Source organism: Pocillopora damicornis, chromosome 7 (assembly GCF_964200805.1).
Source record: "Pocillopora damicornis chromosome 7, jaPocDami1.2, whole genome shotgun sequence".
NCBI classification, from domain to species: Eukaryota; Metazoa; Cnidaria; class Anthozoa; order Scleractinia; family Pocilloporidae; genus Pocillopora; species Pocillopora damicornis.
Window position 1 is genome coordinate 14317052 of NC_142676.1, and position 142405 is coordinate 14459456.

General features: G+C 37.7%; 11 protein-coding genes and 1 long non-coding RNA gene across 16 annotated transcripts in view; 6 read left to right on the forward strand and 6 right to left on the reverse strand.

Annotated features, from left to right (window-relative positions):
- Nucleotides 1–5551: 5551 nt before the first annotated feature.
- LOC113670396 (uncharacterized) lies at nt 5552–9092 on the reverse strand. The gene is made up of 4 exons (XM_089213445.1): nt 7962–9092; nt 7273–7370; nt 6336–6596; nt 5552–5977 (listed from the first exon to the last, which is right to left on the reverse strand). The coding sequence occupies exon 1, from the start codon at nt 8994–8996 to the stop codon at nt 8097–8099; it is 900 nt and encodes a 299-aa protein (XP_089069571.1). The 5' UTR covers nt 8997–9092; the 3' UTR covers nt 5552–5977; nt 6336–6596; nt 7273–7370; nt 7962–8096.
- Nucleotides 9093–11018: 1926 nt separating this feature from the next.
- Nucleotides 11019–16636, forward strand: LOC113670298 (ubiquitin thioesterase OTUB1). Of its 3 annotated transcripts, XM_089213447.1 has the most exons (9): nt 11035–11079; nt 11257–11367; nt 12396–12451; nt 12970–13068; nt 13845–13963; nt 14724–14808; nt 15163–15219; nt 15688–15825; nt 16311–16636. In XM_089213447.1, exons 3-9 carry the CDS (start codon nt 12422–12424, stop codon nt 16515–16517), a joined length of 735 nt encoding a protein of 244 aa, XP_089069573.1. In that variant the 5' UTR covers nt 11035–11079; nt 11257–11367; nt 12396–12421; the 3' UTR covers nt 16518–16636. The 3 variants fall into 3 exon arrangements, with proteins under 3 accessions (XP_027042224.2, XP_089069573.1, XP_089069572.1); XM_027186423.2 differs by lacking the exon at nt 11257–11367 and having other exon boundaries at nt 11019–11079; XM_089213446.1 differs by having other exon boundaries at nt 11044–11079; nt 11257–12451.
- On the reverse strand, nt 16520–28349 carry LOC113670309 (uncharacterized). Of its 2 annotated transcripts, XM_027186435.2 has the most exons (9): nt 28254–28349; nt 24695–24758; nt 23927–24056; nt 23798–23845; nt 23490–23528; nt 20617–20731; nt 20259–20313; nt 19128–19221; nt 16520–18569 (listed from the first exon to the last, which is right to left on the reverse strand). In XM_027186435.2, the coding sequence occupies exons 1-9, from the start codon at nt 28307–28309 to the stop codon at nt 18457–18459; spliced, it is 714 nt and encodes a 237-aa protein (XP_027042236.2). In that variant the 5' UTR covers nt 28310–28349; the 3' UTR covers nt 16520–18456. The 2 variants fall into 2 exon arrangements, with proteins under 2 accessions (XP_027042236.2, XP_089069574.1); XM_089213448.1 differs by lacking the exon at nt 23798–23845.
- A 103-nt stretch (nt 28350–28452) lies between these two features.
- On the forward strand, nt 28453–52767 carry LOC113670331 (bromodomain adjacent to zinc finger domain protein 1A). Its single transcript, XM_027186455.2, has 19 exons — nt 28453–29045; nt 29155–29430; nt 32352–33179; nt 34196–34298; nt 34411–34617; nt 36039–36245; nt 37000–37095; nt 38690–38828; nt 39234–39557; nt 40794–41019; nt 41140–41322; nt 41783–42233; nt 42502–43390; nt 43988–44184; nt 44789–45313; nt 46774–46978; nt 49002–49220; nt 49924–50399; nt 51868–52767. Exons 1-19 carry the CDS (start codon nt 28933–28935, stop codon nt 52126–52128), a joined length of 5925 nt encoding a protein of 1974 aa, XP_027042256.2. The 5' UTR covers nt 28453–28932; the 3' UTR covers nt 52129–52767.
- Nucleotides 52768–53715: 948 nt separating this feature from the next.
- LOC113670375 (uncharacterized) lies at nt 53716–62080 on the forward strand. Its single transcript, XM_027186520.2, has 8 exons — nt 53716–53878; nt 55139–55299; nt 58516–58603; nt 58733–58824; nt 59144–59207; nt 60096–60199; nt 60853–60947; nt 61585–62080. Exons 1-8 carry the CDS (start codon nt 53819–53821, stop codon nt 61659–61661), a joined length of 741 nt encoding a protein of 246 aa, XP_027042321.1. The 5' UTR covers nt 53716–53818; the 3' UTR covers nt 61662–62080.
- Nucleotides 62081–64037: 1957 nt separating this feature from the next.
- Nucleotides 64038–64977, reverse strand: LOC149042716 (uncharacterized). Its single transcript, XM_089213449.1, has 3 exons — nt 64723–64977; nt 64368–64482; nt 64038–64196 (listed from the first exon to the last, which is right to left on the reverse strand). Exons 1-3 carry the CDS (start codon nt 64951–64953, stop codon nt 64153–64155), a joined length of 390 nt encoding a protein of 129 aa, XP_089069575.1. The 5' UTR covers nt 64954–64977; the 3' UTR covers nt 64038–64152.
- A 2313-nt stretch (nt 64978–67290) lies between these two features.
- LOC113670344 (dynein axonemal light chain 1) lies at nt 67291–78205 on the forward strand. Its single transcript, XM_027186480.2, has 10 exons — nt 67291–67395; nt 67472–67510; nt 68148–68257; nt 70723–70778; nt 71853–71908; nt 73074–73163; nt 75010–75063; nt 76179–76215; nt 76330–76416; nt 77762–78205. The coding sequence occupies exons 1-10, from the start codon at nt 67393–67395 to the stop codon at nt 77809–77811; spliced, it is 582 nt and encodes a 193-aa protein (XP_027042281.2). The 5' UTR covers nt 67291–67392; the 3' UTR covers nt 77812–78205.
- Nucleotides 78206–83158: 4953 nt separating this feature from the next.
- LOC113670354 (macrophage mannose receptor 1) lies at nt 83159–103618 on the reverse strand. Of its 2 annotated transcripts, none has more exons than XM_027186492.2 (7): nt 103482–103618; nt 87040–87295; nt 86257–86408; nt 85992–86033; nt 85394–85795; nt 84659–85225; nt 83159–84198 (listed from the first exon to the last, which is right to left on the reverse strand). In XM_027186492.2, exons 1-7 carry the CDS (start codon nt 103576–103578, stop codon nt 84191–84193), a joined length of 1524 nt encoding a protein of 507 aa, XP_027042293.2. In that variant the 5' UTR covers nt 103579–103618; the 3' UTR covers nt 83159–84190. The 2 variants fall into 2 exon arrangements, with proteins under 2 accessions (XP_027042293.2, XP_027042302.2); XM_027186501.2 differs by lacking the exon at nt 103482–103618 and adding an exon at nt 89185–89419.
- On the forward strand, nt 96504–97916 carry LOC149042717 (uncharacterized). The gene is made up of 2 exons (XR_016188757.1): nt 96504–96767; nt 97608–97916. It is a non-coding gene; the product is annotated as an uncharacterized LOC149042717 (long non-coding RNA).
- Nucleotides 103619–112647: 9029 nt separating the features above from the next.
- LOC113670265 (uncharacterized) lies at nt 112648–117155 on the reverse strand. Its single transcript, XM_027186375.2, has 2 exons — nt 116961–117155; nt 112648–115857 (listed from the first exon to the last, which is right to left on the reverse strand). Exon 2 carries the CDS (start codon nt 115820–115822, stop codon nt 114368–114370), a length of 1455 nt encoding a protein of 484 aa, XP_027042176.2. The 5' UTR covers nt 115823–115857; nt 116961–117155; the 3' UTR covers nt 112648–114367.
- A 7879-nt stretch (nt 117156–125034) lies between these two features.
- LOC149042718 (uncharacterized) lies at nt 125035–127550 on the forward strand. Its single transcript, XM_089213471.1, has 5 exons — nt 125035–125174; nt 125437–125573; nt 125766–125894; nt 126380–126515; nt 127414–127550. Exons 2-4 carry the CDS (start codon nt 125483–125485, stop codon nt 126487–126489), a joined length of 330 nt encoding a protein of 109 aa, XP_089069597.1. The 5' UTR covers nt 125035–125174; nt 125437–125482; the 3' UTR covers nt 126490–126515; nt 127414–127550.
- Nucleotides 127551–139576: 12026 nt separating this feature from the next.
- LOC113670386 (uncharacterized) overlaps nt 139577–142405 on the reverse strand; it is a 7814-nt gene continuing 4985 nt past the window's right edge. The window contains exon 5 of the mRNA XM_027186531.2: nt 139577–139911. Within this exon, the coding sequence (XP_027042332.2) occupies nt 139658–139911 (254 nt within the window). The 3' untranslated portion in view covers nt 139577–139657. The remainder of the gene's footprint in view (nt 139912–142405) is intronic.

A 142405-nucleotide genomic window follows, 5' to 3' on the forward strand; every position in this document is an offset into this window, starting at 1 on the left:
TAATAAATACGTGATCCAAAACCCTGTGTTTTTTTGTGTATAATGTTGTTATGTTAAATATTGTTTACGCAATTGTCTTGTCACAAGCGGCCCAAGCTCACGTCTCGAGAAAAAGCCAACGATTAATTCATGAACGCGTCACGCGTTGTGTGACTCGGTGTTAAGTTACGAGAGGAACTGCACGTTACAAGGAACAGTACAGGGAACGAAGTACGGTCGATTTACAACGATACATACTTCGAAATATGAACATTTTTCTCGTAAAATCAATAAAACTTACTCATACCCTGTGTATCCGTTGTATTTTCTGGCGATTTCTGCCGTTTTAAGCTTGCTTTACCATCACTGTTGTTCACATCATCTACTTTTATTACGTTGATAAAATCTGTACAGGCATCACACCAACCAACTCGCGCGCAAAGTAAGAAGACTGTATTAAAGGCTTGAAATAATATTGCTATCGATTTTCATCAAGAAATGGGTCAGGAATATTCCACAATAGTGCAAATAATCGTGAAGGCGGATTGCAGAAAAGCGATTGCGTGACGCTCGGTAAGCTGTAAGATGGCATGTTATTATATACCAGACGTAAAAACTCTTCAGATTCTTAGTCTGCATTTTGTACCCACTCTGCAGTCTGCAGTCTATATTTTGTATCCGGTCTGCAGTCTGCATTTTGTACTAACAGGTATCCGTGGCATCAATACAGTTTATTTTTGGTTACATTTATTGCAAAACACACATAATCTACCACAAAATACCTGTGAGTGAGGTAATTCGACATTTTCGTTCTTTCCCACATAAATATTCTTCTCTCCTTTTGTAAGAATGTAGACATCACTCACAATGTTTCAAGTAATCCACCCACCCTACAAAAAAGGAACTCTTGCACGCATAGCATGCCTATGTTTTGAAATAGGTGTATGCCCTTGGCCAGACTTGAGCGCACTATTTCAGTATACTAATCCGACACCCGTAGTATCACTACGCTTGATTCCAAGGATCCAGTACCATCCAGGTATCCCAGTTACCCTGCTCACAGGGTCTAGTTAACGTATAGAATGATGCCCCTCTAGTACCCACTAAAGGCGCCAAAGTATTTTTGCAAACGAAGGATTCTGATTGGTTTGTTGATCTCCTAAGCATAGAGGAAGTTTGGGGACAAAATTCTGCTTAGTAAGGGAGGTAGGGGCGGTTAAGGGTTAGCATATTATATTTATACTAATAATATATTTGTTTCGTTCATCGCGGAGCTTGCATTTTTGGTTGCACTATGTCTTAAGTTGTGAGTAATTTCGAGTGTCGTTTCAGGGCGGTTAAATACGGTATTCTAAGAAATAACAGGTGCAGTAAGCTACATGCAGTCACCGACTGCCTATTTTTTAAGTGGTGAGCCTGTCTAACACAAAGAAACTTAGCAGTGGCTTTGTTCCTAAAATCTCGTGAGAAAAATTAAAGTGGAAATTAAATCAACCTACCTCTTAGAAAATTTTAACTGATAGCAGGACAAACTTAAGGTTGGGTCAACACTGCCATATCGACCTACCTCCAAATCCTTGAGGGCAGGTCATGAGGCAGTCACAGCATGGGGTTGAGCAGCCGTAACTGCTAATAACTGTTTATTTGTGGCGCCACGAGTGTAAAGTGTCGGGTTGGCTGAGATATACTCGTTGAAATATACGCTAATGGCCTTGTGCGGCTGTGGATCTCATTCTTAAGGGGCGGCATTTCCACCAATATGGCCATTAAAGTCAACGATATTTGACAATTGGTTCAAGTTCGAGACATACGAAAGCAAGCAGCGTTGTAAAGGACTCTTCATCGTTAAGTTCTAAAAATGTCACGAACATCTTGAAAACACCTGCTTATTCCTCTCAGTGCCTGGAGCACAAGGATTTCTCGATAATTAACAATTAAAAACCTAACGACTATTAATGTGATTTGACATCCATGTTATTAATAGATAATTACATGGTTCTCTCTTACGCGCTTCGACCAAGATCTACGTCTTACCTACGATCTAAGTAAGGCTCGGAAAATTATTAGAGTAACGTGACATAACTCGCGTGAAAAATTTCCTTGATCTCGCTAGTCACTATTTGACGTTCGAGCTAAAACTAGTCATACTATTATGTATTCACGGTGTTTGTGGAAAAAAATTGCTGAGACACTGCGAGCGCCCTGACTGGTCAAACTCAATAGATCACATTTTCTATCGGTTTATCAGCGTAACACGCAGGAATTTGGTGGGGGCTCTAAAGAAGGTAAATCGATAGAAAGTGACGTCCATTTCTTACATAACTTTTATGATAAAGCTCCAAACAAAATGACTTTTTTTTTTTTTAATTTCTTGCTTTTGTTTCAGGGAAACGCCGCAAACTGCCATATGCTGTTTTGAATGATTAGGGAGATTAAAGTGTCTAGCGACTGGTTTGGATGCGTCCTTGTCATTTCTTTCCACGTCGCGAAGGTGTTCTCGGAATCAGTCACTTAGTCGTCTTCCTGTTTCGCCAATGTATAACTTATTTCAATAAGTGCAAGTTATGCAGTAAATAACATTGGCGGAGGTACACTTAAAGTGATCAGTGATCTTAATGGATCTCTTGGGTCCCGATGTTTTCTCTACGTTATGAATGAAAGGACAAGTTTTACATCGTGAGCGAGCGCATTTGAAAGTTTGACCAATCTGGAACTGCAATAACAGTTTGCGGTTTTTCCTTACATCTAGGCAGTTCGGAAAGCTGCAAAACACTAGAACAAAAATTTATCTTCCAAATCGGCACCCTTAATCCCCACGGAACCAAAAATTGAGTGAGCAAAGAGAGGTTCGTACAATAACGACCGAATTTGCTGGCTTGCACAAACAAAAATACACGGCTTATGGCCATTTCTGTGGACACACGTTGCGTTGGATACTTGCTTCTGAGACGTCAACCTGTCAAACAAGGTTTCAAACGTTTCAAATTTGTGCGCAAATCGTACACATTTAAAAGAGGGTCTTGACAGTACTGCAACTACAATAAGACGTGACCACTATCAATGAAAAATGTTCGAATAATGTGACAAACACTTTTCCTTTCGCCGAATGACAAGCTGTCATAGACATGGCTGAGCTCGAAGCATGTAACAAAAGTGCTATAACAGAACTTCAAAACTACACATAATATTTATCATCAGACTCAAACAACGTGGCGACAACGCTTTGCAGGAATCCCAGTAAACCAAGAACGATGGTATAGGCCATTTTCTTTTCTCCTTTGATACAATTTCTACGCACGCGAAGCCGACCTGTCTAACAGGTTTTTTAAGTAAAAGATAACCAACTGTATATCGAAGGATATTAGTACTCGACTCGCCAGTTATATAATAGATAGATAATAGATAATAAATAATTAAGCAAAACTGACTTACTTATTTTTTTATTATGTATTTACTTTAAAAACTAACCCCTTTAAAAATTTTTTTGGGTAAACACAATCAAATGCCTCTGCATTTTCACTTTTACATTTGCATGAGCCATGAGTGTTAACACAATTGTGTATGGAACGCATTTATGCAGTTCAACAACTCAAAGTCAAAGTACCTTGACGTTAAGAGGTGAGTTTGCATGGGAAACACGTTCAGTAGTTAAGTGAAAACTAGTTTACATGGTCATTTGCCTGAATCACTCATTCCACCAACTTGACGTGGGTGAAATTTGGTTTATTACCTTCACATAGCTTTCTTTAGTTTAAAACCTCTTCTCACACTTCCTTGAGTATTTGTTCAAAACTGACTGTAACGATTGACTCTTTCAGCCGGATCACAGAAAATAAAAGTAGGCTACAGAAGGTGCTTTTGAATTATATGTGTAAATTTGTTGTTTAACATTTTGCTTTTAGTTGATATGTGCCTCAAATGGCGTTAGTGTAAGTGATGTTCACTGAGCCAACTAAAAGCTCTCGCTTAAAGAGTACAATACGAACGTTAAATCACCAACTTCCGAAAAATTAATTGACAAAATATATGACGTTTGCGTATACATTTCTTTCCATCACTTCCTAACTCGAAACTGATGTGGTCTTCAGATATGGTGGCGACTACAAGTTCGTCTTTTTTGATTTGATTTAGCTTCTATGGCATACTAGTAGAGTAAAATATCTGCGACGCTCGTTAACTGAGCAGGCCCATGCATTGTATTAAAATCAAGCGCCAAAGGACCCAACAGAAATAAAGAGACCTTCTATGGTAAATTATGAACGACTGTAAGGAAAATAAAGATTTTGTCCTTCTGAGGTTTCAATTGAGATCAAACAAATCCTATTCTACAACGTGATCAAATCGCTGGGGAGGACTTTTTGAGAAGGGGAGGTTAGCTATGAATTGTCACTAATCTGACTTAGAATGTAGAATTTGATCAATTACCTTCACATTGGAATATGTATCAAGGCTCAAAACAAGCACCAAACAAAAGTCCGTTTGTTATCGGAAGTGCTGAGGGACTTTTGCCTAGGCGAGGCCGAAAAGTATGTAAGTGAGCGAGAAAATAATTGGAATGACAATTTCGCAGAATTGGGGGAGTGGGTAGTGTAAATATGCGTTGATAAGATCGATCTTCATTGATGTAATCTGGGGATGAGCGAATCGAACTAGAGGTTTGCAAGTTCCAAAGTAATGTAGTGACTCATTTAAACCAGCTCTCTTTACATGCAAGTCAAGTCGCTTGGTAAAAAGTCAACGCGCGAAAATATTTCTTTAATTTACTATCAGTGTCAAATGCAGTCGAAAGTGACGATTTTCCGCACAGAGCCTCGAAGCGATTGAGGACCTTGTTTCTGGTGTACAACTGTTTTTGAACAAGGCGCTCATTTGCTAGAACCAACAAGGCACTCTCGACGTACCATAATCTAAGATTTCTTCAGGAAGAAAGACTTTCCAAATTGCTGGTGCAAGTGACTGGAAATCACTTCCTACAGAACTTGGGAAGACAACTAGAATAGGCTCTTTTAAATCTAACCTTTTTAAACAACTGAGAAACAGCGACATTACCAATCATAAATGTATGGCGTGACTAGTTGGATTTTTGTAAAATGTTTTTAATAGTTTGTGGTGGTTCTTAATATTTCAAACTAGTTTTTAGTAGTTCTTAAATTGACGGCTTTTAGTGGTCTTATCTCAGCAGCTTTTAGCGTCTTTGAAATATGTAATGTAGAATGATACTATTATAAATTTTATTAACCGGACATCTCATGAAGACCAACGTTGTATAATGCTGATAGATATCTCTAGTCTAAATAAAGCTTTTATTATTATTATTATTATTATTGTTATAACATGTCCATCTATGATGAGCATTCCTTCTACACAAAAGTGCCAGATTCTAGCAATTATCTTGAAGATATACTGATCAACGCAATTATTTCCAGTTCTAGTTCTAGTTCAGCTCACAAACGACTCATCAAACTACTCAGGTCGGCGCTAACGAGAGTTTATCATTTAGCCTTTTAGAGGTAATGAATACTCCGAACCTCGGAAGTCTTGTAGTTTGATTTTTTATTTCAAAGTCAACGCCTTTATTTTTTAATTTAAGTTTATTTTTTATTTTCTAAGAATATTGTGGTTATTATCATCGTGCGAAACGAGTACATTTTCATCTGAAGGATATTTCGGTTGCTATGATATCTTAGATACTTAGTCTCTTCATTTTTAGACACATCGTGTCTAAACTCATTGTCTCTGATCAAAAGGATCTTCGTCGTTCTCTTAAGGGCATAGTTTGTCAAAAGATTCTTGATTCCTTTGGAAGCCGTCTTTGGTAGCCGTCTTGGGACATCTGAACTTCCTTGTTATTAATAACTCTTCCCCGCAACGCCGTTATAACTGATCATGTTTATAAACTACTTTAATAAAGCGAATTTTCAAATTCAGGTGTAGGCGTCGGTCCAGGCATTTTTATTCACTGACGATCTACGATGAACTTGGTCAGCGGCGTAAAGGTCTAAATGCAGAAGAACAGTGAAATTTTTTGTGTTAAAAAACTGATTAACTGAAGACAATGAAGCAAGAAAAGGAAATCATTGATCTGCCGAAGTTGTTCGTTACATTTTCTTCTGGTAATTTCAACCAGGCGCAATAATGTTAATAGTTTTCATCGAAAGGTTGGTTTTATACGAAATGTTTATCACTAACCCTTTCTCTTCAAAGAGTGAAAATTGAGGAAATTATCATTACAATGGCATAACTTTGCAAGGAGAAAGGCGAGGAAGAGAAATGAAGAAAACATATTGTTTGAACTGACCCTGAAATCATGACAAATGTACAACAGACACTTTAAGGAATTGAAATTCAGATCTTACGCGTGAAAGGATGAAGTAATGGGCATGAATCGGTGAGGCTGCCAAATTTTCGAAGAAACAACCGGAAAGAAAAGCACTGGAGGTATCGGCTACAAGGCTCACAGAAAGCTATGCTGTCCTTTTCCTCTATGCGTAGTTCATCTGTTCCATCGTGTTCCTTTGATTGCACGTCATGTCCTGTTCTCGCGGCAAAAATCTGTTGCAACAGACGCCAATTTCTCTTGAAAAGACTTGCCTGGCCTTGTCATAATCTCGTTCAAACTGAAAAATAAAACAAGATAAACGTGAAGGTTTTTTTTACAACTGAGCAATTTAAAACAATTTGACTAGAACTGATTCCACCAAAGAATAATTTTCCGGCTAATGTAAGAGAACGCTTGGCCCAGTAATTTCAAGCTAGTTCATCCACAAGAGTTTGTTGCCCTAGTCCGGGAAGATGTTTCCCTGTGCGCTCACTGCTCTAAAGCAAGTAATCGCGACGTACTCACTCGGCACCGTGAATATTATGTTTTCCATTTGATTTGTGGCCCCAGAGGTCACTGGTGAACACCAGATTTACCTACACCTCTTGGAATTGAAAACTGAAAAGTTTCCTCACTTACTGGCTTAGTGGCTGTCTCGTTTTTTTCCAGACTGTAAGAGTATTAAATTTGTACGATAATTAAATACTATTAGATGTTTTGGGGTGTAGTATCGCTACGAGTCACGTAGTTGTTTGATGAACCCGCGGGGTGAGTCAAAATACAAACGACAAATAAAAACACTAACTCTACCAAACCGAGCATGAGGCCCGTGCTGGCGACGATTGGCTCGAGGTCGTAGTACGAGGCCCTATTAGGGTTGTCGGGATAGAGGATATTTCGGCGAAATATTATTGGGATACCGGACACTACTTCTACAAACCAAGAGAATATGGTTGATTTTCTCTTTCACACACCGGATCCTCCTTAGCAAAGCATGCACAAGTTGTTTCACCTCTGCTTCCCTTCAGGGAAACATAATCGCAACTGTGACCAGAAGAGCAAGGGTTTGTAGCTGTAAAGGAAAGGGATCAGTAGTAATATTAGTAAATATGGGCTGGTTCATGGTGGCGTTCCGATGTGGCGGAAAAATTTATTGTGTTTTGTTCATAAGTAAAGCCTCTGGTGCATATTGGTAGAATATCAGAGAGGTCGTGTAATAAATAGACGAAGAAGGCGAAGTAGTCAAACTTTTCGCCCGCTGAAATTTAAATGGATGGATGGATGACACTAATTCTAAACTGTGATTAATACGAGGGAAGACTCGTTGGGACTAAGTCTCGTAACAACGTAGGTCATGGGGGAGGTGAACTATGGACTTTCCTTCAAACGGCAACGGGCAGAAGTCAACTTGTCACTATCATCTTTCAGTCGTTTTTGGGCCGTTTGTAATTGCAATTTTGAGACTTTCTTTTGAGTAAAATTACAGTTCACTTTTACCCTTTATTGGTTCCGTTGGCATTATTTCCTATGACACTTACAACTGAAATAAGTACAAAAAGGGTCGTTATCAATTTGCATTTCATAGCTTAGAGCCACGTCTGCCTTAATTCCAATTCCCCAATCTGGCAATGAAGTTACAGAAATTAAATAACAGGAGTCTTACCATGACACCTGCGCCTGTCATCTTTCAGCGAGCATCCATCACTTCTGTCCGCGTTCTTCATGACCGTAGTACGTTTTACCACACATTTTCAGTTCAATGAGGCATCAGTATAGGAGGACTTGTTTTACTGAACACTTACTGCCAGCAAATTCTTGGGATGGGCGGGGGAGGGGAAGGCGAGGACAGGGTGTCATCTATATCATTGTATTCTTCGTAACTCTCGTCACTTTCGTCACTGTCCTCGGTCTCATTCTCCTCTTCTTCAATAACAGTTTCTTCCTGAATTTCACGAGCAGCTCGCCTTGGCTCTGCAGCAGCACGCATGCGTTTAAATCCCAGTTTACGAGATCGTGCTGCTCTGTCCAATGCGCGGTCCACATTACTTAGTAACCTATTCATTTCCATGTTGTTAGCCGCCATGTCTAGACGAATTTTAAGAAACTCAAGTAGCTGAAAATGGCTGTTTTGAGCATAGCCTTCCTGGTCCCCTGATGGACAGGGCGCAGGAGGGGAGGTTCTTGCTTCTTCATCATTACTTAGTTCTTCAAGTTCTTCATTGCCCGTCGATTGTTCAACGACAGGCGAATGTGATAACAAGACGTTTGATTCGCTACTGGTGATGGGTTTCCTGACTTCTATCTCAATACTATCGTTGGAAGGATTCTCGTCAGTTGTGAATGTCTTCACGACAATTATCTTGGTATTGGACTCGGTCGTTTCAATCTCGGGACTCGATTGCTTCGCTAGAACTGGAATAGCGTGGCCAGTGACTGTTAAGTTCATGTTTCCTTGATTTCCCTCGGTTGTGGACTCACTTTGTTCCCCAGTATCGCCATCACTGATGGATTGTAGTGAGGTAATTGAAAGGCTATTCTTTCGCCTTAAGGATGGAGAATTCTCCGAAGAATTCTTGTTGCCGCAACTCTTTTTCTTTCCTGTTCGCTTTCCTTTTCTTTTTCCTTTAGCATTCTTTTCTCTCCCAGACGAGGAAGAACTACCTTCATTTTGAGTGCACTCCGAGAAACAGTTTCCCATCTTGACCCGCGGCACCTAACAACTCTTGAAGTAAAGAAGTCTAGTCAGTATGCAGACTTTCTTACATCACAAATAAAGTCAATTTGACGTCGATATTACAATGCACCAATGCGCGTGCCTAGTAGAAAGAAATTTTTAAGCATCTCAGCGGATGAGTCTTAAATCCTCGAATCTGATTGGTTAATCATGCGGTAGTAGCCAATGAGCTTTTTACTGTGCTGAAAACGGTCGGAAATTTTTTTCGCGTCACTAGCAGAAAAAAATTTTAAAAAATTTTCACCGGAGAGGAGGTCCAAATGGGAAATATTTGTGCCCTTATGAATAAAGTCTGGTCCATGCGTGTGATGCAAATGCAAACGCTAGCGCCGATAAAATGCAAACGCAAGGAGATACTCGTGTGGACCACCTTAACGCCGATGCAAATGCAAACGGAATCGTCAACGCAAGGAATGTAAAGTTGCCATTTTCTTGAGCTAACGTTCGCTACCTACACGTGTGATCTGAGGCAACTCAAACGCAAATGCTAAGAGAGGTTCCATCGGTCCCACCACAGCACAGTTCAAAATAAGACGGCGTCAACGTCGTCCGCCATGTCAGAAGAAAGACTTGCAGAAAGTGAGAGGAAATCTCCCGTTCCGTACGACAAAAGCGGTTATGACGCTGCTCCAAAATCTCAGAAACCGATGTTTAAAATGTAAAAAAAATCAAGGAAAAATAAACTGTCTGGTGCGGGGACAAAGGATGTGGAGGAAGCCATAGCAACTACATCATTATGCGCGACTGATCTTGGTTATATTTGATGCCCTTTTCCATCCCTTTTACTGCATCGATCACAATAATAATTATGCGTTATTGACCAATCGTGAACTCAAGATGGCCAGATATTGCCCAAGCTCTGTTTTTTGCATTCTTATGGACTGAGACAAAGTCGGGGCTCACAAAAAAAGAAAAAGAAGAAGGAGACTACTATCCAGCAATCTTGACCGAACAAGCTTGGTCAATAAGGGATTTATTATGTAACAAAATTTTTTCGCATTTTTCAGAATCAAGAGTGCCTTGTTTATTTCAAGAGCCAGATAAGAAAGCCAACTGTGTTTGCAGCAAATAAACTCACGACAGACGCTTGTGTTTTCTTTGTTTTGACTGTGTTCTTCCGCTCTTTGCATCTTAATCGCCGACATTTTTCAAATATTGCAAAGTTTGTAAGTCCGCTCCATGCAATTTTTTCCTTGTACAGGATCAAAGCAGGCGATCCCGAGCGGGTGAGATGGGTACATTTTGCCCGCGCGGATAGCCAATCAGAACACAGGGTTTGCGTCATATGGCCCACGGAGGCTACCAGCAATATGGAGAGAAAACAAATTATGCAAAAACACTCAAAATTTGCTTTTGCAATGGAACTCTCCATCGCTTGGATGTTGCATCCTTACTACAAGCACTTGAAGTCAATTTCTTTTAAAATTCTTTATTTTCTCAAATGATTGTTCATGTATTATGAGAAAGTTAAAACACCAGAATTAATGGAAAAAAAAAGTTGACTAGTGTCGAAAATAATAAAGGCATCCACATTGTCAATCGCGCTATTTAGATTGCTTGGTATAAATAATTTGAATTGCCAATAGACGAGATATTTTTACATTTCTGTAGTATTCTGTAACCCCTCCCCATCCCTATGAGAGCGAAAAGGTGCTTCCTAAGACAAAAGCAATTTAAATGAACATTCTTGCTTAGCTCATACCTGAATTAAATGCTCTTTCTCCGAGCTGGAACTCGCGAACTAAATTGTGGAAATCCCCCTAGCATTGCCTTTACTCGTTTTTGTTCTTGGAGACGTTTTTTACGTCTTCTCAGACTGTCAGAACTTGACAGGTGATTTTAAATTTGCCTTTTTCACAACAGGCAGAATTTTTGAGACACATGTTTTTCATCTGCACACATTCTCTCATAAAATGCGACTCAAACGGCTCACGTGAAATGGAAATTTAAGTACGGCTTTGTTGGCACCCAAGCACTTCCCTGAAGTCCGGGACGAGTCTGCGTGGTTACCAAGCAAGTCAGCGAAACATGGCGGATCAGTCCGATGGTAAGGAAGTGACTTTTGGTGTTTTTTTTTCCGTTTTGAGTGCATTTACAAACGGTATATGGATTGTGCATAGTGTACTGAATAACATAACTTTACGTATCAATCATTATCATGAATTATTTCACTGTCTTTAGGTGTTTTATTGAATCTTAATTGAAAAGATATTTATTATCACAGGTGAAACTGGTCGATATCATCTGTCACTTGGTTATGTCCTGAGCCAGTCTCACAGTCGGTGTTTTGTTTTTCATGTATATGACAATTTAATTATCACATGCATGAATTAATGTAAGTTTCAAACATACACCCCGCTAAATCAGGATTTTTAAATTTAGAGCTACTATCGATTCTCAGTGTCTCAATCAAATCGTTTATCCCTTGGCTGAAAGTGTGATCTTGTCTCGAATTATAAGAGAGAATGTTGTTGAAATTTGGTTTCTTATTTTGGAATTTCTGGAAATGATAAAATTTTTTATCAAGAATTATTCGATGGAGACTTCCATATCAGGAAACTGGCATTAAGATAAGAAATTTATGCACTCAAACGATATATGATAGTAATATAAGGTTAGAAGTCAATTTCTACTTTGGCCAACAAATTACAGCACTCGATTCAAGATCATCAACGAATTACTCACTCTCTCACATACTCTTTTTGCCTGTTGTGGTCCCTTGTATTGTATGAAGCATGCAAACAACAAAGGAAGTATCTTAGCTTTGAAGTTGAATTAAGTATCTATGGTAGTTTTAAAGAGAATCTATGGCTCCATAAATGCAATGGAGCATGTGAACAACCAAGGATTTAAAGAATTGAAAAGAGAATGTACACGAAGAAAAGAGAAATGGAATAATAACCACATAATTGATAAAACAATTGTCAAAGGAGAGATTTGTGTTGTCAATAGATTTGATATTGTTCCTGTTGTGACCACGGAAACTCCTCTATGATCACTTTGTTTTGAGAATATTAGGATTTGAAAGTCAAAAAAAAAATATTGAGTAAATTGCAACAGTCTAAGTAACCCAACTGTAATTCAGAGAAGTTGTTTTGACTGAGACTGTTAATTCTCTGCCTCAGATTTTCAAACAGATATCTTACCATTTTGTTACTCAAGGTTTAAGTATTTATCACCTCTTCCCATTACATTATCACTTTTAATTGACAATACTTTTGGTATTTTAATTTAAGGTCACATTATAATTTTTTTCTAGCAAATATTCTGCAATACAACCCTCTAGTGTCAATGTACAACCTCAATTTCTGTTCAATGCTATAAGAATTACACTGCCTATCATTATATTGTTTGCTCTTTTAGTTGCAGCTAATTATGATGAAGCCATTATGGCCCAAGTTGACAACATTCAAAAAGAGGTATTACTGGTTTTAACTTCAATAAAGGTCAAAACTTGTTCAGACAAGATCAGGCCTTGAACTCTAATAATTTCAAGACATCCTACCTTAATTTCTTGGACATGCTTTCCTATTCTCCCCTCACACCAGCCCATGCTTTTCATCTGTGAGTTAAGTTTAGGGTGTGAGGCCAGAATGTATTGATGGGAGAGAGGGTGGAGATGGCATTACCATGATAAAAATAATTTAGCTTTAAAGTCAAAGAGATGTTTCATTATTGATAATGAATGTCTCAACTGTCCACAAGTCAATATGTACATATTGCTCAATGAATTTTTTCATAGAAGGCTATATTTCTATATATAACTGTACCATGGCATCTGGACAATGAACTACTATTTCATTTGACTCAAATACCCTGGTCAGGGTTTAAGCCTCCTCTAAGGGGTTTGAGGGATTCCCTGGTATTCAGAACTATACTTGCTCAAAAATGAATGACATCCATTTTTTCAAACAATCTATCTTATTTCCTTGTCTAGATAGCACAAATTCAACCACTTGTTGGTGATAAACTGGATATCAACTTTTTACAAAAGGAATATGCTATAGATGACTTTGTATACCAAACAAAAATAAAGGTAATCAAGAGTATACTAGCAAGCTATCAAGTACTTAAAAGACTTGAAAGTTATGTTATTTGAGCCTGGGGTGAATCTCTAGGTTCTTCAATTGTGCCCTCTGCATGTAGATGAATTGCTAGTCTTTTAAACCTGGATTTCTTATGTATAATTTTATAGGCCTTGAATTTGAGTGTGGGATGTGGAAAATCAAAAAAAAAATTAGTGAAATTATATGATAATTTTTTCAAAAATATCATATCACTAAAAAAATTTAAAAAACACCATTATTACATGGCTCCTGAAACCAACTTCACAATGGATGGTCACAGAAAAATTAAAAATCATCCAGGAAACAGTCAAAGAAAGTGATAAAGTTTAATATTTTGAAAGAGTACAAAGTCATTGTTATGCTATGAGTCCTTCAGGCAGCCCTTTGGTCAGCCCTTTAGTCAGCCCTTCAGTCAACCCCTCAGTCAGCCCATAAGTCAGCCCTTCAGTCAGCCCCTTAGTCAGCTCCTCAGTCAGCCCTTCGGTCAGCCCCTTAGTCAGTCCTTCAGCCAGCCATTCAGTCAGCCCCTCGGTCAGCCTCCTCTCCTCAAATGGTGGAGGGAGTAGCTGCCACACATGCTACAATGCAATCTAAATTGAGATGAATCAGACCAAATCTTTGCTCGTTATAATAATGAACAGGGCAGACAGTGTGATTATGTTTTTAGTTGTTAGTCCTTGAAAAAGGTATGGATCAGTGAGGAATATTTTCCTTGATGAGATGACAGGTAAACTTCCTTCTTTAGGATCTAAGCTTGAATTACTCACATGTGCGGAAGACTAGAGGTGATGGTAACTGCTTCTATAGAGCCTTTGGATTTGCCTACTTTGAGGAACTGATTGGCAATCAATTAGAATTTGACAGGTAATCAAAGAGAAATAAATTCAAAGGACATCATAATTTCAAGATGATCAACTCTGCTTGGAGGAAAAGGATCTTTTCATATCCTGCTGTTGAGTGTATTATTCACCACCATTGTAGTCATATTTCCCCTATATTTAACAGTTCATTTATGATTTTAGTTTATACTTTTTAAAATAGCCATTAATTGAAACCAATTTAATTTTAAGCTATTAGATGTGTACCCTGGTAAGTGGTCACTATTCTACAGCTGCTATTTTAGTTAACTAAAATAACAAACTCTGGGAGAAGTAACTTTTTGATAGGAGCAATTTAGAAAGGCTCTAAATTCCATTCTGGCTTAGGGGCCCATTTCTGCCAAAGTTTGTGCTTTTTTACAAAGCATGATGCTACAAAGAGTTTCGTTGCTACTCCTTCTAGCTGAACACTTGTCTGCACTGTGCTCTTCCTCTTCTGACTTATCGTCAAGTTTCCCTTACAATTTGTCAACAGCCTTTTACACATCTGGGCGGTACCACACTATTGTGAGGGAAATATCTTAATTGACTTTGAGCTTAACTCATTCCCATGCAAGGACTTGACCTCAGACCTTTCCCTATCCTCCTGTGGCTAAATGTGTCAATGAAAATCCAGATAACTTAGTTGTAATTTGATATCATTTGTGAGTTTTTTTCCTTCATCCAACCATCATGTATTGAAGTTCCAAGGCTGTTGTGGGCAATATTCATTAATGTTATGTTCTTTACTGTTCCATTGAAAACAGATTTAAAACATTAGCTTCACAAAGTAAAGATGAACTTGTTTCAATGGGATTCCCATCATTTACAATAGAGGACTTTCATCAAATTGTAAGTTTCGACACTTTTCATGTGTTATGATTTAATATGTGTGCTCATGAGTCACGACTCTGAAATGCAAGTGGATGAGACTGTATCCTCAGGTAAGAATGGAGCAGGAATGGCACTTTAGTTAGGGCACTAACCTTCCTCCTCTTTGACACTGGTTTGATTTGGGTAGTAAGTTGGTATTACATGTAGATATACTTTGTTATCATTTCTTGTCTGCACTGTTTTCTCTGGAAACATGGCTCTAGCCCTTAGATGTAGTACTCCCTAGAACCTATTATTTTCATAGTTTCTTGTTTTTTTCCTGCAATTTTACTATCTGAAAATTTTAAACTGGGTTCTTTGGCTCCAATTTAGTTCATGGAAACAATTGAAGCTGTTGGAAAAAGTCAGTCTGTGGAAGAATTATTACAGGTAAAAATTCTCATTGTGTATCTTAAATGTTCTAACAAATGATTACATGTATCAAGCCTGTTCAAAGTTTTTAAGTGATATGCTAAAGTTATACTTAAAAAGAGAAGAAAAACACATGTTGCTTCCTCTAAGGGTGAGAGATTGTGTAAGATTGGCAGGAATGCACTCCCAAAAAAATTGTACAATGCAAAATCTCTGAGGAAGGGAGTGTTAATTTCTACTGAATGTGTTAGTTTCTGTCTATACAACCAGTTATTTTCCATGGTAGATCATTAATGTTGATATGTACGTTTTTTGTGGATGAATACCTTTCTAGAGTTATAATGCCTGATGATCACAGAATTTTTGACATATAACTTTATGCACTGTAACTTTAATACTATTGTTCTACTCCTAATACTTTGTAAATGTGCCAATGTATGTATTTCTTTTAAATCAATGGTGTTTTGTGTATTAATGCCTTTTCAGACATTTCAAGATGAAGGACTTTCAAACTATATTGTTGTGTATTTACGACTCCTAACATCTGCACAACTTCAAAAGAAATCTGTTTTTTTTGAGAACTTTATTGAGGGAGGAAGGACAGTACAAGAATTCCGCAGCCAGGTAATAAACATATATTTATTATTGATGTTTTATCTTGACACCCCTTCTCCTCTCAATCCTTTGACCTCCAACATCTCAATGAAATTCTCCTTATACATCCCCTATAAAGTTTCTTGTGAGAATTAGGTGTTGGATCAAATGATAATATTATTATTCTTATCATATGGCTGCTTGACATTGTAATGATATTGTAAGGAGAAATTATATCTCGGTCACTCATGGTGAAATGATTAGATACACAAAGAATGATACAGATTGTGGATATAGCTCAAAACCAGCTCATTCTGTTTTGTCTCATGATATTTACCAATTACTGGAAGAGCTTAAGCATGATATCATGAATTATCAAACCTGAGGTCTGGGGCAGATAACACATGTGAAAAGACATGCAGTATATAAAATCCATCCAGGGGACCACAATTCTACCTAATGACCACGAACCATCTAGAGACTTACAAATAATCCTTGTTTTTACTAATCTTCAGGAAGTCGAGCCTATGGCCAAAGAAAGTGATCAGATTCATATCATAGCTTTGACTGATGCACTTGGTGTTTGTGTGCGTGTTGTCTATATGGACAGAGGTGGGAACTCGTCTGTCAATCATCATGACTTTCCAGAAGATGGGTCCCAGCCTTTGGTTAATTTACTATACAGGCCTGGTCACTATGATATTTTGTATCAAAAACTATAACATTTCTTTAAAAGAAACTATTTTTTATTTACCCTCAAATTCAGTTGCTTGTAGAATATTTATTAAGAATATCTTAATGCAGTTTGTACAGATTTATGAATAAAATTGTTATGTTTGAACTCGAGTTGTATATCTTAATCTAAGTGCACAGGGTGCAACTTCTACCAAATCATTTGAAAAGTTTAAACAGTATGTTATGAAATCCTAGTTGTTCATGTTTTTCCCCATGTAAGTGTAAACTGTTGCAAGGTTTTTACAGGACTTGAAAAACCAAGGTCATGCACTACTACAATATCATTATTCATGCCTGGAGAATTGGGAAATTTTAAATACTCTATTCCTTTAAATAAGCGCCAGGGCAATTATTTAGAATTTGGTTTGAAAGAAGGGTGCTTATCTGAGGTGGCTCTTCTTATTTTCCATCGCTGATTCCACTGTAGATAAAACTGGAAAGTTATAAATGAAGCCTGTGGCAATAGAAACAGGTTTCCTTATATCTCCACTATTTATTAAGACAGGAAGGGACTGGAGAGGAGCACTTGTTTGACATTATTGCCAAGGGGGTAGGTGCTTATTCTGGAAAATACAGTAGTATTCCCCAAAGGTTGAAAGCTGCTATAAAATTATGCCAGCTTCTTTCCTTATTGTGCAACGGTTTGTTTAAACTGGTTGTTACACAACTGCGATACCCAACCCAAACCAATGTTTAACAATTGGTTCATACATCAGTGAGTGTTCATCAAGATATGAAGCATGCAGGAAGTTTAGAGAGCATGAAAGATGCGTAAGAGTTGCTCAAGGCGTAGCTGAGAGCAACTCTAGCTTCTTGAGCTAGCTCACAACTTTCCATGTTTAGCTTAAATTGCTGCCGGAGTCTTGACCAGTTTTTTAATAGTAAAATTCCAAAGTAAAAAATCACAATGAAAATGTTTTTTCTCAAGGGATTTGTTTGCTGATGTCATGAGTGTGCACAATAGGAATTTGAAGCACGCGCACATAATTGAATTTAATTGGACAAATTTACCAGCTATGTTATAAAGATATTTGTATCATGCAAAGTGTACTTTCACAATGAAGATCAGGAAGTTCAGTTTGAATTACCAGAAGACAAAGACACATGCCAAAGAAAACCTTAGAGGATTCCAGCAAAGTTAACTATGGTAGCATACTTTCACAAACAGCATACATCATCACAGTACAATACACTTACACCTGTAACTAGGTGGAACCTCTCTTCACATTCCTCTTTTTAGAGAACACCTTGTCTCAGTTTGTTAAGTTTGTGGAGGTGCAAACTTAAGTAGCAACTGAAAAATATTGCAGTTATCTTTGTATCTGTCAACCCATCACTGAAGGGATGTCAATTTGGAACAGTTTTTGTAGTAACAAAGGGTGTTCCCCCTCCTAGAGTTTCCACTGAATGCATTTCAAGTTCTCAAAAACATTATTTCAAGTTTCTTTTTTCCACTTCAAAATAAAGATAACTACATCTTTTATCAATTAAATATAACCCATTAACTGCCACCATCTCAAAGAAAATTCTCCTTTCTGTCTGCCATATATTTCTTACAAAGTTTGTACTGAGAATTATGTGTTGGATCAGTGATAATTCCCTAGTCACTTGCCTGCTTGATATTGTATCAATACTGTGAGGATAAATAATGTCTTGGTCCCTCATGGTGGTGAAAGACTCAGCAAACTCAGTGAACAAGTTGATACTTTCTTGTTTTGCAGGTGACAGTCAATTGGGTGAATATAAAGTGTTGGAATCTATTACTTCAGTTTTTCTCCATCACCACTAATTGCGTAGGTTAAACCAGTTTTGGTGCATGCGGAATTGAGTGTGTATAAATGTAAGTTCCAAATTATGTGAGGGGCATGATGTAATACCTATTTGAGTGACTGGCAATAAAGGTCTATGGAAAAAAAAAGTTTTTTCTTATTTTTTAAAGTTTTCTGCATAAAGATAAATCTCTGCTGATTCCCTTCTGCTTGCTTGAGGTTTACATTTCCGAACTTGATGGAAATTTTTTTCCAGTGTATTGATAAAATCTGAAAAATTAAACCCCAACTTAGACATAAACATATCTTAATTAATATATTTGTTTTTTACAATACCCTGTGTTCCGATGGTTTTCACAGATAGTTACTTAAGGTAGTAATGATGATTTTTATTTTCTGCTAATTCAGATGTCTCAAGACACTGAGCAGTTTTTATTTTTTGGTTAAAGTGATAAAGCTAAACTGAATGACAGAATACCTGAGATGGTTAAGTAAACTGTGATACCATTAGCTTGCTCTTGAAGATAATGATAAGATAATGATACCACTGGTACTTGGAATTCACCTACTTCACTTACTAAATGTCTACATGTGTGTGTGTGTGTGTGTGTGTCATAACTGTCACAAAAGAAAGATTGCCTGAATACCATTAGCAACAAAAATTTCAGATAAACAAGTTTGAGGTAAGAGATCCTCTATTTTTTCACTGAGCTCTCTGTTACGTGAAGTTGTTATAAGCACTATAAAATCAGTAAGTTAGCAACCCTCAGTTGTCATATTGGTCATTTGTGCAATCAACTACAGTTACCAAAAAAACTTCTCAATTACCTTTTGTACCATATCCATCCCATAGTTTACAAAGAAAAATCCCACCAGGCCTCAAAACTGATTTGCTAAAATCCAAGGCTGACTCACACAGACCCTGAAGACAACAAAATTTGGTGAAACATTTGTAATCATCAATATTGGCTTTCACAATGATATAGCTTGCTGATAATTCAAACTATTTTAGGTTTCCTTAAATTCTAAAGTAGACTTATTTTGCTGGTAAGTAACCCATGGTGGGTTTCATGCAAAGCTGCCATTACATGTATATCCTTACTAAAATTCTCACAGAACAGTTTTTAACTGTCTTATGATATTTTTGAATCACTAGAGCCAAAATTTTAACATGCGCTGAGGGTGAAAAAGTATCCGAATACTTTTTTGTGGAAAAGGAAGTTAAGGCTTGTTGATATAGCCACATCTCCCATTTTGGGAAAATGTTTTTGCTCTCATTAATGGAGAATATTTCATTCAAGTGGGAAATTGTAGACTGAATTTTTCTGGCAAATAACTGAAAATTGTTTCAGTGATAACAGAGAGAAACACAGGGTTTAGCCAAAAAAGTTACAAAATTCATGCTAATTTAAATTGAAAATAATCTTAAGTTGCTTAAATATCTTGTAATGACTCCTCTCAAACTTCAATTATTCCCAGGTCTTTGTGGAAAGCCTTACTTTGGGGAATAAACAAAAGTTTCCCCACCATATAAGCAACCAACAAGGTTCTACAGCTTACCCCAGTCTTCATAGTGTGAAGCTCCTAAGAATACTGCTAACTCCCCCCCCCTGGATGGGATGCTAGTCCAGCACAGGTTACCACTACACATTTGATCAGGCTTCCTGACTCTTTGCCTGTATCCTTTTATACTACTGGGTGGCGAGAGGTACTGTGAGTATGGAGTGTGTTGCCTAGGAACACAGTACAATGACATTGCCAGATCTTAAACCTGAAGTCCAGCAGCCTAAGTGTTAGGACATCTTGTGCACAACATTTACAATTGTACATTTCATCAACTGGTGTTCAGCAGACACCCTTCGACAGGCAGACACTAGGGAGTGTCTGACTGATGTGACTGCCTGTTAGTGATTATGCTCAAAAAATGATTTGACATTTTCTAAATAATCAAATAATTACCAGGATAGCTTCATGATTCACTGTGTGGTTTCCACTTGCATTTGGAGCCATATCACTGAAAAATAAATTCAGACAAAGTGGCCCTCTTTATCCTTACTTTGAATGCCTTGCCAAGGTGTACAACAATTCTACTTCATTTCCTTTCAAGAAGGTGGTTATATAGAGATAGATTTAGAGGTAGATTTTTTTTTTCACATTGAGAACTAATTTTCAAAATTTGACAAATTTTCCCTCTTGATAAAACCTGAAATTAAGGGGACATATCACAAATAGAGAGAAGATGTTAACTGTAGCATAAATACTCTACTCTTGAGAATTTTTTGTTCTTTTTTTATATTCCATAATGGTTTTGATGTACCTCATAATAACATCAGCACCAGATGAAGGCAATACTGTAAGAATTCTCTTTTGTGTACTTGTGCTCGTAAAATCACATCTTGAAAATATAGTTGCTCCATCTATGTCTTCAATGTCTTTAGTATATCAAATAAGCAATAAAAATGGAAGAGGAAGTCACATTATATGACCAAACAGACCAATATATTAATGGTTTATTAACAATACACAGAGGCATAGAAAACTGATTTACATTATTGGTTGTCTAAGACATACAGCAAGTGAACATTTTTAATATGTTTAAAACAGCAAAATCCCAATATAGCAATTGTTGGATGAGGTTGGGCATAATATCAAGAATTATCTTATGCTAGACTTCCTATGAAAACTCTGATTGGTCCAGAGCACTCACTCACAATACAGTATAGTGTGTGAAATTAATTGACATGATAACCCAATTTAAGCAGCAAATAATGGGTTATCAGGTCAAGTTCAAAGTCCACATAGTTTCCAAGGCCCTTCTTTGATGGGCTTCCTGGAAAAACAGGATCAAGGATCACTGGATCAAGGATCAAGGGTCAGTTAAAATGATTCAAATAAATGAAATAACTTAATGGGCATGATTGATTGATCCCTCATGTGACTTAATCAAGATCTCTTGTATGCTCAAGCGAAAATGAGAGAGAACAAACGAAATCAGCACAAATAAAATATAATATATTAAAATACTGAAAACGCCATACCACTTTCTGAAAGTGCTAGTTTTTGCCTACCGACTATTAGGACAGCTATTGAAGACTGACAGCTACAGAGCCGGTTCACCTCTGCATATGCTATTTTCACATGAAATTTCCAAATCATTTTGAATGTCATTATGTCATTGCATATCTGACTTCCAGTGTAATTTCAAAACACAAAGCCGTTTCTGGCAACTGCCGGAGTACATAGCAAATTTTTGGCTGCTTTAACTTCATCTCTTCAATTTTTTTACTGACCACACATCCTTTAAGGAAAAGCAGATGGAATGCATCTGAAGAAACACTAGCTTAGAAGAAGATGCTTTAGTTGTTTATATGATGGGATTTGACAAGAGACGTTACTTGACCATTGATTTGGAAAGTGATAAAGTTTCATTGGTCCACTGAGTTGTTGTTGTGAGTCCTCTGGAGTATAAACGGAAGCAACAAGTCAAAAATCTCAAGACCACACACTGGAGAATTGAATCAGTTCTCAGTCTTGCACAAGAAAGAAAAAAGAAAGTTAAAGAAAGTAACTGAAGACTAATGAGGAAGAATTGTTTTTTCTTATTTTGCCACTGATAAGCACGGCAGGCAGAAAGTTTACTCCCACACTTTTGATCACTTCCGATAAAATTAAGGACTTTGACAATTGCTGATTATCTGTTTCTCCTCAGTTTCAACAGGGGAACTGCACTAACAGTTGAGCATGGTTTGCAAAAGCAGCAATGCTTACGAAAACTGGGATGATTTCGGTGACGACATTCCCCTTGTAGTATACATATAAATCACGTTTTCTGCTAGCCACAATGATTTTTGGTGATTGATAGAGCATAACACAAGATAACACCGCTGTTGACAGACAGGCTTCGTTTTTTTGCCCTTCCCCCATCCGCCGACTTTAATGCTACCCTCAAGAACGCTTGATCACAAGTGAGATACGAAGATATAGCAAACTGTCTATTCTTGATTCTAGTGCAGTTTTTGGGGACTTTCATTTTAAAAGACAATCCAAACTTTTGTAATTTTATTCTTTCACTAGAGAAATGAAAAGAGAATTTTTTTTTTTGTCATGCATGCAAACCTTTTTCTGCACCAAAACATTTGTAAACACAGCCATGGGAAAACAAAATCGTCATTATTTTCCAATTCTTTGCATTTCCACCCAAGCATTAGTCGATCTAACAAATAATTCCCAGGTTTTCTCTTAGACATTGAGCTGGATATTCCATCTGCTTGTGAAAAAGTAGTTAAATGAAAAAGTCACATTTATGAGTTAACTAACACCAAACAGACAACTAGCTGCGAGTCATTCGCACATCAGAGTGAAAATCTGTGATGTCATTTGTTTGCAGTGCTGAGGTTCGAAACAACTCCTGTGGCTGTTATCTTTCTAATTTGAGTATTGTGTTTACTGAAAATACTGTCAATATGGATTTGTTGTCATCTCCTCCTTAATTAATCCTTGATCCGGTAATCCAGTAATCCGGTGATCTGGTGATCCGGTGATCTTGATCCAGTTTTTCTAGGAAACCCTCTTTCATGTAGTGTTTGTGAACTCTTGCAAACTCAGACAGAACTATCTTCTTTTGCAGATTGTTTGAAAAATGTATGATAAGACAATTATTGAATCTGTTTTTTGTATGACATCATGAATCATGAAACCTAGTGTCTATGTTATCTGCCTCAGCCTTCAGCCTTGGCATGTAACTCAGACCTCTGCATTCGTTTGACAATTAATAATATCATGCTCAACCTCATCCAATAACTGCTTAGTAGCATTTTTCATTATCAGTTTCACAAAATGATAGATTCCATGTTGCCGTGCGTCTATTCATTAATAGATTACACATGACATTAAAATGTGGTAAGAACAAAATATGGCAGACAAGGCACAGTTGAGAGTGTAACTGATATTCTTACCACATTTTGATGCCTCTGTGATCTATTCCTGAACAGACCCACTGCAACATGGAATCTGTTTGTTTTACACAGTAAAGAAGCAAAAATTGTGAATGGTGACATCGTCAATCTGTCTGTGCTCCAATAGGTCATAAGTAACAACCAATTACAATGTGTGCATGATGCAGCTTATTATATATATTGAACTCTGCAGTATCTTCTTCAGGAACTTGATATTTGGTTTATGGTTCTATACCTTGTAAATCCACAGATATTACAGCTCCATGTTGGTAACCTGTCAAAAAGTCAATAAGCATTATAATAATAAACAATAATAAGGGGTATTCCTGAGAGTGTCATTGTAAAATATCAGCCCCATTTTAGAGCTTCCCACCAAATTACCACACTATTTAAATCCTTTTATTCAAATGACACCCTATCATTTTGTATGCTATTTTGTATGAGACCTCTAAATTCTGTTATGCATTGCTATAGCACTTGCTCTAATTAAGAGATTTTATTATTTCCATACATTAAGCAACTAAGAAGACTTGGAGTACCAACCAGATTTCTGTGATAACACTCTGTCAACAGCCACTTGAGTCCAAGAACCTAACCACAAAGTTAAGATCAATCACTCATCAAAAAATTATCATAACATGCTCCAGAATAACAAAACTGTTAATTCTATACCTGGGCTTGCACCACAGTCAATCACAACTTTTCCTGGTTGAAGGAAGTGGAACTTGTCATTGAGCTCAATCAATTTGTAAGCACTTCGACAGCGATAGTTGTCCTTATGGGCCCTTTTTACATACAAATCCTATGTAAAGAAAGGATAAATTAAAATGTGCTTGCTTATTTGCACAACATTGTACTTAATCCAATATTTGATGAAGTAGTCTGATTGTCCTCAAAAGCTCTTTTGTCTCTAAAAATGACTTAACCTAATTCATAAAATGACCCAAATTTAAAATCTGATACATTAACTAGGAACAGTCTTTTGAAACACATGTAAAGAACCACCTGCATCATATAATGACTTATTCACAACATCAACATAACCAAAAATCAAAACTGACCCATCACCTCTACAATATCTTAGATGAGTATTGAACACAAATGAAAACATCATGGCAAGTATCTAACCAAATATCACATGAATTTTTAACTTTACTCAGATGACCTCTTTGACTCAAGCTGCTGTACTGTTCCTCAGTCACCAATAATAGTCCTTTTTTCAGGAGGACCCTCGGCCAGACAATCAGATAGGGAATGGGCTACATGAGTAACTCCATTTTAAAGTACTTATTCAGATAGGGCTATGGTTTTATAGGAGAGTAAAAATAAAAAATCACCACTTCAGCCCAACCACATGAACCACCACACTTCTGTTACATTATTGCAATGCATGAAGACAAAATATAAAACACTTATGATGGAAATAAATTGCTTGCTTACGGTTTGCTGTCTCTTAAGCCATCTTGATTGATTGCTTCCCTTGACTGCAGACCTCACCAATGTTCTGCAAAGTTCAAAAATCATATATTGCAGAGCTGTTCAAAGGGATCCACACATTCAAGGAATACACAGAGTTGGAAAATAGGACAGCACTACCTAAAGACTAATATCAGGATGGATAAGCAAAAGTCTGTACTAGAATGGATGTGGAGTTTTGTAACATAGCTAGCAAATTCAGATACCCAAATTCAATAATGTGAACATGCTTCCTAATCCTATTGTGCACACTAACGATGTCAGCAAACAAATGCCCCAAGACTGAGACTGAATGTAAACTTCCTGACCGGTTAGGGTGTGAGTTTTGAAACTTTCAAGATGATTTTCTGGTTCATAATGATTGAGATAGACTTTTAGAATTAAGCTTTAAATGAAAAGAAATGAAAATTAAATCTACAAAAGGATACTTGATTTGGAAAGTAATGGTCTTTTGAACCTTAAAGGTGACAGAAAGAGCTTTTCAGCGAACAATACTGCAATTCCCAAAGATGATCCAAACTATGGCTGAAAAATTAAAACTGAATTTCCTAAAAAAAGTGGAGCCTTGCCAATTTTTCACCATTTTCTCATCTGCAAATGATTAATTTTGAGTTTAGATATGCCTTCAAGTATTGTGCAACAGAAGATCTTGTTTCAAATCTGACAACTATCCAAATTTTCAACACAACTCTGGGCAATATTCTGGCCATGGAGTCAAGCAAATGAGAATTCAAGTATTGTGAAACTATTGCCCAGGTTACATATGACTGAACCTGACTTTCTGTGCTTCTAGATAGCATATTTGGTATTTATTTAAATAAAGCTTTAGTCTTGAAATATTTCAAAGTCATTTTTGCCTTTAAATACCAGGTTAATTGGTAAACCTGAAAAAAGCGCCAATCAACTTTAAAATCTGATTGTCAAGTATACACTGCAATTTTTGCCTAAAATTCTGATTTCTGAGAACATTTTGACTAAAACTCAAATTAACTTCTTTAGTTTGGGAATAAGTTTTTTTAACTATTTTAATTTCATTAGATCTTCTTTTGGTAAAAAATAATTGCTCTTTAGTTGGTGAAAGCAGTTAAATTTAATTTACAGAGTGAAAAATCGTAATATCTTAAAAATATTGCAAGATATGACTTAAAGAATGCTTTGGGGGAGTTGTAGTGAGGAGCGAAAGGGGTCAAAATTTGAAAAGGGCTCCAGCAGAGTGTTGAAGTTTTTAGCAGGCTTTTGTCGGGCATCTTGATTTGCATTTTTTTTTAAACATTGCATCTTGCACCACACAAAAAAAGAAGAGAATTTCTTGCGCATTTCACACAACACTAAGAAATAAAAGTTTTCAAAGTTAAGTTTTTCTTTTTCCCTAGCTTGCTTTTCCTACTTTTCCTTCAGTTTTTCCCATACCTTTTGGATTTAGTTTGATCCCCAGAAAATTTGTTTTCCTCATTTTGCTATAAGACCTTTCTGGCAAATTTCAAAGGAGTTCTTTGTCAGGAGGGTTCAATGGTGCATTTCATTTGTTGGTGGTATGAGAGCATTTAAACCCCCTTAAACTAGGTGTAAAAATCTGGAAATTTCTTTGAAGGCCAAAAACTCAAGGTTTGTTTTTTTTTTGTGGGTTATCTATATTAAAATTAATTAATAGGGTATTTAGAGTTGTTGGATTTTCATAAATATTGGCCAGAATATTTTTCGGATATAAAAGCACCAAACTATGTGAGGCATTTATAAAATTTAGAATATTTCTCTTGTGATGTCCTGGGGCGTGACAACCACCAAAATATTTTCTATCATTCAAATTCAAAACAGTTTTCTCAGGAACCAATTGGAGTATTAAAAAAGCCTCCAATATTTTGTTAGCCTCTTATTTGCTGAGTGATACAATACAGTTTGTTTGGAGGTCCACAGTAACATGTAGGCTACAAATTCAGTAACACAACACTGTCAGTTTTGTGATTAAAGGCTTGAGCACTCATCAAAACAAAAACTGTGAAAATTTTTTTCCTTACTCTATACTAAATAAGCTTTACAGTAAAAGCAGAGCTCACAGAGTATAGCCCCATAATTATAAAAAAATAGTAGTAACCCATCAAGCCGAAAAAATTTGGATGTACGACCGTATGACCATACAAGGTGCTACTTTTAACATGTGTGGTCAACTGCACTGTGGGCATGCCAACGCCATGGCTTTGTTCAGTAGTCCAGTGGTCAGTGCACTGGGCTCCAAGTCAGACGAACCGGGTTCTAGTCCTGGCAGGGGCAAGGTGTTGTGCCCTTGAGACGTGCAGGAAAAAAAAAAAGCAAGCTCCACTTTTAGGCATGCTAAATCTATATATTAGTTAGTTTTCTATGGTTCCTTTAAAAGACAAAATATGACAAATTTTCCATAAGGCACCCTATTTTGTTGATATTAACCTTAAATTTTAAGAAAACAACATCCAAATTACTGTGTTGATAATGTCATATAACAATCGGTTCATATATCAGATGCACATTCATGAAGATCAAGAAGCTAGAGTTGCTCTCTGCTGCACCTTAAGCAACTTCAACACCTCTCTCCAAACCTCCCACAAACATCCATGACTCGATATACCCACGGTAAGCCAGAACCAATTCTTTATTGAAAAAGAATTCAGCTGTAATGACATTTTCATGTGTGTTAGGGTCCACGAGAAGGCACTGAGCTTACCATGTCAAGTAACACAAGTATAAAGTATTATGTGTCCTGTGTTAAATTAATTATGGTGGGTGTGGGCAAGAAGTCAGATGTTTCATTTAATTATAAAAAACCACTGAGGTATGTTAAAAAATAGAAACAGTAAAACATTTCACCCTGACCCTAATAGTAAAACTACATACATAGTTTCTCGTGATAGCCTATAATGGAATCAAACGATGAAAATAAAAGCAAAGTGATAAACCCACTTGAACACATCCTTCTGATGATCTACCGTTTATCTTTCTTAAAATATGTTTTCTTTCCTTTATTTCTCGAAAGAAATTAGAGAATCAAATTTAAACATATGTTTAATTTTTACGTAATTTCTTGTTTTGACAAGTTGTACATTACATGTACATTACAGGCTGTAGGAATTGACACAGAGACCTGGGAAAATCTCGCAGCTGATCGGTCACAATGGAGAGGAGCCGTTACAAGGCACCTCAAAACAGGAGAAGAGAAGCTGACACAAGCTGCCACAGGGAGGCGGACCCGCAGAAAACTTCGTATCAGCAATGTCCAACAAACAGCATACACGTGCAGCACTTGCGGCAGGGACTGCCATTCACGCATTGGCCTTCACAGTCATAGTCGCAGATGCTCCAGCCAAACACACAATTAGGATGCTATACCCATGGTCGACCCTGACCGATGGAGGCCTACTACTACATTACATGAAATCAAGTTGAACTCAGGTGAAATTACAAAGGTAACCGACAATGTCCGCTAGAAAAGGACCAGAAAGATTATTTACACGTTCAGAGAAATAAAAAACTAAAGGAGATGAAGCAAAAGTACCTTGCAATTCCTCCTATGTTTAGAAAAGGTTGAAGTTGGCTGCCTTGTCGAAGCATTGAAAATAGTATGTTATTTATGAAAGCCGCTGACCGAGATCACGCAATCTCCACCAAATATGGCTTGCTAAAACAGGCAAGAATGTCAATCATTGCCTTTTCATCCAATCAAATGTGATATTTACAATAAAAGCCGGCCCATTAGACCCGCAAAACTCAAATGTGCTTAAGAGAGCCTCAAAAAATTTTCAGTGATTTTCACGGCGAAATCTCGCTACAGTAAAGAAATATATCCATTTCTGAACTTAGAATCTTGCTGAGTACTAAAGGTAGTTTAGTCTGGCGAATTTTTACGAAATTCAACCCGGTATATTTGGAATAAATGGCCTCCGAAATGGGCATCTCAGCTCTCGTGGACTAGATGGTATTGGAGGAAGTCTATTGAAACATCACGGCATTGTAGGGTCCCTACGAGCACACGAGCTGGGTAAGCAGCGTGGAATTCTCTCGTTTGCTCCTAATATTTTGGCTCTTTCTTCAAGCCATTACAGCTTGGCTCGGGGTCTTCTTAAGATAATTCATCCAAGGTCTTGGATCTCTACTCACAAGAAGTCGTGGCCAGTTTACGCGCGCGTTGGGAGAGTTTCGCGATCGACCACCGTACTCTTTAGTTTGGCAGCTCCATGCCTCTGTTAAACAGAAAACCGTTTTCACCAACAAAACTACCTTCAGATCTGAAACCTGACGAGGAAGTCTTTGTTTGTCGCTATACAAATGAAATTTTTCGGGATTATAGGTAAATTGTGATCCTTCTTGTAGTATTTCTATATCCGGTGTACTCGCATTTATTTTGACGTTCACGGTTTCATGTACTGTTGAAAGACACCGCCATTTTTCCGTTTCAGGTCATTTTTCGAGCGGACAATTTTGTGCAGCAGCCTACTTTGGAGCTGTAAATATACTGGCAAGAGTGGATTAACCTACCAAGAGGCGCTTGAGTCGGAAAGGTCGATTAGAAAACAAGCCCATAGCCTCCCAGAGCCCATCCAGCGAGCGGCGCTGACTCTGGTCCACCACACTCAACGTGGTCGTTTAGCTAATTTATGCGATGAAGTGTTTTCCTATCTGAAAGATCGCTACCAGGAAGGCGAAGAAGTTGATATACACTACCTCTCGAGCAAGTAAGTATGTTTATTTCTTTTTGAAGGGTGCTTTTTAGAAAATGGGATCACATTTAGGGGGTGTGGGGCAGAATTTTGCATGGCATTGCTTATGGTGATCGCACCAAACCGTCGTAAGGTACGAAGCGTCACATGCCATCCAGCGGGCGTCTTCGTCATAGACAATACTGATCTAACTATAATATCACCTTTCTTTCAACAGTTCTCTTCTTTTTCCTCATCAGATAATTCTGGGTCTCTTAAACTGTGCAGGGGTGGGGTTTGGGGGGGTTAATTTTTTCCAGTTCTTGTCTCAAGGAAATTTAGAGAAATTTTTACTTAACTTAAGGAAGGCAGCCATTTTGTTTTAGTAGTCAGGCCCTGAAGTACCTTGGTTTTTGTTTATGCTGAATTTTAGCTTATTGAGTTTTTCGACATTTGGAGATGGTGATTAACTTTTTTGAGTGACAGCTGTCATAAAGTATCTTTTATTTTGTAACTTTTACACTTTTTCAACTTTTAATAGAATTTTGCAACATTGTCAACTCAAATATTTTAGATGTTATTTGGCAATTAGTTGAGCTTAGTTATTATGCATGAAGGAGTAAATTTTTTCAATAATATAATTGGGGCTGCCATAGGTGTTCTGATATTTCTTGTAGTATAGATTAATAATAAAAAGTTAAATATTTATTTTATTAATAAATTATTATTATCCATAACTTAAATGGGTTAACATAATTATTTTTATAAATTTAGCTACTAGTAATGTGTTTAATGATAATATTATATTTTAATGATACTTTCAACACTTGAGAAATTTATGTATGTTCTTTAAGTGAGGATTACCAATGAGACTTAAGATGTTAGGAAAAGATTCAAATTTATCATGGCATTTTGATTTTTTTAACCTAGAGGATTGTTCACTGAATATTTCCTTGTCTCTCTAGATACTGAAATCCTTTTTATTTTTTTTGAAATGCAGGTAAAAGAAACAGATTAAAGAAAAGCAATAAAATTATGACCTAATCAAATCTTTTATGTTTTGAAATGACCATTCTCTAATTGTGTTTTTGGCCTTTTGAATTATTTTTTTGTGTCATGAAAACTGAAGAAAATTTTGTGTGTCTCTATTGTTGATTTGTTCGATTTGGGTATTTTTTGTTTGTTTAAGCTGTCCTCTGTTTTTCAATGAGACCTTGTCCTTATGGCTTTCTGGTTATATTTTTCAATCACACTGCTCTGTTTTTTGGAACACTGTTTGAAATTGTTTTCTTTGTGGAAGTTGCTTAAATTGATGTTTGTTGACTTCAAATTAAGCATAATACAAGCAGAAGTCAATGATTACTTGATCTATTTATAAGATTTGGTCTTTCAGTTTTCTGTTGCTCATTTTTATTCACTTAAAGCTGGTTAACTCCCAAGATTCATTAGAAATCCTCCTTACTGTCTGCCATACAGTTCTTGTGATGTTAGTTTTGAGAATTTGGTGTTGAATCAACTAATAATTCTCTACCTGATATTTTTTCTTAATTCTCATGACTTTTCTGCTTGATATGGTATTGATATCATAAGGAGAAATTCTTAGTCACTTATGGGAGTTAAAGGGTTAACGAAATATGTTTTGCTGCTGAGAATGGAAAATTTCTGCAAACAGGTTGCCATAAAAAAATGGCAATATCTAATTATGTTGATTATCTTTAATTTTCAGTTGTTTTGAGATTTTTAATTACAGTATTTCCTGAGATAAATACCTGGGCCCTTTTTTAAAATTTAGGCAGGAGGGAGGGGCACTTATCAGAAGGAGGATCCTTAGAGATTAAAAACCTCATGGACTTGATCAGCCTGGTATCAAAAGTATTTTGTGGCTGATCAGCAATTTCATGAACAGTGCTCTACTTTACTTTGGTTACTGCCCTTAAATGTACACATATTAGTGTATAAGTATGTAACAGTCTGAGAGTTGAGTTCTTAATGATCTCACCCTCTTGAGATCTAATCACACTTCCCTGTCTTGAGTACCAATTATGTGCACTTCCTTGTATGTTATTGCTGAGATTTTAGTGCTGGCTGGAAACACTATCTTCTAGATGTCAAGTCTGTTTGTCCTGTCTGTTAATTAACTTGACTGTTTGTGGGTGCTTTTAGGAGAGGTTACTGTAAGAACCCACAGATAAGCTGCACCTTTTTTCCAAAAATCATTGCTAGAAATTGGGGGTGTGGCTTATCTGCGGGAACATTTCCATTTTCGCATCCGATCTAATGCCTGGTTACCAAGCTTTGAATGTTCCACTCACATTCTTGTTGTAATGCAAAAATCTATGGAAAAACTGTGTTGAATGAAGAAATTCATGTCAATATATACCAGAAAAAGATTGGTCGTATGTCAAAGTTGGTAGAAACAATATTCATTAGTGCTAAAAGTGCTAAAATTGTGGGTGAGACTGAAGTATTTTCCATTGCAATGTTAATAGTGAGTTTATGTTCGATGAACAGTGGATGAAGAAGACTTCTCAAGACTCAACTTTGGATTTCTTTTGATTTCTTTCAAAAAACTTTTTTTCCAAAATTTGAGCTGTAAATTCAGTGTGTGGCTTATCTGCGGGTTTTTACAGTATATGTTGATCACTGTCTTCTAAAGGTGTAGGGGTTAATCTCTGCTTACTTGCTGAAATAGGAACTCAAATTGATTGGTTAACCCTCTAAGCCCTAAGAGTGACTACCATCTAATTCCTCTTTACAATATGACCACTCAATCAAAAAAATAAAGGTCATGAGAATAAAGGAAATAATCACCAATTAAGGAAACTCTTGATTGTTAGAAAAATTCTCCTTGTCAGCACCATGGTAAATGTACAGAGAACAGTATGGAGAATATGAATACTGATGTTAGGGTGTAAAGGGTTAAGATGGACATCTTTGTTTTGTATTTTCTTTATTAGGAAGAGAGGCATTATAACCAGGGTTATTTCCCCTTATGAGCAAACAAGCCAGGCAACTAAATATCAAAGCTCTCCAAGTCATGGATCAAAGCCAGGGAAACTTCTCTCTCCAAAATCAAGAAAGCAAAGCCAATCTGGAGGAGCTTCACAGTCTCCTACATCTAAGTATCGTAACAGCAGTTCTGATCGAACACCTTCTAAAGAAAGGAAAAGTAGTTCTAGTAGCTCAGACAGCCAGCCTTTATCTACCCAATCTAAAAAGTACAATTCAGAGGGCAAGTCTACTAAATCTCCAACTGTGAAATCACCAAGGAGGAGCATTGATGAGGAATCTCCATCAAAACATAAATCACAGAAACTTAGTGAAGAAAGTTCAGGTCAAAAGACTCCTAGCAAATCTAGAAAGCTTTCATCTGAGAGAAAAAGCATGTCATCTGGCAAAGCTATAAGTGATAAGGCTACAAAAAAGGCATCTACACCCTCCTCAAAGAAAGGCAGGGAGGAGAAGCTCACTTCTCCAAGGAGCAAGCAATCTTTTGAGGGAACTGCAACAGAGTCACCAAAACCCAAAACACCAAATACTGGTAAAACAAAAAGTTTTGAGGGTGAAATTGTCATTATTGATGATGACAACAATAAAGGAGATAAAAAGACTTCTCAAGGAACTTCCCCAAAGTTGTCATCTCCCAAAGAGAAGCCAGTGTATAACTGGCCTTCTGCAGCTCTTTACAACTATGAAATCAGAATTCAGTCAGATAAAAGGGACAAGGGATCAAAGAAAAAGGATGGTCATGTTGAGATTATCATTGTTCAATCATCCATGGTCAGGTAATGAACTGATAATGGTTAATTTCATTTGTGTGACATTCAGTAATGTTTGAATTCATATGTTTCCTTTAACAAGTGCCCCAGGTATTTACCAAAAATTTGTTTGGTTTTTTTTCCATGTAAGGAGAGGTGAGGGTATAGGGAAGTTGTAGCTTGCAGGTTTTATGTTTGGTTATATCATTTACAAAGCATTTACAATTCACTCTTAAGCCTTGTTTATGAATGTAAAATGGGATGTGTCAGGAAAATACATTCTATCTTCAACCCTTAGACATCAGAGGTCTGAGAAGAGTTTTCTCAAATCTTGCCCAAACAAACTTCAAACATTTCAAGAGTGGATTCAGAAGACCAAGGGTAGAAGTATGCTTCCACCTTATGGGTTATCGAGAACTATTTTCTGTGGATCCCAGTTTGTTTCATTGTCTACTTTGAATAACTGACTGCTTACTCAATGCTGTTTCTTGGTCAGTCAATAATTGAATTGAATCATGTGACAAAAAAAATTAAGCTCATACCACAGTCAACTTGGCATGAAATCAAAGCAATCTAAACTGCAAATACACACTAGGATTTGTTGCCTGGTCAAGCCTGTGCTCTTGGGTTTAGAGTCCTCTATTCTCAGTGGAAAGTGCCAAAACTACATTTTCCCACAAATGAAGCATCACATATTGTCCTATTAGTGCAGTTATTTATTGAAAATGTACACATGCATATACACCTCAGTGGCACCTGATTAGTACATGCTTTTCTATCACATTTTTGTACAAGATGAAAACATCACCAATTCTTTGTTAGTGATCTTGACTTCTGAGGTTTTCCAAACATCAGTCACCATCAGTGACCACATTCCTTTTCAGCACCAATTTAAGTAAGACATTCAGACTCTTAAAAAGGACTCACATGACTTCACATTAAAACATCTCGTTTTTTTTTAACAAAAATGTTTATCACTGCTCAGTGTGAAATTTTTTCCTATGTTTCCATTTATTATTTTATCATCTGATTTTTTTTCTCAGTCGTAGAAAGGGTGTGTTCACAAGAGACAAAGTGAAAATGTTCCTTAAGATTAGCTGTGAGAGGAGTACTCCCCATTCTGAAGATGGCATCTATATTGTTCAGGTGAGATATCTTACGTGATGGTGCATAAAAATTGCACAAAACAATTTTGGCTATTTCCTCTTATTTGTCACATTTTACACTTTACCTGCATGCCTTCCACTTGTGTTTTTAGAGAACATTTCGGCAGAAGTTTGATTTGGGTGAACCAGACATTCCGCTGAAGCTTGCCTCTCCTCCAAAGGACAAGAAACAAAAGAAAAGAAATATCTCTCGCACTGTGCAAGATGGGGAGGGTGAGCCAGCTAAAAAAAAAAGGAAAAGAAAGAAGGATGAAGAAAGAAAGAATGAAGGAGGAGTTTCTTCCAAAAAGAAAGGAAAGGTAAGATAATCATTTAGGAAATTGAGTGAAATTGAAAGAAACTGAAAGAACTTATCTTCATGACACATGATAGTTTTCCTATGTTTATTTTAAATTTGGGCCATGGTGGGAAGTTATTTTTATTACAAGCTTCCATGAAAATGGAGTCAACAATCTCAATATCATGTGTTGTTGCAGTTTGCAGCATTCAAATTTTAAATTAGTTTTTCAAAACTGTAACCTATCATTCTCAGAACTAATTTTGAAATATTTGACCCACCATTTGCATACTTAACTTTACTGATCTATTGGCACACCTGTCTGAATCAACAAAAAATCTTGCCTAACTTGCGTTACACTTGTCCCTGCAAATGGTATTGGCTCATGTACACAAATTCATGTACCAAACTTTCCATCAATTCATTAAAATAATAAGCCATAAGGCTGACTAAATTTAGCAAGAGGTTAGTCAATTCACTTTGTGAAATTTCAAACTTAGAAATTAATTGGTTTTGACAATGAGATCAAACCAGCTCTTTTCATGGGCTTGAAGTTTTTTAATTATATTGCAAAATCACTTTTGCTGGTATATAAATGGATGTTTCAGATTGATTCAACTTGTCCTTCATGCTATATTCAAAACACTATTCAAACACTAACCTTAATAAATTTGTCAGCACACAGATACATGAATCAATAAGAAATTGCACCTAACTGTAGCTCAAACTAGGTCACTATTAGTTAGTTTGTATTGATGACATCGTCATTAAGATGTTGTCATGATGAACACAATTGGCAGGTGGCGAAACAACAAAAATCAAATTTCATCTCAGAATCATTAAAAAATCAGGTGTTGTTCTCAAAATTGCTGCAAAGCACAAAAGGCACTAAAATTGAATTTAAAAAATTATCATCGGAATGGGGGTGTGTTTGGGGGATAAGTTCTCAGATTATAATCTCTTGTAAACAGCCGTTTCCATCAAGGAAGCTTTCATTGAATGAAACTTCCACCTTTCATAGTTTTGGCCCCTATGCCTATAATATATAGATTTAGCCAAGCCTAAAAGTGGAGCTCGCATTTTTTTTCCCCCATATGTCTCAAGGGTACTGCTCGTGGTACAGTTGACCACACATGTTGAAAGTAGCACCTTGTACGGATGTACAGTCATACATCCAAATTTTTTCAGCTTGATGGGTTACTACTATTTTGTATAATTATGGGGCTACACTCTGCGAGCTCCGCTACCAGTACCAATGGGTGTGGCGCTATCTTAATATTACTGCATAGTGGGACATGGCAAAGGTGGTGCATCTGTTGGAACTTGCAATGTCCAGGACACCAAAATATCTAATTAATTTACCATGTTAGTAATCCACTATTTTAGAACTATTTCAGGAATTTTGTAAGTGGAAATGAATTTTGATATCTCAATAAATTTCAGAAGGAGAAGGATAACAAAGACAAGGGGGACAAGATGAAGCTGCCACCTGAGGAGTGGCGCAAAATCATGGAACAAGAAAAAGAAAAGAGAAAAAAACAGTTGGAAGAAGAAAAAGAAAAAAAGAGACTGGAAAGAGAAAGGGAAAAAGCTGAGAACAAAGCCAAGAGAGAGGAGGAAAGGGCGGTGAAGAAGATTGAAAGAGACAAAGTGAGGGCAACAATGTTTCATGTACATTTTAACTAGATTGCCTCTTTACTTATGTAATTATGTCCTGTTACCTGCAGGTTTGTGTGATTTTTGGTGCTACACTGTACATGTATTCAAGAGATACACAAGTTATTTGTTATTGGATAGAGATGTAGATATCTGCCTTTCAAGTCTGGTAAATTGATTTAGATGACCTTAGTTGGCAACACAAAGAATTGTTTGTTAGCTTTAGTTTCCCAAGGCATCATCATGAAATGTTATTGATCTTACATGCAAATTATTTCAAAAGGAAGATACATTAGATTACATTAGATTGGCAATTTTTATGGAATTTTTTCGTACTATGGACTAGAATTCCTAAACATTTTGAACCAGACCTTGATTTTTCCTTTTCATTTGGATATAACACTCTCCAGGGAATAACTGCTTGTAAATTTAGTGTGCTCTTCAGGGAATAAAGATCATGTCATCCACCTTTTCAGTGTATTATGGCCAGGCTGAAACCTTTTACTCTTAGAGGTGATTCACTGGTACATATAACTTTTCCCTATGATACGAGGTTATTATTTGGGAAGCAGGGAAGAATAGACACATTAATTACCTACAGTAGCAGGTGTTATGTTGATGTTATATGAAATTCTCTTTTAAATGGTAGTATATCACAGGTAAATAAGAGTTGATAATCAGATCTTTTGGGGTACACAAGAATATTTTCCTTTTATCTGTTATGTATTTTTTTTGTTGTGATTTACAGGAGCGTGAAAGACAAAAGGAAGAAAGGAGATTGGAGGCTATACGACTGAAGGAATGGAACAGGCCAAGAGAAGATCTAGAGTTGGATGATTTGAAGGTTTTTGTTTCCTATTTTCTTGGAATTGTAGATTAAATTTTATTCTCATATATACCGTATTTACCCGCGGATAGGCCGCACCTTTTTTCCCGGAAAAATGGGACCGAAATTGGGGTTGCAGCTTATACGCGGGTACAAGCGTTTTGACACCTCATTAATATGCACGAGAACTCACGGTAGTACAGTAAGTTGGCGTTTTAATGTTCGCTTTAAATTGTTCCTAACTTACAACACATACAACTACCCGGTACTCGACCTCAACAATTTTTTTTTCCCATGAAAACCATTGAAAGTTTGGGGTGCGGCCAATACGCGGGTGCAGCCTATCTGCGGGTAAATACGGTATATATATATATATATATATATAATTATATATATATATATATATATATATATATATATATATATATATATATATATGTATGTATGTATTTACATTTATATCAGTATTACGTGCTCAATACATTGAAGTTGACATGAATTGAGTTAGGGGAAAAAAGGAGACTATGCCTCATCCCAACATGTGTTTTTGTGATTAAATCACTCTCCAGGAGATTTTAATGGCAAGAACATTTGTAACCATTGTTGAAATACTATAAAATTTGCATCATAAATGTGGTGGTAAATTTAGATGCTTTGTTCAGCTGCTACAAAGCAACGCTTTGTTTCTGTGATGGTGTGCATATTATAATCTGTTCATTGATCTTTTTATTTATTCTTATCCTTTGAAATTGTATTCATTTGATATTCTTAGTAGAGAACACTTCATCCCGACAAGTCCTTTTTTGTGATTAAATACACTCCAGGGGATTTTAATGGCAAGAACATTTGTAACCATTGTTGAGATACTATAAAATTTGCATTATAAATGTGGTGGTAAATTTAGATGCTTTGTTCAGCTGTTACAAAGCAATGCTTTGTTTCTGTGATGGCATGCATATTATAATCTGTTCATTGATCTTTTTCTTTATTCTTATCCTTTAAAATTGTATTAATTTGATATTCTTAGTAGAAATTTTCTCTTGGTCACTCATGGTAGTTAACCTTTTGACCCCTAAGAGTGACCAGCATCTAATTTCTCCTAACAATATCACCCCTGAATCACACATTTATGTTACAAGAAGAAAGGAAATGATCATCAACAAAAGAAGCTGTCAGCTGTCATGCTAAATAAGAATATGCATGCTGATGTTAGGGTGTCAAGGGTTTAGGCTTGCATTGGTTGTCATGCATTCACCTTGTCAGTGTCATATAATGCTCAAAAGCTTTCTGTCTCTCATAGTGCAGTCTTTCTCGTTCCCATGTAATTTGATTAAAAAGAATTAAAAACAGAAGTGATCTGTTGGATTTTGTTCTATTGAATGGATGGTAAGGTAGATAATTGGCTTTGAAATATAAATTTTAAGTTTCTTACTCCTGCAGATGTTGAAACATTTTCCATGAAAGACAAAAAAAACTTTTGATATTTTTATCTGACTTTTGTGATTTCCTTGGTAACAAGGACATCAGGAACTGTCCTTGAATAAACAAAAAAAAAAAAACTATCTATGAGTTGATTATTCAACAGATTTAATTTATCATATTTGATCTACAGGATCTGCCTAAAACTATTCCAGTCTCCATCAAACTTTCATCCAACTTGTTTGGAGATATGATGATGGTCTTGGAATTTCTCACTGTCTTTGGAAACCTGTTTGACATCAGAGATGAATTTCCTAATGGTCTTACATTTGGTGAGAAGACATATTTTATAATGTTGTCAAGTACTTCCTAGATCAGCCTTACTTGCTTGCAATCTATATGGAGGAATAATTTTAAAAAAATTTATCTCGCTTTTAATTAAAGTAATTGGGGAAATTTTCTGCACAGAGAGTGCTAAAGAAATTGATTAGAGGTAATTTTGTACAAGTTACCCCCCAAATATTATTGTTTATGATTAAGATGAAAAACAATGATTGTCCTATCCTATGTTACATCCCTTTACCAACTAGAAGGAACAAGTAGTTAAAAGTGGCAAGTTGATGTTGATAAATTGCCTTAACATTTTCCAAACTTCTTAATGACATTCTTCACTAGCCTTTGAGCCTCTGAGTTTATTAATTCATGCATTTGCTTTCTTCTTACTTGTATGATCAAAGCTATGTTAGAAGAGGCTCTGACTGAACACGATGCAGAGGGTGTTTACTATGATTTGCTGTTGTTCTTGTTGGGAGCAATACTTCGTACTCACTTAGAGGAAGAGGAGGAAGAAGGCTTGGATGGCACTCATGAGCATGAACCTGTTATGGATCTTGAAGATGATGGAAATGAGAAATCTCAGGCAACAGTGTCAGCTTCAGCCACAATGGCAGCTGCTTGGCCAATGCAGCACCAAGGAAAACCTCTCCATGAATTAATAATGGACCCCTTCACAAGTTCTGAGCTGCTGAGATTGCATTTGTTATCATCTGGTGCCAGAATAGGTATGCAAACTGACTTGATGATTTTGAAAGTTAAATTCTTCAATGGAAATTATGTGATTTTGTAGCATTTGCATCATCATAGGTGAAGCTTGTTTGTATAGGTAACAGTGATTGCATGGGGCCAAGTGAAATTAAGGAATAATAATATGCAAGTTTTCAGAAGTTTCTGTAGAAACATGCAATTAGATTTTAATAAAATGAAGTGTAAAAGTTTTCTTTTAATAACCCTTTAACTCCCGTGAGTGACCAAGACAGAATGTGTCCTTATAATGTCAGTACAATCTCAAGCAGACAAGTGATGAGAAGAAAGGAAAGTGTGAATTGAGGAATGTTAAACCAAATTCTCAGAACTAACATCATAAGAAATATATGGCAGTCAGTAAGGAGAATTACTGGTGGTGAAAGGGTTCAGGGTCAAGAAGGTCAAAAACACATGCTGTTGTCCAATTTCTTAGGAAGCCATTTCAGTGTTCAGTTAGGGTCAGTGAACTGTAAAACACACAATAAAATGTTATTTTAGTACAGTAACACCAAAGTAATTAAACCAGGTCTGTTAAAAAACCATCTGCCATTAATGAACTTGTAATACTTTTAGGCAAAGTTAAGCCTTTTTCAGTGTTTTCAATTTCAAGTTATATTCCATGGGGAAATTACCAAAGTTAAAGAAAATGCCCTCTGTCTTAGTCAGTCAGCCAGAGGAACAATAAAAAGATTGTGACTGATTATTTACATCCATTGGTAATATCTCTCATTACGTTAAATTTCCACAAGTGTGCACCACTGAATAGGCATTGCCTGAAACAGTTGCATGAGTATTCAGAACTTTGTAATATTTCATTCAATTTAGAAAAGATAGTTTGTTTTTATGATAAAAAATTATTTTACTGACCGTAAAATCTGAAGTTTTAAAGCCTTTGGCATATAATGACTCATTTAAGAGGCACAGAGCATTACTTGTTCTGTGCTTATTTGACAAACAAAGTTACACTTCCATATCAGTAGTTCTCATAGCTTGAAAACAGTGATCTCAAAGGGGCAACAGTACAGAACAGTACGATGTAAGTAAAGCTTCTAAATGTATGTGTGATTGCTTAGAACAGCTACGCAATTGTTCTCTTGTTGGAGTTCAAATGTACCAAAACAGTCTGTTACTGATAACAATCTATGATTGGAGTCTTTATTTGCCTACATTGCACATGCATGTTGACATTTAGACTTCCTTCCTTCATCCGTAAGGTTGTGGCGAGTCATCTTATCGCTGGCAGCGTCGCGGTGGATTTACATACAGTGATGACGCTGGAGTAGAATTTCGCCATGCTGAACCTCAGTTATTAAAATCCTTGGTAACAGGGAATATATATGATATGGCTGCTGAAGACAAACTCAAAGTCCTTGTTTCCCTGTGTACTCAGTTGATAACATACGCAACAGCTAGAGACTATATGGAAGAAGGATTTGATCAGTGAGTGGATTAGGGTTCTAAATGATTTAATTTTTTAAAAACAGTTTTTCAGTCCAGTACACAGTTGAATGATGCTATCGTGACCTAACTTTACCTTTACTTGTACTCGTTGTGCTTCAGGTGCCGTAAGGTTCGTCGGGAGTGGCAGGAGGACCAGTGGGCAGATCAGCGGAAGGAGAAAGAGGAAGCTGCTGCAAGGTATCGGCGGAAGCAAGAGGAAAGACAGCGGCAGAAAGAGGAGCTGGAAAAACGGAAGAAAGAAAAGGATCAGGAGAAGATTGATGCTGCAAAAGGAGACTCCAGGTAAAATCAACTTTGAATATGAATTAGAAACCTAAAGATATGATTGTAACCGTGATGGTGAGTGCACTTTACTTCATGATCGGAACTCGTAAGGAAAGTGAGGTTTCATTTTCTCCTTAAAAGCATGATAATGAATTTACTTTTTTCAACCATTTTGAGTATAACTTACCTTGTGTAGAATGCATGTAAATGTATTTACAAAGCTCCACAGAGGAATTCCTAACGCAGATTAAGATAATAATCCTCGGGAGCTCGTAAGTGTAACCTTGATGATATCATTACTGGTCCAAAATAATACGGGAGAAGTTGCTACAAGACTAAGAATGCATTGTAAAAACATTGGCATTGATCGCATTGCAGGTGATGACCTTTAATGAACTGTGTAGTCAATGTGTAAGAAGATGGACAGTACCTTTACCAAATCTTTTGTATGTGAAAAATTTTATGTTTTATTTTTCAGTCCAAAAGTTGAAGATGGAATTAAGAAAGTCTCAAAACAGGAGGAAGGAGGTCAAGAAAAGAAAGGAGGAAAGAAACCTCCCAAAAAGAAGGACGAAAATGAGAACACTTCTCAAGCAAGTGAAATAAAAGAACCAACGACCACAGATAGCACAGTTGACGGAAGTAAAGGTACGGCAGACAAAGAAGGCAACACAAATAAGACTCCTGTTTTAACTAAAGAGGAGGAAGAGGAGTTGGCGCAGCAGAGACGTGAAGAACGCAAGAGGAAGGATAAGGAATTTATGAATCAATTGGCTAAAGCACTATCTAGAAGTGCAATCCAGCCACTTGGACGAGACAGAGTCTACCGGCGATACTGGGCATTCAAATCATTACGAGGACTGTTTGTGGAGGATGATGACCCAGATCAACATTTGCTTTTGGAGCCAGAGTCTGAGTCCGAATCTGAGGTAAGTGCTGATGGATGTCCTCTGGGGAGATAATGTTAGTGACACGTTAGGCTTTGACCCGGAAGGTAGGCTGTTACTGGGTAGTTTTGCTTGGAGCGCCGTCAAATTCTAAAATTTTTTCCTGGCCTTACTTTCTACAGTTTCTGTAATTGTAGTGTTCCCCGTTAGGTCCACAGTAAGGATGAATATGTCATTTATCATCCAAAGGTCAAATAAATTATATTTTACTCATTTTGGGAGGAAAACAAGTAATTTTTGTTCTTTTTAGAATAACGAGGAAGTAAGTGATGAAGAAGGGGAAGAGGAAAAAGAAGAAGAAGAAGAAAAAGAGAATGGAAACTCGTCATTAGACTCGAACAATTTAGTTAAAACGAAGAAGCAACAGAAAAGTTTAGTTAACGGTGATACAACACTGAAGAATGAGTACTTCGAGCGAAAAGCTATGAACATGTTTAAAGTTTATGATTTAGCTAGAGAAGCATCTGAAGATGAAAACTGGAGCGAACTTTACAGGAAACGATCTGTGGCAAAGTGGTCTTACTTCGCTTCTAGAGAAGACATAGACGGTTTGTTAGAGGCTTTGAATCCACGCGGATTCCGCGAGAGACTTTTGAAAGATGCAGTTCAACAAGAATACAAACAGCTTACACTTTCTGTGGACAAGTGTCCGTTGAAAGCCGATCTTCAGGGTCAGAAAAAGGAGTTCAAGCCCAAAGGAAGGCGAGGAGGTCGAAACCAGCCTACTGTGGATAAGTCGCGTTATAAGACAATGGAGGAGTTCATTGAAGCGAATTTACGTGATCAGATACTTGACCTAGAGGACAGAATATGGCAGGGTGGACTTGGTGTTATTAAGAATACAGACCGTGAGGCGTGGAGAGCTAAAGTGGAGAATGGTATTTATGATGATATGTACAAGACTCAGACCAAACATGCCAGCGATGAGTGTAAGGTGAATGGAGTCAGTGATGTCAAAGAAAATGGCGATGCACAGTTTATGGAGCTTGGTGAAAGTGTCAGAGAGATTAGTGAGCTTAATGAGGAGAACAAAGGGGAAACATTGAGCGTGAAGGAAGAAAAGCCAATGGTTTATGATGATGAGGAATTGCCAGTTGTCAATGGAGTTAAGGATGAGATTAAACAAGAACACAGCACAGGTAACTTGATCTTTTTTAGTATTGTTGTGTTTTGATGTTAGACAGGACACTTAACTCCTATGGTCCCCTCTCCCCTTTGCTGGAGGAGAAATTGGTACCGTCTGACTCTAAAGGTAGCCGGACCCACAGTCTAGCGTTGGGAGTAACTTACAATTAACCATTTCCCATTCAGGTAGAGTAGTAATTGTTTCCGTCGCTCGAGACCGGAATGAACTCCCACTCCTATTTGTTTCACAAGTTTTACATTCCAATGAACTTGATATCCTGTTGTTGAAATTCGGGCTTTTTCGTCTTTCGGTCTTATTTTTCTTTACAGTAATCTAGGTAAGGTATCATGCTTTGGCTCTTACGCGATAAAGGTCCACGTGTAACCTAAATTAAAGAATAAGTGAACATGCGTTCTTTGGAATTTTTTACTTCTCATTCACAGCATTCCTTGCAGGCATTCACTTAGTTGAAAAATGGACCTTGTCTTTGTTGAGGTGTCAAGAGGCAAACGTGGAAGTCTTTTAAGTTTTACCTGTTATAGAATATTTCGCTTTCGCCCCCGTTTCAGTTCCCGAAACTTTCACGACTGTTCTTTTCTTTTAATTATAGAATCCGCGGATGGCGTTAAAGTGGAAGTCAAGCCAGATGAACGTTCATTTACAGCTGTTCCATTTCATCTTCAGCTCAGTAGCCGCGCCTCATCCCCAGCGACAGACACTCGGTGCAGTACACCCACTCTTAGCTTAGTTGTTGGACCTGTGGCAGTCAACCCCGCTGTCAAAGAACTTGCGCGGGAACTGCTCAAAGTAAGAGGAATTTTGTAAGAGATAAGGCCGGTCTTAGCAATGATATGTCGGTCAAACTAGGCGAATTTTTAATATTGCCGGAATACGAGGATGAATGGCTTTTCCTGACTGCGTAATGTGATTATTCATAAAATATTTCGCCACCTTCATTGCAAATGAGATTCAAGACTTAGTTAAGGGCGACGTAGTTACTCACATTCTCTCGCACTTTGGGCAGTTTATTAGCCCTTACGTAGTGTGCGAATTGACTTCTTGTGATATTTACTATTTATCTGATTGGTCATTGTGTGTACCATGGGATCGCCTAGCGTAGCCCTTGGCAACGCACGCACAGTTAACGATGTTTTGGTCCGCACTCCTCATCAACCCTGAGTAATAGAAGTTAGTGGCCTCTTGCGGTTTAACTTTTACCGACTCGCGTTTCATATTGCTGTGGTCGACTAGTTAGAACAAGTTGTTTTTGACGAGCGTACAATTTCAATTTCGTCCGTTCAGCAACAGAGGAATAGAGATTGAATATATTTCCTACGTGTCTGTTAGACTCTATTTGGCGCTCTTAATTCGCCCTTTCTGATTAAGCTAATTAATGTCTTAAACTTAACAGGTGGAGCAAGGCATAGAGAAAAAGTATCTGAACCCACCTCTTGGTGAGGACGAGGAGACCAAGCGACAGAGACAGAAAGAGGCGGCTGCCGCGGCTGTCAGCGAGTTCAACGAGATGATGAAGGCTGCAGAGACTAAGGAGAAGCAGAAGAAAGACAAGAAAAAGAAGCAGAATGGTGGAAGTGGAGAAGATGCCAAGAACAACGAGGAGAAGAAAGGTGAGGATGAAGGAGAAGAGGGAAGAGAAGACGACAGGAGCTGTAGTTCGTCGGAGGAAGAGGATGAGGAACCCGTAAAACAGAAGACATGTCTGGAGAGGTGGGAGGAGTCCCTCCTTGTGTGTACAAATTTGTCGCAGGTGTTTGTGCATTTGAACACGTTGGACCAGTCCATTGCCTGGAGCAAGTCTGTGTTAAACGCTCGGTGTCGACTCTGTAGGAGGAAAGGAGATGCAGAACACATGCTGCTGTGTGATGCCTGTGATAGGGGTCATCATATGTACTGCCTCAAACCACCTATCAAGGAGGTATGCAACAGAAAAGTGTGCACCATCATGCTGATGCTGAACGCTCAGCGCGTCGTTTTGTTTTTATTAACATGTTTGTCTATCGGGTTACATTTTTCTATAATAACTTTGGATGCTTTGCATAGTAGAAGCTTTCTCCTTTCTAATGAATGAGTCAAACTTAAAATTCACTCTCTTACTTGGTGTTTTTCAAGTCTAATTTAAGTTTTTTAGGCATAATGTCTCAACGAATCTCATAGTTTTCCTTTTACAGCTCAACTGTTGTTACAGGGTTACGAAATTGAAAGTGACCAATCCACTTGCGGATGACGAGCGATCTGTTCCAGCTACTTGATTGGCTTTGTACCTATACAACATTTGACACGGTTGACAGTTTTTTATCTTTGTACGTTACTGTCAACAAAGTAGGGTGCCTCACGAAAAATTGGTTTTACGCGCGCTACTTTTGTAGAACTATGGAAAACCATATATCACTGTAAAGCTTACAAAGGTGTTTTGGTAGGCGCGCTCAAGCCTTTAAACACAACACTGACGGTGTTTGCTTTACTGAATTACCAGCTTCCGTGTTACCGCGGACCTCGAAACAAACTGGACAGTATCACTTAGCAGATGATAGGCGACCAAAGGACAGGAGGCTTTTTCGATATTCCTATTACAAGAATGTGTTTTGAGGTTGGACAATAGAAATAATTTCGGTTGTTGTCACGCTCCGTGACGTTACGAGAGAAATAATTTGAATTTCGTTAAAGCCTCTAACACTTCTATGTGTTAATACCTGACGAAGATTCTGGCCGATTTTCATGAAAAGCCAACAAATCCACAAACCCTATTAATTCGTTTAAGTCAAGGTTTAAGCGCGTGTCAATGCGGTCACTCCGGGACATCGATCCCCCGACAAGTCTTGCAACAAGGAACTTAAATTCGCGGGGAAGGTCATTTCGCGAAACAGGGAACACGAATCAAACTAAATCCAAAATTCAAGAAGAACTTAATTTCGATTTCTTTGGCTCGGGCTCTCTTGCGACTTTTCTCGTTTTGGTCGTTGATGAAAACTATTATTTCTTAACGTTTTGCGAAATGTGCATTGCAAGACGCGATGTAAACAAAATATGCAAATCGAGATCCTGGACGAAACTCTGCGGCAAACTTCAACACTCTTCTGAAGGCTTTTCCGATTATGACAACTTTCATTCTTCCAGCCGTATCTCGCATACTTTTTTAAGACAATTTTTGGCGCAAATTAAACTTACGACTTTCTCCAACTGAAGAGCAGAAAACGAAATTTTGAAAATTTCGGAAAGATTTTGGTGACAGTAACCTTGATCTTGATAAATCGAACCATTTTCGGTCAAGAATGATAAATGACATCCTTTGGCAGCCTGCTAGTGTTCCTTTTAATGTTACCAATGTACAAAATCTTTGTATAGTTCGTTGTTGAAGTAATATCATTCTTTGCCCAGGTTCCTGAAGGACAGTGGTTTTGTGGTGACTGTCGCCCCAAGGAAACAAGGCGCAGCGAGAGAAAGAAGAAACCCACGGCTAATGATAAAGATGAAGAGGAAGAAAATGAACAGTCAAACGAAAAAAAGGAAGAAAGCGAGGAAATTAGTGACGAGGATGAAGCCGACAGTAAATCAAACAGTTATCAGGATGAGTCTGAACAAAGTAAGTTTTACAGGGTTATACTTTTTTCGTTCAATTTGACATGGTTATTGTCATTCACATCACGGTGTGTGAATACATCGACCATTTTCTATTTCGTTGTTTCGCGAATCTTTGGAGATTGAAGATTGTACTCTGTTGACCCTCTGTTATACCGGTGTCCTAGCGGATTTGGACCCTCAACAAAACTGAGTGAAAACATCATCCTTGACGTTTTAGTAGAATTAATTTATGTTCCAGTGCGTACTAAAGTATGGCAATGTTCACACTTGGTGCCCGGACACCGTGCCAGGGTTCTATTCTACGCCGTGCACCAATGTGAACACACCTTTTTTCCTGGTACCCACGCCAGAATTCGGGCACGGTGCCGGTGCCCGAGTACAAGGTCTCGACCTTGTACTCGGGCACTAAACTGGGCACTGAGTCCTTGTGTGAACACATTTTTCGTTGGTGCCCTGGCACTTTACCCACAAACCACTTGTTTTCGTACCCACAATTCCTTGTCCCACTCGAGATTTCAATAGTGAGCGTGTGCTCTGTTTATTGAATGTGAACATATCTTCAGACTGGGTACCGTGTGTCTGAACACAGCACCATTTTGTGCCGGTGCCCGGGTACTAGTGCCCGGGCACCAAGTGTGAACACTGCCTATGTTTTCGATTCAAAACATGCAACTGGCGGCTGGAAATGACTCTCCGCGATAGTCGAACACCGCTAGATTCAATAGGAGACAAACTTTTGACACCAATTTATTTTGTTATTGTTCAATGCTTGAGTGTTGGGACGACATGGTACAGTGCGAGTTGTGCAAGGAATGGTTGTACATGAGCTGCGAGGGATATAAGACTGCCTTGGAGGGCGAGTGGTTCTGCATTGTCTGCAGACCGCCCGGCTCTAGACGTCTTCGTAATTTTTAAGGTGTTATTTCGGATCCCTCAATGGTTAATATCCGTTGAAATTAGAAAATAAGATTGAGTTCGATGTAATAGTCACCAGTTTTGTTAGGACGTAGACATTAATGGTTATTTGCCTTTGAAAATAAGCTGAGAGTTCCAATATAAACTTATAATAATAAGCTTCAGAATAGAAAAATTTTTACTTGCCATAGGCTTTACGAACGACTTTTAATAGGAGTTGTTACTTCGTTCTTGTTCAGAAACTGTTTAATGTTATTTAATTGGAAAATCAGACTGAGTTATTTTTGTGACTGGATGCAACAGTCTCCACTAGTGTTATGACGTTTCGTATTAATGTTGATTCGCATCAGAAGAAGCAAAGATTTACTGGAACAACTTCAAAAGTTCGAATGCAGTAGTTTGTTCGCATTTAATTCTTGCGTATACTGTACGACTCGCTGTAATAAATGTGGCAGAATTGGAACGAAATGGTTGTTTTTCTTTACCTTTACTGAGGAATGTTCTGTTGTGATAGAAGAGAACATCGGCAAAAAGCTTCCAAATAGAATTAGTGACCAAGTATGATACAAACGATGCTTAAAAGGAACGTTTGGTAGGGGGGTCCAAATCTGCGAATAGGGGTCCATATCCGCTAGTGGATTTGGACCGGGGGTTTAAATCCGCGGGGGGTCCAAATCCGCTGTGACACCGGCAATCTTTGGGTCAATCTTTGGATTTCGTGGAAGTCTTTTTCGGTTACTCTTGGCTAAGTTAAGCTAAGGAGTCGTGCGAAGGTGCTTTCGCCCTATGCTCTCGCACCGCTCACGCTTCTCTCGCTTGATTGGGGGAAATTAAAAGGGCCTCTGCGAAGGCCACCTACCATTAGTATTAAAATCACACCATAAAAATTTAGCGTTATCTCTAGACCGTGTGTCATTTTTTGTCTTTCAATCTTCTCCATCCATGATCCCTCTTAGTTTCTTTTTGCCTCTTTTTCTCAAACATCCAACTAGGCAGTAATATGTTGCAGCCTCCTTAAAAATGAAGTTAGTTTTCACGATTCAAAGGAACTGTCCAGAACATAATAACAATAACGTACATCCACTAACTGTCTTTGTTTTCAATGGTAGGTGACACCAGTGAGACTTCTGAACATGGCGATCAATGTGCAGTTTGTACTGAGGGGGGAGAGCTACTTTGCTGTGACACATGTCCACTTGCCTATCATATTAGTTGTGTTTATCCGCCCTTACGACGAATTCCGCGCGGAAACTGGGCTTGTCAAGTGTGCACGGGGGCGGACGATGAACGACCACGGAGCTGCCGCGTAAAGAAAGCCACTATTGAAGGTAAAACTCAGAGAATAGTTTTTTGTTTCAGGCAAAGTTATGTCCTCCTATTCAGATGAGTCGGTTTTCCGAGAGTCAGTGCGGTTTCCTTTTATCCCGTCCATTGCATATGGTATCAGATAACTAACCCCGGTAACTCTTTCACTCCCAAGATCTCATTAGTAATTCTCTTTACTATCTGTCATGCAATTCTTATGATGTTGGTTGGGAGAATTTGATATTGGATCAATTACAAATGCCCTATTTGATCTTTTTTTTTTATTCTTATCACTTGCCAGGTTGATACTGTATTGATATTTTAAGAAGAAATTCTGTCTTGGTCACTCATGGGAATTTATCGGTTAAGCATGAAACTGAGGTGGTGCTTATTTTCTCACCCCCAAAGCATTTCTTATCTTATCAGAGTTGTCGGTAGAGGAGTCAAGGCTACCGACTGATCAAACATTGTTGAAGGAGAAGGGAAAAATATAAAAATAAAAGAAAATAGGATAAATAGTTATCATTATGATGAGATAATGAAGTAAACGCGAAAGTCCAACATCCATTTTTCACACGAAAGTATCTCGTGGACTTTGGCGAGGAATAAAGAAGACATGGAACGAAGACGTTGATGTGAATTGTGTAGATTGATGCTTCGAGTTTTACGGTATAGCACCTTCTTAAGCGCCATTAAATGCTTATCTCTTTACTCTGCAACTTCCAGCTGCCCAAAGAAGTCTTCAGCAGAGCATCAAGGTCGGGAAAAGGAAAGCTACCCGCAGCAATTCCCGTCAGAGCAGCAGGCAAGCAAAGAACACCAACAGTCAGAGTCGGAAAAGACAACCATCGTCTTCTCCATCACCTCCACCGCATTTAAGAGTTGGCACCAAAACTGACAAGTCCACTAAGCGGCGGCGACTCTCTTCTTCGTCACCTTCAGCATCATCTCGTTCTCCGTCGCCTGCGTCGAAATCCAGTCAGAGACGCACTGTTAAGATAGCGTCGCGTGGCCGTGGTCGAAATTCTCTCGATTCTTCTCGGTCCTCGTCTCCAATGCCTCGATCTGAGCCGAGTAAAAAGGCATCTGGGAGGAAAGATCCTAGGCTAGGAACAAAGTTTGTTTTGTGCCAAAAGTTGCTAAACGAGATGATTAAACACGAGGACGCCTGGCCCTTCATTGAACCTGTGGATGTCGATGAGGTAAACCATTAACTGTGGCCAAAAAAATTGATCTAGGATCTAATTTAGGATAAGCTTCGATCCCTAGGAAGTACGTAGACCATTCTCCTTCACAAATCTTGTAACTAACAAATAACTTTGCGCTTTTAAGACAAGTTGAGCTACGTATCAACATTTTTTACTAAGGGGATAAGTTTTAAAAAAAAACCTGTGCTGCTGCGTGGGTGGGAGAGTATAACAGGGTAATTTTACTGTCGATACTTTCGTTATTTCTTCCTTAAAAACTCAACGCAAATAACTAGCTCGGAACTTAGCTCTACACTCCGAAGGAAAGTGTTGGTCACCAGCTTATGAAGGTGACGGTCACCAGGCTGTCAATCTTTGACCATCGTCATTATTTTTCACTTATTTAGCGAATTATGTTAAGTTACGTGAAACAGATCCCGCATGTTGACTCTTTCCAAAACGACTTTCTACCTAGAATTTCACAATATTGCGGTGAGGGTCGGGCAAACAAAAACAAGAATGGTAATACAAAAATTACAGAGAACCTATCGACGAAATAAGAATTACACTATTACACTTAAAAAGATATTTAAATAGAAAATAGCCTTTGAAGATAGTTACATAACAACAGAATAAACAGATAATTCGAAGAAGAAAGGGCGTACCTAAGTTACCGCCCCCAAGAGTACTACCTGCTGTTCATATAAGTTAACTGATTAGAGATTTAGTGAGGAGGGTGAAAAGTACAAGTTGTTTACGCCTTTAGTCTCTATCAAGAAAGAGGTTTTGAAAGTGCCAAATTACAAACTTAGAGTCACTTACTATACTTTTAAAGAAAGACCGCCAAAGAAATAGGACTGAATTATCAACTAGTTTTTACTATTTTTTGCTGAAAAGTTTGTGCTTATGTGCTATGTGCATTCATTTTCCAACACTGAAATAAGTCTAAAAAAAAACACAAACAGAAACTTCTTGCTTGATGCCAATTTTGCCTTTTAACATAAGTATTATTAACTGAGTTGATAACGGAAATTGGCCACCGTATAGAGTTTTAAAACTGACGTTTCGAGTGTCAGCCATTCGTCATCGCTCTGACGAAGGGTTAACGCTCGAAACGTCAGCTTTGAAACTCTTTGCGGTGGCCAATTAACGATATCAACTCAGTTGACAATACTAAATTACCCCAACATTTTTTATTGTCTTCTTTGGGAACGAGGCCTGGTCAATGTAAATTCCCAGAAATTGTATTGAAACCCTGGTTGAAACCCTAAATAATAGTTTCCGGAGAGAGCAGTAATAAAAAGAACAAGCTGCAATAAGCCTGGAGGGAACAGGGTTCGGTAACAAGTCGCAAACTCGGGAAAATTTAGCCAAATTCTTCAAGATTTACAAATGGGTACGAAAATTATTTTGGTAGACTATGCATTATAATTATATTAGGATAACTTCCGTCACTTCCTTTTATTTTTAATTTTTGTCCTAGAACCCTGATTATTTGGAGATCATAGAAAGGCCTATGGACTTAGGAACCATTAAGCAAAATTTAGCTGCCAAGGCATACGATTATGTGGAGGATTTCGCCGCCGACGTTCGCCAAGTGTTCATCAACTGTTCGGAATATTGTCGGCCACGAGGCAAAGAAGCCCGAGCTGGGATTCGGTTGTCGGCCTTTTTTGAGACGCAGTATTCCGACATGGGTCTAGATGTGACAGAGACTCGTACGACTCGAAGTAGACGAATATGAATCCGCAAAGAAGTGTGAAGATTTAACCAAGAACCTGAGAGAAAAACAAAACTGAAGAACGGTAGTCTTTCTCCTCTCCGTTTTCTATTTTATGGGGAATAAGCTGATAATGTCTTCTCTCTCGCGTAGTTAGTACTTCCTGGAACATTGCTTAAGACACGGAGACAAAGCAAACTTTAACTACTTGACAAAAAAAAATCTCGCCCACGATATTATGCTAGATCATTCGCTTTAAGTAGTCAAATCAGTGTATTTTGTACTTTGTTCAAGGCTCACTCGTCAGTCAAGCAATATCTCGCCGAATATCGCAAAAAAAATAACAGCGTTTATTACCGTGGAAAGCGAATCTGCTTTGCCTTGAATTAGTTTGAAGTAAAACTAAAAAAAAAAAAAGAATAAGCATCAAATGTAATTATTTATTGCTTGTGGGGCGGCTGAAGTCGCTTCGATTCGCACTAAGTTGTAGGTGTTACACTTGAAAATAGAATTCAGGTATAGCGATATTACGAAAGACATTAATTGCAATGAAGATTGTGGAGTACTTGTCCATTACAACTTTACTCCTCCAAAATTATTAAAGCGTAGGACCAGCATGTATATAGTCTCGACGAAATAAAGTGAGTAACTTTTTATCATAAACGTGAGAAGTTTGAAATAAGTTCAGTGAAGCAGAAAGATTTTTCACTTTTATGTAGCAGTCATTGCCGAATTTACAATGTTTTTCCGACGCGTAGATGGGGACTAGTACACCCCTTCCCCTTTCGTCCATCGACATTTTGGTGGGGACCCCCGAAAGGTGTAAGGATACAGAAAGGAAAATGAACCCCATTGTAGAGATATCAGTCTTTGGAAATTTAGAGACCAAGTTAACTGTTCGGGAGACTGGTATTTTTTTCTTTAAACCCAGGAGATCTTAGGAGGAGTACCGCAAAGAGTAAGGAAAGGCCCTCTCCGCCTGCCCTCAATTGCTACGATTCCTTCCCCATATTCCATCGGTAGCCGTGAGGCAATGCAAGAGGCGGCTGGTACCCTTTCCTATGTTTTGAAAAACGCGGAAACTATAAAACTCGTAGAGCTCTGTTAACCCTCTAACTCCTAGCAGTGAGGAGCATCAAATATCTCCTTACAATGTCACCCCTGAGTCACAAAGAGGTCACGAAAGTAAATGAAATGATTGCCTACTGAGGAGGCTCTTGATTGTTAAACAAATTCTCGTTGTCGGGTACCTCAGAAACTGTGTAGCGTACTTTATGGAGAATATGCATACTGATCTAAGGGTGTAAAGGGTAAAGTAGTCTAACGGGAACTCCTGAAGGGGACAGCCATCAGTCTCCATCGTGCAACGAGTCGTCATATTTATCATCGTGTTGTTGGCAGATACTTTAAATACCGATTTTGTAAATAATATGGCGGCTAAACGGAAAGGAAGGAAATTGATGCTTTAGCACTAACGATTGAGATTCATCACAAGCGATTGATTATTTTGGCACAAATGGCTCCCCCTAGCAAAGTTATTCATTGCTTGTTTACGGTGATGCGACTTCCTGGGACGACCGCAAGAAGGACGAACCGTAAAAGCACTGGATCATACTCCCATAAAGCACTTCGGTCGTACAAGAGGTGGCATTATAAAAATTTCCTTCGCTACTACTCAGTTCGAACCGCCAACTTGAGAATTGAAGTCGAGGAAATGGACAACAGATTAGACCCAAATGACGATAACAGATACAGAACAAGTGCCCCAGTCCAGGTGAGTCGGAGCTGCCATCCGAAATTTTTCTGGAATAGGACGAATAAGTTGAGAAATTAAGCTTAATTAACTAAATGTACGTAGACTGGACGTTTCAAGGGGAAAGTCTTGTTTATTATTAATCCGTGCTGATTCGTACCTGTGTCGGCGGCGGTTTTATTCCCATGGAGTAATTTCTTTGGTTGTTACCTGTGAATGAGCTTGAATTATTCTTCCCTTTTTTGTCACTATGCATATGACAAGGACTAAGGTCTTGTGATTGCTTTCGTTCCCACAAAATTGTCTCCCTATATAATGTAAATGACATTGGACAGTACATGTTTAAACTAAGTAGAGTTACTGTGAACCAGCAAATTGCCTGAAGAACAACTCTGGAATATTCAGTATTGACAAGCTTCTTGTCTTGTACGCTACGTTATGATACTCGGTCGTATATTGGTAAACGATAAAACAAGCGATAAACATCTCCTTCTTAATGGTACCTTGCATGAAACGTTATGCATGCTCAAGTTTTTACGTGAATAGGTTAAAAGGGGGTCTGAAGCTTTAAACTGTCATTTCATTTGCATTCATTGCTAGTTAGCTTTAGAGGAGTAGGTTTGGTATTTATTTTACGCCACTTCTTGTTATTTGCGAAAAATTCGATTTGAAGTTGCCTTTTTGCGGCCGTGAAACAGTCGGCTAAAACGATTAGCACGTCGAGGCACAAATTAATGCAAATGAAAACACGTTAACATCGCAGAGGCTATTTGCCTTTACTATCAGTGTTTCATTTTGCTTTGATTTACATGACAAATCGTTAGCAACGTAGTTAAAAAAACCTGCTACACTTTTTTAGTTGATTTTTGTAGTACTTTTTTTAAATGTACAGTTGTGCTAATAAAGCCAGTTGTGTTACTGTTGTAATTCATTTATCCCCTCACAGCACTTAACTTGCTATCAGCAACTCCTTGTATATTTCAAATTGCACTCAAAAGTGTGTGATTACTTGCTCAGAGGTAATTCCTTAAGTATTTGATTGTGCATCCCTTCTGTGGACATTTACATGTATTAGGTGCACTTGTCTTAACAAAGTTGTGGTTTTTATTATGGCCGCAGGCCTAATTATAAGGGTGATGGTGATTTTATTTAAGAGAATTGAACACATTTGTAAACATTATACCAGAGTAATGAGCCGGGTGATCCTCCTTTCACTTAAATGGTATCATCTTGTTGACATGTTGTACAACAATTTAATTTAATCCTAACTTTCTATCACAGTCCCATGGAGGTCTCTTGTCAGCTGGGTCTTCAGGTTTACAGACGACGACATCTTTGCCTGGGGGCCTGAGTACCTATCCACCCACACCCAGTCCAATGCCACCACTAACACCTATGACTCCTATGACAGCAGAACAAGCTGGGATTGTACCTCAACTACAGTGAGTGTATAATTGGTTACTCTACTATTTAAATTCCTTGTACTATTCAGGCTTGTACTTGCTAAATGTTTATTCAGTGGAACAGCTAGAAAGAGATACACTTGTTAATGTCTCAAATGCATTATCAAATTATTTTGCCTTCTGAGCATAAAGAATATCTTAGTAACTTGTAATAATCATATGCACAGGTGTATATAATGATACTTGGGTTACATCTTTGTCCTCCATGGTTTTGCATGTTGTCTTTCTTGTGCAAAGTCTTACACACTATACATACACCTGTACAATTTCTTTTGTGCCAATAATGACAAGTTAAAAATTTGGATTCTGTTAGTAATGGTAATGATAATAATGATAATCACCAGCCAATCAGCAGGTGCAAAAACCTCTATTCACTTGTGTGGTATATACTAATAATAATTACAATGATGAGGATACTTGTGTAATTTTAAATTTACTGTATTTCTTCACTTATAAGCCAATCTTGGATATAAGCCAAGACCCTAAAAGTTAGAGACCTTCCAGCAGACTCGTGTTGTCCAAGAAAAAAGCAAAACCATCAGCTCTAAGCCGAGAGTGATATTCTTGATTGTAAACAGCCATTTGAGTGAGCGAACCTAACGGAAAACATTGGGAAATGGTTCACTGAACACAAAAGCTAATGAATTACAATAAACACAAAAGAAAAAAATTAATCAGTGAAGATGTAAATACTACTATGCAACTGCAGAAACACAACACCCTCAGTTACTGTAACCTGACAAGCATTTCAACTGAGTATTTCTTTCATCACTGTTATTTTTCTCATCATGCCAAAAGTACATCGCTCTTCGTGTATTATGGCTTTCAGTGACGGTAAATGTTATTGCGGAACAAACAACAAACAACTCAGAAATCGCTTGAGATTATGGACTTAGCAAGTCCATGGTGCGACACTGGAGAAGAGACCAGTAGAACTAGTAGAGCAAGTGATGGAGTGGTTTTCACAGCAGTGAGACCAATAGAAATGAGAAGAGCTTTGCAGAGTTGAGTGAGATCATCTTTCAATGCATGGGAAGCAAAGAATCTGATTGGTGGTTAGAAATAGGTTGTTCTCACAACATTTTTAAAACATGTCACATAAAGAGCACTGCAGTCGCAGAATTTATGGTCATTGTGTGTTTCCAGAAAATATCCATACCCCCACCACGGAGGGAATTGGAAATTCCAGAGGGGTGGGGGGGTCAAAGTCCCAGGAAATTCCAGAGGGGATGGGGGGTAAGAGGCGAAATTTTTGTCCAGAGGGTAGGAAGTCGATCGACTTTCTTCGTATGTCAATTGGCGCCTTTTACCTACTTTAGTGGGACGTTCTGAAGTTTAAGTTGTTAAATTACGATGCTTCTAACAGTTCTGCAGCAAAAGAAAGTTTTCTTTTATCCTTGTAGCGCTTTGGAACATAAATAACATCAAATAAAGAAGAGAATCACTTTGTTTTTCGAACGGAGCCGCCATTACTCGTTACCAGTCTCCAAAGATTACAACCAACAGGAATGGTTACCTAGGGATTTTCCTCGGTCATAACACGTTTCGCGTTCGTAAAGTTTACAAATAACTGTCTTGGTCTCACAAAAAAAAAAACGCTGGTCTCGCCGTCTCGCAAAGTTTCGCATAAATTTACCATTCACTACCCCTTATTGACTCCAGCCATCTATTAATTTTGATCTGCACTGAGCTTAATTCCGTTGCATCATAATGTGTAGGAGACTTGACGATTTCGTTATGGCTTACTTGCTTGCGATGTTACAATGAATGATAAGTACAGTCGTACCGTAGTAGAAAACAGTTGATAGTAACATTGAGAAACATTAGGATCCAGGGCTATGTATATATGCGCGTGGGACTGGTAACTAGCCAAGGTTTGTTTATGCACAATCGGACGAAATTATCGACCCGCTGTTAACAAGAATCAATGCTTGTGTGAAGAAATTTTACATTAGAGGCTGGAATTTGGAAAGATGAGTTCAAAATAACTTACTGCTGACTCGGTTTTCTCTTTTGCTCTCTTATTTATGACACAATTTGGTACAAATTTACGTTGCTCAATGTGATTTCGAACGTTTCCATTTCAAGTGCACGCAATTTTCTCAGTACATTGTACAAACTTAACAGTTCAAAAGTGTTTTGTTGCGACTTGTACAGTTTTTTTCTCCTTTCGTGTACTGAGAATACTGTGTTAAATGTTTAAGGATAAGTATTGTATTTAAAAATAAAGCAAACATTAAGTTTAAGCTAGTTAGCGACGTTTACCTTGCGCGTGTACGCCATCTCTCGAATATACACGCGACAAAATCACACGTCCCTCTTGTTTGTTGTTTGCTACGAGAAAAAAATATATTTCCAGGGGGTATAGGGGGTGGTAGAAAGTTCTTTGGAAATTCCAGAGGGGTGGGGGGGGCTACCACTGCTACCCCAAAATGGAAAATCCGAAGGGGTGGGGCGGTCCTATATGAAATTCCCTCCGTGGTGGGGGTATGGATATTTTCTGGAAACACACATTTCACATTAACTTTAAATTTGCAATTGTACTTGTTTTTGATCCCAAACCCTTGGCTATGAGCAGAACCCTGTTTCTTGTGAAAAATCTCCCAGACTTTTGTTTCAAATACTGAAAAAATCACTCAGCTTATAGCTGAAGTAATACGGTAAAACTTAAGTTGATTAAAAAAATAAAATAAGACTACTATTTTTAAAAAAAACTGGTAAAAAAATCTTTCCAGCAATTTGTTTTGTGCCAATATTAACAAGTTGAAGGTATAAATTATATACAAAAACAATTATTATGATAATGATAACATCATTCTACAATAACAATGATAGTAATGATGATAATAATGATGAAAAGAATATGACTGTATACAGTAATAACCTTATAAAGGTGCACATCATTCTTAAATTATAAAGTGATGTACATCAAATTTAAATTAAAGATTTGTGTTAACTGGCTGATAACTAATTCTTAAGATCACGTATGAAGAAGTCAGATTCACTGTCAGTCTCAAATGTTCATTCCAAATTGTGGGTGCATTGGTGGAAGAGGATCTGTGGCCATACTTGGAGTGTGGACTAAGTGCTTATAGTAGTCGTACTTTTTTTAATTCTTACTAAAAATTTTTGTAAAGGAAATCTTTCAATAGTATATATAGTTGATCTCTAGCTGTCAATATTTTGTTTTGACAGAAATATTGTGTCCACTGTAAATCTTGGCTGTAAGTTAGACTTGAAGAAGATTGCTCTTCATGCAAGGAATGCAGAATACAATCCAAAGGTAAGTTGTACATGTAGCACTTTTATCAATAACATGTTTTAAGTTTATACAGAAGCTTTTGAACTATTTGTAACAGAAGTGTTTGTTTTCTAGAGCTCTGCACACTGAATTATTTTTGTCAATTTTCAGCGATTTGCAGCTGTAATCATGAGAATACGAGAGCCGAGGACAACTGCATTGATATTCAGTTCTGGAAAAATGGTTTGCACAGGAGCAAAAAGGTATTTGCAACTCAGAGAACATAATTTTTTAAAATTGAGATCATAAACTGACTGGTGTCTTATTCAATTGCAACAAGTTTTAGCTCTTATTATCATTGGTTGCTTTAAAATTTCAAATTCTTACCAATTCCATTGAAAACTACCATTGGGTAAATGAAAGGATTTATGGAGACTTTGGTTTGGTTTTGGTTCATTTTAAACTTATCCATTTAAAACTCTCTGTAAACTTAATTTGACTCTTTCATATTATTCTTAAGATGATTGCACTTTTGAAGGCTGTTAAAAAGACTTCTGAAGTGTTATTTTATGTTTTCCTTAGTGAAGACCAATCAAGGCTAGCTGCAAGGAAATATGCCAGAGTGGTACAGAAGCTTGGGTTTCCAGTGAGTAAAATGCTTGTTTGTATGCTGGCAATCTTAATAATTAAAAGAGATTTTAATCAAACTTTTTTCAGTCACCAATAAGATGAATATATCTTGCTTTCCTGTTTTATTATTTGAGAACTTTCATTGGTATTGGTACTCTGGATAGTGTTAAGGCAGCTTTTTCATTTCCTTTCAATAAATCTGGTTTCAACTTTAGGAACAGAAAGAGACTGCATGGCAGCCATCTTTTTGAAAAATTAATGTATAATACATATAGTATTATGATTACCTTAGCCAATCATAACACTGGTATCCTTAAAATCACTGGTTAATGAACAAATTAATTTGTGGAGGAAAATTTGAGAGCATTTCCTTTAAAAACTCCCCAAACAGTAAGGTATTTTGACTCCAAAGTGTTGAAGGCACTCGCAGCAAGTTGTTAAATTGATCCAAAACCTATTCCAGTAAACATGGAGCATCTGAACCATTTTAAACTGGATTGTGTATTTTTTCAGGGAGAATTGAGAAAGTGAAATAGAAAAACTTTAAGGACCACAAGTGATAAGTTTTTGTGGTTTGTGATTACATGTTGTGATCTTGTTCTTTTTTTAATTGGCTTTTAACACAACGAAAATGCCAAAAAACATTTGATTTAGTTGGTTTTTCTTCTGTTACAGTAAATAATTCTCAAGAAATGTGTTAATCGCTTTTTTATTGATTTTTAGCTATCTCCTTGGATAGACCTACATTTTTTTAATTATTTAATACCATCACTGTTGGCCAGACTGCTTGCAAAATTGATTTTTTTGTATGGGGTGTGTAGCTGTTAACTACGAGTTTCAAAATGCATCCTGTGTGTAAGCAAACAGAGATATGACCCTAAAATTTTAATGTCTTTTGTTTTAGGCAAAGTTTACAGAATTCAAAATTCAGAACATGGTTGGTAGCTGTGATGTGAGATTCCCAATTCGACTTGAAGGCTTGGTGTTAGCCCATGGACAGTTTTCCAGGTAACAAATTCAGAAAATTGATTAATAGTGATGCATATGAATATCTCTCTTCTCTTTTTGTGTTATATTTTCCAGTGTGGATGTACTGTTCCTTTATGGTCTGTAGGAAAAAAAATTTGTCCTGATATGATAGCCTCAACAAACTATTTAATTCTGGAATGTAGAATGTACCCATTTTTGAAAGTGTGGTTGATCTACCTTTTTCATGTATATTGATTATATTAGATAGGCCTTTATTAAACCATAATGGTGAAAGGAATAAGAATTAAGTTAGATTTAAGCTTTAAATTGCATAAGGATAGAATGCACTGCATGCATAAACTGTGGACACCATCATCCTCCACAAAAAAAAAGAATTGCAAACAGTAATGAAATGGCCAAATTCAAGCTCACTGGGAGGGTGGAGAATGGTGGCCAATTTCCATGTGTCTTAGAAAAGAGTTTAATTTGCTATGGATTAAATAAATGACAGATATGGGATTAATGGTGAGATTTTTAAGACAAACAAATTTTCTCCTTTGATTAGCATAATTCTTCACATTTTTTCACCCTTGTGTTCATCAAATACTCCATTACTCTCAATGTTTTATTTAAGACGTTTAGATAATGCTTATGAAATAAATTATTGTTTTGTGTATTGATTAATTTTGCAGTTATGAACCAGAGCTGTTTCCTGGTCTGATTTATCGAATGGTTAAGCCAAGAATTGTGTTATTAATTTTTGTGTCAGGGAAGGTGGTTTTGACAGGTAAGAAATCATATTTATGTTGATCAATGATCTTCAAGGGTGAGCTGCGATTTACCATGTACATTTACTATGCTACTAGTACAGTGCTACCACTAACTGAGCTACAAAGCCAGTTGTTATGAGCAAGGTACATTTTTGAGAATCCTTCTTTCCCTTATAGGAATGTGATACAATTGGTAATGAGGATGTATTAACTTGTCTCTAAATGGTTCATTTACAAATTGTTATTTACAACAGATGTCCGATAGTAGCTCACTGTTACATTTGATACATTTGCAACTTACAGTGCTGGCTGCAACTTCCTTTTGGTAGCTATCACCCACACCAAACCATTTAATTCAGAACTCTAGAAGCTTTAGGTTTCTAATCATACTGAGACTGACTGGCATTCATGTATAGCTGTCATAGGATTGTTTGGGGCTCATTTTTTTCTTGGTAACTTAAAGTGAATTCAAAGCATGAAGTAGGTGTTTTGGTACTCTCCCCTCCTCCCCCTTTGGATGTGATCCTTGTCCATCGCTAGTTACACCAGCATCTCCTCAGGTTTCCCTGACTGTTACCTGGTACCCGTTTGTAGTCTGGAGTAGAGAAAATTGCCGTGAGAATTAACCCTTTGACATGTTTATTTGTCCTATAGGTGCCAAAGTGCGTTCAGAAATCTATGAAGCCTTCGAAAACATCTATCCTATCCTCAAGTCATTTAGAAAGACATAACATTACGATTAAGATGTCGCAAAGGATCATAGGACGAAAAGTATTCCTGGATGAACCACTACATCATGTATGCAAAGTCAAGAATTATAGAGAGACCTGGATGGAAAAATAGCCAAGTGAACTTTTCCAGCCAGGTGGCCGGAAAGGAACCCAATTTCTTCAGGCATTACTAAAGAAACATAATTTTGGAAAGGCTATGAGCAGCTTCTGTTATGATACAATTTTGCTTGTAATTTAGAGAATCGCATTTAGAGGGCTGTTTCAAACGTTCTCGGCAATTGCTTGAAAGTGGAGGGTCACCCACGCGGATAATGTTTAGGTGGTTATTATTCCCTGACTCTAAGGATTTATTTTTGAGTTGTTGTTGAGTTAGTTTTGAAAACAAACATAAATATTAAAGTAAAATCTTGGTTGTTGAAGTGGTATGTTGCTCGCACCAATTAGATTCAGGCTTTAGGCTTTGCCGCCCGTACCCTTCCTCTGCACAAGCACAAAACAACCACTACCGTGATTGGAAGGCAAGCTTTTTTGTTGTGTATGCTGGGACGAGTGTCTTTTGTTTGGATGTTAGTTCTATCACAATATCAGTGGGAACATTGCGTGTTGTCACGCATTACACGTAATTTATCGTACTTTGCAGTTGTTCTTTTGGGGAAGGTCGACAAGATGGAGAGGTTATGGTTTTTTTCCTGTTTTTACTACCGTGTTGAATATCCGTTTCTTTGCTTGAGGAAGCTCCCCGCGATTACTTTCTGTTTGTGGTGCTGTCGTCATTTGTCATTTTTCACCATACTTTGACATAGGGATACTCCGAGGGAAAAAACTCGGAGTGCTGCCAATACTGGAACCTTCGACATTCCGATTAGTACTACGGACACTACCACTGAACCATAGTAAACTCGTGGCAAGCTCGGCCATTTACCTGGGTTCATGATGACAAAATGCCTGCATACTGCGATGGTAGGAATGTCGATACGTGATGCTCATGTGCAATGATGATGTAAATGGGGAAGGTAGAATTTGGGGCAAACCTTTCTGAGAGTTTCCAGCGAGACTCGAACTTACAACCTGACTAGTGCTTCGGCTGCTCTATCACCATTGGTGATTATTGCTAAGCTGGGCCATTTAGCCAGGTCCATGGTGACAATCTTCCAGCATATTGCGAGGATAGGAATGTTAACATGTAATGCTTATCTGCAATGATGTAAATGAGGATGGTAATTTTTAAGCGTGGTGATTCAGGTGAACGAATGTGTTATTCAGAGAATGACACAGGCATACTCGGATAAAAAAACCTCCGAATGCTCTCACAACCTTCCGATTAAAACTTCGGACGCTCTACCACTGAGCTATGGAGGCTAGTGGTGACTTAAGTGGTTTGACTTGGTCCGATAGTGACAAACTTAGCGTACTACAACCATTGGAATGTCAACAAGATGTTATCAATGAACTTATTTAAGATGGTGTGAATGAAGATGGTAAATTTTAAGCTCGGTGGTTAAAACGAAGGGAGATATCGAAATGCTCTTGAATTCTCCTTCAAACCATCACAACGAGAAACAGAGTGCTTCACTGTAAATTTTCGAAGTTTGGTGTGAAAATGGTGGTTATTTATAATCGTTTATTAAAAAAGAAACACCTCGCAGTCCGAAGACTGAATTACGTGTATAATATACAAGTTATAATTAAAATGAATTAATTAAGATGAATTAATTAAATTAATTGAATTAGTTAAAATGAATTAATTAAAATCAACAGCGTGATTGTACCATGATGGTACAACCACCGGCTTGAGTTGAAGAGTTTTTTTCTCTCCGCAATGGTTACAGTGCAACCTTGTAGTTGTTGCAATTCTACTGATTCTGGGTGGAAACCTATGAAAATGGAAAAATACAATGTGGATCCGTATCGGATTTTCGATTCTTAACTTATTGGGCTCAAATTAATCATGGATACAGGATTTGCAAATTGTCAACATGTACCTTGCTACCGTCCATCTTCATGACTTCCTCAGTGATAAAGAATGAAAATTGGTTTTGAGTCCAAGATCAACTTTACCAGTCGAGTAACGTTTTGATTTGTAGAATGAGTAATCAAAAAGACCATTTGGTTTTCAAGCAACGAAATTATTTTGTAGTAAAAAAAAAAAAACAAAAACAAAAAAACATTGTCTTAATCAAATGAATTACGAAGTCTAGCGATGACAAAAACAAAGTGGGACATAGTAGAATAGTGGAGGGGTTGAGAGTAAGGCTATCAGTAATGACATTGCGTGATCTACTATTCCAAAATGGTGCGATCTCACTACGTATGTGTCCTCTATTCTATCGCAAATTTTCCACGGGTTATTGATGTTCAAATAAGTCCTGTTGTCTTGAAGTGGCAAATATATAGCGGTCAATGTATTTTAAATAGAATGCAAATTCTGAGTAAATTTTGTGTATTTCTTGTCATATGCTCAATTTCAATAAAGTACTCCTAAACATTCTAATTACTTGCCTTCGTTTTGTGGTATTTTGCATGTCTTTCTATGATCTAAATGCAGAAACAGAAAATCATCACTGATGATTATTTTTAGGAAGAACGATAAAAATTCAACAGAGGTACCTGCCCAAAGACACTTTAACTTTGATTGTTAATCATTATCCAACCGGTACTAAAATTAAGAATAATAATAATTAAACAACAGTTGTGTCTGCTATCTACCATTTTCCCAGAACTCTCCTGTGAAGCCTTCTCCACAGAGACATTTAAAGGTACCATATTTGTAATTCGTCACACACATAGCTTGGTTTTGACATGGTGAGGAAGAACAAGGAGACTGCAAAAACAAATAAATGAATAACTAATAAATCGATATAGATGTGTAAAGTAAAGTTGTTAGTCACGAACTCATCAGCATAGTTGTGTTTCTATCAACATCAAAGGACGCATCTTTGAGCAACTTTCTGGGCATCATTCATTGAAGTGTATAGTATATGCTCAGACAGGACGAGGAAATCACGCTTGAGAGAAGCATTTCGAGAAAGGAGCTATGATCAAGACACTTAAGGATACCTACCGCAATGGAGAAGCGATGCGAACTCATATTTCCACCATATTGTGTGGCGTTTCTGTATTTATCAGTGGAAAGTACCTTGCACAAAAATTTTCCTTTAGCTCCTCTGAAGGTGGCCAAGTTAAAGGAAAAACACAAAGGACTGCTGAGACATTCAGAGGCGCAGTCCATGGCGTCATACACCGTGGATTTCCCAACGAGAGACACATTCAGATAGTGGAAGTCGTCTTTCATGAATACACTTTGTCAAACAGTTTGGGATATGGTGGGGATGTCCTCTCCAAGAATGTGCAATAAGACAACGCAACGATTATGTTAAACGCGGCTATGTTAAAGGTTATGGTTAGCTTATGAAACATTATTGCCTGAGAAATGAAAAGGGTCTAATTTCTTAGTATGCGTACTTAGCAGAGCTTTGATGACAAGAAGTTTTCTTTATGTTGTTTCTACGAAGCCATTTCAAATGCTGACCGCTCTACAGCGATTTCCCATTATGATGTACATTTGGACACGAATCTTATAATTGAAATCTCAAACAATGGAAGGCCATACCTCTGTTAAAGATGATAAAAGGTTTTAATCGTGAATCAGTTGATTAATTTACGTTAAAAATCCATAAGAAAAAATATTGCTTCAAAAAGAGATGCTCTTCATTCATCTGATACCAATTGAAATATTACAATGTTGATGCCAAAATGCAGCATGGATGTCTTCAGTTAGCAAACATCTTAATTCGAAAAATCATTTAGCATTAAAGTATTTTACAACCTCCTCGGAGATTTTTAAGTTTAAATTTTTTTAGATTTACCTTGCTCCTATTTATTAGTAAAATATAGAGATAATTTTGCCAGTGTTCTTGATATATTCTTATAGTCTCTTACCTTTCAAACAAAAAAAAGTAAATTTCACCTCAATTGTACTTGCAACCAACACAGATAAAATTTATATTCATAAGGGGAAACATTATGCAAAGTACCGTTACCAATTTTATCAGTTGACGTCATTATTCTAAAGGTGGACACTTTACATTCATTTTGTTTCGTTTTTTCATCCTTTAGTCTGACTAAATCTTAAAGAGCGGCGACACGAACAACGAGAGACAAACAATAACTTTGAGATGGGGGCTGCAAGATATTCACTTCAAACAGTGGGACACGCAAGTCACACCTTATTCTTGCAGCAGCTAGTTTTCCCCCACAAACAGAGTAGGAAACTGCCTTACCCGACTGATGACGGAACTTTTCCTCCGCGTTGATCAATATGAGTCGTAGGAGATAGTTTTGGAGGAATAATGTCTGACTGAGTTAGGCGATTGATCTTACTGCTTTAAAACAACTTTGTCATATAATTTCCCTCTGAAATTAAATAAACAACTACATGAAGACACGTGCACAACATCATTTATAACAGGAACTTCTCAGAAAGACTTCAAAAGCTTCAAACCTTTAGAAGAGTCTATGTTGCATATCACAACAGTCACTGTAAGCAAAATGTGACAAATGAAAACGCAGTATATGACGCTCGCACCAGTGATGGATTACCGTGTAACTGCGTTCAACGAGCTTTTTAGCTTTGCTTGAACTCGCGAATAGGCAGAGCATTTGAGGGCACATTGCTCTTCGTCATTCCATTCCTAGTAAAATATTTAATTCTAGCCGATAGAGGGTTAGTATTTTTAGCTGCTTGCGTTTAAGGCCCGTTAACTGACCAAACAAAACACGCCACTGATAAAAAAAAAACTCGTCTTTGCCACAAAGAAATTATCCACTGATTCCTATACCTTAGCTTAAATATTATATATTTTTTAGCAATTGATTGAGTTTTCAGCTTGTATCATGCGTTCTTCTTGAAGTGAGTTCGTGAGTAACGATTATTGTCTTTCAGGATGGTGGCGAAGACTCAATTATGACAGCAGGTGTTTTTCCTTTTAGAAATTTGTTATTCTTGCTCATAAACCTATGTATAAAAAGCGGCTTCCTGTTTACCAGCGATTTACATAATTCAGCTCACACTGTAATATGCACACTCGTTAAATAAAGTTTATTATGATTATTTTTAGTATAGGTAATGACATGTTACGAGTGGTATCTGTTTACGGAATCACATTATTTCGAGTGCAATTAGTTCAGGTAATTACATGATTTCGAGTTCAATTTGGGATAAATAAGGACGAGATAAGTTTTCAAAGGCTAAACTCTTGCGACTTTACATATTTCGTGGAATCTAATGTTGCTCTGCGCTATGATCATCAAACACTCCTCAAGAAGATCAAGGACGTTTAAACTAATAGATGTCTTCCAGGAAACATTGTAAGGGATATCGTTATCTTCACTGGAATCGCCCAGCAAGAGCTGCTTGTTCTTTACGATGAATGTGGAAAATGCTCCGCTTAATATCGACAACAGAGTCTCCAATTTTATCCGTACGAGAATTGCTGAGATTCCTTTCCGAGAGCTCTAAGTTTTTCCTTTTCAACATTAAGAACCCTTTGCACTAATGTCGTCCGCCATTTGTTCATTCTTTTCCTCTGATTGGTCGGTCTTACTCCCTTCACCCCGTCATGCTTTTTGAGCGGTTTCTCTGTTTCCATAGAGATCCGCCATGTTGAGTTTCTGCGAGTAAGGAAAGAGAACACAAACACATCGATATTTATTTCCTGAAACCTTATTAGAAATGGTACGTACTGTCTTGATAAAAAAAATTCTGTTTGAAAAGTAGTCTATAAAAAAGATTCGTCTCTGTTTTGTCTTAGTCGAAGGGAACAACAATCAAGGATGCCTTGGCAAAATGGGTAAGCTGTTGTATTAGTTAATTAGATATCAATAGTAATACACCCTAAACACCGATGGTGAACGTGAAATAGAAGGATTTGCAGAAGTGTTAGAGCTGTTTTCTTCATACATACTTTGGGTATTTAGTTTTGAAAACAGCATAGTTTATTGTTGTGTTTAGTTGTTAGGGTTGGTATTAGTGACAAGATTGAAATCTGAATTTCACTTACAGTAAGTTTACTTTGCACTTGCAATTTATGTCTTTTATGGTACGTGTTAGTGCTTAGTACTTAGTACGTGCTGGAGAACGATTCCACTCACGACCATATACAGTCCTCTTAATACATAAAAATGAAAAGTTTTTATCACAGTTACAGGGATTTTTTTTTGAGTACCGGTATTTCAAGTTAATAGCACAGCAAGTTAGTGCCATGGTACTCTGGCTGGGTAGAAAGTTCTGTTTGTTGCCCAAGTATTTCCTAAAGAAAATTGAGTAAGCTTAAAGCAATGATAGTATCAGTGTAAATAACTTTTAAGTTATTATAGTCATTTCAAATCAAAAATATGTTTGGAAAGTAGATGTGAAGTCTCAATGGTAGTTTGGCATAAACTCAGTTACCCAAGCATTTAATTTTGTACTGTATTTGTGATAAACAGGAACAGAAACATGAGAAAAAAGCATCAGAATCAGATGAAGTCAAGCTATATGCACAGTATCCTCCAATAGAAAAGATGGATGCTTCCTTATCTACTCTTACAAACTGTGTGTAAGTATGCTTGTATTCTAAAATTAGTTTTAAACTTCATATGGAAGATTTATTAAGTTTTATAAGAAAGTTTGGATGCAACGTGTGCTGTCATTGGTTGAAAGAGTGTGCTCTATCAGAGTGAAAAGCATAGAGCTGAGCTAAAGCTGTCAGGCCGTCTTCTAAATTGTACTATGTCCAACCTTTTCTGGGACCTCTCTCTAGTTTTTTTTGTTTATTGAAAGTGAAATTTTGGAACAAGTGATCCAGCAAGTAGCAACAGAAAAGGCAAACAAAGTTTTCTAAACATGCAAAGGGTGGTAATTCACATTATTATGATGTGAGCAGAGACGAAAATCCTCAAAGAGAAAACAAATAGACAGTTCAAGTTTTGAAGGTTTTCACACTCAGTTAGACTGGAAGCTTAGTAAAATCAAACACAGCTAACACTTGCATAGTATATATAGTTTCGTGTTCAAAAACAATACAGATCAAAATAGGAAAGATGAAAAATATATCCAAACTGGCACAACTCTTAAAATTCATACTAATGAATAACCAATTACATTATTTGAACCATTCTAACAAGGCTTCAGATTGGCTTATTGTAGCATGCTTTGTTAGAGTATGGAGCATGCTGATGACACTGTTGTTCACTTTGAAAAGAAAGTTTGTTTTGAAAATTGAAAGTGATGCAGGGAGAATTTAAAGGATTCTTTACCATAAAACAAATAAAGAAGCCTTGACTGTGCTCTGTTCTGTTGTAAAGCATGCAGGAAGCAGCTAGAGCACTCAAGAAATGGAAAGAAACATTTGACTACTTTAGAACAGAACAGAGAACAGTCAAGGCTTCTCTATCTATTAAATTTATCAGACAAAGGAACTACCGTAATTTCCGGTTGTTTACCCATGGGTAATCTGTTGATTTTGCATTAAACGCATGCCACTGGGGGTAATAGGGAGATGCGGGTTATGTGACAATTTTAAAATCTACTGGTAGTTGAATTGAAAAAAATTTTCACCTACATGCATTTCCACCTTTCAAATGAATTTTACTGTAGTAAGAGTTTCACAAAGTGGCACGAAAACATGATGCCGACTCGAGTTAATTTCATGCAAAATTGGTTGCGTGACGAACAAATTGTTATCAGCATGCGTGAAAACAAAACCTTGGTGGTGAAAAAAATAATCCAAAGATATCTTGCGCATCAATAACAAATCTCCATTTAACACTAGCTTGAGCTGAAGAGAATTTTCCCATTTTAAGGGACTTGTTAGGCCCAATAGAACCGGTGACATCTATTTTTTTCAGAAATTGCAGACAGTGCTTTATAATTCAAGTTTTAACACTCACCCAGGTTCTTTCAACAAATCAACATGGCACTGAATGATTGCTCGTACAAAATGTGGCCACAAATTTGCATTCTGTCAAGTGTGAAACATCAATAAAGTACATGCTAATATTGACACAGAATTGTGCACTTGTCTGAATTTCTTTGACCTTTAAACTCGACAAAGAAGCTTTCAAGTTTTCGAAAGTTAGATCAGACAACTTTTAAAAGACTGAAATGTATCACTTTAATGTCAAGTTTTTGCCACCAAAAAGTTTAATAACATAACGTGTGGGTTATCCATCAGTGCAGGTAATCTGTTGACTTTTTTTTTTTGTCGTATGCAATAATTGGCCGGTGTGGGTAATCACCCGTGCAGGTAAACGGCTGGAAATTATGGTAACATAGGATAACAATCAAGCCTATGTTAAGCAGTCACCCACAAGGAATAGCAGAGTGACCACAGAATAGAGGTATTTTTGAAAACATAAAAAAAATAGCCAGTTTTTGCTATGTACAAAAACTCTCTTGGAAGATAAAAAAATGGATTAAGTTTTACTTGAAAGATTAGTTTTATATGTGTGGTTTCACATTGAGTAACCATCCAGTACAGGTAGAGGACAGTTCAAAAAGGTGTTGGGACTCAGTAAAAGGTGGCCACAACACCTCAATAGAGGTGACTGCTTATTATAGACTGATGTGAAAATTACAGTTACAAATTAAGGGGTAACAATATTGGGTCTTTGACAACAGACTGCTTAATAAATGGTGACCACTTAATACAGTGCTGCTCAATGCAGGTTTGACTGTGCTTGGGCAAAGGACGATTCACCTTAAATTACATGTACATGTACATTGCCTATTGTGTTGGTAATTTGAAACCATGCAGTATGCCCTTTGCTTGGTCCTAATTTGCTCAGCTTTTGGTGCTCTTGTACAGGTTTGATTTTCAGCGCAATCATTTCACTTAAAATAGCTATGTGTATTTAAGTGTTACACACAAATGTAGAAACATTATCTTATTCCATCATTAGCTGAAGGCTTTTAATTTAATTTTTAACTACTGGTTTGCAACTACTTTAGTATATGTAAGCTGTCACTGTCATATACATTAACTCCAATTCTAATCACAGTGAACATTTGATCACCTCACAGGAAACTGTCCATATCCACAAACTGCATTGAAAAAATTGCCAACCTTAATGGTTTACGTAAGTTTATAGGCAAATGTTTTGCTTTCCTATCCCATAATGTTCATGTTGATCATTGTTTTAAATGGTAAATTGTTGTCTTTTGATGCAGCTTTTATACATTTAAGTAATTAAAGTTCTTTGATATTGGCCATATATTGAGAAATGAAAGAGTTATTCTGCAGCAGAGTGTCTGATAGGACGCAGGAAAAATTTTGAAAACTATGTACGAAAAAAAATCTCTTGTAACTTCCAAGAAAAGTTTCATGTTATATACTATTTATCATATGTTCGTGCTTGGTAATTGGAAATATCAAGGGATATGTTGGCCAAGCTCAGATCTAACCTTCTTTCATCTGTTTGTGGTATTTGTTCACTTTGTTCTGTGGTCATACAAACTATACAATATTCTGAGGGAGCTTTCTAGACACTGTATTTTGAAAACCTTCAGAAATACAGTGAATACTCTGAACTTATTAAGTCATGCATGAAAATGACTAGACACCAAATGAACTCAACTTATTTTTAATGTTAGGATTGCTGTAGTGTTGATATCAACATTGATTAATTAACCTTGAGAAACACTCAATTGTTTTAGTCTATTTTTTTCTCTCTATTTATCTATCTTACTAATAAAGATTAGGTAAATTTTAGACAAACTGACTCTAATAAGGAGCAAATTACCCTAACTTTTTCATGGAATGATCTGATCTTGGACTGCAGATACCCTTGATTATTTTTCTAGGTGGAATTTTTTGTGTCCTTTCCTCTGTGTGCAAAGCTTTGTCTTTAACATGTATGTGCCAAAAATGCACTTTTATGTCAAAAGACAGGCTGTTTGTCTGGTTTATAATTGAATGATTATACATGTTTTATGTAACATTGAGAGAAGTTAAGAGATTTACCAGCTCTGCTTTACAGTGCCAAAGCTGAATAACTTTTACGTTTGTGTGGGTTTGTATAAAAGATATGGGAGGTTGCACCAAGGCATACCGTAGTAGCTGAATTTTTGTTGATGACTGCAAGCTAGATGTTTCCTCTTAAACTAATTACGAAATAATCAAATATCAGTTTACCTCATTTATTTCTTTATAGGGAATCTGAAAATTCTGTCACTGGGAAGAAATAACATAAAAAATCTTAATGGCTTGGTAAGTGAACTGAAGCAACACCCATTTTTTTCGGGCCGATTGAGTAGTACTTGTTATGTTTTTCCTCTATAAACTTTGTCAAGTATTTTATGATGTGTGAGTTTCCATGTCTTTATTTGTGTTTTTTCATCTGACTTTGCCTTTCTTACTCATCTAACCCATAAGCAGCTTAAGCTTACATCCCACTTTGGCTGGTGTCTTTCTGGAAGAAATTTGTACATGTGCCAGATTCACTAAAATCCTAGCAAACTATATATCAGAAGAAAGCTTAAAAAATGCAGTTTACAATAAAAATATAATTTAAGCAATTTTTCCTTTAAGGAAGTGTCAGGAGCTGGTAAGACGTGAAATGACCAAAGATTCTTTATTGGATTTATTGGGTATCAGATGCTGCAGCATAAGCAAAATGGATGCACAGTCTCATTCAAAAGGCATCAATCAACAAAAGTGTGTCAGGCTTTTTCGATGGTCTGATTGGTTGTGTAGATATCGCCATCTAAAGTTGGAGTAGCTAAAAATATGCAAGTCATGTTGCGCAAATGGACCCCGTGGGACAAATATTTCAAATATCAAAATTTCCCGACACACTTTCATTTGTCCTAATTCCTAGGATATTTTGGCAAACTTTTACAAAAATCTTTCAAATCTGTATACTCTGTTAATTCGCTCAAAGTAGTTGTATTCCTCCCAAAATCAAATGCAAGATTTTAGCTCATGAAGGTTTGCAAACAACTTGTGCCATGCCAGGAGACTATCTCACCTCCTGAAACCTCAAACCATTAAGACAATGACACCTCCTGGTGTCAATGATGATGGATCAAGATTTCTCAGGAAAAGTAATCCATTGCAGTTATGTTTTCTTTTTATCATGATGGCTTAGTGGAGTATTGAGGAGAATGGCACAATGATGACCATCATGTATGGCAAATCCTTGAAACATTGAGCAAATTGAAAGAAACCATTTTACAATTGTTTTCTTGTGATTTTCCATGAGTTCCCAGGTGTAAGAGATGTACTCTTTGGCGTTTGAAATCCTAGGGCTTGCTACAGTACATGTACAGTTGTACTCTAACTCAAACTCCAAGTTAGTGGGGAGTATTAGTTAACAAAGTTCAAGTTAGCAGAGTTCTACAACTGTAGTTATTTGTGGTTATTGTTTTCACAGGAAGCTGTAGCAGAGACTCTTGAAGAACTCTGGATATCCTACAATAACATTGAGAAGTTAAAGGGCATTGGTGTACTTAAAAAACTGAAGGTAATGATATCATTTACACTAACTTACTTGTGTTTCTGCATGATTAACCAAGACTGAGGTCATGATGGTATTTTCTTGGCTTGAGACGAATTAATGAGGGCCATAAATGTGGCTGAAATTCAGCCATCTTGATCTTAAACTTGGTTCATAACAGACTTTTCATTATTATGCTAAAATAAAATAACTTCCTGGAAGAACTAAGTAGGGGAGTAAGGCTCAAATACCCAATCAGAATGCAGGATTTGTTTCATCATGCTCTCTTGCTGTGGTATTTATATTTAGATAATTAAGTTACATGTGCATGTATGCATACCACAATGTTGAGATTTAGTCACAAGCTTAATGGAAATTAAGTTGCCTGCTTTTGAAGAAAGTTTAGCATATTCAGACCCAGTAGAACTTCCCAATTATCATCACTGTGATTTTACAGTAACTGAAGATTTTGCACCTTACCCTAAATAGCCAGTAATCTTTTTAAAGCAAATGCACTGAAGGAAAGTGGAGGATGGAAAGTCTTCTTGTTCAGGGATCAACTGTTAATCCACTGTTTTTGCGAATTATCATAACTGTGATTTTACAGTAACTGAAGATTTTGCACCTTACCCTAAATAGCCAGTAATCTTTTTAAAGCAAATGCACTGAAGGAAAGTGGAGGATGGAAAGTCTTCTTGTTCAGGGATCAACTGTTAATCCACTGTTTTTGCCTCCAATATGAGGCCACATATGTTGTCAGGATCAGTGAGTGAGTGAGTGTATGATGGCAAAAATAAAATTCAGATCTCATTCTCATTGCTACTTATTGTTTGCTTTAGTTCTGCAAGAGACCAATAAACATTTCACAATAATTTCAGGATGGCACGTGAAAAAACAAAGCTTTTCCCTACAAGAATGTTGTAAATGTTGTGATCGGTGCATCATGAAAACTTAGAGGAAAAATTTTTCTTTGTAGAAAGAGAATTTTATCATTTGAATCAGCAAATTATGCTAAGTAGATACTTTGCATATTTGCTAATTTGCTTTGATACGTAGTGTTTTCAGTTCATGCCATGACACTACAAAAAATGTTAAACATCTCAAAATAATTTCTCAGGGGTGTCTCTGACATGTAACTGAAAAGAAGACTTTTCCTTACAGAAATATCTTAATAGGTTTGATCTGCACATGGAAGAAACTTTGAAGAAAAATTTTATTTATTCAAAGAGAGAGTATTTTATCCTTTCAATCAGCAATTAATGCCCAAAAGAGCTGCTTGATTTGCAAAGCAAGCAAGGTCAAAAATATGATAACCTGAGCTCTATCCGACAAAAGATGGAATGGTGGAAAGGGAAAATAGCCAAATGTTCTATAATGCAGAATGCCTTGTTGTATAAAAAATAATTGATGATTAGCAAGCAGAATCAAGAGAAGCATAATTTAATTATCATTGAAGCCTGGAGCAGAGATCAACAGAGGAACAGTGAGGTTCTTGAACTAGCCCAATAAATTCCCATTACTACTACCACTGTTATCATTTTTATCATCATCATCATCATCATCATTATTATTATTACTATCATTATCATTATTATATGAATATATTTTACTATATAATTACATATGTTCAGGAATAATATTGGTTGAGTGTCAGTCACTATAATCTTGAATCATCTTTCTCTTGTGGAACGGGGCACTTAAAAATATGTGGGATGCAGCAACATTACCTTGCATTATTATACAACCTCTATTTCATTTCAATGCTATAAAGATTGTGCTTTATCAGTAGCCACATACAGTATCAGATTGCCTATTTTTGATATTTATTATTATGCCTATTTTGATATTTATGTGGAGCTTTTATTTGGTCAAGGTTCTGTACATGTCAAACAACCAAGTTAAGACATGGGATGAATTTCAGAAACTGGTAAGCTTTCAGAATTTTTACAGACATGTCAGTTTTTCCTTCCTCTCCCAAGATTCTATTAATAATTCTCCTTACAACAGCTGTTGCTTTTGACCAGCTGTTATGCAAACATCTATGAAAAAAATTGTGAATGTTCTTCAGTAAGAGATATATAAAACAATGAAATTATTCTTTAACTTTACCTTCTACTAAACAGACTTGTTCATTTTACACAATTTCAGTTCTTTTTGTCTTATTTTATTTCATTTGTTGAATTGGAAGAGATTTTCCTCCATTCTGTGATTTGCTTGCTTTTACTTTCTGTTTTTTTATTATAAGTAAATAGCCTTGTGACTCTTTGGAAAGATCAGTCAGTAAATTGTCCCGTAATTTGTTATATAAACAATAGCCTCTATGTGGTGTAAGAAATGCCCATGCATATTTGTCTATGGATATTATCTGTTCCAAGATGCAAAAGTTTTCAAAGAGCAAAGCTAAAGAAAATTGAGGCACAGATGACAACCAATGACAAATGTGCGATTATATTTTTCTGCAAAATAGAGGGTGTTGTGTTTATTATCTTTCAAATAGAAACATTGTTTACCAATAACTTACTGTTTGCTGCAGTGGGTGTTTTCTTGTGAGTGTTCTCTGGTGTAATTTTTTGAACAAACAAGTACTTCCCCTCTTCTGTAACAACCATAAAAACTTCTCTTCTTCTGCAACAACCATGAAAAGCTTCTCATCGTAAATGAAATTATAAAAAAAGACTTACCATAGTCGACATAACATATGAAAGTTGTGGAATATCACTTGAGTGTATACTTGGATATGCCCCAGCTTTAGCTGGGGAATGTTAGCACAAGCTAGTAAATGTTGATTGCAAGCAAAAATATTTGATGACAAATAATGGCCGTTAGTCCTGTAACCAAAATAAAGCCATGTGATATTTACAATCATGTAATCTAGCGATAAGATATTCTCTTGATATACCCTGTAACATTTCAATTCTAAGGACTGTATCTGTGGTTTTGCAGCTACATGTAATTGCTTTTGTGACAATTAATTTCTGGATCTTTGAGTGAAAGGGATAATAGATTTCAAATGGCATGAACATCTTTTCTTCTTTTTTTTAGGTTGATCTTCCACTGTTAGAAGATTTGTTGTTTGTTGGTAAGGGTTTATTCTTTGAATACTAGTTACTGTGTGCGAATTCCTAAATTCTTGAAAATATTATAAGAATTTTACCAATAACTTCCTACATGTAGATTTGTTCGTTCATCATAGGTAATCCTCTGGAAGAGAAACATTCCAATGATGGGGATTGGAGGGACCTTGCTACTAAGAGATTGTCAAAGCTGAAAAAGTTGGATGGTGAGAAGTTTTTTTCTCCATATTTGTCATCTGAGACACTATTTAGCAGTCATTAGTGGGCGTGGTTGAATAAACATGAATGAGTTGATGCTTTCACCCCAAGATCTCAATAATAATTGTCCTTACTGTCTTCCATACAATTCTTATTGCAATAGTTTAGAGAATTTGGTATTGGATCAACTAATATTCTCCTAATTGTAATGTTATTATAAGAATATATGTTGATTTTTAACTCGTGGATACGCGATAGCGTAGCAACAAGTTGTTGTGGGCACTTTGAGATATGCAAATTGGTGTGGACCCTTCGTAATTGGTCGTAATTGGTAGGCTCCGAAGTCGAGATCAATCTTTCCGAAGAAGTTCGAAGTCCTGATGCCATTGTGATTGGATCGGTCGTTGCGATGTTTGTTGTCTTTAAACGGCTGTTTCGACATTTACTAAATTGAAATGGACTTCGAATGTTTCAGATTAGTGGTATGATCAACTTAGAGACCAAATTTGAAGGGTCTTCGAATCGTCCATGTGCTAAACATTACGAGGACCAGCGAGAATCACGAAGAGTTTGTGAGTGACAGAGTAAGCTGTTGACATGGAAATTCCCACGGAAACATGTACCCATGACAAAAAAAATTGTTAAAGTAGGGCATTATTTCTTTCGTATCAGGGTTTTTTTTGGGACGTTTCGGCAGGTACGCCAATTTCGGTCTTTTCGTTATGGTCGTTTCGTTTTGTTGTTTTGCTAAGCAAACGTCGACTTTTCTGTTGGTAAAAATGAAGTATGATCGGTTTCTAAAAGTCGTCGCCGAGCACGTGACCATAATCTGGCCGGTGTTGTTTTGATCACGTGACGATCTTTTTCGCTCAAAACACACGACGATTTCTATTTCGAGGAATGCTTTTCCAATTAATCGCTATCGCATCCGTGTAAAAAATTACAAGCATATGCGTGTACTGAAAAACAAAAGGGAAATTCAAAACTACTAGAAATTGCAAATAATCGGCCTCTTCTGATACACGCGGGTTTTTTGGTGTAACATGCGTTTGTTTCCCATAAGTTACAAGCACTTTACGCGCCTGGGAATGCTGCAATCACGGTTTTTGCAGTGCAAGGTAGAATGGTCATTGTCAACCTGGAGTGATTATGTGCGATATTTTGCTTCATCACTCTTTGCCATTTCTACTTCCTAAATATTAATTTAGAGAAGAGGGTGGTGGGTGAGGGTTAAAATTCCTAGAGATAGGTTATCAATGTGCCGCTGGAAATGGTCGCATTTTCACGACCACACTGACTTTTATGGCGTTGTATTTTCACTGTATATTATAACTCATTTTTGTTGCTGTTTAGGAGTTCCTGTGGTCAGACAAGAAGAGGAAGAAGAAGAAGAACCAGCCTAAAAGTCGTGAATAATTTGCAACAGAACGCTGCGTGATAAACTCAGAGTTATTTGTAACTAAGTATATCATATGGTTATACACATGTAAATATGTTCAGCATGTTGCACAGAATACAGTACATGTATTTCTTTAATTCATTCGTATTTTTAATTATTTTTTCTGCCGTTATAATATCTAAGTCATTAAGACCTCTGTTGAAACACTTCAAATATTTTAAACTAGCCATAAGTCTAAATCCGCCATCACTTGCGGTAGAAACTCATCAATGCCATCCTTGATATGTGCACATCAAGGGCGAGATTATCCAACAAAAGACACGGAGCAAACAAATGAACTTGTAAGGAGAAAGCTAAACGAAACAACTCAAAATACAAAGAGAACTCTGGTTTTCCTACTCTTGAATTTGTTTTAATCTAGATGGAGGTGTCCAACGGCCCCATTCTAATCTCCTTGGGAAAGTATTAAAGGCTCCTATATTTTTTTATATTGGAACTTTTCAAAAAGCTCGGTTTACTTTCAATCGACGCAAATCTCGATTTATTGTTTAACCCAGTAGTTATACTTTGTACGGAGGACGAAAAGCTGAAATTGTGGAAAGCTATCCTTTGACACTCCCCATTGTTTTGTAATGTCACGTTCCCCTTCCTATGAAGGCAAAAAACTAACTCTTGCGATTTTGCAGACTTAACTTTCAACATAGAAAACCCTATTACTTACACAGCTTAAAGCACTGCTTTTACATATTTAAAGGCTATTTCAGATTTCCCTTTTCCATAGGAAACGAAGAGGCCGTCTAATTTTGTGCCTTAAAGTGTTATAAGTTAGAGCCTCGTGGGCTTTCACTTATAATAGCAGCATGTCCGCTTATGCTGCGAATTACGAACTCGGTCAATGGCCGTGTGTGTGCACGTTCGCGCGAAAGAACTAAGAGGGAAGACTACAATCCGGCCAGCATCTAAATGAATGAGACGTGAGATGGGAAGGGAGGGGGGATTGTTCAAAGACTTCAAACTAGCCCTTGACCTTACCTCTTGAAGTCAAACTAGATTACTATCATGACAAGTAGAATTACCGTAATATAAAATAACGAAAGGAAAGGCAAAATACGTAATGACCAAATGGCAAGAAACTCTCGGTAGAAACGTAGAAACGTACAGTTCGGCGTGAGATCGTGGGGTTTGTTCGGCGACTCATGTTCTTAATAATAAGAGGAAAATGACATTAGAGAAGAAATAAAATAGCTTTAAAAGGTTTTCTTTTTTTAATTATCATGCAAATATTTTTTTTCACCTCCTGACTCTCAAAATAAATTACTCTACTAAAATGCAACGATTTAAGTTTTTTCTTATCTAATATCTTGTTTTCCAGGTGTTACCTGCCTCTTGGTAGGAATGTATCTTTTATTGCCGTGAGACTAGACTAAATGATGTCTGTCTCGCATGATTGAAAAAGAGATTCTTTGCGTAACTTTAGTTGTTGATTTCATTTGGAAGAATATGTCATCTATTAATCTCGTATTCCGTGAATGATGGTGGTTCAAATTTTTGGGAAGCTCAAAATTAAAGAGGGTCATGATCTAAGGTTTGATATTACGTAAGAATAGAATGTGATCATTTTCCTGTGAACAGGTGACTGTGATGAGGTTTAAATGGAAGGCCACCTAGGGCCGTGTCATGCACCGATGGAGAAGTTTGTTATTACATAATAGAATGTAATCATTTTCCTGTTCATTGCAATGAATGACTCGAAGATTAGACACGAAATGTCTTTTAAACTATCTTACGCTTCTTGAATTGTGTAAGGTTTAAAATATTTTACAGAGACTATAACTTAAAAACAGGTGAGAACTTTAAAATAATTTAGTGTCACTCAATTAACTCCATCTTCTTTCCGACAAAGGTCTCTAGATAAGTCGCAGAGGCTTAAACTGTGTTGCAAGTTGTCACAGATATTAGCGGCTACCGAAACAACTGGGCTTATCTTGACTGGGCGAGAAATCTTATCAACAATCTCACTATTGCATTCGCAACGGTATTGCTTTGCCTATGGCAGCTATAAGGTGTTTAAAATAAACATGTACTGAGTCATTCGTTACTTCTTTTGACCTCCTCTGTTGTTGGAGAGGGTAAAGTGCAATGAAATGTTTGGACCCTTGATACTGTTTTTCGTGAAAAAGAAGGCATTGCGAGCAAGAAACTAACTGCATTCAAATTCACCGACAAGATGCGATATGCTACAGATGGTTACATTCCTTCTCCTAAGACTGAGAAAAGTTCGATGTTACGTAACAATAGAATGTGTTTATTTTCTTGTTAATGTGATGAAAAGACCTCAAGTTTTAACTCGAAATGGCTTTTAAACTACCTTGTACCTGTGGAATTGCGTTCAGTATACACGATTTTACAGAAACTTCCTATAATCTAGGAACAGGTGAGTGCTTTTAAATAATTTCGCGTCATTCAATTAGCTTCATCCTTTTTTCCCACAAAGGTCACCAGAAGAAGGCGATGAAATTTGTACTGTGTTGCGAGTTATCACAAATATTAACAACGACCCAAACAACTTGGCTTATCTTGATTGGGAGAGAAATCTTATCAACGATGTTATTATTGCACTCATAACAGTATTGCTATGCCTGAAGCTGGTGACAGGTAAGTGTCTAATTCGTTAAAGAAAAACATCTTCTGAGTCCATGGTCTCTCCTTGCTTAAAGGGTAAAGTGGAATGTAATTTTGGGACGCTTTATGTTGTTTTTCCTTACTAATGAATGCATTCCTAACTAAGAAGCTTTATTCAAATTCACTGACAAGGTGCAATCACGCAGCACAGAGTTATAAATTCCTTTTTTCTTTTATCGTATAAGCCTTTAAGTAACTCTATTGGATTTGGAAAAGTTTCAATCTGATTTGCCATCAGGCTGAGCATTCGCATGCTAAAATGTGCGAGCCAGGTGTAGCTTGAGAGTCTGCAGCTTGTAACGAAATTTTAGAAATTTTTACACATTTTCGCTTTTTTTTTCTTTTCAAGAGATCACTTTTCAAGTACAAGAAAAAAATTTAGTTTTATGTCTTGCCATTTTGGGACGCTTTGAAGCTAGATTGACTATGAATCATGTAAGCGTGGCTAAATCATAGCGATCAGCTCTTTACTTATTGTGAAACGAAACGAAAATTTCGCACAGAAAACGTTACCTGTTCGTTTCATTACAGAGATCGGCATGCTACGTGGACCTGAATTACTTCCACGAGATATTCCCAAGGACCAACCGTAAACGTTTTTCGGAGTGCATGAACCCCCAAAAATTTGTTCTGTTCGGCGTTCTTAAAATTGTAACAATTTGTCTTTTTTTTCGTTTTTTGCATGCACGACATACAGCATTTTCATGCTCGACATTCTTACAACGTTCGTTCTAAGGGCTTGGGTGTTTTCACCTACCTAACTGATTTATAATTTTTTTTAGAAGAGCGTCGCGACTTTTTCGTTGAAGCCTTACTTTACCTCAGTCCATACAACCTCAGTGGCCAGAGTCATGCAATAACATTCTTGAAAAGTTCAATATTCAAAGGGCCAGGGTGCTGTCATGTTGATAGACGTCAATCGCGGTGTGTTTAGATAAAGACTCGTATTACCTCTTCTGATCCAACTCGTGTGGCCAGAGTCATGAAATAACATTCTCGGAAAGTTCAACGTTAAAAGGCCAGCGTGCTGCCTTGAGTTTTTATAATTTCCGCTCGAAATTTCTATCATGATATCGAGTTACTGGTATGTTATCCTTGATTTCAAGGAAAATGAGACCGCAAAGCAGAAAAAGAGAAGTAGACATCACCAAACACCAATTTTTGACGAACCTTAATTTGTCTTTGAAATGCAGCGGACGGTTTAGGTACAGTTATGTCACGTGATGAAATTTGTGGGTTACTCAACTCTTTCTTTGAACCTTTTCGCACTCAGTATAATACAGATAACACGACTTTATTACGAACTGTTTTTAAATCGTTTTGTAATTAAACACGGTGCGTTCTTCTATCTGAATTTTATTGTCACTCAGTTTAAAAGAAATTTATTGTCACTCGGTTTAAAAGTGATCAGGAATCTTACCATTCGGACCACTTGACGAGAGGGTATTGTCCTGTGTTGGTCTAGTATACCTTCCTGTAAGAGTAGTAGCCCTTCAAGCAACAAAAAGTGGTAAAAGCTCTGACAATGGGGGCCACGAGGCTCGAGTGAAGACTCTCTCAATCTCTATTAAAATGGGTACTTGCAAAACAAAATAGCTTTTCTATACAGATTTGAAAGATGAAGGTAGGAAGTAGTGAGCAAGTGATTTCTGTTTGTTTAGGAACCGCCAAGTCTCGTGTTTATACTCCTAAATTACTGCTTTTTCCTGATAACAGGAGGGGGCAGGGGCAGAGGTCACATTTTAGGACGAGCCCGCTTAGTTTCTCTCCTTCCTAGCATTATGGTGATCCCTAAAAGGATGGTTTGAGCGCGCATAAATTGTCTTGTCTTTGATTCTGTGACCAAGTGAACCGCTTGCCGATCGCATTGAATTTTACAGTTAACTCCTTCCCTGTTCTTCGTCCTGATTCGCTTGCTCCACTAAATTTTCTGCCTTTCCCGGTCCTATTTTCCCTTGGAAGGGAGAGGGGCTATTAAGGGAGGCATATGGATAATTTCTGAACTTAAATCCCTTTTGCTGAATTTTGTTCATTTTTCAAGAACATTGATGAGACATCATTGATGACAAAGGGACATTCTTAACATTTAAAAAAAACACAGTTCGGAGAGAATAATTCCCCACTGGTATTTGACCCTTTCCCAGATCACAAGATCCCATTAATCGGACTGAAAGGCAAGTAAAAGTAACACCAATGATTCAATATTTTGAATGACGATTCTATAAAAGTGTGAATTGATTGGGGGGGGGGGTGGTTTATAAGGAAAACGTGGACCCTTTCTATCAATGAAAGTGACTGATCTTATATTACACACACCGAAACTTCCTTGAAGCTATCGCAATTCAGTCCGGCTTCCCTTATTCTCTTCTTTATATGTGCGATTTAGCAACGCCTCTAAAAAATTGCGAGACAAATGTATGGCTCTGATGACCGAAAAATCTGGAACTATGTTGCATATAACCTAAAAAAGTCCTCCGAGAGACAAAATTTCACAAAACGACACTTTCTTGCCTATAAAGTTCCAGACCTCTGAAAACTCGGAGAAACACGTTCGCGCAAATGCAAGCACTCGGTTTTGTAAAAATTACGAGATTCCAATACGGAGCTTAGATTATCACTAGTGCGTTATGTTATTCCTCACACAGAGTTAAAAGAAACATGCAATACACTTTGTTTGTACGGTTTGTTTTCTTCATTTTTGTTAGTTTCTCCACTACTCCTGTTTCTAAAACCAGAATTCCAATGGAGATCTATTTTCTCCATAATTTTCTCTTCCTCATATTCACAATTGATTGCAAACTTCAAGTTCAACGCTAAAACTTTTTAAAATACATAGAAAGCTTCGAAAAAAGTTATAAAATTGTTCATAAAATATTTTGACGAAACATTTGTCAAAATGTTCTATGTATTTCAATAACGTTCTAGCGTTGAACTTTCCAATGAAATGATTCCCCAGATCTCGTCTTAAACATATTCAGAAACATTTTTCAAAATATTGTATGTATTTTAATAAATTCTTAAGTTGAACTTTCCAATCAAATGTTTCTCCAATTTTCTTCTTATACATATTCACAATTTATCTATGTAATTATTTTACACTATTCGACCCAAGGTCCAAACTTGCATTTTTATATGGAACCGCTCATTTACCACGCTTTTATTATTGGGCTAGGTTGAATAAGATGGACAGGGGCGTCTCCATTATAGAGCTACGTTATGCGAACCACGTTCAAATATCATCGCGTTTTTTCATAAAACAAATTTCACTTAATGACTGATACGTAAAGAATATCATTGCTTAGACTACACTGATAAAGCGGCCCATCTGAACAGTCAGAAGAGGCTTGATGTTCAGTATACCAGGTTGTCACCACGCCATAAAAACCGACACATTTTACATTGTTTTCCTATTAGTGCTATCTACGATTTTATTCTCCCTCAAGTTATTTCCTCTAGAGCCCACGTTCTTAAAATACATGAGTTTCTTCTTTCCAGCTAAATCGTTACTCACTGTATGCCACGTAACCGTCGTATGAGTCAACAGTTGAAAATAGTCGGACAATCTTGGGTCGGGGCGATAAAGTTTTAATTTTAAAATCCGGGGACTGTAAGTAGTTTTTATTTATGCTGCGACGTGCACTCGTTGCTCGGGCGTGATCTATGCATGTCTCATCATCATTCTCGATTTGAATGTAAACCTTTTATAGCGCTGATGAGGAAAAGAAAAATTAGCAATTTTAATTACAATTCTTAACAGACTAAACACCTTAACATCTCCACATTTTCCCATAAAGCCCCACGGTACGTATATGGTTACGTGGAATGGATTCACTCAGAAACATCACAATTTTTTGCAATCTAGGGAAACGTTTTTGGGCTTTACTTTGAATTCCTGTTCCTTTAACAAAACCTTCACAAGTGAGTGCGGTACCAGTGTATTGCTTTGCTGTTGTTGTTGCTGTTGCTGTTGCTGTTGTTTTGTTTTGTTTTTTCTTTTCGAAAAATGCATAGACACTTCATAAGACATCATGCACCGAATCGGTTATTTTGTGGAATCTTCGTTAGCGGTATAAACATGGATAGCCTTAAGTATAAGACCTGGATCCTCCCCTGATTTCACAGATTTTCATTTTCTCTCCCATTTCTCTTAGGGGCTTATCATTACTCACCCCCACAAACTTTCTCCTTTGTAATAGCCACGATCCTTTTCAAAGTCTTGAATGACCGGGCGGTTATGACATCCCAGCGAGAACTCGCAATGCTCAGGAGCTCGCTTCTTTTCCGCATGAAACCGACTCCTACCACAACAATATGAACACCCTTTTTCTTTAACTCGGTGGCTTCCTTAGCTGTCATTGTCGGATTTCTTGAAATACCATCTGTCATCACTACAAGGAACTTTGGAATGTCTGCACGGGCGGTACCCCCATTTTCTTTTTCAAGAAAAAGTTGTTCTCTCGCCAATTTCAGGGCCCGGTTAGTGTAGGTTGATCCTTTGGACCATTCCATGGCGTCGATAGCTGCATTAAGGTCATTCATTGAATAGTGCTCTTCGAAGTTGAAAATTATCTTGGCTCGGGTGGAGAAGCGAATCAAACCCACGTGAACGTTAGTCTGGGACACTTTGAATCGCTGAAGCACTGCTTTGATGAATTCTTTGGAACTTCTGAAGCCACTTAACTTCACACTCTTAGATGCATCCACTATAAAAGCAATGTCAGCTCGCTGACTGCAAACTGAAACAAGAGAAAAATCCATAAAGATTGAGTCACCAAAATGAAGGTTATGCAAAAACTCTTAATAAATTAGGCCAATCAAGCGGTGACTATGATCCATCAAAAACATCCCGCTGCGCCTAGATTTTGCCTTACTGGAAGAAGAGATACTTAGTACCCTTGTCTCACCTCTGATCTTGCAAATAAAAGGCAGATGATGTAAACAGTATTCATCCCTCCATCTTCCCCAATATGGATCAGCAGTAATTACAGCACAATCTTCTTCCCTGCCCCTATGGTGCCCTGAGGGTTCCCTTGGAACCCAGCGTTGAATCGCGAAGGGCTTGCCATCAGTCCAATTGAACTGTCCTTCATTTTCTAGGTCCGAGGCTCCGATCCACCACTTGGAGTAACCATAGTAGTGCCTAAGCATGCGCAGTTTCCTCTCGATGTATTTGTTCTCTTTTAAAGTACGAATACTGGCCAAGTGGCCCCCTTCTACCTCACGACAGTATATTTCGGCTTCTGGCCACGTAAGCATCTCGTACTGAATGAAAAAGAACTTGTATATGAAAGTCCCTTGATCGAATTCTGAAATCAAGAAAGATCACATTACATTGGGAGAGGTCGAAGATGATCTCAATTGTCAAATGATTGTGACCAATACTTTCCGGTGATGATTTGAAATATTACATTCAACGTGATAATATTGATATGTCTGTATTCGAGAATACTTTCTCTGAGGCAATTTGTACATTTACTACGCTAATTTGCTTTAAAAACTCACCATAACCAAATCTTTTATGCTCCAAGAGTCTCTTAGGGATACCTGCGTAGTAAACAGAAAGACGCAACCACATTAGCGTTGATTACAAAGTGGTTGGGGGGCATGTTACGCAAAGATATTTCCGAAACCATAATTTTCAGAAGATGAAAAGATCTATCAAAAAATCTATCAAAGGAGCCCACGGAGATTTTTCTGACCAAAAGGGGCGGGGGGAATTGCACTCACCTTTATAGAACCCCCTATCAAATTTGACCTTAGAACTCACCTTCAATTTTGCAGATGTAACCTTTAGACTTATAGCAGTCATCTTCCCTCCAATCTCCTAAATCACCAGTGGACTTCATTGCAATGCAGATTTCATATTCATTATAGGGTTCCGTGTCGGCTTCGCCGGGTGCCCAGAACGCTGCGTCATATCTTTATAGAATAAAGAGTGCAATGGAACACAGTAAAAATGATGAAATAACAGAAGGCGAATGTATTGCCTTTCGTTCATTTTGCCTCATTTAGCTAAGTTTTTGAGGATTGTCAATGACAATCACTTTTAATTCTCCATGTTTAACAACCTTCTTCCATCTGGAATATTTTCGGATTACTCCTGTCTTTCTATAATTTCGACTAGTTTTATGCTTCCTACTTGAGGTTGAAAGTAGGTTTGTTTGTCACAAACTGAGAGGGCCCAAAAATATTACACTTTCCTTCAAAACTGTGCTTCGGATCATTTGAACAGTATGCTTGCCAACTTAGGTTTATTCTAAATGATGTTAATGCACAACAAAGCTTCATCCTGAATGTAATTTGTGTGAACATATGCCTTCCTCTCCACTTCCATACTAGGCGAAGATCAGTGGGTTCGATTTTCTTGGAATCCAGAACTTAAAAAATTGTAAATCGCCCATATTTCCGAGGTAGTTGTTGGGCGCAATTAATTTTTGAGTAAGCGTCGCACTTTTGTGCAATGCTAAAATCCAGGATAATTTGACCAGCCTTTTTGAAAACGTATGTAAAGAGGGAACTCTCAGAATTTAATTTATTGCACCCTACTTACTGGAAAGTTTTTCCATCTACCCATTTGTAAGCACGTCCATCTTCATCTATTCCACCAAGCCAAAGTTGTTCTGGCTCCCGGGGGGAACTGCTCAGTAGTTGAATCTTTTCATTTAAATATTGGTTTTCTGCCTCATTGGAAATGCTCGCCAAATGCCCGCCTTCGTACTCTCGACATATTTCTTCGGCTTCGTACCACGTTCGGCTGTCATCGCTGGGTAGCACAATCTTGTAGGTGTAGTCACCGTTTTCGAACACTATGGAATAAAAAAAGCTCGTCTCTTTGATCCTTATTCAAGAGTTTCTAGAGGTGTTTCATAGGGGATATCTATTTTTAGCCAGAAGACTGGCTTTCTCATTTATTTTCTTTATATTGCTTTCTCTTTAATTGTATAGGTATTTGTTATGATACATGATTTGATTTATTGGTGCTCTAACTCCTGGTGGGAGCTTTTACCCTCTACGATCATTACCCTATTTTTAAAAATTGTCAGAGGCTTATGTTGAAAATGTTCCTGGCTTTAACATGTTTCAAATTGTCAAGACGTTTTATTGCGTCAAGGTGTTGAAAAATTATACCCACAAAGAAATCTTTGTTATCGGCAGCTAGGAATGTAACAAATAACCAGTATGATTTAGCTAAACCAGTTACGTAAGGATTGCACACGAATTTAAGCGTGCCTCAAATAAAGTCCACACACTCTGGCTACAAAAGGCTACGAGAACCTAACAAACGGAGACCAGAGATCGTTAGTCTGTTTAACCTCCGTCTCATCACTATTCCGAAAAAGAAAAATAACATTTGGAAAGTCTTCCTACCCCGGAAGTAGCAAGATGTGCGAAAGGAATATTGCACATGCCTTCAACCGCCAAATATTTATCACAAGGACGAAATACTTTTCATTATAATGCGAAGAGCTTTTTGCTTTGGTCAGCAAAAACTATTGCGTAACGGATTTTTAAGTTCAGCATTTTTTAAACCATTAACATTTTTCGGCAGATTGATAAAAAATTAACTTATCTTGATCAAGGTATCCTACTCTTTAACCTTTTAAATGATTTTCCGGAAAAGCTTTGTTGCGCAACAGAGTTTAGAGAGAATTTTCCTAGGAGTCTCTTATTTAGGAAGCCGTCTTCTTCTCAGGATTTTTCAAAAGCCACTCGAGGTCCCAGTGAGTGTTTATTCTAATGAGCATGTACTAAAATACGAACGTGTGGGTCTCTGAGTATGATGATCTGTAATTTAACAGTTAATTGATGAAATAAGATGAAATTCAGCAAATATCTTGTAAGTGATGGAGTTTTTTTTTCACATTTTCCATGCACACCTTGAGACAAACACAGCAGGATTCCTATTGTGGCAAAAATTTTCTATACTTCGAATTTTTCTTCTTTTCAGGATATCGCCTTTATTCGAAGAATTACGTGAAAAATCAAACAGTATATTCGTCGTTTCTTCTTAAATCAGACTGCCTTAAGATAGATAGATAAAAAAATCTTCAGCTCGGTCGTCGAAAAAAGCGAATGTGAATCATTCCCCAATTTGTGTCAACACTTGAATTAAAGTTCAAAACGTTCCCACTCTCGCAGTCTCATATAGATTAACAAAAACACAACGATCACTTTCCCAGAAATTTGAGAAAACCCCTCTTCTTTCAATTGCAGGACTGCACTTTGTTTTACTTTGAATCCTCCATCACTCGTTCACACAGTTTTCACTTTCCCTCTTCCTAAAAATTCCTGCCATGACTGGTCATCATTTGTGTTCTTTATATTTTTCCTTCGCATTGTCCAAGTTGTCGCCGTGGGAACTTTGTAGTCTGAAGCGCAGAAAACGATATCAAATCCTACATCGAGGCGTGGAAATCCATCTTGATATACTATGCTCATAGCTACACGCAAACGGTTTTAATTAATCTAACTTCTAAGAAATTATAAATATGGGCAACATGAACAACTGCATCCAGCTAACTATACGTGGTAATTTTGGGCTTGAGAGCCATAAAGAATTGAAAGTTAAGTCAAGACGCTGATAACTCAACTTATTTAGACGTCCTCCTGTTTAATTAGATTTTCAAATGTTATTCAGCGACTTAAAGCGTCCTTTTTTACCGGATAAACAAATGAATAAATAAGTCCTACTTACGAAATCCTTTGCTTCCAGCCGAGACTGACGAACACAAGCAAACCAAAAGGAGTGCAGGGGTAACCAAAATCAACGAGCTCATCCTCTTACTCAACTGACGGTCTGAAAAAGTAACTTTCTACTAACTCCGTGGCAAAGATTTAACTGAGTTCTATCGATCAATACCTGGCATTCAAATAGCTTTTTCACTGCCATCATCAGACGAAAGATGATCCTTTTTATGCCACGTGTCTATAAATTTGACAGGCACAGTTTTCGTCACCTTTATTGAGTTTATGTTAAGTGCCCACTTTGGAAGGTATTCTTAAGATGTTTACCGAAGCATGAAAATAAGAGATGACGTTATTTTTGGAACGCTCTTGAGCAAGTCCGCACTTAATTTATTACATGACAAGCGAGATCATATCTATACCGACCTCTCGGTGTCATCAGCAATTTAGTTCCTTTTAAAGCAAAGGCTGTTGTCAGGTTAAAGTTTATCTCGGGCTATTCAATCATAAACATTTGTTATACAATTTGATCTGTTTATCGTCATCGCATAACGTAAATCATATGCAGGGTTCGTTTGGGAACAACTATTTTTCGCGGGGTGAAATTCAAAATATCAAATTCGGTAATTTGCACCAGATAGACGTTCCACAACATCTGAGAAGGCAGGGTGGTTCGGATTGTCTTGTGCACGGGGTTATTTGATTTGAATTGACTTCTTCGAAATTTTGCGACGCTACGTCTGAAATGGCGGATGTCCCGTTGTGAGCCTTCCATTTGAGTAAAGGTTGTTTTCTGACTGTTTTCTGTTTAGTTTGACTAAATTGGGAGGGTGTGAAAATATTTAAGACCTCTTGTGTACGTCGGTATGTTCTGCTTGCAGTAGCTGCAGATCCGGCGGGCAAGGGTTATTTTGATACTTAATTCAAAAAGCCTTTATTGCTGAAGTTTATGGAAAGAAAGACCTAACAACCAAATGCTGATTGTTACACTGGCCTCTAGTAGAGGATCGCTCTTTTATCATGGCTAGGGTAGTTATATCTCAACAAATTTGGAGTCACATCCTTTTTTACAGGACCATGGGGTTATGTGATAACAAACTAGGAAAAGGCACGATCTAAACACTTTCCACTTTTTATTATTAGAAAGGAGTTATCTTAACGATGTAAAAACGCTTTGTTTGATTGTCTTAGTTGGGCTGACGTCATTCTGGAAAACGAGACATTATACTCTGGGAAAAATGGTTATTATTAAGACCTTAGTTAATGGAAAGGAAGAAGTAATAAAAAAAAAACCAGTTTAATTACAGGAACATAGACGACTCTGTCATCAATAAAAGGGAATCGAGTGCACTACACAGACCACCATGAAACTAACACGAGTGTCGGTGGTTCAATCCATAAAGAAGATACTTGAAGTCTATAGAGACGTACTTATTCCCGGTAATAGAAAAATCTTCAATCATCATACATTAACTTATTTCTAAATTCAATTAGTCAAAAAAGAGGGGAAATTTCTCGCTTCATCTAAAAGAACTCTGTTAGGAAGAGACGAGCTTTTCGAAAGAACAAAAAACAATTTTTCAGGGTTGGTATTTGCAAACTTTCTCTCAAAGAATCTACTGTACGTCTAGCACCAGCTGTTGTATCACTGCTGCACCGGGCTCACTAGAAGGTGTATTTGGGTGAGCCTCCTTAAACTTAAACAGGAACTGGACATATTCTTAGAGCTTAATAACAATGAGCTATTTAAGTTAGCTGTCTTGTAAATTTGTAGCCCTTTTGGTCCACTACTTCTCTACTAGAACGTGAGAATAATATTTTGGTGGAAGAAAGAATACTGTATTCCGCATGCGTTTTATCTCCAACTCGTCACAAGTTCTACTGAGATTGGATTTTGAGCATCTGTGAATACCTAAAGTTATCTTCTCTCCAAGAGCTGAAAATGTTCAAATCGGATAACAGTTCTTTGTTCCCTAATTAAACTGCCCCAGAGGTATTCGGCCAAATTATTTATGGTAACTCCTTGCTATCGACACTGCGGGAAAATGTTTCTGTGTGGGTTGTTTACTTCTTTTTGATTGTTAAATTTGGAAATCAGGGGGCGAAAACGGAAACAATCATATCAAGATCACGTTTTAATTTTACACTGCAAGGCCGGCAACAACACATTCTACAAAGAAAAAGCCGGAGGATGGCTCAGTATCAAGTTTCTTTCCCTCTTTTCTGCTGTGTTAATGAGAGAAAGATGTTTTCAAGGCATGCGACACTTTGACGTACGTGGGCCATTTTGGTAAGTAATAAACAAGTTAATAAAGGAAACTCCTACATCATGAACTGATTTTTAAAACTGCCGAGCCATTCCTGTAGGCGGCTGTTTACTCTTTAGACAAAGAGCGGTTGTAATCATTTTTAGACGTAAAAGCAATTGCTGTAATCATCTTCAGACGTAAACACGATCAATTCGCAAAGACGATTGTCAGAACAATTTACTGAAACTAGAAACTCAAAACTCCATCAAAACAAAAGATACAAAACAAAACGAGGTGAACGAGGTCCTGATATTTTTTAAAAACAAACGGGATGTAAGGGTGGAACGGAAATGATAACTCGCGAGAAAAAAAAATAAATTCACATGAAACTGGAATGGAACACAAAAACTGATTGTAATTTAGCCATGATTTGTCGATCCCGTCCCAAATTCTTGCAGTTTATAGTAAAATCTCAGATCTAAAAGAAGCTTTCAATTACGAATTTCAAAACACTTTTTGACATATTCATATGGAATAATTTCAGTCAAAGGGAATAGTCTTCTTTCAAGTACTTCAGTCATTATCTAGGAATATGATTTCTTTGGTCGTAGGTTTTTTCCCCCCCTTGCCTTTAACTGTAGAAGCTGGCCATGGTAATTTCATTACTGAAAAAGAAAGCAACTCTCCTTTTAATTGAGAGTTAGCATGAATAGATAGTTGCAGAGAACTTTTTTCTGAAGCATATTTCGGCTGAAATTCAAAGGTATGTGATTCTGCCACGAAATTGTATGTCATTTTTGGAAAAGTAATGGACATATTTTGTAATTATGGAGCGGGGTTCCTTAGCATCAGAGCAAACGTAAACCATAATTTGATTGATTGATTAAAAAGTTGAATCAATCAACCGGCGTGCATGAGTTAAGCGCTGGGCTAACATGCATTATAACATGAAACAAACTGAACGCACCGGGCAACTTGCTACTCTTAACTCCCTCAAAGTTTGGCTTCTTATCTCCTTTTTTACAACATAATAACTGCTTAAAACAGCCGATGATGCTTTTATGATTACAGGTGTGTTTACAAAAAAGCTAAGCTAAAAACGTCGAAGACCTTAATTTTTCTCCTTGCTCTTTCAGTTAATTTCACCGAGTCCATGCCCTTTCATGAGGGTGGAAAAGGGTTTTAGCGTGACGCGTGATGGCCCCAAAATTTGCAGAGTGACGCGTGATTAATGCTAAATTTTATCCGCGTGACGCAGGACCGCACACGACAACGTGATCCATGATTTTCTATTTTATAAGCCCGTGACGCGTGATTTATGAGACTTACTAATTAGATTTCCGTGATAATGAACGCTCTTTGACCTAAGAGGAAACCAATCATTCAAAGTAAGTAGAGTCTTACAAAGATCAGTAAGCCGTGGCAGTCGTGACACTATTTCTGGTCTTTTACGTCCTTTGCTGACCTTCGCTTGACCTTTGATGTCTTTGACCTTCCTAGTGGGTCCAAACAATCGTTACACAATAAGCATAAGTTAGTAAAGTCAACATTTGCACAAGGACTATGACCTTCAGTGCTATTTTTGTCGACTGCCTGGTCGTGGTGGTGCGCCAGATCGTATCCAGGAAAACCAGAAAGTATCCGAATCCATCGAATGAAAGATCTGAAAGAATGTCGACCCAAACGACTGAAACGGTAAAAGACGTTAGAGTTTTGGTGTCATTTTATGCCAACCGAGAGGATTGCAATGTAAGCAATAAGTACACGAGGAAAACATTTTTGACCTAGACGAAATCAAAAGCCACGTTATATCTTTTACTGACATAAAAACAGTTGCCGCACAGAAGGGAATTGGGCAAAGCATTGACATAAATATTGCCTAAGTATCAAAAGAGAAAAGTTAAGGTGGCGCAGACGTCTACTCACTCTTGGAGCCACTAGTGGCCGCAAGTTGAAAGATAGCCAAATCAGTAAAGTTCATACTAGTTTTCGAGAGATAGCTGATGGGTCATATATGGGTTCAAACTACGAAAACATTGTCAAAACTATGATTTCTGACTTATTAAACAACAAACTATGACGACTATGATGCTCAGACGAACACCTCAGATGTTGAATTGAAAAATAAAAAATCTTCGTGAACAGAACGTCGAAGGTGAGGCAAACAACAAGCTATTGGATGAAGAGGATACTCAACGAAGCAACTTGAACAGTAAATATCTAAGCTTAACTCTTGTGTCAAATGTCCTGATTCTTTGATTTGTTTTTAATTGTGCTCCATACTTGTAAAGTACGATGTGATATTGCGATACGAAGCCCGAGTAAACGCTCTCGGAGCGTCAAGTTCCAACAACAAAGTCGTCTTTTTTTGTCTAACAAAAAGCAACATGGCAAATAAAACGCTATTTATTCCAGGATAAAATATGTTGGATTCAATGCAATTTTCAATAATACATCCGATACTTACTCCTTTTACGTGATTGGTTAAAAAATTATCCGTGATGCGTGATTTAATAGAAAAATTCCGCGTGATGTGTGATTGGAACACCCCCCCCCCCCTTCGCCGCCCTCTTTCATATGTCATCCAGTGACATCTGCTTTTGTGCGTGAAGCTATTTTGGTCATTGAGGGCCGAAAACGAGTTTATTGTGAATCCGTTTCAACAGGTGAAAATTACTCTTCTTGTGCTAAACTTGAATTTGTGAAGGACTATTCATTTATTAAGATTTAACAGCGAAGTAATCGCAAAAGGGGTTTGTATTTTGGCGTTACAGTGGTAGTGGAAACAGTGTCTCAAGGCAACAGAAAACCAATCGCTGATCTTCGATCTACTTGGGCATCGATGTCATAATCTTTATTTTGTTTTATTATATTTTTTGGTGATCAAAACCGTGAGACAGGAATGTCGGATCTGTTTAGCTATCAATTTGATTGTGATTATTTTAGTGTTGGAAGTTTCTCGAAGACACAGAGACAGGAAATCCAATTTCCGAAAAAATAAACGGATTACAGATACCTTAAAAAAATTATTGAGATACGACACAATTCATTTCAGCTCATGACACAATTCCTTTTTGAAACTTATAAAACAATTTTAGCTGGTTTAGCCTGTTCACACCCTATATGTAAAATTGGCTTTCAAGAGGATGAGCTTTCTTGGTTTTAACTTTACCGATTGTCGCAATCTCGCTTAATTTTCAAAAGACGTAGTTACCTCGTTCTTTCTTTGAAAACTCTCTTCTTATACAAAATACTTTTTCAACAATATTCCTCATTAAGCATTTATCCCTTGATTTAGAGCATCTTTTTCTTGGCAGTATTTTGTTTGTATTAACTATCAACAAATACAAGACATTTGGAGACAGACTGGAAAGTCTGAGAATGATTGATCAAGGGCTTTTAAAGTTGCCAGGCCATTGGAACTTTGAAGATTGCGACACTACGGTCAATGAAAAAAAAAATACAATTAGATGTTAATCCAGTTAAAACGAGAATTGAGTAAAAAGGTTCTAAATTTTAATCTTCATTCCTCTTTGATATCGTCATTTTATCTCTTGTTACACCTCCAAGCTGTTTTTACAGGAACCAGCAAAACTTCTGATACGCTATGTTCATGATCCTTTCTTTTGTATCGTATAAATCAACTAAGTTCAATAATTTTTTACTACAAAGAGAAGCAGCGTGGTTTGGTATTTGTCTTTGAAGAAAAGGTTTAGAAGCACTAAGCATTCGAGAGCTCACCATGAAGCAATGAATTTCTCCAACGTATGACAGAACTCAAGCAAAACTAAGAAAATTACTTAAGTGGGCTACGCTCATTAACTAATTTTCCAGTTCTTGTACTTTAGGGCATTTCTCAGATCTCCAACCATAAACATTAAAAATAATTAAGCCACCTCTTTCCTGCGTAAAGTCCAAATTGTAAACAAATTTCTTGATTATCATATTACGACTGATACTTAAAAGAAGAGTAGGGCGTTTCTCTTCAAAAACATTGTGAGGTATTTTTTTTACTTTCAACTACCTACGCAAGTGATTGGTACATGTAGTTCACGGGACATTTTACTGTGTGACTTAGAAAAGGGATCTCTGGTGCAAGGATAGTCACGGCTCGCTTTGGCGCTTTAACGCTTTAACGCAAATTTGCACTCGAATTCTTGTTGTTATTGACAAACTTTTGGCAAATTAAGGTTTTCGTGTATTCGCTCATAAGGCCTCGCTAGAAAATATATATGAATAAGATTTATGATAAGCCAAACTTAGAACTCGTTCCAGGTGACTTAGCTCGAGCCACCCTAACAGGAACTCATTCACCATGGTTGTTATAATTTTCCACAGAAACCTGACTTTTAGCAAATCAAGCTTGTTGAACCAAAATATTCCGCTTCTGAAATACGCTGAAGCCTTCGTTTCACCATTAGGTCATGGTCTGGTTGACGATTTATTCGCAAAGAGAACTTCAGTTTTGGCATAATTCCTAGTAAGCTAGCACACCGACCTCTTGTTCACACAAAAGTGAAACCCTGCCAAATTTTTGACCAATAGTAACGTGCCAGACACCTATGTTCGACCACAGTCATTAAAATAATACAGTTTGCCAGGGATTTTTACTTATAGGCGAGGCTAAGACGTCAAGTGACCACTTAGGTTTTCAACAGTCATTACTTTCACCACTGAGCTCATTTTATAACAGAATAACGTACGGCTGAATAAGTGTAACCAAGGCTCAAGTCGAAGCAGCACGAAACCTGAACTCTGATCAACTTCTAATGCAGAGCTAGCTGTTCGCTTTATCTACACACGGAAGCTTTTTCCCAAGTTTTCATCCATAAATCATGTAAAGCTCTGTTTGTGTTTGTGGAGTGTCCCAAAGGGTTTAAAAGTGACGCGTGATTAAAGGGCATGTAAACCCAAAAATACATGTTTTTCTTATACTATGTAAAAAGTGGCGTAGAAAACGAATTTGAAATTAGTTTTGTCCAATTCGACTTATTTTAGGAGAAAATCGGCATCTTCAACTGAAATTCCATTTCCGGTAAAAACAATAGCGAGAAGTCGTGACGTAAGCGGTGGAACCAAAATATTGCGCAACACATATTCCCCAGTAGAACAGGTGTGGGAGTTCGTGTAAGTAGCGGTAGTTCGGAAGATGTTTTTTCAGAAGATAGCGACTCGAATGCCTTAAGCTTAGTACATGACAGCGCTGGGGATAATCCAGAATCTTCAGGAGAGTCTAGGCCACGTCCTTAACAATATGAGCCGCGTAGGGTTCAACGAAGCGATCCGCACGAAGACAGTACAGAACATGTCGACAGCGATGCGACCGTCTCGGAAACTCAGACTGGTATTTAATTTACTTTGTGATTTATTTGTATTTAACATGAAAATGCAATAAAGCGAGGGTACAATCTAAAGGAATGCAACAGAATTTTTTTTAACTTGAGCTTCTGAAAGTGTTTTATACAAAATTATCAAAGGTGCGAGTGTGGCACTTGTCAACCAATGCCGACAACTCATGAAAACTCATGAAAACTCAAGTGTTTGTTGTACGGAAATCGGGCAATTGTGGCAAAATGACTTGAAACCCAGATAAGTTGTATCAGTGAGCATCCAGGTTTTCAGTCAATTTGCCTCGATTTCTGGGTGCTGGAGACGGCCAAGTACGCGTACAGGCAGCAGCAAAGCACAGATAATCACACCGGAAACGACTAAGCTAAATATTTTCTGTTTTATCTGTTTTGTTACATTCTAAGATCGATTTACTTGAGTTGTTTCTGCCATTGATTTAATAATACAGTACTAGAGCTAGTTGTTTTTCGCTTCTTTCCTGGCAGGAAATTTCGCTAAATTGCCTACAGATAGCTTGTTCGTTGGTGTTGGGGATATCTCGGCAAACACTTTAGGGTCGCTGTGCTATCTTGTGCGGTAAACAATATCCTTCATCTCAGAAGCATTTCCATCGATAAACAAGTTGTATCATGTACATTTCCTTGTGTGGCCTTCATAATTATCCAACCCTGTTTGTGTTTGCTTCGATTTGAAATATTGAAAAGATAGTTTTGCAAGCTGAAATCAGGATCTTTTAAGTTGTACTCAAAATGATGAATGTTGTCCTACTGACCTTTGAATGTATTTTCACTGCTGTGAAAACCGTGACACAAATTCTTCTGCTGTTTCTCTGCAGGGTTTCTCAAAGGAAGCACCAAGTGGGGCTGGCTTGGATTTTCTTATAGAACATAAGGGTTGATTATGGGATCCTGTATAGAATTCTTTGTATCGAACCGACAAAATTCCAGATCACGTTATTACACACTGATATCAACGAATTCTCTTTCTTTGATACGTGTTTCGAATTCAGGCAAAGGTTCAGACATGTCAGTGTCTTTTACGGGGTCAGCGCTGGCTCCCGAACAACTGGCTTCCCCATAATATTTCATTAGATGAGAAAAAAGATGTTTTTAGAGAACCAATAAAGCTATTGTTGTTTAATTAACGAAACGTTTTCATGTAAATCGATTTTGTACTTTCTCTGTTGACCTCTAACTTTTGAAGAGCTCAACTTCTTTCTCAGTTCGGTCGGCCACTTCCGAATTCTCGTCGTCTGCCGACTGTATGGGTCGGTTTTATACTTCCAAATAATTTGCTTCTGGTGAGGCCTGAATCGTCGGTACAGCACCAGGAAGAAAAATGACTGCTACAAACAACGGAACGTTCGAACGGCTCGACGAAATTGGCTATTTTCACTTGAACAAATTTCACAAATGGTCGCTTCAAATTTGCGTCATTTGGAAATATTTGCATTGTATGCCCAGTTTTGTTTGAATCAGTACAAAACTGGACGACACAACGCTTCACCATTACGAAAAAAATTGCATGTATTGAAGCAAACTGTAAGTAAAAAAATCATGACGAGACCAGCAAACAACGGCTGTAGAAAAGACTCCTTCATGCCTCACGCGATTATATAACGAGACCTTGGAGGGTCCACCCGTGACGTCACAGGAAATATGGCGCCATTCAAGATGGCGAATGTTTCGAATTTGGAAGAGCTTTTACAAAGTGAAAATGGACTTTTGAGAATAAACGAATGGTACCTTTGGTGTACTTGATATATTTACTAAACATCTATGTGAAAAGAAAATGAACGTTTTTTGGGTTTACATGCCCTTTAAGGCCAAATTAATGTGTGACGCGCAAATTTTAGGGAAAGGTGAGCGGGATCGGTAAATTGATGAAACAGTTTCAGACGTGATTTGCTTTCTGATTTTTTTGTCTTTTTTTTGTGAAAACCTCAAGATTTCCCCAAAACCTTCGAGAAGAGGGGTTCAAAATTTTTCTTTTATATACTTGAAGATTTGATTTGTCAAAAATACGTGCGTGGAACGGGATCAGGATTCCCCCTTTGCCATCTTCTTTGGGTTTGGTGCTGATCCTGGTACAGTGTCCTGCAGTTGGACCCGTTAATGAACCGTGTTTGCCTGTTGGAAATAAAAAAACCCAACGGCCATGCCAACCGCAAAAACAAGCTCACGTTTGGCACGATTAAAATACCCTCTTAAAATACTTCCTATTTCCTATCGTTCCAAAAATAAATAGCTCTTTACTCCGGTGCAGTCACGTCTCGCCTTGACCCTTCGAGGGTCCTGCGAGCTGAAGCTGAAAACCCATTCACCGGTAAAGAACGATGTAATTCGTCACTCATTATTCACAGGTCAAAATGTGATTTGATGCATAATTGTTTGTGATCAACTTCCTCCACGGGAAACAAGAGAGAGAACCCGGGGTTGCTTGCGGTTTCTAGCTTAGACGTGATAATGATTCCTCTCAAATTAAAGCGTTTTATTGTTGTCATATGCAAGTTAATTTATGGGAGGAGACAAAAAATAACAGTTAGATGGGAAACACTAACGTGCTTATTAAAACTGCTGATTTCATACCAAGATCTTCAACGTATACATAAAAGTAGAAAAATGAACCCTGACAATAGTTTTTTTACATGGTTGCTCGATAGAATCCAAAAGAATTCTTATATGCTTTTAAATGTTGATGATGAATGGTTTCAGATAATGGCCTGTTTAATGTTTATCATAATGTAATTCCATCTAGGTTGTGTGTGTTCATGAACATTTGGTTGAAAATGACAGAGTGTAAAATGCTTAAATGTGGAAAAGCTCTGGATTGACACGGAGAAAAATAACGAATCCTATATTGTCAATGTGTAAGACAAATAAAAAGCAATTAGAATGTTGGACTAGTGAAAGACTTTGTTCTCTTTTTTCAGTGAAGTGCTTACTTTTAGCGTTAACCTCTATAGGTACTTGCTTACTATACGTTCAACTAATCCTAAAAATGTTGTTTTTTTCGCGGGATGTCCAAAGCAGCCCTATATAATCGATACATGACAAGATGACCTGGGTATAAGCTAAAAGAACCTAGCTTCCTAATTTACCCAATTTTTTTTTTAATCTATTCAGCAGCTGGCTGCCAAAAATTTATTTCGACGGTTGTGACTAGAATCCATCTTCATCTTCTTCATGGCAGACCATGGATTCTTGGAGGATGAAATAACAATATGAAACTTGAAGTAATATTTTGTAAGGGCTGAATAGATCTGGCCAAAATCGTCTGGTATGCTGTCAGCATTCATGTCACACTCAGTGAAAGGAGAATTTTGACACTTAAAATGTCTTGAAATCACAAAAAATAAACGCAATGTGATGATCCACTCAGAAAGAATTTAGGCGACTCCAGATAACTTTGTCCTCTCAAAATAATTTTCTTCATATCTTTGCTGGATTATTCTGTAACCTTAAGCCTATCATCTACATGCTTTCCAAAGTCAGCTCCTGATTGTTTAAATTGCTTAAATTGTTTAAATTCGAGACCGAAATTTTCCGACAGAAAAAAAATCCCCAAAATCCTTCTCCATGTAGTTACCACTCCGGATCTTAAAAATCTTTCTTAACGAAGTTAACTGCAGTTTTTATTTCCTATTCAAATAAGACAAGTGCTTAAAACAAGACATATCACTAACTAATCTTTCCTGGGATCATTTCCACCAAAGAAGTTATGTAGCCGTCATGTAAGCTCCTAATCTTTGAGCCCCCTTTAAAATTTCTTGATCAGTCAGCCTTTGTTGAGTATAATCACACGTGCGTGTCAATGATCTCGCCAAAACAAAATGAAATTGGGAGAGAGAATTATCAGAACACTTTGTCTATCAATAAAGGAAAACTATTTAAACAATTGCCTTTATTTTAAATCTTTTAACGCATTTGCACAAATACAGTCCCAACAACTGCACACTGGACCGTAGACAGGAAAAGTAGGTTGCTTTTATCATTCCTCAAACCTTCAGCCTCTGAAAGGGTTGTTGTTATTCACCTTTGATTTTCAAAAGTTCTCGGTTTTTTAACGGGGGTAATAAGAAATACCAACGAATATAGCAACAACAAAAACGACCACGAAGACGAAGAAGATAAATTAACTTAAAATGTATGATATAAATTGCAAGACTGGAGTTTAAGTTGTAAGGGAACAAACTTTTGACCACCAGCTGTGTGTCCTGCCATGAAATGACCGATTTTTACGATTATGAATTGTTAAGATGACAAAAGAGAAACGCCCCTGAACTCTGTTGCAATTACATTAGCTGACTGAAGAATGGGACTATTCATGGGGAGGGGGGTTACAAAGCGCTCATATATACTGTACAAAAAAAGATGCTAAGAAATGACAGAACATGCGTGTGACATGAGATCAGTAACAAGACAAGGAATCCTTAAGCTCGAATGTTATAAGAGTTAGGTAAAGATAATTCCAATTTTCTTTTGCTACGGAGAATTCTTATGGTATGGAAGAAAATCTTCAAGTAACAAACCATTAAAAAAACCTAGTGAACTTATCTATCTAGAAGATTTAAACTAAACATTGGGATTCTGAAAATGAAGAAAATTTCAATATGCGAGTTGACGTGGCAACGCTTGAGACAAAAGTGATCATTTGCAATTCTTGCCCCTTTCAGCATTGCTATTATTATGTAATTTCGTCAAGTAAACTACTTGATTGCGTGCATTCAATAAAGTTTAGCGCTAAAATGACCGATTCGTTAAACCAAGGGATCTCTTGGTTAAACAGCTTAGAATTGTCTGATTTTTTGATGTACGGAAAGTTCTGGATCTAAGTAGATTTAGACAGAAAATTAATATTTGAATTAGAATACCACCGAAGCTCGTTAAACGCGTCCAGTTCCAGGAAGAATGGGTGATCTGCTACAACTTTACTTTCTTCTTAAAGATCTTAGAACCTATATTACGTTCTACTTCTATTATTAACAATTCTGTCAAATATATAACTACAACTTGTAACAAGATTTTCTCTTATTCTAATGGTTCTTAAATTTTTCAGGAAACGTTTTTTCCGAGATTTTTTTGCATTTCCGTCATATTTCTGTCATGGAAGGATGAGAATAATCTGACTTGTGTTCGATAAACTTGATATCTGTCTAAAACTAGGAACTTGAATCCAGGTTACAGGCCCTAAAGAGTTTTCCCTTATCTCTGGGTAATCCTTGTTAATCCTCTGCGTCCTTTATTTGTAAATGCATGTTTTGGCTTACAACTTTAAGTGTAAGGTGAGGTTTCGTTTTCGTTTTGATCTTTATTTTCGTGACAGCTCTATCTACTCAACGATCGAGTTTTAAGAAATAACACCTCGATATACTCTTAACTTTCATGTTCCTTGTAAAGATTTTGGAAAAACCGCAAATTCTCAGATGTAAATGCCGTATGCTAATCCATTTAGCACAAGAATCTGACGACTTAAAATAACTCCCTCATCAGAGGATAATCTTTTCGGGCTTTTCATATCCATGATCATTTTGGAGCTCACATTAATCAACTGAAACTGTACCTTACTTTACTTTCGTCTCGTAATATCTAACTTTGAATTTATTCAACTATGTATACCATATTGGAGAGAAAATTCGAAGGATTTTGATCGACTTTAACCATATTGCCTAAGAGGTCAAGACTAAAACGGAAGTTGATGAAATACCCTCTAGGAAAGATAGTTCCTAAATCTAAACCACATAACTCACCTTCTAACCTTCTTGACGGAAAGTATATTGAGATTTTGGATAACCCCTTTAAATGACAATACCCATATGATACTACGTGCAGTTTTAAAGTTTTAAAAACCTTTCGGCATGTCTCGCTGTCCAAATTCTTAACCTCTTTCAACTTATTAGATGGATTAAAACTTGCGCGTGAGCGTTGTCTAACATGAAAACGTTTGGGAAAAACAATTAGATTCGAGGAATGATGTTCATGACTAAGAGGAAAAACTTCTTGTAGATTTTTATCTTAATTTGACAACTTCCCTTTTACAAAGTATATACTTTACGCGCTACGGTGTTCATACGAAAGATGTGGCGATTGCGTGCCAGCTTGTAGGCAGTCTGCTTTGGCTGGAAACATCCTTAGATTTGTCATACAAAGGGCGTTTGAAATTACCGCATTAGTTGATTTTATCGATCCCTTTTTCTACTTTCTAGAGTCGAAAAATTTGTCTGCTCTTTTAATTCGATTTTAACATTGAAAAAAGAAGCAAATGAACAACTTGATATTCTACACCCCTTTGGATGGCTTAGTGTAAGCTGAGCAAGTTTGTGTTTTTGCAGAGGATTTGTCTCAGTACGAGGGGAATTGACTTAGCCTATAGAGCGATTTTGTCGAAAGAAGTTCCGTTTTATAATTTTGGTTTCAACACCAACAGAGAAGGCTTTCACAAGTTTAGCACAGCATAATTTTTCTACTGAAGCCTACCAGTGGAAAATTTTAAATCATACTCCAAACGACCTTACACCAAAATGAAAGAAGTCTGAATTTTGACAGAAATATTTGTCTTTGGATAAACTGGGCCAAAGGTTGCACAATATCACGTGAAGGTAGCGTGAATTCATCAAAATATAAAAGAATGCTTTTAGCAACCGAAGTTTCCGGCGCTATTTTCGCAATTTCAATCGGGAAAAAAGGTAATGAAAAGGAGAATTACTTACGGAAACCGGGATGATGCTGTTGTAAAGTTAAACGCAATAGTGAGAGGACGATCACTAAAGCTACTTGAGCGAATTTGTTGTTGATGTGAAAAGCCATTTTCTCAAGCGGTTGCCACTGTATCCTTCCTCCAACTGTCGAACGATATACCCACGGACTTCCTTAAATATAAATATATCTGTCCAATTCTGTCAACTTGGTCACGCACGTGTTTCAGTGACCGCGCCTTAGTGGTTAACCATGGAATTCGGTGTCGTGGGAGTTGGTTTACTTTTCAATAAACAGAGCTCCCACTGACGATATTTTTATCCAAACGGTAATTTCTTTCCTTGCCGAATAACAAGCGGAGAAAGGCGCAGGGTACCAAGTGGATGTTTAAAAAGTAAAGTGATCAATAAAGTGTCAACCATTCACACAGTTTCTTTTGTTCTTCAGGTTGTTTTGATAATCTTAAGGATTAAAAGATTTTTTCGATCTTTCATGATTGCAAGTTACGGTATTTATTCCTGCCAGAAAGCGCACGCGAATAACTCCACGCTTTGGTAAAAATTCCAGGCTAAAGAATGTAACGATTAAGCTGTCCTAATGACCTTCTAAACGCCTCCGCCTTGAACGAAAACTTCTGTTGTGACGTTTATTGCAGTCTATGGGGTCTGTGTGGGTCCTATCTAATGATGTAAATCAATCCACAATAAAAGGGATTAACACTGTTATTTCACGAGTGCGGCTCGTGATTTTGTTACGACATTAGAATAAAGAGCAGAACCTGAAATAGAGAGAAAATTCTGCTTCGGAAAACCTGGTAAATTGTTTAAGTTTCCCCTGATGTGCAAGGCCTCGGAGACGACGACAATTGTTTTAAAATTATGTTAAAATTCTTGAAAAGTAAGATTTCTCTTTTCTCGTGCTGTATAAAGTTTGCATGTATTTTTTAGAGATCCTGTTCAAATGAAAACCTTGTCGCGTTATAATAACTGTACTCACTGTACATGGATCAGCTCAATTTGGTTAAAAAGCTTGATTTCCTCGTTCGTGTACTGGATTTTTTCACTCGTTACTCGCCATGTATATTAATATTAATAACACCGTAGACTGCCACGAAGAAAGCCACAAAAACGTGGATACAACACAATAGATTTTTAACGGATATGTTTGCCTTTGCATTTGTCAGACTATTACTTTCTTTAATTGTTTTCATGTGTGAAGCATCACTTTCCTCGCGAGTAATGACCGCAAATAAGTCATAGGTAAATATTCAGTTTCTTTTATTTTCATGAATAATAATAATTATTATTGTTATTGTTACTATCAAACGTATGGAAACACGTATCACATACTTAATTTCATATAATGCAATCAATTTAAGTAATGAAACTACGTTTTTCTCACAAAAAAAATAAAAAATAATCCAAAAAAAGATCTTTGACCGCAAATAACTTGGCCCGTGGTGCAGTCTGAGCCGGAAGAACAACAGCACTCTTCTCCCAAAATGTTTATTACGTAATTAGGACATCAAAAACAATAGACTCAGCACAGGAAGGAATAATAAGGAGTTATTATTGTATAATGTTGACGTAAAGACAGCCAGGTCAATTTGTTATAATATGCACGTCCGTAGCGTTCCTTGTCAAATAAAACTAACAGACTCAGCCGTGGAGGAAAAAAAGCACCGAGTTCATCAGACACGATGGAAGTTGTTCCTATTTTAAACTGCCCCAAGGAAGCTGTGCATGTACAGAACGTGAGAGGGAGGAACATCCCACCATCTTCATATGCATGGTCTTTGTGTCCAATGTAAATAATCTAAATATCATCCACGGGATCGTAAAAGTGCTCGAGTAAGTTGGGTTACATCTGGAATAGCGCTAGCCTAGAGTCATACACACATACTTTAGCCACGTGTGCTTTATTATCTATTTATCTCATGTTTTTAGGATATTTAACTTTAACTTCAAAACTAGCTTAAGCGCCCTTTTCATGAGGTGCTCATATCACTTGTTTGCAACATTGTAATTCATTCTAATAGCTGTTATTCTTCCCGTTGGATTTAATGCTGTCATTCGGCTGCTTCTTCTTATAAGGTTGTTTAAGTTCTTCTGTCGCGTTCTTGTTAAGAGTTATAAACATCATGTTCTCTTTAGGTAAATATTTTTGTAGCACGTGAGAGGATCGATTATGATATATTCTGCTTACATAACAAAATAAAGATCTTAATTTATTGCCTCTCACGAGTAAAACATGGACTTATCAGCTAAATGTGTCCTGTAAAGTTCTCGTGCACTGTATTTAATCAAAACAAAGCTGAAAGGGCGATGAAAATATTGGACCAGGAACATGGTAAGTTTCATTGTAAAAATCATGCATTTTCCTCGTCATGAGACCTGAACCAATTTTGCATACTTTGTAAAAGAAGTTTGAAGAAGCTACTTACAATTAAATAAGATTATTTCAAAGCCTGTTACAAGTCGAACGCTCGTCGTGATTTAAATGCCAATCTTACCGCGTGCACACGGATATCTGTGAGTAAGAAACTGAAACAATTCTGTGCAACGTGCAGGGCCGATTAAAGGACAGTTGATTAACAAAGAAACGTGCAGGTTGGAAAGGATGCCAAGAATTAGGGCACTACTATCGATAGAAAATGAAGTCAGTTTTGCTACTCTGCATCTCATCGAATATTTCAACGCGGAATTCGAATACGTGCCTTACCCACACTGGAACATCAGTGGCATGGAAATCCTCTGAACGTGCTTTTGCCTCAGCTAAACTCCCCTGATACCTGGCTTTTTTGTTAAAATCCGAATCCGCGCTGATAAATCAAAACTTGTCAGATATAATGTCACTGCAATCACTGTACGTTTGTTTGTACCACTTGATGTACTTGAAGATATGACATTTCTGAACTATGGATCCCCCCTTCTTTAAGAAAAAAAAAACCCAATTCTGAGAGAAGATTTTAAGCTAATCTGAGATTTTCATTGCTTTTGAAATCCAGCTCAAATCCCTCAAGCTTTCAGCGCAAAACTCTACAATCTCTCCCTTTTTTCACCGGTAAATCATATTCAGTAACTAGAGGATATTTGGTTGTTGAATTTGCTGTGCTTTCGCCATTGAAAAACATAAAATTCAACTTGGAAACTGGAACTTTTGTTAAGATTGGCAAAGCGGAAATGCTACCAGTATTCAACCAGCCTTTAACAGTTGTTGTTTGATCATATCTGCAATTAGTATTAAACTGTAGTCGTTACCTGTCCCAGTCTTCTCTTTAGTTGTTGTCTACCCGCGTTGTTTTGAAAGTGACGGTTTTATTTTGTAAAAGGCGAAATTCCTTTCAGACCAGCTGTTGTCATTGGAAGGTATTAAATAATTCAAAGCATGACCTAATCCTTAAGATGATTCATAATCTTACTTAATCCTTTGTAGATTAGGCTTAACTTGAGATGTGTTGTTAAAGCTTTCATTGGTCACAACAAGCGTAGTGCTTTATCACAATAAGTGTAGTTCTTGGTCAGTATTTTGGATATTCTTGAATTTGGTGTGCCTGTTCAAGGTGAAGTTTACTGTGAAAGTCTTTTGTATCAACAATCGTCAGCAGCCGTGATAGATTCCGACATTCACACTGCCAGCGAGTGTTCCCCAGGAAGAGCCTTTCTAGAGAGAGTTTTACTGAGTTTTCTCCCTTCCATCGAAATATTTGTGAGAGAAAGAAATCTGTTTTCACAATATCTTCCAATTTTCATCGATGTTGGGGCCCATACTGATTGTATTATTAGATGACTTAGCATTTTATGTCCCAAGACATAAAGGTGATGTCTCCTCTGAGTATCTATTTATTAGTTTGTCTAGAGCTAGCACTTGTTTTCAAAATATACAAACTGCAAAAAAGGACAATTTCTGCGAGCATTTCGACTGAACAATACAACAGTGATATCAGTTACGTGATAGGTCATGAATGAATTTTTCGATGTCTCGCGAGCTGTGACAGTCGAAATTCCCCAGCGAACAGAGCGAGTCTGGTCAAATTCCGTCATAGGCTATGTTGATCAGCCTCAGCGTTTTTTGGGTGCAGCAATGAAAAAGCATTCCACGGAAGACTTCGTCTCTGTAAATACCTATCGTTAGAATCAGGCAATCATATGGCTGCATAATACTAGTGTATGTACAATTTCCGCAGTTGTGCCATGACCGATAACATTAGAATGAATAATGTACATTTACTGATGCTTTTTCCTTAGCATCGTTTTCATATACTGAAAATGCCTGCAAAAAACACAGGACATCGCATTTCCTGGGCCCTAAATTTAAATCTGTCTGGGGTAGCATACCCCCAAACCCCCTAATTTGGAGTGCCTTCGCCTCTCGATATTTTCTATTCGTCCGTGTGACTTAAAAATCTTATGCTATGCCCCTGGTTTTAAAGAAGACTTCACCTTCTCGACGAAATCTAAATAATTAAACAATGTAATGTGACATATTATTTTCGACCATAATACAACCACTATCACAATGAATCACAATGAAAACGAGATTTGTGAATATCATAATTCCCGCCATGGATACGCAATTAAGTGAAACTAGAAGCATGGATTAAGAAAGGAGTACTAAACTCTCTCAACGTTACGTTTGGCCGTTTCGGTTTCATTTCTAAATGGCATGATCCCATTATGTTAAAAGTTCCTAAACACAAATAAACACACATTTGAAACTGCAATAGATATTAGATTGGACAATAGACTGAGACTTGTCTATAGTGAGATGTTAGAAAGAATGGGCAAACTGTTATAACCAGGTCAATGAAAACTGGCTTGTAATAATTTTTACCATGAGAAAAGTACTTCCTTCCCCTGAAAAGAAAATGATAAAAAATGATTCGTTTTGCCACAGCTCGCCAAAAACCCACGTTTCTGTTCCTTTTTCTGAACCTGAAGACAGGAGTAATTCAATGAAGGGCAGGAGTCGGGAGGGAGAGGGGCACAAAAGCACGGAAGGCGGAAGGATATGGTACGGGAGGCAGTGAACCCAATCACAAATTGTTAACGAGCACTCGTCTTTGAAAGGTAAAAATAGATTAAATGAAACTGACTAAGTTCCTAGATGTTGTGGTTCCACTTCGTGAAATTGTTCTGAAATGGACAGACATACCATAGGGATAAAAAAAATATGACAGAAGTTAAAATATAATTTTTACAGCATGAGTTTACATGTCGGTTGATATATCTGCCAGATTTGGTGCTGTTGAAAGGTGATCTAAACTTGTCTGTGATTTCAAAATTTCATTTCCATCCATTTGATAACACTAAATCCCCTTTGGTGGATACGCCTTTATCTTTTCGGAGAAACAATTACACTAAAAGTAACCACAATCGACTCTTCTCAACATTGTTTATTGATCTATTGACGTGTTTGTCTCAATTATATTTTTGGAAGAGCCCTTGAAGCTGTTTAAAGCGATCGCCAATTAAGCTGTAAAGAACTTTTAGACAAGAATAAGATAATAACTCGAAATTAAGAAAAACCGCGTACAGAAAATGTTCACATTCATAATATCAAGGACATGTCATGGTATTTATTTAACCAACTAGTGACTAGATCTCTCAACTTAGGACTCCGAGGACCAAACAGCCTGAAAATAATCGATGTCATAACCTCACTACATGTTTTAATTGGATTCCTCTAGGGAAGGTATAGTATATTATACTTTAAGTAGGTCGGGACGTAATGGTGGTTAATTTTGCTTTACATTTTTGGCAGTCGCTCATTCCCCTAGTTTGGAGGAATTTTTTTCCGATAAGCCGTCATGAGATACAGAGAAAAGCCAGGGCAAAAACTATGACCCCTCAACTCTTCCCTAATTACCTCAGCACCCGCTTACTTTTACTTACTTTAAAGTTAGAAAAGAAAATTAGATTTTACGTCTTGACAGGTGAACTTGCAGCACATTCGCCCGTTCAACAACAACATTCATTCTTTACAAATTGATGTAGTGTTAGATATAGTAGGGCATCATCAAGAATTTACTTTACATGCCATTTTAGCTTATTTAAGTGTTGGGAAATTGTAAATGAAAATAAAATGGAAATAGTAAATGAAAATAAAATACTTCTTGGCCTTTTTCAAAACCATTAGCACTTCGGATGATCTCGGCTATTGAGCTTAAAGATAGTCGTGACGGGCTAGGCCATGATGAAAACTTCCAACATACTCCTATTGGAAGCACTCGTAAGTTTTTCTTTCTGCTAGTATGCCTGTGTCATTCCCTGCATACATTACCTTCCTCTTGCAATGGTCATGAATAATCATCTTTCAGACATAAATTTACCATCTTCGTTTACGTCATTATTGCGCAAAAGTAGCACTTGTACCTACTGCTGGCGTTGGAACGTCCGACATTCCCATGTTAGCAGTATACTGAAAGTTTGTTGCCATGAACCTGGATAAATGACCAGTCCTGCCACGACTCTCCTATGGCTCAGTGCTAGAGCATCCGAAACACTAATCGAAGGGTCGAAGGTTGAAGTTGTATTGGGAGCACCCGGAGTTCTTTATTACCGCAGAGTTTCAGGCTATGTCATTCACTGAATATATTACTTTTCACTCAAATCACCAGGCTTAACATCTTTTACCTTACCTGCCACACGTCTCCAAAGGCTCATCCGAAGTATTAATCTGAAGGTCGTAGGTTCGCTTGCAACTAGAAAGACTTGGAGTTCTTTTTTTTTCTTTAAGTACGCCTCTGTCATTTACTGAATACGTCATCTTTCACCTAAATCACCAGGTTTTACATTTCCTATCCCCAGTCAAAGCTCATTGCGCAAAAGCATCACATTGGACTCTCCTATGCCTGTGTCACTCACATCCTCTTTCACTTATCGCCGCGCACGCGAACTATCTTTTTTCTCTGAGTTGCTTGTCTTCTTGAAAGAAAACATCGTCTTTCACATAAATCAAAAAGCTTAACATTTACCATTTAGCTTGCAACGAGTCCTCTATAACTTGGTAGGGCATCCAAAGTAAGAATCGGAAGGTCGTCCCCTAATTTTGTCATTTGCTGAATACATCATCTTTAACTTAAGACACCAAGATTAACATCTAACATCCAGCATGCCAGGAGTCTTTTGTGGCTCAGCGGCATAGTATCGGAAGTACTACTGAAATAGAAGATCGTATATTCGAGTCCTATTGGGAGCACTCAGAGATCCTCTCTTTTTCGACCATGTCTCTCATTCATTGCAAACATTACCAATCGAGTAAATCACCCGTCTTCCCCATTTACCATTTAACATGCCCGGAGTCCCTTACGGCTCCGCGGGATGGAAGTACTAAGTGGAAGGTCGTACGTTCAAGTCCTATTGACGGCACTCAAAGTGTTTTTTTTTTGCTCCGCATATACCTGTATCATTCACTGAAAGACAACCTTTTTTACTTACGTCACAAGGCTTAACATTTACAGTCTAGACTTCCACGAATCTCATATGACTCAGGGTCGAGTATCCGAAATACTAGTCGAAAAGTCGTACTCCGTTTTTTTTTTCTCCCAATTTTCCCTTGTTATTCACTGATTACTTTATCTTTCAGTTAAATGAGGAGGTTTAACATTTATCATGTAGCCTACCACGAGTCTCCTGTGACTCAGCAGTAGAACATCCGCAATACCACTTGGAAGATCGCATGGTTTGAGTCCAATCGAGAAAACTCGGATTTGCAATTTGTTCTAAGTATACCTGTCTTATTAACTGAATACATCATCTATCCGACTTGCATCACAAGGCTAAACATTTACCATCTAGCCTAACTGGAGTCTCCTCTGGCCTTGCGGTTGAGCATCCGAAGTTTTAATCGGAAGGTCTTTGGTGCAAGTCCTACTGGGAGTACTTGGACTTTCCTTTTTTCACTGCGTTATTCACTAATTACTTCATCTTTCAGTTAAATTAGCAGGCTCAAGATGTACCATGTAGCTTCCCGCGAGTCTCCTGTGGCTCAGCGGTAGAGCATCCGAAGTATAAATCGGAAAGTCGCAGGTTCGGGTCTTCTTGGGGAAACTCGGGGCTCCCTTTTTTCTCAGAGTATACCTGTTTTATTCCCTGACTACTTCATCCATCACTTAGATCACAAGGCTTAACATTAACCCGCTAACCTGCCACGAGTCTCAAAAACTCAGCGGTAGAACCTCGGATGTACTCATTTGAAGGTCGTAAGTTCGAGTCCTATCAAGAGTACTCCGTTATCCTTTTTTCTCTGACTATCCCTGTGTCATTCACTGAATACATAATCAGTTACCTATATCTTCAGGCTTAACATTAGCCATCTTCATTTATAATGGTAATTGAACTGAGAGGAGTGCAATTTGGGCTGAAATCATGCGCGTGATTTCAAAATCGAATGAGCGCGCAGCGAGAGTTCGATTTGAAATCACAAGCATGATTTCAGACCAAAATTGCACGACACGAAATTCAATTACCACTTTATTACATCCATTTTGAAATCGCCCAAACACAGGACTTGGTCAGTTAAAATATTTTATTGATGCAGTGCTGAGCCGGTCTGAAATTAAATTCATCTATTTTCTGGGGTGGAAAAAGTAAGAGTTGGTAAACTGTCCACAAAAGTTGCAAAATTTGCCACATGATACTCTTTGTCTTTCATTTTTCTGCAATTTGATCGGTTACTTTGAACAAGCCTTCAAATCTGATTGGCTGTTTTGTTTTTAGTGTAGCCTGCTCATTGGCTGGGAAAAAGATGCGATTTAAAGGAAAAAATGGTGCAATTTGTGAATAAATCGCATCAATTAGAGCCAATCAGATTACAGGGACCACCAGTGATTTCAAAATGGGTGTAATAAATAATGGTAATTGAACAGAGTGGAGTGCAATTTGGGCTAAAATCATATGCATGATCTCAAAATCGAATGAGTGTGCAGCACGAGTTCAATTTGAAATCACAAGTATGATCTAAGACCAAAATTGCACGACATGAGGTTCAATTACCACTTTATTACATCCATTTTGAAATCGCCCAAATACAGGAATTGGTCAGTTCAAATATTTTATTGATGCAGTACCAAACTGTTCTGAAATTAAATTCATCCATTTTTTGGGGTGGAAAAAGTAAGAGTTGGCAAACTGTCAACAAAAGTTGCAAAATTTGCCACATGATACTCTTTGTCTTTCATTTTTCTGCAATTTGATCGGTTACTTTGAACAAGCCTTCAAATCTGATTGGCTCTTTTGTTTTTAGTGTAGCCTCATGTTTCCTCATTGGCTGGGAAAAAGATGCGATTTAAAGGAAAAAATGGTGCAATTTGTGAATAAATCGCATCACTTAGAGCCAATCAGATTACAGGGACCACCAGTGATTTCAAAATGGGTGTAATAAAAATAGTAATTGCGCCTCCCACGAAACTCTTATAGCTGAGTGGTTAAGGATCCGAAATTAAAGACACTCGGAGTTCCAATTTTTCTCCAAGTATGCCTGCCTCATTCATTGAATACATCATCTATCGCTTAAATTACAAGGTTCAATAATCACAAGCCTTGTCTTGTCTTGTCTATGTCTAGCCTGTCTCCTTTGCTCAGCGGTAGAGCATCCAAACTACTAATTGGAGGGTACAAGGTTCAAGTCCTATTGGGAGTACTCCGATTTCCAAACTTTTTCTGACTATCTCTGTGTCATTCACTGAATACATCATCATTCTCTTAACATTTGCCATTTTCATTCACATAACCTTTGCGCCTCTTGATGCCTAATGACATCATCTTTCACTTATCCCACCAGAAATACTCTGATTTCCTTTCTTTACTCCAGCTTCGCCTATGTCACTCACTGAGTACGTCAGATTTCTTTTATATCACAAGGCTTAACATATACCATCTTGGCTGGCACGATTCTTCTACAGCACAGCGGTTGAGCATACGGAGCACTGATGAATAGGCAGAAATCCGTTGGGAGCATTCGAAGTTCCTTTTTTCACCGAGTAAGCCTTTGTCATTCATTGAATATATCTCCTTTCACAAGCTTAACACTTACCATCTCAATTAACATCGTTTGTATGCAAAATTCGATAGTCCCATCCTTGCAAGATGTTCTGACCTAACAGTCTCGTTTCCTGGTTAAAGATCAAATCCTCGAGGACAAGGCATTCTTTAGCAGTTTAATCATTATTTTATTCGAAAACAAGAATGTCTCGAACACTGTGCGAGCACATACCACAACCGCTAGAACCAAGAATTATCGGCATGCCTGATGCGCACGGGAGTAAAGCAACGCATGACAGAACACAATATGCTAGAACCATGGACCTGGTTAAACAGCCAAGCCTGTCTGCAGTCTCTTATGGTTCAGTGGTAAAGCATCTGAAATGTATGGTATCATTTTCCTTTACACCGTCATGGCAGCAATAAGCCGGAAATTTGTAAAACCTAGTTGAACGGCCAAGCCTGCCACGAGTCTCCTATAGTTCAGTAGTTCTCAGTAGTAGAAGTACTAACCGGAAGTACTAATACGAAGATTTTAGGTTTGAGTCCTTAAGAGAACTCGGAGTTTTTTCTTTTCTTCGAGTATGCCTATGCCTCATCTTCAATAAAATCACCAGGCTTAACCTTTATCATTTTCATTTACATGATCATTGGCCAAAAGCTTGACATACGACAGTTTGATTCATTTACACCTATAGGGTATATCCAGCTTTAGGTAGCCCTCGTTTATCCATCTATTCATTTATTCGTTTTGTCTTTTAAATATTTTTTTGTCACGGATGAGAGAACTTAAGGATCATTGGGTCAACTCCTAAGTGATTTGAAGTTAGTAATCCCGAAGCATCTCTCACCTTCTTTATGTAGAATCCAGTCGCCTTTTAAACGTGAGAGGCGTGCACTCATCAGTAACAACTACCTTACCACTTGTCATAGTTACATAGAGAATTAGCTATAACATTACTGATGGCATTTTCCACCACTCCTCCACAGTCCCCCCTCTCCATCCTCTTTGCATAATGTGTCTGGTCGTGTGTGGCGCCTATGCGACTATTTGATATCTGGAACGCATCGATGATCTGAACGCCACTGTCCCTGATAACCTGGTCTGTCAGACTGTTTAGTTGCGCCACGCGCGTCGGGGATGGATTTTCTAGCCATTCTACCATCGCCTGATCTTCTCTCCAAGGTAGACTTACTGTGTTTAACCATATAAATCTCTTTTTCCCTTCACCTGTTCGGTTCATTACTCGAATTGCCTCAAGAAAGGCGTGAATTTTATCTCTTATGAATGTTTCCTTTGTGCTCTCTCGCAAAATCCAGTGCCCAAAGTTCATAAGAAACAGTTTACCGCTGAATACGGATGATGGTAGTCCTTTGGAGAACATAGACCGTCTTGTTCTTGGGTGGACGTAAACCTCGTGGGGCATTGAGATGTTTGGAAACGTAAGTGGCCATCGCGTTCCACGCGCATCAAATACCCACTCAATGCGTGGGATCTTGTCAAACACCATTTTTACGTGCGTTTTAATACAACCGTGACAGGAGCCATGCAGTCGTGTCACCCAGTGATACGTTCTATAGCGCATGTGCGAGTCTCCGGTGAAAACGACCTCGGACCAACCTTGCTTTGCAAAACATTTTTTGATCTCATCGCTGCTGTAGTGATGCAACTGGCAAAAATATGGCAGCCAATGAAAACCGTGGATTTGATCGAAGTCGTAAGCGGGGTCAAGCTGCCACTGACTGCATCTCTCGATTCCTGGGATACTTCCGCATTCCACCCACCTTCCTTGGAAAGTTCCACTTTCCTCCCGAGTGCAATAACGAGTGTGATCTCGCGGAGGCGGACCCCGGGTAACAGTCAGATCAAAGGGACTGTTCAGCACATGCTGTAAAACAGCTTTCGCGTGATATCGATACTCAAGACTGTCGTTATTTACATAAGTCAAAATGACCAAGATTATATACTCATCCGCGAAAGTTAACAGCAGAGTGGCGTTGTAAGTATCATTTGCAATGTGATGAACTTTTCCTGTAACCATTTCATGAGAACCAAAGGCTTGTATTCGAAAGTTGGAGGCACCATGCCCTGTGCCACAGATGGTGTTCCACGCATCAACATGGCATTTCTGCTTTGGCGTTGGACTTATAATGAATGATATAAGCTGCCACGCCTGGGTTCCCTGTGGAGGGTGTACTGTATACAGGCAGCCAAGGTCAAGAGCTGGTGGAGGAGGCTTCTTTGCAGGTTCGTTTCGCCTCCAAAGTTCTTTGAATAAAACAATCAGAGTAATGACGAGAAGAAGCAGTGAGAGAACACGGACTGGTCTGAAGCAGCCTTTGATGTACTCTCCTGCCGCACTCTTCCTCATTACAAGCCCCACTCAATTTGGGGACCTGGCACAATCTTTAAAAATAGAGAATAAAATTAAAAATAAAGAAGCAAGAAAGTGTACTCAGATTAATCAAACATCACAACTAAAGAAGTAATAAATTAATGGGTACCAGAAAACGATACAGAATATCTGTACATTAGTTCACAAGGAAACACAAATTCAACAATGCTAGGCTTGCCTTTGATATAAATACTTAAGATCTCTCTGTCAATGACTGCTAAAATGGGGACAGTAAAATATGTTTTGAATCTTCGGTAAAATTTTCTAAATAGAAGGACAACAGAAAAGAATATTATTTCGGAAAGTAGTAAAAATGCTAGTATGCAGCTTTTAAGAAGGGGTCAAGGTAAGTAAGTTCAAACATTACAAAGACTAAACAAACACTATATCGTATTTGATCTCATAAGCCACATTCTTAACTTGTCGAAACTTGTAACTTGGAACTTCTTTTCACTTGTTATTTTCTCACTGACAAAAAGGTCTCGCGTGAAAGCGTCCTAATCTGTTTCCTTAGAACAATCCGTCGAAAGGGTAGGTCCTCGCGAGCGGGTGGACAAAGTTTTGTTGGAAAATTCCCCATCTGGTGGTTCGATATGAAGTAAATCATGGAAAGTAGTTCGATAGAATAATCTATAATACTAGGGTACATCTACAGGGCTGTTTATGACGAGCAGCATTATATTTACCTTGTCATAGAGCTAATTCATTGACTTCATCAAATTCACTATTCACTGACTTGCATTTGTTCTGAGGATATACTATGTATGGAGCATGTGATTCGACAGCGAAAATTCCGAATCTCATTGATCAATTTAAGGTTAAAAAAGTTCCCGAAAAACAGCTTCCTTGGAACCTTCAACACGTGCATTTCTTTTTAGACGAGTACTCTATTTACAATAACCTTCATAAACAAACCTAGTAGCTGACTTAAGTAATAATACCCTTGTTCACGCCATTTGAACTTAGGATAATAAAATCTCATAACGTGAAGCATATAGCTTAATGAATGGCAAATAAGCTATAGTCAGTTTGTTGGGATAATAGTGGCTCAAATGTCGTCGCTAAGATCATGGCCATCGAAATTACTCTAAACGATTACAAGAAATAAACTTACCAGTCGTAAGATTGACAGTGATTTCCTTCTCTGAGATCCCGTCGTTACCTGAACAACAATGGATCGACATTTATGTTAGATGTTGGTAGAAACAAAAATTAAAGAAAAAAGAATGTAGGGTTGCGACGCAAATGATTAGAGAGTGCTTTTGATGTGATGTCCTATGTTTTACACGAGGTTTCTATTGTGCGCCCACAGTGCCGTTTCATTATTCATAATAGGTGGATAAGTTGAGTGCACAGCGGCGTATGGGGTATGACTGGTACCTGCTTCATGCCATAGTCCCAGTCCCAGCTGGGTGGGCTTCTCGTCAAATTGAAAAGTGTAATAAAGAAAACTGTATTAGCAGCATCATATTGCAAGTTTGCTTAATCAATTAAAAAAAAAGACAAATTGCCTTGTGTTCATACTCCACGGCCATACACTTCGTAAAATTTTGCCGCCCAAGCACTTTACAAATGCAAGAGATTATAAATTCCAAAGCTTAACCCTCAGACGAAAGCTAAACAATATCTTTGCAAAAATTTTTTTTTCTAACAAGGCAACGCAAGAGAATATCTTGGGAAACGCTATATGAAATCATAAATTACTATGATGGATATTTAGCGCGCCCTTTATTTAATAAGTGAATCATCATCTTCTCGGAGTTCAGATCAACGTTTAAGAGCCTGTTGGAGCATTCAAATGCTTTTCTTTATTCGTTTTGTATTTTACATATAACACGACAGAAATATTACGTGGCATCAAGGGAAAATATTCAATCAATATTATTTTAACGTTAACGAAGACAACATGGGTAAAACAGGCAACCAAGGAAAGATCAAAGAAAGAATGAAATATACTTGAGTCAAGATACAATTCGCTCCGCAAGACTACAGTTCAGGCTTCATTAGGGCTTTTTAGGCGAGAGTATTCGAGAAACAGTGAAACTACAGCCCCTCCCTTCTCCTCTCAATTCTCTTTGGCATACACAACCAACAGTTACGGTAAGATTACTTTAGGCGAATACGATTTTTCATAACCTCACACACAACGCGGATTCAAGAGTAATGATTCCACGGTTCTGTTTTGCCCTAGAGAAGATTATTGTGCATATGATTTACAATGGTAATAGTGTTTTGAAGAGGCATCAGCCTTGCAGAGTTAAAATTTATAAATCCTATGTATCCTCGTACGTGGACTTACGATTCGTGCCACTAGAGGAGCATGAAAGGCAGAGATAAGAAAGGTATCACCCTTAATTTAAGCGTGCGTAAAACTAAAGTTCAAGTTTAAGTGAAAACCCCTTCAATAAAAATTTCATGTATCGTCCATGCTGATTGCTCTGACGATCGAATTCGAAAAGCGCCTGCTTTAAACTGGTGCTCAAACCCTTTTTCATTTTTTTCATCCGGCGTTTCAGCTCGTAAATAATTGGCTGCCAATATCTGATGGAAATAAATTTTACTGGTGGATAAACAATGGACTGAGCGACTACGTGCATAAGGCTAACACATCTAAGACGCTTGGTTAAAGGAAAGATAAACGCTGCGCTTTGGTTGTTGACTTCTTAAATCCTACCAGTACACAATTAATGGTTACCCTCTGGAAGAAAAGAAGAAAAATACACATACTTTTGGAAAAGAAGAAATACAAAAAGGGAGGAAAAGAAAGCAAAACAGAAACGCTATCCATTTTGCCAAGAACCAAAACAAATTCAAAAAGCATTACGAATTTTTCTGGTCTCAGTGGAAAGTAAATGAAAACGAAGACAACCCTGGCTCTGACGGTTACTTGAATGAAACATTTTAAGTTGACTACACTGGGTGTAAAAGGAAACATCAATGATGACGGTTTAAGTAGTCCTTTCATTTAGGTAGTCAGCCAGTCGACTCACATCAACCCTATGCTTCTTCCTGTCTTTGATGACGGCTGCGATTATTCACATTAAGATCACTGAGGTGTTCTTCTATGTTGTTGAAATCATCATTAAATTTAAATTTCAACTGCATGAAGGAGAACTTCAGTTGATGAATATATTGAGGAAAAGCTGATGAGTTGAAAACATGCAATTTCCCTGTGAAGGATCTTGTTCGGTTTTCCAATCAAGGAAGAATCAATGAAGTAAAAACGGTTCCTTCGGTAAAATCCACTTGCTAAATAAAAAAGTTAGTAGTAATGATTTCCTACAAGTTACGTGTACCACCCACCTTTCGGACTAATCTTTTTTCTGCTAATAGGAAAGTATAACTGTTTGCAAAAGTTACCCACATTACGTTCAAATTGCGAGTTCTCCTCTAGAATTGTGAAAGTATTATCCAAGATTGACTGTATCACTGTAAGTAGTATGCTACCGCCGGTTGACATATAATTCCAAATCCAAACGGGGCCAAAATTGATCATTTCAAATATAATTTTACCGAAGTGTTTTGATGCATAGAAAAACTAGAGAAAAGTTCTTGGAGGAAAAGTGAAATTCAGGAGTATCAGTTTGTAAGTCACACGAATCAACAAGAAAAAAATTTAATTTAGCAAGCGGTAATGCAAGCAAACGATACTTCTCAAAACTCAAACATAATAATCAAAACTATGCTAAGGTGTGCCCTATTTTGTATTATTTCACGAAATGGCTGATGTGGAGAACCGCCAAATAAGTGAATTAAAAGGTGTGAGCTGAAGGTGAAACTATGAAAGTAGTCTTACAACCTTAACGGGTAATTTCTACTTAACGTCAAGCGGATGAGAGCCGATCCCAAACGTCAGATTGGGTGAGGTTTCTAGTGTTATTGTGATGACCTATAGATGCCACAAAAAACTATCTAAATTTTTTGAAAAATTATTAGACATTTTTGTTTCGATATCCATGGAAGAATTGGAATTGAATCTAAATTGTAAGGTGTAAATTTTCCCTCAAATGTGCGACTCAATTTCTCAAATTTGTCACCTTTCCGAAAAAAATGTCGCGATGTTTAGTGAAAAAAATCTGATTATATTAAACACAATATGGATTCAAGAGTGATGTGGTGCCCTGGAGGAGAGGATATCTTTTCCTTGCACTTTTCTGTCCACAAGGTTTTCCTTCCCATTTGCTGCTGACTCCGTGTAAGTACCCTGTCAATATTCGGTGTCTCCAGCCCTACGATTTCTCCCGTGCCCGGGATGACAACCAAGCCAAAAGGCTCCTCATGTAACGGCGGATGAAATTTGGAAGGAATTTTCCATCCTCAGTTTTCAGTCGACAAAGTGACATTAAAGAACTACTAAATGACATTAAAGAGCTACTAAAAATGTGAATTAATGATCATCCTTTAATAAAACACGGGAAAGTTCTAAGTCTTGGAAAGCTAAAGGTGGAATGTGACGCTTGGTGCAAGTCTTCTCCACACATTTCACTAAATATTCTAAAATAACTTATATGTTTTCCTAACCAACTGTCTATTTCTTGACAACTGATTACAATTATGAAATAAGTTAATGTATTCCAGATGGACGTTGCCACATTAATTTACAGGCAACTTTGCAAACAAAATCAGAAGCTACGATCTGATAAAATCTTGTTTCAATCAGATGCAATAAAACGTCGTGAAAATTAGAAACAAAACAAAGTTAACATTTTGCTGATAAATAATTAAAGGGTCACGGCAGCAGCCGTGCTTCATTTATTTCCTCTTTGCATTGACTACTTCGCCTTTGGATTTTCCAGGTTACAACTCCCTAACTGGGAATAAGGGAAAAGTAGATGAAAAACATGTATATGTGATATGATAAAAGAAGAACTTGTTGCGTTAGACAAAACGTAATAAGTTCCTGTCTTCTCTTCAAAAGCCTTCGCAATGTTTACAACCTCGTCAGAGACACTGTAAAGAAGGTTTGCTGCTAACTCGGTCAAGGCATGGTAAAACAATGTTGGCTCTTCCAGTGGTTTCCAGTTCCAACCCTCCCACTGGTCGTAATTTAGTGATGTGTACAAGTAGGCATTTACTCTTATGAACTGAACACGCAAAAGGTGACGTATGTACGGGTCCACAAATGATCCCGGGACCGTAAATGATCCCGGATCGCAAATGATCCCGGACCGGAAATGATCCCTGATGGGGACCGCAAATCATCCCGACTAAAAAATAAGGAATGGCATGGATGTGGGAATGGTGAGGATAGGAAATTGGGATGAATAGCAATTATATTTATTAAAACCATCTTGAATTATGGCTTACAACTGGCTTCTTTTTGTTACCTTTTTCATACTACGATGCTATGAATGGCACCTTCATAAACGGACTTAGTCTTTACTATATATCTTAAAATTATGACCGAGATTCTTTTCGACAACACAATAAACGCAACATATTCTTCCTTCACTAGCTACACATTGGTGTGCCGGCGTGATATACCGTTCTATCTTTAAATCAAATTGTATCAGTCCATTGACGTCACCCGGCTGGCAACAGCAGCAACAATGTCAGTAAAAACATTAGTCTAAAACACGTAGTGTTTTAGACTAACAAGTTTTCGCCCAAAATCCGGCATTGCTTGTTTTTGTGGCACTTAATTCCAAACTAAAATTCATCCACAGATTAAGCAACTATTACAAAAGACGCTGTCATCTGAATAGTACTGCAACGCTCCAACACTCTCAAAAACACCTTGTGAGTAGCACTGGAATTTTCGTCCACATTTTGGAAAAATGTCTTCTGTGATTTTTTCCATGGCCATACTTTTGCCTCATTCCGTTGCACTTAGTGCACGAGATCCATAAGGAATCGCCCTCCGCTGACCATCCTGCTTCCGGTAAAGTGCAGCCCCGAGGCTCTTCTGCATTTTTTACTCAGAGGAAGCAAGGAGGGGGGGGGGGGGGTGTGCTGTCAGCAAACGTGTCGATCTGCATAAAATGGGGACCAAGGTCACTATGACGTCACGTAGCCTCTTGGATATTGTCATGGTATCAAACAAGGACATAGTAAAGCCCTGAGGTGATTTAGACCTCACCATTAGCGACCACTACCTAGTGTACATCGTCCTTGATATGAAAGTGCCTAAGCCTCCACCCATCTACATCACAACGCGGAGTTTCAAAAACTGTACTGCTGACCAGTTCTCCGTTGACATCACACGAGTATCATGGGAAACTGTGAAATTAATGGCCTCAGTGGATGACAGAGTGGATGCTTTTAACAACCTCTTTCTAACATGTCTTGATAATCATGCCACCATAAAAACTCTGAAACTAAAGCGCAAATCAAATCCATCCATCACTGCTGTGATCAGGGAACGGATAAATACAAGGAATAAGCTCCATAAGCGGGCGCGTAAGAGCGGAAGCCACAAGGAATGGAAAGCTAATAAATAAATATGTGTCCGAGAGGTGAACTTGGGACGCCTCTGCTCAAACTTCTTAATTGCAAGCGCAACAACAACCTCAAGAAACCTCACCCCAGCACCCCGGGGTTGTAAGATTGCATGTAAACGCGTTTTATTTTTCGACCACGGTTAGGCGGGTTACCTCACTTACCTAGGGTCCCCCACCACCACGTAAACAGGCCCCCACCACCACGTAAACAGGCCCTAAATGTAAAGTGTTGACGTTTGCCGCGGGCTTTATGGTAAATATATACTGTATGCGGAATCACAGGTGGTAACGGAGCGGGAATATGGACTGAATATGTGAGGGAGGGATGGAGAGCCGTTATTCTTAATTTTTTTTTATAAGATTTAGCGATTGTAAGATTTTTAGAACATTTTTGAAACAATTGTAACATTTTACAAGGGTAGTAAGATACCGTATTTATTATTTTCCTCTTTTATTTTAATGCACCGCCCCCTAAGCTTATAGCTTTAATTATCAACGTGGATAAATACATTTATTGTATTGTATTGTATTGTATTGTATTGTATTGTATTGCATTGCATTGTACGAACTGGCAAATGACCAACATCAATGCATTTAGACCAACAATGCATTTAGACCAACATCAATGTATTTAGAACCTCTTGTTTATTGGAGATATTTGTAAGGGAAATAGAGAAAGTAGAACTTTCAAGTACAAAAATCCCAACTGGTTAAAGTTAACCTTTTCACTGCTGAGAAAATGCAGCACCTAAAGTAACTGAATCTTACTTGAAACAACCGAGAACCAATCTAGGTGACTTTTGAACATGGGTCCTCCAGATATCAAATCCAAAGCCCTGAACCATGTGACCACACCACCTCCCAAAAGAAACAAGTCACATTTATTTAATATTCAGCGTAAGGAATTTTTCGCAAATTCTTCCGGCGAAGCATTGTAAACAAGTCCAAAAAGGTAATAAGAATATTTTCCCGGTTTGAGTGTCACTGATGTACTCTTTCTGTCTTCAGGTTGGATCAGAATGAGTTGCAAGTGGATGAAACAATTTATACTCTTGCAGTACATTTCTTCGCATTAAAATGCGATGAAAGAAGTATCAGACTAAATGTTGGAAAGAAGTTCTTCTAAACACTGTGATGGAGTGTCTGTTGTTTTCGTTTCTTAGCATAGATGGAAGCAACAGTAGTTGATGGAGGGATTAGCAAATTACAATAGAAACAGCAACGAGTTTAGATGAGGACAATATATGGACCATAGAATAAAACATAAATAAAGCACAAAAATTAAAAGAATGATCTATGGTGTCAAGGCCGGGCTCCGGGGGGGAGGGGGACTCGAATATAAAAAAAGAGGGGGATGTTCGTCGAGAATTTTGAAATTGACCCCTAAGGGAGACCAATTAACCCAACTAACCCTGAGCAATTACTACGTGGCTCGCGCATTTTTTGACCCCTATAAGAGACTAATCTGAGCGTGGCTCCAGCATTCTTGGCTGCATTCCTTCGCGCGCAACCCTAAGCGAGACCCTGAAGGCTAAAAATATTGATAATTTTCCCTCAACACCCTAAGCGAGACCAAAATCTGAAATTTACCATCCTAAGCGAGACGACGAGCATCCTCACCTTTTTTATATTCAAGTCCCCCCCCCCTCCCCCGCCTCCGGGGGCCGGGCCACTGCTTTTTATGTCGGAACTTCATATAAAGTGTCGAAAAAGCGTGGATTACTGAAACAGCCGCTATGGAACTAGGATCTTAGGATCTTTGGAGCTAGGTTGTAAAATTTGGGGCGGGAATAGAGACAACATAGTATCTAATGTAAATAGACAAATATATAATTCTTTCGGATGACCCATTATCATCCATGTGGTACTCCTTAAGGAGTTTCCTCTTAACGCATGAGCTGCGAATTAATTCTACGTTATCGATTGCACTCGCATGGACACGAGAAATTTTCCCCGTGAAACGCACAGCACACGTAGTAATTACCAAAATGTACAACGAAAAACGAGTATCATGCTGTAGATGTATACAATGTAGAAGAAAAAATATATCAGCATTCCCTTGCAAAAGAAACAAGAGTATCGTATTACATCGCGTTCTTCCAAACTCTCCTAAAAACTTTTTTCTTACAACGTTGTTATTGTGGGTTACGAATTCGTTTGCAAGTAAAATGTCGCACAGCGAGAAAAGGAAAGCCGATTATTATGTTTGAAAGAGGGCGAGTACCATATAACATGAACATTACTTCTCTATTCTTTTCAATGAACAACAGAAGTGTCATGTTACGATTATTTATGCTATGGAAGACAAACAAAGTATCATATTGCATTCCTTTACGAGAAGTACAAAAGTATCAGATTACATCACGTTCTTCCGAATTCTTCAGAAAATGTTTCTGTTGTGGCCGTTTGCTATTCTGAAATCGCAACAGCCATGAGCCAAACTGTCAGATTTATCATACTCTACTGAAATTATTCATCTCACGCAAACAAAATATTTTTAAATGGTAACGCAATCTTAATCCTCTTGAATTCTATACTAGCCTTTGAGTCTCTGAGTTTCAACTCGCTTGTTCCCGCTAAACGCCATAAAATAGCTAGGAATTTAGGGGTACATTGTGTGCGAAAAGCCCTCAGATTTAAATGCTTGATATTTACAGCAGAGAAAATTTCTGCTTAATTGCTTAATCTTCACAGAGGAAAATTCTGCTTACGTGCTCAACTTGATTCACTAAGAAAAGTTTTGCTTAACATAAATGTTGTTAGGTGGTAGATTTTGATTGGTTTTTAGCAGAATGAACAGCACTATATAAAACGGCAGCTTTGCCTCCTACAGCACTGGGCATTTTTTCTCGGTTCCAGGGAAGAGCACAGCAGTGTCAGTTGCGTAGGTGAGAGGATTCCTCCTTGTGACTCATACTTGAAAGTATTTGAACGTGTGTTCTTGAAAAAAAAATTCTTACGCCTGACATTTAATACAAGTTCACTGATACTAGCATCGAACTTAAATGCATGGCTTGGAAAACGACCTTCAGTTTGTCTGTTGATAAACATTGGTGACGGAATTGAGTCAAATTTAGTGATTACGATAGCAGGTAACCTCTTTGAAATGACTTTCAGTTATTTCACCCACCTTTTTTTCTTTGTTTGCAGTGACGATATTGGAGATACTTGAAGAAAATCTAAACCAGCAATCAAAATGTACAATATGAAACAAATTTGTGTATTGTTGTTTATATACGTAACAGTTGTATTGGGGAATCCGGTGCAAGACGACTATGATGTACGCGGTAAGTGTTGAGGTTTCAATGGGAATTTTTGCTGGATCATTTTTAGAAGAGTCCACACCCTACATCAAATTTAAATGTGTTCACTAAACTATAACTACTTATGAACAGAGAACGAATTCTACATTCCAACTTAAACCTAGTTTTGCCGTTTTTCCTCTTCACCCTCGCAGTTTTTTTGCGATTTTTCGGCAGGTGTCTTTGCTAATCGTCAATGGCAGTGCAAGAACACAGAGACATGTGCATGGTGCGACATCCACAAACATAACTGTCATTTAGAATCCGTATTTGAGAAGTGCCTTAGGACTTGTGGTCGCTGCCCGGGTAAGTTATTTTAAAACTATCATCGATCTCAGAGAAGTCATGTGATACACAAACTGTTTGATTGCTCTGGTTGTACTCAGTAGCTCTTAATTTGCTCATCAAGTTTTTTCCTTTCTCCATACTAAAGAATGCGATTGTTTCATATTGTTATGTTTAGCATTATCGAACTGTTAGGGACGGATCACATCCCACGACAATCAATTGACTTGCTCCACGACTGACTATGCAACACGGACCGATTCGGTACTGCCTTGACGAACTGTGCCAACCCCTCACAGATTAACGCAAACAATCACACCTTAGGGCCTGTGCCGTGACCATACGGTACGCTTACGGTCCAGAAAACATATTACCATATTTTCTTAGGGGCTCCGCTTGCGTGCTCCTTCAGAGCGCGTAGGAGCTCCAATACAATGTGGGTGCATCAGTAGACAGCGGTCGAATCAGGGGTAAATCACATCATCTCTACGATTTTATGTTTTTAGGTTGTAAGGACCGTGCGAGCTGCAGCTGGTGCAACTATAACAAACAGCGTGGCCATTGCAGCAATCCTGCATTTTACAAGGACTGCAAATTCACGTGTGATAAGTGCTAAGGAAATAAACACTGGTTTTCAGACAGGTAAAATTGCTAATTCCTCAGTTGAATATCTTTGAAGATTTTAAGGAAGCACGTTAGAGAACTTTTAAGTGGATTTGCTGCTCGTAAATATCACCAGGTGTATATGTACTTGTGCGAAACCATATCGGATGAGGCTTTTGTTCACACATAAAATGCTGCAGATTTCGGGGCGGTTTCTGTAACGGAGAGAAGCTTCACCGCGTCGATCTTCGAAATGAATCGTCACCTATCAAATAGGTTCTCGGCCGTTTCTGTTCATACCAGGTCGGAATACTTCTCATGTCGACATAATAAGCTGTACGGTATAGTGTAGACATAAAATACGTTGCAAATTTACAATAAACAAAAACATGTTTATGTAAAATATTTAAATCATTGTAGTTTTACCCGCAAAGCACCCTTTGTCTTTGCGTTCCTGATGGAATTGGAATTGAGAAATATTGGTTTTTGAGAAAAGGGGAAAACTGAATCAACAGGGAACAACAACATCAACCCAAATATGACCCTATCGGCTCTGCAGCTGGGGGCCCGTTTCTCAAATCTCCGCAAGAGATAATTTCCGAGGCTGAAAAGTTGTTTCGGTCATTCTAAAAAGCTGGTCTTTTTAATTACTTTCCAGATATGAAAGGACAACGTTATTGCGATGTTTCACGCTTAGAAACATATTCTGTCGTTAAGATATACATTCAAGGAATTTTGGCAAACGCCGGAAATAGTCCCGTAAAGGTTAAACGCTTTCGAGAAGCGCACGCCGTCTCAAAAACGGGCCAGCGCGACAACCTGAGACGAGCGCTCTCACCAGCGCGACAACCTGCTCGCCTAAGAGGAGAATTACGTCGTCAAAACAGATTGATGGTCAGTACTTAATATTTTGTTTTTGGCAATTCTATCTTTTCAGGTCAGATGCAACTGTCTGCAGCTTCGTAAAACGGGGATTAAAAGCGTAAGGGACTTCTAAGCATATACCAGTGGATATGTAATCATGGCAAACTAAAGGAATGTGAGTAATTTTTGAAGTAAAAGAAGCAAAAATAGCCCTTGAACATATTGTGGTTACTTTCCTAATATTTAGCGAAATAAAGTTTTATTTTCTGAGGGTAAAGCCTGTTTAAAAGAGCGAGGAATTCAGGAACAATACTTCATATTCGTCGAGAGGACGGTTCGGTATTCACCTCGTTCTCTTCCCAGTTTCAGTAATCCACGCTTTTTCGACACTTTATATGAAGTTCCGACATAAAAAGCAGTGGCCCGGCCCCCGGAGGCGGGGGAGGGGGGGGGGACTTGAATATAAAAAAGGTGAGGATGCTCGTCGTCTCGCTTAGGATGGTAAATTTCAGATTTTGGTCTCGCTTAGGGTGTTGAGGGAAAATTATCAATATTTTTAGCCTTCAGGGTCTCGCTTAGGGTTGCGCGCGAAGGAATGCAGCCAAGAATGCTGGAGCCACGCTCAGATTAGTCTCTTATAGGGGTCAAAAAATGCGCGAGCCACGTAGTAATTGCTCAGGGTTAGTTGGGTTAATTGGTCTCCCTTAGGGGTCAATTTCAAAATTCTCGACGAACATCCCCCTCTTTTTTTATATTCGAGTCCCCCTCCCCCCCGGAGCCCGGCCTTGACACCATAGATCATTCTTTTAATTTTTGTGCTTTATTTATGTTTTATTCTATGGTCCATATATTGTCCTCATCTAAACTCGTTGCTGTTTCTATTGTAATTTGCTAATCCCTCCATCAACTACTGTTGCTTCCATCTATGCTAAGAAACGAAAACAACAGACACTCCATCACAGTGTTTAGAAGTACTTCTTTCCAACATTTAGTCTGATACTTCTTTCATCGCATTTTAATGCGAAGAAATGTACTGCAAGAGTATAAATTGTTTCATCCACTTGCAACTCATTCTGATCCAACCTGAAGACAGAAAGAGTACATCAGTGACACTCAAACCGGGAAAATATTCTTATTACCTTTTTGGACTTGTTTACAATGCTTCGCCGGAAGAATTTGCGAAAAATTCCTTACGCTGAATATTAAATAAATGTGACTTGTTTCTTTTGGGAGGTGGTGTGGTCACATGGTTCAGGGCTTTGGATTTGATATCTGGAGGACCCATGTTCAAAAGTCACCTAGATTGGTTCTCGGTTGTTTCAAGTAAGATTCAGTTACTTTAGGTGCTGCATTTTCTCAGCAGTGAAAAGGTTAACTTTAACCAGTTGGGATTTTTGTACTTGAAAGTTCTACTTTCTCTATTTCCCTTACAAATATCTCCAATAAACAAGAGGTTCTAAATACATTGATGTTGGTCTAAATGCATTGTTGGTCTAAATGCATTGATGTTGGTCATTTGCCAGTTCGTACAATGCAATGCAATACAATACAATACAATACAATACAATACAATAAATGTATTTATCCACGTTGATAATTAAAGCTATAAGCTTAGGGGGCGGTGCATTAAAATAAAAGAGGAAAATAATAAATACGGTATCTTACTACCCTTGTAAAATGTTACAATTGTTTCAAAAATGTTCTAAAAATCTTACAATCGCTAAATCTTATAAAAAAATTAAGAATAACGGCTCTCCATCCCTCCCTCACATATTCAGTCCATATTCCCGCTCCGTTACCACCTGTGATTCCGCATACAGTATATATTTACCATAAAGCCCGCGGCAAACGTCAACACTTTACATTTAGGGCCTGTTTACGTGGTGGTGGGGGCCTGTTTACGTAGTGGTGGGGGCCTGTTTACGTGGTGGTGGGGGCCTGTTTACGCGGTGGTGGGGGCCTGTTTACGTGGTGGTGGGGGCCTGTTTACGTGGTGGTGGGGGCCTGTTTACGTGGTGGTGGGGGCCTGTTTACGTGGTGGTGGGGGACCCTAGGTAAGTGAGGTAACCCGCCTAACCGTGGTCGAAAAATAAAACGCGTTTACATGCAATCTTACAACCCCGGGGTGCTGGGGTGAGGTTTCTTGAGGTTGTTGTTGCGCTTGCAATTAAGAAGTTTGAGCAGAGGCGTCCCAAGTTCACCTCTCGGACACATATTTATTTATTAGCTTTCCATTCCTTGTGGCTTCCGCTCTTACGCGCCCGCTTATGGAGCTTATTCCTTGTATTTATCCGTTCCCTGATCACAGCAGTGATGGATGGATTTGATTTGCGCTTTAGTTTCAGAGTTTTTATGGTGGCATGATTATCAAGACATGTTAGAAAGAGGTTGTTAAAAGCATCCACTCTGTCATCCACTGAGGCCATTAATTTCACAGTTTCCCATGGTACTCGTGTGATGTCAACGGAGAACTGGTCAGTAGTACAGTTTTTGAAACTCCGCGTTGTGATGTAGATGGGTGGAGGCTTAGGCACTTTCATATCAAGGACGATGTACACTAGGTAGTGGTCGCTAATGGTGAGGTCTAAATCACCTCAGGGCTTTACTATGTCCTTGTTTGATACCATGACAATATCCAAGAGGCTACGTGACATCATAGTGACCCTAGTAGGTCTGTCTATCAACTGGCGGGCGTTCAGGGAGGTACAGAAAGACCGAAGAGCGTCATCCTTGGGGGTTTTGAGTAATAGGTCACAATTTGCATCCCCAGTTAGTACGATGTCCTTGTTACGGGATAAGGCCTTCACGTATGTTGGCATGAGCTCATTTTCGAGACAGGAAAGGCCTCTGTCCGGGGGTATGTAAACTATGCACAGCAAGATCGAACGCCTATTCTTGTTTTGGATTTGTAACCAGAGTTGATGTAGATCTGATTCGCCGATGCCAGCCAGATCCTTGAGGATCCCACCCTTTAAGCACAGTCACCAGCGCCGGACTTCCCCAAGCGATCCAGCCTGAATATCGGGTAACCTTCAATCTGGACACTGATGTTGGTAATAGTCGAGAAATGGTAATGACCGAGATCGTAAGAACATCATATTTGTTCTCTAGCGCCATTTCGCTCTTCTAAGTCACCAAGAACGATGTTTGTCTTGGTTTCCTGGTTTCTCTTGTTTAAAAAGAGCTCTTGGTATCGACTTTGTTTGTTCAGATTGGAATTGATCTCTCAAACTTTTCAAAAACAAAAAGGACAGAGTAGAACCAAAGAAGGAATATCATTATTATAATTTATAAGAACAGCTCTGAATGTTTAGTGCTTTAAATATTTTACGTATAAATAAGTTCGCACGTGCGTGTTAAGGACACCACTGCGATTTCCGAATGAATGCAAAAATGGAAAAAAAAAACGAAGCTGTAACTTCAACCTGGGCCCCCTACGGGAAGTGCCTGGGTAACAATGAAGTTAACTGTGAGTTGACACCATGCGCTAAAATGTACTTAAAATGCTTTAAGTGAAATAGAAATCTAGCATTGGGTAGAGCTATCGACGTAGGGTATGAACAATTTAACTTGGTGAATGAGAACACAGTTCTTTGTTTAATGCATTCGTAGTGAGTGTCAATGTTGGGTTCATTCCATTGCAACACTTTTTGGCACCCTAATTCTATGACATGACTGACATGTTAAAGAGGGACAATACCCTGATACTCTGATTGGTGCAAGCATAACCAGCTGCTGTGATCTCTGTTCTGCCACCCCAGCTTAGCCTCGATAGGGCAGTATAACGGTAAAACATTAAATTTAAAGAAACTGGCACCCAAAAGTTACAAGGATAATTGCTATATTATGGGAAATAAAATCCTGTTATCCTATTATCCACTCAGAGAATGATTCCGGGTAGATACTATCTATGAAAATTCCAAATATTGATTCATAATGTCTCAGCTGTAAACCAAAGAAACTCTTAAAATAGTAACGTTGGTCTTGAAATGTATTGGCGTGAAAGCACAATCTTATTGGTGCGATCCAGATAATGCAAATATTTGTTTTAAGACAATTTTGTGATCTCAACGGTGCGAGTAATAACGATGCTGTGATCTTATTGGTGCCAGATACATACTGCAAATATTTGTTTTACTCCAATGCTGTGATATTATTGATGCGAGCAACATACCAATCTACATGCTGACATAGAGTTAATTTTATTTCATAAATAAAAGAAATGATTAAACTCTGAATGAATGAATAATTTTATTAAAAAAGGGAGACGCAATAACCTATCACCGTTTTCTAACTTACGGCCCTCAAAAACAGATTTTAATATATATGCAAGAGAAACGATATTTAAAGTAGAATAAATACCTGCTCCGGGCAGAGGATAGGCGTAGGAGAAATAGATTTTGTAATTTAGATTTGTGAGAGGAGGGAATAAATTTGAATGTCGGCGGAGAAGAAGAAGTAGAGAACTCTCTAAGGTCGGAACTAAGTTCATTGAAGAGTTTAGTAGCACTATAGGCAAGTGTGCGTTTCCCAGAGTTACCATGTGGGTATGGCACCTTTAAATCATAGAGAGGGCTCTTGTATAACGGCCCAAAAGTCCACGCGAATCAGAAAGAAATTGAAATCTGTTCCTGAGAATGCTGAAAAGAAGAAAAAGTTTCCTTTATTTAATGAGATCAAAAAGGGGGATCCACTTCAGTTTCAAAAATAAAGAAAGAGAAGCCGAAGAGCAGTTGGCATCAAGGAGTATACGCCCAGCACGCTTCTAAAGACAAAGGAGTCATAAGAGGAGATGGTAGGAGCAGTTATAGAGTTATAGAATCTTAAAGCAGAATCAAAGTTGAGGTAAGGTTGATACGACGGAGAAGAGAAAGCCTACTGCTAACGATGCAGCAGATTGTATCCATATGGTGCTTTAATCAGTCGCACCTAGCATTAATTCGTTTGTTTATCTATTATGGTCCTCAAAGTATGAATATGTAAAAATATGGACACTGCTTAAGCAGTAGTAAAAATAAGACCTGAAAACAAGGGAAAACGTTGTCAGACCTTTTTCCATTACTGCTTTAACAGTGTTCATTACGGCGAAGATTGCTTTCATATGCATTTAATAACCCGCAGTTCACATATGGGTTTTTCATTAATTTACAGTCATGGAGTCCTTAAAGTGCTGCAGTATTCTTTCTATACGGTATCCACTTTACTGTATGTTTTATTTTACTGTAATTGTTTTCTATGAATTTAAAATAAGAAAAAAAAGATAAAATTGAGGAACTTGACAAGGGCAGCAGGTCCGTTTGAGTCCTGATTACCCTTTTAATTTGTTCAGTTTTCGTGATTTCAGGAAAACAAAGACCGCGTGGAATGAAACACTTAGCTCAGTTTGAAGCAACCTTTACCGAATCGGTCTCCTCCAGAGAAAACACACATTACATCACTAACGACGAGAGAATATAAATTGTTTATATTCTCTTGCTCACGACTACAACGAATGCAAACATTATGAAACAAAAAAAAAAGTCAAAGAACGGTAACTTAAGGAACAAGGTAAAGTAAGCTGCAAAGCCCTCACTCAAGATGGCTACATAAATCGCCTTTTAATTTTTATACATTCTCAGTATAGTTGCTACATAGACATTCAATCTCTCACTTTTGAGCTTCACTAGTTTTCCAAAATTGGCGGGTGAACGAAAATTGAGAACTAAAATCAGTCCCATAGGATAATTTTAGTGACATTGGCTTTTCATTCCATGGTGTTTTCAAAATGTTCACCCAACGCTGTAGTTAATGTTCACAACTTTTGAAATCAAATCCTATTCAAGGTGCTGGCTTTCATTTTTTCGGTGGATCGATCGTTTTCAAAATCATCGGACTTTGAATTCTGATATTTACCTTCGGAAATCATCGGGCTCTAATTGGAAACAGTTTCAGGGCGCTCCTAATTACAATTTTTTTCACTACTCTGTATGGCATTTATGGGTACTTTAAGTTTTTTTAAGTCTATCCTCCTCATTACCTAACTAGTTTGTTCCAATGTGCAAAACTGATCTGCGCTAAAATGAAAAATCTACTCAGAAATGACAGACGAAGGTAACCTCGAACACGCTGAGCTTCTGGGCACTTAAAGTTGTTTTCCAACACCAAGAAGTTATGCCCTTAAGTGATGTAGGGTAGTGACAAATTTGAAATTATCGTGAAATTTCGATAAACCAATTAAGTACCGACACAATGAATTTCTACCAAATGTGCACTCAGACGTTTACTAAAGTACCGGTTCTCGGAAATCTATGATTATTTAGAGGTAACTGTAGATTTAAAACAAACGATCTCACTGAGCCCGGTAAAATTATGTCTATTGAATACTCAAACCGGAATACCATCTTCGAATAGCTATAATAATCAGAGCTGCCATACAGCTAGTTATACTGCGCTTTTAAATCTCAAGAAAAATGATGCAAAACAGTGGTGAATTTCATCGTTGTACAAAACACCAATCATTTCAGATTTCAAAATCATTAAAGATGCTTTTGTTGTGTATTAGGGTTCGATAAACTACTAGAGAGCAATGCGTGAATCAGACCATGTGCTCTACACAAATGCTTTATACAATGAACTTAATTACGTACAGTGATATCTAAGCACAATCACGTGACTGCGGTTAGGGGTGTGCTTAATAATAGAACACAGCTGGGGTATTCATCCAACAAGGAACAACACTACATTCCCCCACACTTATTTCAAACGCTTGCTAATAAGTTACTATGGTCATATTGTTAGAAGATTTATTCTCTAACACTCGGTAGAATCTCCTTTATTTTATGGTTGAACTCTTAGTACAATTCTTACTTTCGGGAACTAGCCCAGTATTGATCTTTTCATCACATTTCAACTTATTCCTTTCGACATAAGTCTACACTGTTCTATTTTGCTAAATTCTCTGATTGAGAAATACTGTGCACCCGCTTATAAAGGTGACACCAAAGATGACACTTCTAAGCTGTCAATCTTCTTACATCGCGATCGCTCCGTTTCAGCCAGCGAATCACGTTAGAGTACGTACGACAGTTCCTGCATACTAAGTATTCGTCTTCGAATTGTTTACGCAATCACAAAGTCATCTTCTACCTTAAATTTCTTAATTTTACGGTTAAGATCGGCCAGAACAAAGACAAGATTGATGATATAAAAATTATAATTAACCTATTGGTAGAATTGAAATTACGCTTGAAAAGATAGTTTACGAGAAAATAGCCTTAGAAGATTGTTATATAACAATAGAGTAAACAGAGAATGCGGAGAAGAAGGGGTGTACTTAAGGTACCGCCCCTAAGAAAACTACGTGCTATTCGCATAAGTTATATAATTACAAATTCAGTGCGGAGATGAAAAAGTATAAGCTATTTATAATCAGAGTCACCTTTTTAAGAAGAGGTGTTGAAGGTGTTAACTTAAAATTTAAGAAATATTCTGGAATCGTGAATTTGACTTAGAATTTGACCAAAAAATCCAGTCTGAAAGTAATCGATATTATAAGAAGCAGGAGTTTCCAGGAATTCCTGTGCGCGGTTAACTTTTACCAGAGAGATTTACAACTAGAAAATTAACATAATTAAAAACATAGCTTATCACAAAATAGTACAACAAGATCTAATCACCGTAGAAACGGAGCAACTGTTTCCGTACCAAATTCACAACCGCAATAAGAAAAAGGTGAAAGAAATTGTACTTAGATGAGATCGCCAAAAGGAATAAGAAATAATCAACCTGTCTTACTATAATTTTTGTATCGAATGGCTTAAATTAATATAATATTTCCATTCTTTTTCCCAACACCAATATAAGGAAACCCTTACAATATCTCAAATTAAATATAGTTCTATTTTTATCGTTTAATAATATGTATCAAATCCTAAGCATTGCGGTGTTTTACGTAATCGAGTTGAATAGCGTGGTTGAGGTTGAGATTGCGCTGTCGCGGCTGCGTGCGTATTCGCATTGATACCTTTAGTTTTACTTGGTTTTAGCGTGGCGTTTTCTGCGGTTTCCGTTTGCGGAGGCGTTACCGGTTGGATGTCAACGGTATCGTTCGAAGGTGTTACACTAATTTCTGGTTTACCCTCTTGGTTGCTTAAATGCTTTTGATGCATTTGGTCAACATGGCGTTTCCAAAGTTGTTCTCCTACTAGAACTTTATAGGAGACGGTGTTGAAGTCCTAAATGTAATAACTGTCCTAAATGTAACAAAGTCCTAAATGTAATAACATTTGGTCCTAAATGTAATAAAGCCGTAAATGTAATAACGTTCGGTCCTAAATGTAATAAGCCTCCTATGCAATCGTTTAACTGCGCTAACATTGAGATGTTAAAGTGACAGCTGTTGCACCAAAGAATCCTCAGACCAATATTTATGGAATATTGCGGGCTCACTGAAATTAATAAGCGGTTTTTTATTTGTTAAAGACGTAGGTTGAGAAGCATTGGCTACAAAACCTTATTCTAATACTGATGTGCTTTTGGCATCAAATTGACGGACGCAGAAGCAACGAGAACGTTGACTAATAGCTCTCTCTATATCATTGGCTCAGACTCTTAAGTGTAACAGATTTTGACGAAATACTTCTGTCCTCAGTGCTGAAGTTAACACTTGATGAACCAAATTACAAGGAAAAAGAAGTCCACCGACTTATACGTTAGACAAATTCTGGGCTCAGAAGGGCATTTTTTGCTCTGTCTTCCCTTGCCAGATTTGTAAGGGTTTGCATAAAATATATTCATATGCGTTATTGACCGAACGTGAGGTCAAAATGGCTATATATTGGCCGAGTTCTTTTTTTTTTTTGCGTTTTTATGGACTGAGACGAAGTCACGGTCCATAAAAAAGTAGAAAAAGAACGAGGTTAATATCCAGTAATCTTGACCGTACAAGAGAGTTTATATTCTCTTGGCTTAATCATTAAAGGATTCATTGTATAGCAAAAGATTTCGCTTTGATAATGATCAAGAATGGCCTGTTTATTTCGAGAGCTGATAGTGAAAGCCAACTGTGTTTGCAGCACAATAAACCCAAGAGGGTCGTTTATTTTTTCTATGTATATATGAAAACATTGTCCAAAAGTTACGAACTTTGTAAGTTTTCTTGCGTGGGATCAATACGGGGGATCCCCAACGGGCGAGGGTGGGCCCATCATGCCCGCTCAGGTAGCCAATCAGAACACAGGATTCACTTTATCTTGCCCGCGTGCGCTGCTGGCTATATGATAATGTGACTTGCAGAGCAAGATATCGACTGACCAATGACATGTTATCCCATTTCACGATCACAGGTCTCGACATGTTGCCTTTTTCCACGCAAGAGTCAAATTGAACCATTGAGCTACACCATTCAACACATGATGGTCAGTTGGTGGTCTAATGAACCATTCATTTTTTTTCCTTTAGCCCCTTATGACGGGTTCATCAGTTCCCGAACCGAAATATTAGGAAAACATACATTTTAAAGTTGATCTCAAGTTTATATTTCATTTTTTGTCTTCAAATCAGGATATTCATTCTTAAAAATGAACTCAAATACTTCATTAGAATCAATTGACACTGAATAACATTGATGTGCAAAATTTCAATAACGCTACTGATAATAATAATAACAGAAATCATTCAAACTGCTCTTAAATGGTGCATCACTTCTAAAGACTTTAACACGAACGATAACATCAACAATAGCATGCTAGTTCATCATCAATTGTAGTAAATTTCTTTTCCAACGATAACATCAACAATAGCATGCTAGTTCATCATCAGTTGTAGTCAATTTCTTTTCCAAAAAGTCTTAATGATTACGTACCAATCGATTCCATCCTATTGAGCTTCCAGCCAAGCACTTGCCCACTTTGGGCTGGAAATGATTTTCTTCAACTCATCAATAAACCGCTTTAAGGACCATACTTCGACTGCTGATATTTCTTATGTCTAGCAAGTAAAAAGACGCTGATTGATATCAGCGGGCCCATAATGTGACATGTATACTGGTCAGCCGTTTTTTTTTAGCAACAGCTGTCACTAACATATCAATGTGGATGTCCGCCATAACAACAACGCACTGCAGGAGTTAAACGATTGCATTAGAGGCTTATTACATTTAGGACAGTTATTACATTTAGGACTTCAACAGACGGAACCGGTCTGCTCCGTAACGGCACCATCAGGCTACTTCAGCTCACCGCGGAAGTTTTGCACCAGAACTTCTTCATCAAGGGTGAATTCTCTTCCTTTACTAATCTTATCGTGTCTGGCTTTCTGATCCGTCTGCCATGCGCGATGCATAGGCAATCGGTCGCTCTTCTCCCGAAGGTAATATGCCTGAGATTACTTCGCCTATGCCATGCTGTGAGGCATCTTCGTCGAATTTTAACGGTAACTTCTCGTCAAATATGTTAAAACGGACGTACTGGACAATTTGTCCTTGAGTTGATTGAGTGACTTTTGCTGATCTGTAGACCATTTCAATTCGACTCCGTCTTTCAGTAACTCGTTTAACTGATCTTGATAAGTTACTTCAACCTGAACTTGTCCAATAATTTCGAGGGCTTCTCCTGTGTAAGTCTTCAACTTAATTTGGGACTTTTGGGGACCATCTTCTCCACGCCTCCTCGAACATGATTGAAACTGAAGTACCAGTGTCCAACTCCATCGAAAAGTTTTCACCATTCACCTTTACAGGAACCATGATGGATAGCTCAGGCTTTCCTAATGAATGTGAAATAGTCTGAGGTCGTCGTTTGGCTCTTTTGGAAGGGCGTTGTCTTCCGCGTACCGAACTGGTTGTCTTCTCCCACCTTGATTCGGACGTGATCTATGGACGTAACCATCTGAGGATACGCGTGCTTTTTTCTTACAGACTTTGGTGAGATGCCCTTTTGATTTACAATTCCGACATAATTCTTCTTTAAACGGCATTTTTGCGGGATGTGGTCCTCGCCTCAATGGAAACACGCTCTCTTTGGCTTCATTGCTTTTAGCGATAAATTAAAAGCTCAATCGTTCCAAGAAATCCCATTCTCGTCGCCAGTCGTTGTGTATTAGGGTTCGATATACTACTATAGAGTAATGCGTTAATCAGACCATGTGCTGAATACAATGAACTTAATTATATACAATGATATGTAAGGATAATCACGTGACTGCGGTTAAGGGTGTGCTAGAATCCAGCTGAGGTATTTATCATTCCAAATAGGGACAAACACTACAGCTTTCTTCACCTAAGTAATGCTTCTTCGCCTTCTTCGCCAACTTCGCCTTGCTTTAGCATTTTTCCCTTTGAATCTTGCTGGTCTCTAGTGATTCTAGTGTTTCTCTAGTGATTCGAGAGGGAAAAGCAATTGTTGAACGTTGCCGGTATAAGTAACTGACCTTTTCACAATCTTAGCGGAAGTCATTATATGAGTCAAGTGAAAAGTTGTTGTCAGTCAAGTGCTGAAAGTACGGTTGTCGTGAGCTGATTGGTCAGTTTTGCTGTAAGATTCAAGTGGCGTAAGTTGGTAGTGATTGGTCATTTTTTTTCAGTTGATAATGTTAGGTTGTTCAGGTTGGTTAATATGTTTTTCAAATGTACCGATCGCTCCGCTACGCCATTTTTCAACAAGATCAAGTGCTCCGACCGCCATACCTCCTTCATCGGGGAGACTGGCAAGAACCTCAAACAAGACTGACCGGCAGACGTACTTCAGAGGGTATCCGCAGGATTAAGCAGGATATCTGTTTCATTACTCAACACATTGATCACAAAGTACAATTTGTCGAGTTTGTCAATTTGCAGAAAAGCTGAAAAATCCGCTATTTTTCTCCACGACACACGAAATGACGTATATCGCAGGATATCTGTTGGGTCCGCACGACGAATATTAAGAGAGCCATGACCATATTTAGACATTGCCACAATGTGTTGAATAATAGATTTTAATAGTTTGAAAGGTATAATTAACTAGCATCGCTCACCGAAAAGCATGAATGGCTACGGAATGAAGCTAAACGTTGTCTCAGGAGACTTTATGGTGGGGTATTTAATGAACATTTTGCTCCCACTCGGCTCCCAGAGGAGGAGTTGGAGTTCGAGCACGCCGTCTTCAAAGACTGATTCGCAGGGTGTTGTTATCGCAAGGATGTTCAAGTTTCGTCTTAAGAGTGCATAAATTCAGTTATTTCTAAGTCTTGTTAATTATCAATGCGACAAAAATCGAACGTGTTGTAAACTTGCTCTATTTTCTTCTACGGTGATTGCAGTTACATGATCATGAAAGTGGCAATTCAAAGGCTCGAAATTTCTACCCCTGTTGCTCTTCTGATTCAAGAATTTCCAACTGCTTGACATGTTTCTTGTACGCTTTTATCTCTTCAAATAAGTGGCGCATGATGGGGTGATTGCAGGTCTTTGTCTGTTCTTCTATGCAACGAATATACGCATCATCTGCGTCATCGCCTGCGTCAGGGTCTCCCTGCTCATGCTCGGACACTTGCATGCTTTCAAACAAGCACTTCTTCATGGCATCTCCAGCGCATTTGTGATAGCGATCATTCTCTGCAAAGTGAATAAATATGTTACTACTTTTTATTTTCAAGATTCTTTATGGCGTATTCTCCGGCGTACTCTAAGACCCTGCAATAAGAATACCGTCCCTAGATTCAGACTGGATTTCAAGACAATCAACTTGTTTTAATGCGCCAACGTTGCTATGATAAAAGCTGTTACTTGGAAATCAATAAAAAACTAAACTTCAGTCATGCGTCGAAAAGTTGTTACCTCAGGTCCTCTCTTAGGGATGGTGCCTCCTAATACGAAGATATATTGTCGCGGTTTATCACTATGCAAAAAGGTGGATCTTGGTAAGGGCTATTGAAAATTTAAAAGAAAATTGGAAAATTTTCGAAAAAAAGAAAAGAAATATTTCTTTGAGCATTTCCTTAGAATTTCCGTTTACATACACCAAGGCAACAACAAACCACAAGCTTTGAAATACATAACAATTGGTGATATAAAAACTAATTTTTATGTGGTATTTATTAAAAAATCATTGCAATGGAGCCGTTTTTGGCCCTGGCTGCTCTCTTCTAGGCAAGCAAAAAACAATCTAAATATATTTTTCGAAGTACGACAAAATCACTATTTGTTGAGTAGGCTTATTACTTCCGTTTTGTAAAGTAAAACGTGGGGGTAACCACGCGTTTTTTAAAGCTATATTGGTTTTTCTAATTTTAAGGCAAGTTTTTGGTGCTCCAGAAAATTTTTGCACTACCCCTTCTCTAGTAAGTTAAATGTTTGCATGTTTTCCTTGAGTATGCTGGGGTATCCGGTAAGTTATCTTACGTTCGACGAAAACATCTTTCCTTTTATTATTGTCGACAGCAATAAAATAAAAGAATAAAACCGAAACGGATTTTTGTGTATTACATCGTTCGGTACAAAATATAACTTGTTTTAAGCGATTCCTTTGAATTTGAAGCCTATAGTATTTGCCACTTCACTTCACTTTCTTTTCCTTGGTTCAGCATGATTTCATAAAACACACCACAATAACGCTTTTTTTGACGGTTTTTTGGTGTAGACAGCCTGTTGTCAATCTTGTAAAGCTATCCGCTAAATCAAGAGCTCACAAAAAATACGGTAACTAATCATCAAAGCTAGTAAGCACGCGAGGCAGTATGGTTGTGTGGTGCACTAACAATAGGAGGCACTGTCCTTCAGCTCCCCTCTCTCAAATAAGCCCCCTCTCAAATGAGCCCCTTTTTCAGAGGAAGAAAGTTATTAACCACTTCATGTGGACTGATCCGGTATGGTTTATTCACGGATTTTGTTAAAAATAACTTGCACAACTCGCATAATATTACTCAGTTCTCCATATGAGATAGTCATTGTCCAAGTCCAAAACAGGAAGTCGGGAAGCGTAACTCAAGTCTGTTTCTTCCTCCTTTTTTAACTCGTGAATTGCGCGCATGCGCAAGAGCGATTTGTAGATACGATGTGGAGAATGGCACTCGCTCGATTCCTGTAAACTTGTTTTCGATTTTAGGCTTTTGAGTGCATTTGATAGTTTTTGGCGAGTAGTAAATAAACGAAATGGCGACCTTTGTTGCTAAGAATAGTGGTGGGGTGAAAAAGAAGCCAATGATAATCTTAAAAGAGATTATTTTTTGCGTTTTAGTTTCAACAAGCAGCGCCAGCGACTGGCAAGCATGCGAGGATTCACACTGAAATAAAAGGACAACCTTCGTTTTTCATAAAATTGTAATTTACAATCCTTGAACGTGAAAACAATCCGAAGATACATTAAAAATATCACTTACTCCGAAGCGCTCGGAGTTTACAGGTGTTCAAAGCTTTTTCAGTTATGGCGTGAGATTAGGGACAAAATCGATCATTACATTTCGTATCGTGTGTTTTTAGTGTGTGAGGCAACAAAAGGTGCCGGCGACTGACGAAATTACAGGTTAACACGAAAATCAAATAACACCTAAACAAATAATTTTGGCTACCGATTTTCAGTGAATTTTAAAGAACAATTTTCTTTTGAGTTTCAAGACGATTTGAAGATTCAAAATAAATATAAAACGTACTAAAATGCGAAAGTTATAAACCACAAAATTGATAAATAGGCCTGAAATGAAATTCTATCTTGTTATTGATTATACGTTGCCTAGCACGTGACTTAATTCTACCCAGGCGGAGATCCAAAATGATGGTTGCAGGCTTGGCTTAGTTATATCACTCAAAACTCGTTCCCTTTTGTCTCATTTGATAAAGAGGGAATCGTTAATGTTTTCATTAAGACAGTATTGCCTTGATTTTCTAATATTTACAACGAAAGACAGTAAATTTCACTTTTCACCCACATTTACTTCCAACCTTTTCTTTTGAACCAGAAACAAAAATGATATATGTTTAAAACACATTACATCATTCACCCTTGTCAAATGAAATAGCATGATCATTTTAATTGTAATGCCTTCTTGTCCCAACGTTACTTTGTTTCTTTGCTACATTAGCGAACACTGAACTACTGCTTCGTACTCTAAAT

Bases quoted from the DNA above. Each gene is read 5' to 3' on its own strand.
- LOC113670265 (XM_027186375.2), bottom strand. From the start codon at position 115,822: ATGAGGAAGAGTGCGGCAGGAGAGTACATCAAAGGCTGCTTCAGACCA.
- LOC113670354 (XM_027186492.2), bottom strand. From the start codon at position 103,578: ATGGCTTTTCACATCAACAACAAATTCGCTCAAGTAGCTTTAGTGATC. The intron at 86,034-86,256 runs GTGAGTTCTAAG...TTTACTACGCAG, and splicing joins TTACATCTGCAAAATTGAAG to GTATCCCTAAGAGACTCTTG. The intron at 85,796-85,991 runs GTGAGTTTTTAA...TCTTGATTTCAG, and splicing joins GCATAAAAGATTTGGTTATG to AATTCGATCAAGGGACTTTC.
- LOC113670331 (XM_027186455.2), top strand. From the start codon at position 28,933: ATGCCTCTGTTAAACAGAAAACCGTTTTCACCAACAAAACTACCTTCA. The intron at 34,618-36,038 runs GTAAGATAATCA...AATAAATTTCAG, and splicing joins CTTCCAAAAAGAAAGGAAAG to AAGGAGAAGGATAACAAAGA. The intron at 44,185-44,788 runs GTAAGAGGAATT...TAAACTTAACAG, and splicing joins TTGCGCGGGAACTGCTCAAA to GTGGAGCAAGGCATAGAGAA.
- LOC113670344 (XM_027186480.2), top strand. The intron at 67,511-68,147 runs GTAAGCTGTTGT...TGTGATAAACAG, and splicing joins AGGATGCCTTGGCAAAATGG to GAACAGAAACATGAGAAAAA. The intron at 76,417-77,761 runs GTGAGAAGTTTT...GTTGCTGTTTAG, and splicing joins AAAGCTGAAAAAGTTGGATG to GAGTTCCTGTGGTCAGACAA.
- LOC149042718 (XM_089213471.1), top strand. From the start codon at position 125,483: ATGTACAATATGAAACAAATTTGTGTATTGTTGTTTATATACGTAACA. The intron at 125,574-125,765 runs GTAAGTGTTGAG...ATTTTTCGGCAG, and splicing joins AGACGACTATGATGTACGCG to GTGTCTTTGCTAATCGTCAA. The intron at 125,895-126,379 runs GTAAGTTATTTT...TTATGTTTTTAG, and splicing joins GACTTGTGGTCGCTGCCCGG to GTTGTAAGGACCGTGCGAGC.
- LOC149042716 (XM_089213449.1), bottom strand. From the start codon at position 64,953: ATGAAAGACGACTTCCACTATCTGAATGTGTCTCTCGTTGGGAAATCC. The intron at 64,483-64,722 runs GTAGGTATCCTT...TTGTTTTTGCAG, and splicing joins CGCATCGCTTCTCCATTGCG to TCTCCTTGTTCTTCCTCACC. The intron at 64,197-64,367 runs GTAGATAGCAGA...TTCTGCATTTAG, and splicing joins AGGAGAGTTCTGGGAAAATG to ATCATAGAAAGACATGCAAA.
- LOC113670396 (XM_089213445.1), bottom strand. From the start codon at position 8,996: ATGGGAAACTGTTTCTCGGAGTGCACTCAAAATGAAGGTAGTTCTTCC.
- LOC113670309 (XM_027186435.2), bottom strand. From the start codon at position 28,309: ATGCTTCGACAAGGCAGCCAACTTCAACCTTTTCTAAACATAGGAGGA. The intron at 24,057-24,694 runs GTAAGCAAGCAA...TTCTTTACATAG, and splicing joins GGCTTAAGAGACAGCAAACC to GATTTGTATGTAAAAAGGGC. The intron at 20,314-20,616 runs GTACATCAAAAC...TTTATTTTTCAG, and splicing joins GGTGCTGATGTTATTATGAG to TGATATGGCTCCAAATGCAA.
- LOC113670298 (XM_027186423.2), top strand. The intron at 12,452-12,969 runs GTATTACTGGTT...TTCCTTGTCTAG, and splicing joins TTGACAACATTCAAAAAGAG to ATAGCACAAATTCAACCACT. The intron at 14,809-15,162 runs GTAAGTTTCGAC...GCTCCAATTTAG, and splicing joins TAGAGGACTTTCATCAAATT to TTCATGGAAACAATTGAAGC.
- LOC113670375 (XM_027186520.2), top strand. From the start codon at position 53,819: ATGGACAACAGATTAGACCCAAATGACGATAACAGATACAGAACAAGT. The intron at 53,879-55,138 runs GTGAGTCGGAGC...TTTCTATCACAG, and splicing joins GAACAAGTGCCCCAGTCCAG to TCCCATGGAGGTCTCTTGTC. The intron at 60,200-60,852 runs GTAACAAATTCA...TTAATTTTGCAG, and splicing joins GCCCATGGACAGTTTTCCAG to TTATGAACCAGAGCTGTTTC.